The 143548-nt window shown below is 43.9% G+C and overlaps 3 protein-coding genes, 1 non-coding gene and 1 pseudogene across 7 annotated transcripts in view; 1 reads left to right on the forward strand and 4 right to left on the reverse strand.

The window, feature by feature from the left end:
- The first annotated feature begins 5549 nt into the window (after positions 1-5549).
- Positions 5550-68237, forward strand: GPAT4 (glycerol-3-phosphate acyltransferase 4). The gene is made up of 13 exons (XM_049771859.1): positions 5550-5622; positions 36576-37572; positions 52368-52437; positions 52607-52907; positions 53617-53691; positions 55237-55326; positions 55551-55644; positions 56595-56710; positions 57897-57952; positions 58651-58736; positions 61504-61632; positions 61716-61795; positions 67200-68237. Exons 2-13 carry the CDS (start codon positions 37408-37410, stop codon positions 67306-67308), a joined length of 1371 nt encoding a protein of 456 aa, XP_049627816.1. The 5' UTR covers positions 5550-5622; positions 36576-37407; the 3' UTR covers positions 67309-68237.
- Positions 27655-27832, reverse strand: LOC126008148 (uncharacterized; annotated as a pseudogene).
- LOC126007580 (U6 spliceosomal RNA) lies at positions 41692-41796 on the reverse strand. Its single transcript, XR_007495119.1, has one exon. It is a non-coding gene; the product is annotated as a U6 spliceosomal RNA (small nuclear RNA).
- An 18500-nt stretch (positions 68238-86737) lies between the features above and the next one.
- Positions 86738-92627, reverse strand: NKX6-3 (NK6 homeobox 3). The gene is made up of 3 exons (XM_049771889.1): positions 92124-92627; positions 89250-89419; positions 86738-87038 (listed from the first exon to the last, which is right to left on the reverse strand). The coding sequence occupies exons 1-3, from the start codon at positions 92503-92505 to the stop codon at positions 86796-86798; spliced, it is 795 nt and encodes a 264-aa protein (XP_049627846.1). The 5' UTR covers positions 92506-92627; the 3' UTR covers positions 86738-86795.
- A 2865-nt stretch (positions 92628-95492) lies between these two features.
- The window catches only part of ANK1 (ankyrin 1), a 272521-nt gene continuing 224465 nt past the window's right edge, over positions 95493-143548 (reverse strand). For 2 of the 4 annotated variants that reach the window (XM_049771793.1, XM_049771794.1), the window contains exons 26-45: positions 143406-143503; positions 143080-143304; positions 141144-141298; positions 140641-140852; positions 139930-140134; positions 139509-139605; positions 139056-139284; positions 137938-138063; positions 137713-137832; positions 136485-136563; positions 135108-135182; positions 132123-132254; positions 129541-129687; positions 122753-122842; positions 114399-114957; positions 110910-111207; positions 106201-106284; positions 105232-105297; positions 104776-104910; positions 95493-97940 (exon numbers count right to left, since the gene is read on the reverse strand). In XM_049771793.1, coding sequence (XP_049627750.1) covers positions 104812-104910; positions 105232-105297; positions 106201-106284; positions 110910-111207; positions 114399-114957; positions 122753-122842; positions 129541-129687; positions 132123-132254; positions 135108-135182; positions 136485-136563; positions 137713-137832; positions 137938-138063; positions 139056-139284; positions 139509-139605; positions 139930-140134; positions 140641-140852; positions 141144-141298; positions 143080-143304; positions 143406-143503 — 3096 coding nt within the window. In that variant the 3' untranslated portion in view covers positions 95493-97940; positions 104776-104811. The remainder of the gene's footprint in view (positions 97941-104775; positions 104911-105231; positions 105298-106200; positions 106285-110909; positions 111208-114398; positions 114958-122752; positions 122843-129540; positions 129688-132122; positions 132255-135107; positions 135183-136484; positions 136564-137712; positions 137833-137937; positions 138064-139055; positions 139285-139508; positions 139606-139929; positions 140135-140640; positions 140853-141143; positions 141299-143079; positions 143305-143405; positions 143504-143548) is intronic. The other 2 variants (XM_049771795.1, XM_049771796.1) reach the window with 2 other exon arrangements.

A 143548-nucleotide genomic window follows, 5' to 3' on the forward strand; every position in this document is an offset into this window, starting at 1 on the left:
TACTGCCCCTGTAGAATGGTGATTTATGTACTTATTTATTTATGTTTTAGGGTCATACCCCGTGCCACTCAGGGGTTACTCCTAGCTCTTCGCTAAGAAATCGCTTCTAGCAAGCTCAAGGGACCATATGGGATGCCAGGAATCGAACCTGGGTCTGTCCTTGGTTGGCCACATGCAAGGCAAACTCCCTATAGCTGTACTATAGCTCTGGCCCCAGAATGGTGATTTTTAAAAAGATTTTTTCCACCCCCGCCTTTTTTTTCTGTTGTTGTTCTATAATGACAGAGGGACACAAAATTAAGTATATAACTATATAGTTATAGTTATTTATAGTTTACCACAGAGTGTTTACTTTGTGGTAATCTAGAGTCTAGATTCTAGAATCTAGAGATTCCCCTCACCATGTGGAAGGAAGATAGGAATCACCTGCAAGGCAAATGGTCTGCCACTGAACTTTCCCTGGGTCCCTTTCCTTCTTCCTTCTCCTCCCCCTGCTCCTCCCTCTCCCCTTCTTCCAACCACCTACTCCCCTCCGCTTCCTTTCCTCCTCCATTTTGTGGCCACACCCAGTGACACTCAGTTACTCCTAGCTATGCGCTCAGAAAATGCTCCTAGCTTAGGGGACCATATGGGACTTGCCACATGCAAGGCAAATGCCCTAATGCTGCGCTATCACTCAAGCCCCTTTCTTCTGCATTTTTTTTTCTTTGTTTTGTTTTTGGGCCACAACCGGTGGTGCTCAGGGGTTACTCCTGACTATCTGCTCAGAAATGGCTCCTGGCAGGCACAGGGGACCATATGGGACACCGGGGTTAGAACCAACCACCTTAGGTCCTGGATCGGCTGCTTGCAAGGCAAACGCCGCTGTGCTATCTCTCTGGCCCCTTCTGCATTTTTATCTTAATAGCTGTTTGTACTTACTGTATTGTGTATGTATTATGCATGTATGTGTATCCAGGACCTCACACAGGCAAAGTATTCAATTTCTGAGCCACATTGCTGCTCCCAAATATCTGTTTCCTAAGTCAGAATATTTTTGATGAATCTAATTAATCTAATTAAGCAAAGAGCTTAGAATGGGCCTTCCCTATATTTTCAGGACAAGTGTCCTTAGAAGTGCCACAATATGGACTGGCAAGATGTTGTATATGTAAACATTTTATTGGGATTATTATGTTACTGACCCTACCCTGATCGGTGATTGTGCCCTACCCTAGGGTGTGACCTGGCATTCTGCTCCCACCATTGGGTGGTACCTGATCCCACCATTGGGTGGTACCTGATTCTGGGGCATAAAAGCAAGGGTCTGTGGAAGGTGAGGGGCTTTTTTCCTGGGGCCTATTCTTAGTCCTTTTGTCTTCAGCCTCTTCACAGAATAAAGAGCTGTTTTCTTCAGAAGCCTGACTGCCTGTTGGCTTTCTTCCCGCTGCGTTCACCTCAGAACCTCCGGCTGAACAGGGTTACAAACGCGTGGTCTGAGCTGGAGGAGAAAGGCCTCATCCTCCATCCCTCCATCAGTCAACCTCTTCAGGGGCTGATTTGCAACAGCAAGATAATGCACCAGGTAGAACATTTACCTTGCATGTGGCCAGCTAGGGTTTGATCCCTGGGACTCTTTATGGTCCTCCAAACACTGCCAGGAGTCATTCCTGAGCACCTCCAGGTGTAGTCATCTCAAAACAAAACAATTACAAGTGTCATGGTACTTGGTTGATTTAGTCACTTTGATTAAAACATATTTTTATTTTTATTTTATTTTATTTTTTTTGTTTGTTTTTGGGCCACACCCTGTGACGCTCAGGGGTTACTCCTGGCTATGCACTCAGAAGTTGCTCCTGGCTTCTTGGGGGACCATATGGGACGCCGGGGGATCGAACCGCGGTCCGTCCTAGGCTAGCGCAGGCAAGGCAGGCACCTTACCTCCAGCGCCACCGCCCGGCCCCAAAACATATTTTTAAAAAAGAAACTTCACAATGTGTAAAATATAAATATAAATCCATGAGTTGGTTGAGACCATCCCAGGCACCATATTTCTTTTTTTTTTTTTTTTTTTTGGTTTTTGGTTTTTGGGCCACACCCGGTGGTGCTCAGGGGTTACTCCTGGCTGTCTGCTCAGAAATAGCTCCTGGCAGGCATGGGGGACCATATGGGACACCGGGATTTGAACCAACCACCTTTGGTCCTGGATCGGCTGCTTGCAAGGCAAACATCGCTGTGCTATCTCTCCAGGCCTAGGCACCATATTTCTAACCCCTCAAGCAGATAGATCTGATGAAGCAGGGTAGCAGCAGAGAGATAATGTCAAGCCAGTAAATTAAAGTGTCATTGGAGTTAGTGTGCTTTTTGCCTCATGACCTTTCTCTACCATGTATAATCTCTACCATGTGCTCATTCTCTGCTGAGCTCAAAGCCAGATTCCTCTCTTTATTCAAACCAACCCCTGATCGATCCCAAGTTGAGAAAAGTCAAGTCAGATACAAAAGCAACTATGGGGCAGAGCTATAGTACAGCAATAAGGCATTTGCCTTGCACACAGCCAAACACATGACAGACCACAGTTGGAATCCCAGCATCCCATAATCCAGGCCCCTAGCCTGCCAGGAGCGACTTCTGAGCGCAGAGCCAGTAGTAACCCCTGAGTGCTGTTAGTTGTAACCCCAAAACAAAACAAACAAACCAAAACCCAAAAGCAACTATCCTGGTTTTTTACATCTCAAAGGAAGAGGTTAGGGAAAAAGGAAGTTGGGGGAAGGGGTCACCTATAACAATGAAATGCAATTTGAGTTTGAGGTCACTGGTGACCTGAGAGACTCAGGAAAAGAATGAAGATTGGGGCCCTGAGAGGTAGCACAGCGGTATTTGCCTTGCAAGCAGCCCATCCAGGACCAAAGGTGGTTGGTTCAAATCCTGGTGTCCCATATGGTCCCCTGTGCCTGCCAGGAGCTATTTCTGAGCAGACAGCCAGGAGTAACCCCTGAGCAATGCCAGGTGTGGCCAAAAAACAAAAAACAAAAACAAAAGAATGAAGATTGAAGCTATTATCCACAGGTTGGATTACCTCCAGGATCAACTTGGCAGGAAAAACATGCATCTATAGAGCAGATGGTTTTATTAGTCACCCTCTCTGCATCACATGAGATCACTCCTCTCCTTGATGACATTAGTTTAGAACATAAATCCATCTCTTCTTGACTGAAAATGGGATCGTCGTAATCTATGAGAATTCCCTCTTGCATACTTGTTCTTTTTTTCCTCCTGTTGATGCTATTGTGATGATACCACCACAGGAGAAGATCCTAGAGGGGGAGTGGAAACTTTCTCCACCATTCTTACACTATTGTATTCTGGTGATTCTCAAATTCATATTACTAGCCAGTATCTCTCCTTCAAACTCTAGACATAAGTAAAAAGAATAGTGCCTCAAATGACCATTTCCCCAAGAATAAAAAATAAAATGATCACATACTTTAAAATACTATAGCCAGAGCTACAGAGGGGAGGGCATTTGACTTGCACATGGCTGACCAGGGTTTGACCCCTAAGCAGTGCTGGAAGTGATCCCTAAGTGTAATCCCTGAGCATCACCTATTGTGGCCCCAAAACAAAAACAGCAAAATTATTGAACAGGATCTCATTTGCATACTCGGTTCATTGCAACATAAGTCAAAAAGCAGAAACACCTCAAAATGTCCATCAAAGGGTGGGTGGAGAAATAATGTTAATGCATAAAATAACCTTAAAAGAGGAAGAGAAATATTGACTGCCAGGAGTTGAAAAGGCTTATGGGAAGTTTTGTTTAATGGATGTAGGATTTCCCCCCTTTTTTTTTTTTTTAATGTTTGGGTGACACCCAGCAGTGCTCAAGGGTTAATCCTGGCTCTGCACTCAGAAATTGTCCTTGGCAGGCTTGGGGACATATGGGATGCCAGGATTCGAACTGTAGGGTTCCAGAGTAGGAGTAGTAGAAGGATGAGACCACACAACTGGAATAATGTTTTTAACACTTCTTAATCCGTCTGCCAACAAGAATCCCCAGCCTGGCCAGCCAGGGGCCGTCCCGTAAAGGAGATAAGCCCCGCCCAAGGTCATGATGAGGATTATATAGGGAGGGACATAGGGAGGTTCCAACTTTCTGATGATCCTTAAAACAATTGGCTCTTGTCTAGGCGTATCTTCCTACTACTTCCTTATCCTTCCCTGATAGCCAGGTAGACTGAGGCTGGGTCTATGGAAATAGGTTCACACCATGTGGTCCTTACAAAATGGTGTTTCTCCCTGCTCAGAACCTAAAGAAGCCTGCCATGTGGCTTTTACAAAATGGCGTCCCTCATTCGGAATTCAGGTCCCAATAGAACCACCATTCGGTTGTGTGCCGGGCAAATGCCCTATCGCTATGCTATCTTTCCAGTCCCAGATTTTCCTTTTTAAAATGAAAATATTTAGCAATTGGTTGCACAGAAATGTGACTGTGAATATATTTAATACCACTTGTATATTTGGAAATGATTTAAGATGGAAAATTCTGTGATTGTTTTGTGACAGGTCCAAAACAAGGTAATTTAGTGACTTTAGTCCCTAAATGCCCTCATATCACTAATCACAGTGGATTCCACTCTGCACACAATCTGCAAGAGTCATCCTTCAACGAAGTAGCCAATACTCAGATCCTGATGTCACTTAGAAAGATGGAACCACACTTTTTTTTTCTGCGTGGCCACACCCAGCATCGCTCAGGGGTTCCTCCTGGCTCTGCGGTCAAAAATCACTTCTGGGAGGGGGGTGGGGGACGTCGACACACACACCATATGGGAAGCTGGGGATTGAACCTGGGTTGGTCCCAGGTGGGCCACTTGCAAGGCAAACAAACACCCTACCCATGGAACACCATCTTTTTTTTTTTTTTTTTTTGTCATCAGTCTGGGCCCATTTTTCCCAACCATCATCTGAGGAGACATCCTTGGTCCTGAATGCATTAAAGAAGGGAGAGAAGCTGACCCAGTAATGGCCACACACAGCATAATACTAGCCTGGGGGATATTCCTCAGCCTCAAAATTCATGCTTATCCTTTTCCTGGCACACTACTCAGAAGGCCACCCTGCAAGTTGCCCTGGTTCCTCTGATCCTAGAAGCATCTTTGAAATGGGAGAAAGGAACCCCATCTTTGGGGGAGGCTCTCTTTTTTTTTTTTTTTTTGCCACACCCAGGGGTTCCTCTGGGTTATGCGCTCAGAAATAGCTCCTGACTTGGAGGACCATATGGGACGCCGGGGATCGGGGAATCGAACCACGGTCCGTCCTAGAGAGCCCAGGGCGGTGGACGGGTGGGGGGGGGAGGCGGCGCGCGCATCCTCAGCCGAGCCGGCCCCGCCCTTCAAGCCCACCCCCACCCCCACCTCCCGCGTGCGCGTGCCCGCCGCCCGGGTGTGTGCTTAGACAGCGGCGGGCCGGGACACGCGGGATCACGTTCGAAAGGCGTAAGACAAAGAGCGGGCGCGCGCACGTCCTCGCGGGGGCGCGCACGCCTCACGCACGCCGCGGCCGGCAACGGCGGCGGCGGCTCGTGCGCGCGCGCGCGGGCGGGCGGGCCGGGCGCGGAGGAGTCTGGATCGTCGGAGCCCACGGGTGAGTCTGGGAGCGTGTCGTGTCGGCCCCTCCGGAAGGAAGGAAGGAAGGAGGGAAGGTCACTGGCGTGGTGTGGGGGGCCGGGAGCGAGGCGTGGGGTGCAGCGGCCGCGCCAGGGCCTCCTCCAGCTGTGGCAGTCCGGAGACACCGCTGTCACCGGCGCTGGCTGGGCTTGCTCGGACACTCCCGCCCCGGGACGCCGTGCAACGTTGCGGGCCCCTCCCAGTGCACCCCAGCTCTGGCCCTGAGCCCCACAAGCCTGTCTGCGGCCCTCCCGAGCCCCGCGTGCTTCCCTGGCTCATCCTGGGGGAGCAGCTTGAAACATGGGGCTTCCCAGGGATGTCCCTGTGCTCTGTGGGGTTTTCCAAGACACCCCATTTTTTTGCAATGCCCTCTCTTGCACCCCTGGCCTTGCTCCCCACAAGACACCCCTCAGCCTGAAGTTTCCAAGTTGACAGCCTTTTTTTTTTTTTTTGGAAAGACCACTAGGCTATACCTACCTACCCTCTGTGCCCTGGAGCTTGCCATCTTTTCAGAGGATTTTTTTCTTCTTCCCTGGTTTATTGTGCTGACTTTGGGCCCCAACTTAGAGAAGAAACCCCTTTTCCCCCTACTTTAGTTGAATAGTGCTGCCCTGTTTTGCATGCAGATTTCTGTCTGTCCCTAGCTCTCGCTAGGGGAAATGGTGTGAAAAAAAAATATTAAGACTTGATGCCCCAAGACTGTATGAAAGAAAAGAGGCCTGTAAGAATACCAACCAGTCCTGGTATCTTTTTGTCACTTTGGCTGTGGTGTTGTTTTCATTGTGGTAGTATGGAGTATTTTAGACAGAGAGAAATAGAAGTGTGGACCAGCTGGCATGGACCTACCCATCATCCAGTCATAGTAACTTTTGGTTGCAAACCTGTTCCATCCACTTTACTCTCCCATCTACCTCTGGGATAGTTCATGTCCAAAGTAGCTTTAGATGAAAAATGTATTATTCTTTTTAAATTTAAACATAATGGTTACAAGGTTGTTCATAATAATTATTTCCCCCCACATGCACAGATAAAGTTGTTCATAATTGTGTTATAGTCATACTATGTACAACTTTTCACCAGTGTACATTTCCTGCCACTGATGTCCCCAGTTTTCCTCTCACCCTCCCTGATGTCCTTTTCCCTTCCTGTTTCCGGGGACATACATATATATATATAGGTTTTTGGGCCACACCCGGCGTTGCTCAGGGGTTACTCCTGGCTGTCTGCTCAGAAATAGCTCCTGGCAGGCACGGGGGACCATATGGGACACTGGGATTCGAACCAACCACCTTTGGACCTTTGGTCCTGGATCGGCTGCTTGCAAGGCAAACGCCTCTGTACTATCTCTCCGGGCCCAAATATATTATTATAAAGCCAAAGTCCCCAAAGTTTTTGGCCTGCCACCATCTCCTTTTTGGGGGGGGGGAGCTCTCCCCTGGAAATCTTCTTTCAGTAAATGAACAAAGTTCCCTCCAGTGTCTACACACTCCAGGAAGTCACTGAGGAAAAACTGGTATAAAGTCATACATAATGCTCTCGTGTTTTGTTTTGTTTTGTTTTGCTTGGACCGAGGGGTTTGCGCACAAGTGGTGCTCAGGAGGTCTCGGCAACACTCCCATCCCAGCTTTTTTTACTGGAGACTTTGATACTTGGGGGCACCAGAGCCATATCTAGTGTTGGGATGCATATATGAATAAATGCAAGGTCTGTAACCTTGATCTGTCATCCTGTCCAGGTCATGATGCCCTTTCTTAGGGGTGAGAGGGGTGGGAGATATACCTGGCTGTCTTAGGGTTTTGCGTTCAGGGATTTCTCCTGTGTGGTTGGCCATGTGCTAACTGCTGTACTATTGCTCTGGCCCCTCCTGATTACTTTTAAATGGACAGCATACAAAGGGACCTTGTAGGACCACAGAGGGGCATCTAAAATGACCAAGTATCTGGAGGACAGGATAAAACTAAAGTGTTTACATAACTTTCAGATTATTTTGTCTTTTTTTTTTTTTTTTTGCTAGGAAGGTGCTTAGAGGACTGGGAACAATTCCTGATGATTCTTGGCCAACAAGGCCATCATTTCAGTGTGTGCACCTTAAGGATGGTGCTTCAAGGGCCCTGTAGTGCTGGGGATCACCATCTGCATCCAGCAATGCTTTAGGGACCCGGTGGTGCATCAGCTGCATGCAAAGCATGTCCCTTAGCCCTGCATTCTCTTTCTGGCCCTGCTTTTTTCTTTGTTTTGTCTTAAGGCCATACCTGGCAGTTCTGCTGAGACTCGGGGAACTTTATGGGGTGCTAAGGATCAAACCTGGGATTGGCTAGTGAGATCCTTCCTGCTGTACTATGGCTCCAACCCCCAGCCTTTTTTATTTTTGATGAGCTCTCAAAATTCTGAGAAGATCAATGACCTGTCCAAATGTACAGGGAATAAGTAACTCAGCTGAGGCTGGAAGCATTTTTTTTTTTTTTTTTTTGGTTTTTAGGGCCACACTCGTTTGATGCTCTGGTTACTCTGGCTAAGCGCTCAGAAATTGCCCCTGGCCTGAGGGGACCAGATGTGACCCTGGGGATCGAACTGTGGTCCTTCCTTGGCTAGCGCTTGCAAGGCAGACACCTTACCTCTAGCACCACCTCTCCGGCCCCTGGAAGCATATTTGACAGCTCTCTGTGAAATAATTCTGTCTTTGGTATCATATTGCCTACCTTTGATGTGGAATTGTGTGGGTGGGAAATTATATGAAAGGGTTTGAATGAATATACAAGATATTTTCCTCCATATTCTAAAATAAAACTGGAGATGTATCTTAAGTTACTAAGCTGAATTGGAGGAAATGAGAAGATACAGTTTTTAGAAAATATGGGGAGATAGTTCAAGCCCCTGGACCACATGCTTTGCATGCTGCGGCCCTGTCTTTAATCTCTAGTGCCACATGGTCTCCTGAGAACTAAGCCAGGGTGAGCCCTCTGGGCACTGCCAGATATAGACCCTCTCAGCAAGAATCTTAGGGAAACTAATGATTTGGAGTGTACCTATCAGGTTTGGTTTCATCGCAGAATAATAGCACTTAGCAGCCACCCCTAAAAACATCTTTCTTGTGATTAATAGATCAGAATTCTCAGTTTTAAACTACAGTTTGTATACTTATACCATCCAGTTTCCTTTTTCTGAAGGAAGACCTAAACAATTAGTTTTTTGTCCTTGCGCTTTAAATGGGCGGCTTTTAAAATAGGGATATCCTTTTAACAGGAAATACTTGATTCTGAGTTTGCTTTAATGTTCACTTTGTTCTTTTGTAACATAATTGGTGGCAAATGTACTTTCAGGATGAATTTTCCTAAGTTTATGACCTGAACACAAGCAGGTGTCATGCACATCAAATTTATGGAAATAGGGGCCATAGAGATAGCACGGAGGTAGGGCATTTTCCTTGTATGCAGGACCATGGTTCGAATTCAGGCATCCCATATGGTTCCCCGAGCCTGTCAGGAGCGATTTCTGAGCCAGGAGTAGTAACCCCTGAGCACTGCCGGGTCTGCCGGAAAAACCAAAAAAAAAAAAAAATTTATGGAAATAACCACATATGGGTGTCTCAGTAAATCATTACTTCCAAAGACATGGGGTACGAGGTGGTGTGTTTTGTATGTATGCTTACATCATTTTGTTTGTCAGAATATTGTAGCACTCACCAGTAATGTCATTCTTCTAAAGAATTTACTACTTCTGTCTTTTGTGTGTATCACAAAAGGTGACTAAATTCTCTTGCTTTCTGGAGACAGGTGGTCGATCATGAGCTATATTGCACAATTTTTTTTTTTTTTTTTTTTTTTTTTGGTTTTTGGGCCACACTTGGTGGCGCCCAGGGGTTACTCCTGGCTCTATGCTCAGAAATCGCTCTTGGCAAGCATGGGGGACCATATGGGATGCTGGAATTTGAACCACTGATGGCCCTAGTAGGCTGCTTGCAAGGCAAACGCCCTACCGCTGTGTTAGCTCTCTGGCCCCTGCACCATTTTTTATTCCAGTCAAATAGAATCACACTGGGGCCTGAACCATGGCGCAAGTGGTAAAGCATCTAACTTTCCTGCTCTAGCCTAGGATGGACCGTGGCTTGATCCCCTGGTGTCCCTATTTGGTTCCCCAAGCCAGGAGCGATTTCTGAACCCATAGCCAGGAGTAACCCCTGAGCGTCATGGGGTGTGGCCCAAAAACCAAAAAAAAAAAAAAAAAAAAAAGATAGAATCACACTACCACACTATGGCCTGTCCTTTACTTCTTACTGTATCAATTTCTAGGAGATTTGAGTATCATATGTCAGTGTATCACAGAGCTGCTCTTGTATATTGCCTGATTAATGCTTTTTAAAAAAAGGTTTTTAGGGTTTATTGAAATTTTTAAGTGCTTCCTCCTTTAAATTGTCACAGTCACCTAGACTTTTTTGGGCACTTCGCCTCGTATAATGATTGTTAGTGTATTTGCATTGGTAAATCCTATTAAACTGTAACCTTAAGGGTCAGGGAGATCAGTCAGTCTGAGGACTAGAGCTCATGCCTGGCATACATGAGGTTGGACTTCCATCTCTGATGTATGTTTACTTCAGCACTGCTGAATGTGGTTCTGGTGGACCTGGTTTGTGTATGTGTGGGTCGCATAGCCTGAGTGCTGAGCCATCCTGCCATGGGAATCTCCTCCCACTCTCCCATAGGCCTCAGAGCACCGCTTGGGAGGCCCTGCCAAAACAGAAAAATCTATTTTGTGCAGCGCTAGAATAATGCTTTATTTTTTTTTTTTGTTTTTTGTTTTTTTGTTTTTAAAGCATGGTTTTGTTGACTTTTTGAAGTAATAGAAATTTAAAACTAATAGGGAAATATCCAGGGAAGCCTTAACCTGTTTGTGTTTTCTCCAGCCTACGATATGTTATTTTAAGCCTGAGATAGGTTACCTTTAAATATTTTGATTCATGTTATCTAATAGAAATATAAACAATATATAGTTTCAGAGGGGAGGGCCCTACACTTGGCTGTGCTCAAGGGATCATTCCTAGCAGTGCCTATGTGGTGCCAGAAATCAAACCCGATGGTCCACAAGCCAGGTAGGTGTCTTACTCGCTATACTATCTCTCCTGGTTTTGGATGTAGCATTTTAAATTTTGTGGTGTGCACTTTTTTTTTTTTTGCCTTTTTTGGGGGGTGCTCTGCGCTCAGAAATTGCTCCTGGCTTAGGGGACCATGTGGGACACTGGGTGTCCGTCCTAGGTTAGCACATGCAAGGCAAATGCCCTACCATTTGCACCACCTCTCCGGCCTGTGTTGTGCACTTTTTTTTTTTTTTTTTTTTTTTTTGGTTTTTGGGCCACACCCGTTTGACGCTCAGGGGTTACTCCTGGCTATGCGCTCAGAAATCGCCCCTGGCTTGGGGGGACCATATGGGACACCGGGGGATCGAACCGTGGTTCGTCCTATGCTAGCGCTTGCAAGGCAGACACCTTACCTCTATCGCCACCTTCCCGGCCCCGTGTTGTGCACTTTTATTAAAAAAAAAAAGCTCAAAATAATTATAATTTGTTTAATCCAGATTATTTTTTCAACATGTAACCAATGTACACATTAATGAGATGTTTACATCTGAGTTTTCATGCTATGTTATTTGAAGTTCACTTTGTATTTTACAGTTAAAGCTCATTTTAGCTTGAGCCTGCCATGTCCAAGTAAGTGCTCACGAGTAAGGTGGTTAGTGGCTGCTATGTTGGACAGCACAGAATTACGGTCAACTAAATTTAAAGATGAAGAAACATTTCATATTGTGTAGTAGCACTCATTTCTGAGGTTGAAACAGAGTTTGGGGTTGTATTTTCTCTTTCATCTTTTAGGTGTCCTTTTCTTTGCCCAGTTTGGATTGTTTTGAATTTACTGCTGGTTGAACAAAGATACTTCACGTTTTGTTCTTTTGTGGTGAAATGCCTCCCTCCAAATAGGATGTTTCATTTTAGCATCTTAATCATTTTAAGTACACAATTCAGCAGTAGTACTTTTTTTTATGTTGTGTGTTTATTGGTGAGGAAAGATTTGATTTCTTTTAAAGTTATTTTTATTTTTTATCATTTTTTAAACTTGATTGATTGATTGATTGATTGGTGTTTGGGCCATACCCAGCGATGCTCCGGGGTCACTCCTGGCTCTGCACTCAGAAATCGCCCCTGGTAGGCTGGGGGACTATATGGGATACCACAGATTGAACAGTGTCCCTCCTAGGTTTGCTGCATGCGAGGCAAATGCCCTACCACTGTGCTGTCTCTCCGGCCCCACAAGTTATTTTTTTTTTGTTTTTGGGTCACACCCGGCAGTGCTCAGGGGTTACTCCTGGCTGTCTGCTCAGAAATAGCTCCTGGCAGGAACGGGGGACCATATGGGACGCCGGGATTCGAACCAATCACCTTAGGTCTTGGATGGGCTGCTTGCAAGGCAAACACCGCTGTGCCATCTCTCCGGCCCCACGTTATTTTTATTTTATAAATAAATTAAATCCTTTAATTGAATCACCTTGAGATAGTTACAAATTTGTTCGTGATTGAGTTTTAGTCAGACAATTTACAATACCCATTCTTTTACACCAGTGCACGTTTCTTGCCACCAGTGTCCCTGTTTCCCTCTCCCTCCTGCCCTCTCTTTTGCCTGCCTCTATGGCAGACATTTTTATTGTCTGTCTTTCACTTCCCTTTATTCCTTTTAGACACTGATTTGCAAAAGTGCTACTTAAAAGGTATCATGTGTGCTACTTTGTCTCCTTTCAGCATGCACTTCTTGTCCAGTGATCATTTTCAGCTCATTGTCATAGAGTTCCCTTCTCTGCCCTAACTGCACCCCCTTGTATTTGTGGCAAACTCCTTGCCATGGACTGACCTCCTGACTCTCGACTCTTGTCTTCAGGATTATTACCATACTATCTTATTTTTTAATCATTCCATGGAATATACCCTAGGGACCCCAAAACACAATGCTGCAAAGCCCTCTGCACTCCTATGTTCATCTTGCAGCACTGTTCACATGACCAGAATCTGAAAACAACCCAAATGCCCAGGACAGATGAGGGATAAAGAAACTATGGCATACTATGCAGCTGTTAGGGAAAAAAACGAAGTCATGAAATTTACTTATACATGGGTGAATATGGATATTATGCTGAGTGAAATGAGTCAGAGGGAGAGGGTTAGAGAGAATAATTACACTCATTTGTGACTTTTAAAAAAAGGCTTGTGTTACTGTCAAGAGCTCTCCTGGAGTAAAGAGCCAGGACTAAGCCCTGAGCACCACTGGGTTTGGCTCCAAAACCAAGAAAAAAAAAAAAAAAGAAAAGACTAAAATGACTGGTGAGTTCAGAAAAAAATGGTAGTTAAGGTTCATGCTTGGCGTGGCCCCAGCTAATCCCCAACAATATATAGTTCACCGAGAACCATCTGGAGCAATCCCCAATATAGGCCAATAGTAGCCTCAAGCACATCAGGTGAAACCAAAACAACCCGAAACAAATGAAACCTAGTAACAGGAACGGGAGTGTGACTTATGTGACAGCATACATTTTGTACATATGTGATGCCCTGAGTTCAATACGTGGCATATTATGCCTCCCACCCTGGCGCAACATTGAGCAGTCCCTGGGAAAAATAACTATAACAAAACTCAATAATAAAATATAGTTAGAAAAATCTTAACAGTTCAGCAGAGAAGTTATACTGATGGAAAATGATAAATGTGAAGAAATGCATATGGGTCATTTAGAAATATTAGTTAAAAAGATACTAACTCTTGGTGGGCCTATGCAAAGAACAATTGCCACTCTAACACCATTTTTACTGTGCTCCTTTGACTCTAATCCTTAAAAAGAACCCAGTTAAGATTTGAGGTTAACTTAAGCTAATATGCATGAATATGGAAATGTAAAAAAAATGCTATGCCTGTAATGTTTAAGGAGTTATGTAAGTTTTATGGCTTTAGATTGCCTTGTGTGCTGTTAAGAAATATTATAGTGTGTTACAATCTTAATGTTCTATGGATGAAATTTCAAAGTTGGGATATCAGCAAGGGGACTTCTGAGAATTATGTTATGTATTGTCCTTCCACTGTAACTTTACCTTGTCCTCTTTCTTTGCATCCTTGTTCTCATAATTAAAAATAAAAAAAAATTAAAAAAAAAAAGATACTGGGGCCGGGCGGTGGCGCTCGAGGTAAGGTGCCTGCCTTACCTGCGCTAGCCTAGGAGACGGACCGCGGTTCGATCCCCCGGCGTCCCATATGGTCCCCCAAGCCAGGAGCGACTTCTGAGCGCATAGCCAGGAGTAACCCCTGAGCGTCACCGGGTGTGGCCCAAAAACCAAAAAAAAAAAAAAAAAAAAAAAAGATACTAACTCATATCCATTAGTATGTCTAAAATGGTAGACTGATTATGATTATATCAAGTGCTAGATGGAAAAGTAATAGAACTTTTTATACTTAGTGGTCAAGCTTTTAAGGTTTATGAAAAACTAAGATTGTTCTTACATATTTTCCTAAGAGAAATAGAAGTCTCTGCCTATAAAAAGACTTGTAAGTTGCAGCTTTATTTTTGACAGTTCCAAACTAGAAAACCCAGTATTGCATGAGTCTGCTAACTGTGGAACTGTATACTGTATATACTTGAAACTATACAGTGGGATATATGCAGCAACATGAGTAATTCTCAAAATGGTTATATCAAGATAAGAAAGCCAGACAAAAGGGATTTTGGTTTTGGTTTTGTATTTTGGACCACATCCACCTGGGCTCAGGGCTTTCTCCTGTCTCTTCTCTCAGAGATCATTCCTGTTGGTGCTCGGAAACCATATGGGGAGTCAGAGATTAGCCTTGGTCAGTCACTTGCAAGCTAAGTTCTCTGCCCATTGTACTATTTCTCTGACATCCACAAAAAGAAAAAGAAAGGAGGCCGAAGCAATAGCATAACAGTAGGTGTTTGCCTTGCATGCAGCCAGCCGATTAAGGACAGACCTGGTTCAATCCTCAGTGTCCCATATGGTCCCCCGAGCCAGGAGCGAGTTCTAAACGCATAGTCGAGAGTAACCCCTGAGCATCATCAGGTATGCCCTCCTCCCCCAAAAAAGGCAAAAGGCCAGGGCGTTACTTCCATTTATATACATAGACATAAACTATACACACATATTTTATTAGAATGCGTATAATTATACAAACTATTATAAAAGCAGCAACTTTAAAATTGAAGTTCTTTTTTAGTTTTGATATATATCCAGCTGTGCTGAGGGCTTAATCTGTGTATACTTGGGGATCACTCTTGGTGTTGTATGGTTCGGACTTTGGGATGCCAGGGACTGGACCCAGGTTGGCCATGTGCAGAGCAAGTAGTGCCTTGCTCACTGTATTGTCTTTTTAGTCACATTGAGTTTGTTGGGTAACTTGTATTTCTTTGGTTGGGTAACTTGGATTTTATTGCTCTAGCAATTTATGTTGTCCTTCCCTAAATTGATGAAAAATACCAAGATATCCATCCTCTATTATTTATCCTATTTCTTCTTGGGTTTTCACCCATGCTTGGTGTTGCTCAGGCCTTATTCTGGCTCTGCTCAGGGATCACAAACTGTGCAGGCTCAAAGGATCATGTGGGGTGCTAGGGATTGGGGACAGGGATAGAACTTGGGTCAGATTCATGCAAGGCAGGGGGCCTTACATGCAGTATGGTCTCACCAGCCTTTGTCCTTCCTTTTTGCAGTTTTGAAGATCTGTTACTGTCGCAAAAACTTTTGGTATCTCATTATTATTGTCCAGATCCAACACTTGGGGAGTTAATACCTAAGTCTGGTTAAGTATCTAAATAACTTTAGATACTTTAAGTATCTAAACTTTAAGTATCTAACTAAAACCCTGAAACTGAATATATTTGTTTCTTCTAGTGGATTGAATCATTCTACAGCTTATAGGCTGTTTTAGACCACTTATTTTCTCCAATATTGATGTGGACTGTGTATATACTATATTTTTAGTTCTGTAGTGCTTAGGTTCAATTCATTGTTTTAGCTCTGAGTGCAGCCCCTTGTCTTTGGAAACACTTTTGTTTGTTTGGCCACACCAGGTGACACTCAGGGGTTACTCCAAGCTTTGCGCTCAGAAATCGCTCCTGGCTTGGGGGACCATATGGGATGCCGTGGGATCAAACCTCGGTTCGCCCTAGTCTAGCGCGGGTAAAGCAGACGCCTTACCGCCTTACCGCTTGCGCCACTACTCCGACCCTGGACACACATTTTAACCCCCACCCCCCAGGCAGCAGCATCTTATCTAAATGCAATTTTTTTCTTTTTAAATAATTAAATTCTTTAACTGAATCTCCACAAGATACACAATTACAGAGTTGTTTGCCATTGAGTTTCAGTTATACATACAATATCCAATACCCTTCACCAGTGCACATGCCCCCCACCATTGCTCCCTGTTTCCCTCTCTTTGCCCCCCTCCTTCCTCTATGGCAGACATTTTTCTTCTGTCTCCTCCCCCCTCTTTTTTCCTTTTTTTGGTTTTGTTCTTTTGTTTTGGTTTTGTTTGTTTGGTTATTTATTTATTTATTTTGGTTTTTGGTGACGCTCAGGGGTTACTCCTGGCTATGCACTCAGAAATCACTCCTGGTTTGGGGAGTCTGGGGATCAAACCGCAGTCCTTCCTAGGCTAGCACACACAAAGCAGACATCTTAGAGCTTGCGCCACTACTCCAGCCCTGGACACACATTTTAACCCCCCCACCCCCACCCCCATCAGCAGCATCCTATCTAAACGCATTTTTTTTCTTTTTAATGGGTGGCGGACATCGCTGGCCTCAGAAAACCTCAGGCCTGGCGCGACCCCGCCCGGGACGCACTGGGGACAGTCCGCCCCGGCCCCCCTCCCCTGCACGAGGCATTCTTTTTTTAAATAATTAAATTCTTTAACTGAATCACCACAAGATACACAATTATAGAATTGTTCAACATTGAGTTTCAGTTATACATACAATATCTAATACCCTTCACCAGTGCACATTTCCCGCCACCAATGCGCTCAGTTTCCCTCTCTTTTGCCCCTCTCCTTTCTTTATGGCAGACATTTTCCTTCTGTCTCTGCCCCTCTTTTTTCCTTATATGCATTGTTAACCTCATTTTTGGGGGGGGGCACACCCAATTGCGGTCTGTCCTAGGTTAGCCACATGCAAGGCAAATGCCCTATTGCTTGTGCTACTGCTCTGGCCCCTAACCACATTTTCTAATGAGAAAATTTTCAGTTATGGAACTTGGTTAGTAAGTCCTAACCAAAAGTTGTGAAAAATAAAATAGCTCAATTCAACGTGAAGAAATGTTTATGGTACAAGATACTGGATTGAATGTGGCTTAGTTAGAACATACATTCAGGAACCAGAGTGGTAGCACAGTGGTAGGGCATTTGCTTTGCACATGGCTGAACCAGGACAGATCCCGGTTCGATCCCCAGCATTCCATATGGCCCCCGAGCCAGAAGAAATTTCTGAGCACAGAGTCAGGAGTAATTCCTGGGACCAGGAGGAAAAGAAGAATATACATTTAAGTCTTCTGACCACATACATCAATGTGCCATAACTGTATCACATATCCTGTACCACTGACAAGTTTCTCACTAACCAGTCCAGACCTGCCTTCCACATGGATGACTCCGGATCAGTTCCTGTCATACTTTACAGTCCTTCGATCACTATTCGGAGTAAGTCTTGAGTATAGAGCCAACAGTAATCACCAAGTGTCACCAGGTTTGATCCCCAAACCAAAATAATAATAGCAACCCTTAACCTTGCAGTTATCAAATCTGATTGTACCGAAGTCTCTTCAAAACAAACCCAGGTTTGTTCACAAAAATACCTATTTATTTTAAATGATTTATCTTTTTTTTTTTGGTTTTTGGGCCACACCCGGCAGTGCTCAGGGGTTACTCCTGGCGGTCTGCTCAGAAATAGCTCCTGGCAGGCATGGGGACCATATGGGACACCGGGATTTGAACCCAACCACCTTTGATCCTGGATCAGCTGCTTGCAAGGCAAACATCACTGTGCTATCTCTCCGGGCCCTGAATGATTTATCTTGATGAGCTAGAGATACATTCTGAAGAGAGTTGGTATTACCGAAAATAGCCAAAGGAATAGTTTTCAGAATGTTCACATTATGCACATGTTGGTTATCAAAGCCTAGGTATCGGGTTTTTTGACTGAAAAATCATATTTTGTGTAACATTGTTTCAGAATCTTTAGTGATTTTTTTTTCCTGGTTTCCTCATATATCTCCTTTTATCATCACTAAGGATGCTGGTTCTGATATGTTGGGCCACTGGAAATCACAGACTCCAGCTTGGTTAGGGTATTCTAAGCACCTTAGGCAGTATTATTATTTTTTTGTTTGTTTTGTTTTGGGGTCACACCCGGGAGGCTTGGGGTTACTCCTGGCTCTACACTCAGAAATCGCCCCTGGCAGGCTCTGGGGACCATGTGGGATGCTGGGATTGGAACCACCACCGACCTTCTGCATGCAAGGCAGATACCCTATCTCCATGTTATCTCTCCAGCCCTGAGGCAGCAGTATTTAAAAACTTCTCAGGGAGGAGAGATAGCAGGAGGTCATCGGTTGAATCCCATATGGTCCCCTCTGCCTGCCAGGAGCAATTTCTGAGCCTGGAGCCAGGAATAACCCCTGACCACAGCCAGGTGTGACCCAAAAACTACCAAAAAAAAAAAAAAACCCAACAACAACAGAACTTCTCACTAGATAGCACAGCAGGCGTTTGTCCGACCAGGACCTAAGGTGGTATCCCCCGTGCCTGCCAGGAGCTATTTCTGAGCAGATAGCCAGGAGTAACCCCTAAGCAACTCCGGGTGTGGCCCAAAAATCAAAAAGAAAAAAGAAAAGAAAAACTTCTCACTAGCATCCTGTCCTGAGTTTTTGGGAAATCCCAGATTTTGTGTTGGTATGATACTAAGTCTTCTTCCTAGCAAAAGGAGCTTAGACTAACAAGTGTTGTAGTTTGTGTATTTAAGGGATTTTCCTAGCATTGTGAAGAAGGCATAGGCTCGATATTTTTTTTGTTTGGGGGCCACACCTGGTGATACTCAGGGGATACTCCTGGCTACGTGCTCTGAAATCGCCCCTGGCTTGGGGACCATATGGGACGCCGGGGGATTGAACCACAGTCCATCCTAGGCTAGCATGGGTAAGGAAGCCTTACCGCTTGCACAACTGCTCTGGTCCCCTAATATTATTATTATTAATTTTTCTTTTTGGTTTTTGGGTCACAATCAGCAGCTCTTGGGGGTTACTCCTGGCTCTACACTCAGAAATCGCTCCTGGCAGGTTTGGGGGACCATATGGGATGCTGGGATTCGAACCACTGACCTTCTGCATGCAAGGCAAACTCCTTACCTCCATGCTATCTCTCCAGCCCCCTAATATTAGTTTTTTAATTTTATTATATCCTCGTGTTTTACCAAGTTTTTCATAATAGTTATTTTACCAAGTTTTTCATAATACAGTTATTCTAGGCATTGAACGTTTAAACACTAACCCCAGACCAGTGTGACCAACCCCTTCACCAGGTTCCCAATTTCACACCTACCACCCTAGCCTGCCTCCATGCAGCCACAAATTTATTTCATGATGTTTGTTTTTGGGCCACACCCGGTGTTGCTCAGGGGTTACTCCTGGCTGTCTGCTCAGAAATAGCTCCTGGCAGGCACGGGGGACCATATGGGACACTGGGATTCCAACCAACCACCTTCGGTCCTGGATCGGCTGCTTGCAAGGCAAACACCGCTGTGCTATCTCTCTGGGCCCTTCATATTGTTTGTTACAGCACAAAGTCAAATGGAATTATCAAAATTTAAATGAAAACAGGTTACTTTGATATTATTGTTATAGCTCTCCATGATGTTATTAAAATAAGTGCCTTAAGAATTTATTGGGCTGTAGTTGGTACTAGTTGACCTGTGTTACCGTTTAGGCTTACTGAACTTGGTCGGTTACTATGTAACTTCTCATCAGATTATCTGGGCCTTTCTGAGGGTTTAGGGGGGTGGCATTAAGTTGTCTCAGAAAAGAGAATCTGCACCTACCCCTTCCTGAAAATGCCACAGATGTACAGCCAGGAGCATACTACCTGAGATTAGTCCTGTGAAGCTAGGCTATTTCTATTGTGTGCAGGGTCTGGGATGTGTAGATCTCTTTTATTGGGGGCTGGGAGGATTTTGCCACACCTGCGAGTGTTCAGGGTTTACTCTTGGCTCTGTGCTTAGGGATTCTTCCTGGTAGTGCTCATGGTACCATATGGAGTATGAGGGATCACACCCAGATCATCTGTGTACAAAGCAAATGCCTACCCACTATAGTATTGCTTAGACCCCTGGATAGCTATTTTTATTTTTTATTTGGTCACACCCGGCTGCGCTCGGGTTATTCCTGGCTCTCCTCAGAAATCGCTCCTGACAGGCTTGGGAGACCATATGGGATGCCAGAATCTGAACCACCATCCTGCATGCAAAGCAAATGCCCTACCTCTATGCTATCTCTCTGGCCCTGTCTATTTTATTTTTTTGGTATTTGGGCCACACCCGGCAGCACTCAGGGATTACTCCTGGCTCTCTGCTCAGAAATTGCTTCTGGTGGGCACAGGGGACCATATGGGATGCCAGGATTCGAACCACCGTTGGTTCTGGCTCAGCCACTTGTAAGGCAAACGCCCTCTCACACTATGCTATCTCTCTGGCCCCTGAATAGCTATTTTTTTCTGGGCTGAGGGATGTTGGCCCACACCAGGTGGTGCTCAGAAATTAATCCTGGCTCTGCACTCAGGAATTACTCCTGTTAATTCTCCGGGGACCATATGGGATGGGGGGGGGGGGATTGAACCCGGGTGAGCCAGGTGCAGGCAAGCATTTTACTTGCCCTACTCTTGCTCCAGCCCCGAAATATCTTTTTGTTGTTTGTTTTTGTTTTTGGGACCAAACCTGGGGTTACTCCTGGCTCTGTGCTCAGAAGTCGCTCATGACAGGCTTGGGGGGACCAAATGGGATTTTGGGAATCGAACCCAGGTCCATTCTGGGTTGGCTGCGTGCAAGGCAAAAGCTCTACCACTTTGCTATACCTCTGGCCCCTACATATCTTTTTTTTTGTTTTTGTTTTTGGGCCACACCTGGCGGTGCTCAGGGGTTAGTCCTGGCTATCTGCTCAGAAATAGCTCCTGGCAGGCACGGGGACCATATGGGACACCGGGATTGGAACCAACCACCTTAGGTCCTGGATCGGCTGCTTGCAAGGCAAACGCCGCTGTGCTATCTCTCCGGGCCCCATCTTTTTTTAATAGATAAATGATATTTCATTGTATGCTCTATTACCTACTGTATGTATTATGTTTCTTTTGGTACTATAAACCATGTTGCATGTTCAGTATAGGGTTTCTCAATCTCAGCACTATTAATAGTGAAGTTGGATCAGCTTCTTTTTTGTCTTAACCTGTACATTAGGGTTGCTTAGTACATCCTGTTCCTTACATACTAAATGCTAATAGCACCCACATCCCAAATTGAGACAACCAAGAATGTTTGCAGATATCACCGTACGTTCCCTGAGAATTAAGAAATTGTTGCTCGTAGCAGCCCCCTCCCACACCCAGCATCTTGCTAGGAAACGGTCTAACTTGACAACTAATCTCCGAAAAACCCTGATGCTTCCTAATCTTCCCAGGTAGACAGGTCCTGGCTGACATCACTGGCACCGCCTCTGAATGAGAGTGGGCACATTTCCCCCTTCTACCTGAAGGCACAGCAGCCCGCAGCCATACCCATCACCCTTTTAACACCAGAACCACAACTGAACCTTCTCAAACTGCCAGTCTACCAAACTGTTATAAATCTTTAGATCCTGGACCATGCGGCTGCATACTGCATTCCTCAGAATTTGATAGCAAAGCCAGTAGGATCACAGCAAATCTGATGGGAAGTTGCATTGAAAACAAAGCTCGGTGAGCCCAAACAAGACTCAGTTAGCACCAACCAGCCCAGTAAGTCCTCAGACAGAGCCTTTAGCAACACCAGTGAGAGATATTGACAGTTATCGCACATTGATCTTATTCATCTACACTTGATTCTAATTGCCTTTGTGTTGTAACAAACAATATGAAGTAAATTTGTGTCAGGAAGAGGGCAGGCTTGGGTAGTGGATGGCGAATTGTGGACATTGGTGGAAGGCAGGTCAGACTGGTGGTGAGACATTTAATGCCTGGAAAAAAGTATTATAATATTATATATTATGTATAATATATCTTTTATATATATATTTACCTTGGTAAATAGAAATTTAAATATTGCTATAGATTGAGAATTAATGTTTTAATTTATTTTTTGTTTCTTTGTTTTGGGGCCATACCCAATGATGCTCAGGGGTTACTTCTAGCTATGTACTCAGAAATCACTCCTGGCTTGGGGGACCATATGGGACGCCGGGATCAAACCAGGGTCTGTCCTAGAGAGGCCGCATGCAAAGCAAACACCCTATCGCTGTGCTATTCCCAGTCCCTATGTTCACTTTTTTTAAATATACTTGGCCATTTTTCCCAACATTACTTGTCGAAGAGTCTTCATTGCTCCACTTTGTATTTCTTCTCCTTTATCAGAGATCAGTTGATCGTATACCTGAGAATCATTGTGATATGCAAGTCTATTCCATTGATTGGAAAGTCTATTCCAATATCATGCTGTTTTATTGACTACTGCTTTATAATATTGTTTGAAGTTGGGGAAAGTGATGCCTCCCATCTTTTTCCCAAGGATTACTATAGCTATTCATGGTTGTTTATTGATCCATATGAATTAGAGGAGTGCTTGATCTACTTCTTTGGAAAATACCATGCTACCCTTATAGGAATTGCACAAGTTTGTTCAATACTTTGGAAAGTATTGCTATCTCATTTTATTATTTTGTTTGTTTGTTTTTGGGTCACACCCAAAAACAGGGATTACTCCTGACTCTGCACTCAGAAATCGCTCTGGCTGCTCAGGGGACCATATGGGATGCTAGAATTCGAACCACCATCTGTTCTGGGTCAGCTGCATGCAAGGCATGCCCTACCGCCGTGCTATCTCTCTGGCCCCAAGTATTGCCATTTTAATGATGCTAATTCTCCCAATCCATTGGTAAAATTAATAGGGAAATGTTTCCATTTTCTTGTATCTTGATCCTTCCTTCTTACCTTTCTTCCTTCCTCCCTTCCCTTCCTTCCTTCCCTCCCTTTCTTCTTTCATTCCTTCCTCCATTTCTCCTTCCCTCCCTCCCTCTTTCCTTCTGTCTTCCCTCCCTCCCTCCCTCCTTTTTCTACATAGCAGCTTTCCTAAAATTTTTCATCCCTGACCTCTTTTCACCAGATAAATAAATACATCTTGACTAGGGAAGTGTTGCAATGCCTTGTGGTTGATTTGAATTAGTTTGGGCATTCAGAAACTTTCTGCTGTTGTCAAAATTTCTAGGAATCTTAGATTCAGTTACAAACCCATATGCATGCATGTGTACTCTTTCTCTCTTTTTCTCTCACTGTGGTATTGGATATAATGTTTTATATTTTCGTGTCTACAAAATGCTCATAAAGAAACAAAATAATTACCGTGTTTTCCTGTGTATAAGATGACTGGGCGCATAAGATGACCTCCTATTTTTTCCTGTTAAAATATAGGGTTTGGGCTATATTCGCCTTATAAGACTACCTCTCTTTTAACACACAACAAATGGAAATTAAAAAAAAAATAAGAGAAAAAGAGTAGAACCCTCAAAGATTAACAATATATGTTTAATAAAGTTAGACTTTGGAGTGCCAGCAGTCGTTTTACATTTGTCATTTGTTGTGAGTGACTGTGATGGGGGGTGGTGGTGTTTGGGTCATATCCGGCAGTGCTCAGGGGTTGGTTACTCCTGGCTCTATGCTCAGAAATTGCTCCTGGCAGGCTCAGGGGACCATATGGAATGCCCGGATTTGAACCACCATCCTTCTGCATGCAAGGCAAATGCCATACTTCCATGCTATGTCTCCAGCCCCATGACTGTGTGTGGGTTTTTTTTATTGTGATCTACATTGAGAGCAGGGAGGAATGGACTCCTCCAAGAGCAGTTGACTGAGGTGCAGTGATTAATAACAGCTAGAGGGAGACAGAGTACCTCCTCTGTGTCCCATAAAAGCTGTGCTATCAGGGGCCGGAGAGATAGCATAGAGGTAAGGCGTTTGTTTGCCTTGCATGCAGTAGGTAGGTGGTTCAAATCCCGGCATCCCATATGGTCCCCGAGCCTGCCAGGAGCGATTTTTTTTTTGGGGGGGGGTCACACCCGGCAGCGCTCAGGGGTTACTCCTGGCTCTATGCATTTGAACCACAGCCCTTCTGCATGAAAGGCTAAGGCTTTACCTATATGCTATCTCTCCAGCCCCCAGGAGCTATTTCTGAGTGTAGAGCCAGGAGTAACCCCTGAGCACTGCTGGGTGTGATCCAAAAACTAAAAAAATAAATAAATAAATAAATAAATAAATAAATAAATAAATAAATAAATAAGAAAGAGCTGTGCCCTTAGGCATTTATTTTTAATCAAAAGATACCTTCCTTTTGGCATTGACATCCCTTTGGATTCTGATAAGTTATGGTCCCCTGAAGTAGAAAGTGTAAGAAATCAAACTGAAAAGAAGTGTTTGGTGGGGCTAGAGTGATAGCCTTGTGAGTGACATTTGCTTTGCACCCAGCCAACCCAGGTTTGATCCCTGGCATCCCATCTGATTCCTCAAGCCTACCAGGATTGCTTTCTGAGTGCAGAGACAGGAGTAACCCTTGGGTTCCACCAGGTATGGCCCATAAAACAAATACAAAAATACAAAAAATAAAGAAGTGGTGTTTGGTTTTGCAGTTAGGAGTTAGAATAGTCCATGCCTTATGATTGAGTCGGAATTGATTTAGATGACATGAGTCAAATATTTTCATTTTCTTCCCTAGGATACTTTCATATTATTTAAGTATGAAATTATTACTTGGTATACATATCCTCTTTTGCTTAACTTTTCTCAGCATATTCTCAACGACTAAGTAACCTAACATAATGTATGGCACAGTGGTGTGTGTCCAAAAAATGTTTATTGAATTAGTCATTTTAAGAACTGAGAGCCCCTGAAAATAGGATCAGGTGCCAGAGAGATAGCATGGAGGTAAGGCGTTTGCCTTGCATGCAGAAGGTCGGTGATTTGAATCTCAGCATCCCATATGGTCCCCCGAGCCTGCCAGGAGCGATTTCTGAGTGTAGAGCCAGGAGTAACCCCTGAGCACTGCCGGTGTGATTCCCCCCACCCAAAAAAAAAGAAAATTGGATCATTTGAAGGCATAAGGACTATAGTTTGGGCCTCAGAGATAGTACAGGAGGTAGGGTGCTCGCCTACTTTGCATATAGCCAGTACTAAATTGACCCCTGGCACTGATTATAGTCCCTGAGCACAGAGCCAGGAATAAGCCCTAAGCATCTCCTGATGTGACCTCTCACCCCTTACCCCCAATTAAGAACCATAGTTTGCCATTTATGGGTGAGTTTAGTTTATCAGTGGTCTGTGCTATCCTACGTTGAGTTAGTTTTCCTTCTGAAAGGCTTAAACACTTACTAAGTTTTCTGTTATTCTCTGGACCATTTCAGCTGTTTGAAAACTGTAGAAATAGAGAATGTGTTCTCCCTATTTCTTGCTTTAAAGCTTATAGGTGTACTTATTTAAGGCAAAGTGATAACTGTATATTGTGCTGATTGAGTTCTGATGTGAGCAGTTTTCTTGTGTTTTCAGGAAGAATCAGTACCTGATCATTTCAGTCTGTAAGGAGGCTGAAGACACTGGCTACCTCTGGCTTTACTGACTGCTCTGTTAGTTCAACAAAGTATTTAGAATCCTTTCTGATAATTTCAGTTTGCTTGCTTTTGTTTCTGTACTTCTAAGAATTTATGTGAGGATTATTTAGAGAGTTGGCCTGATAAGTTGTTTGTCTAGTTTACTGTTCTCTGTTCTTAATCCTGGCTCATATAAATACGAATTTAAGGGGTGGAGCAGGACAAGAAGGGTAGAGTTCATTACCTCTGAGGAGAGAAAAGAACAGTTGGGTCCTTGGTTGGTGCAATTTTTCTAGGAAAGTAAACATTGTAGGGAACCAGAGAGATGGCACAGAGGTTGGGCATTTGCCTTGCATGCAACCAACCCGGGAGGGACCTGGCATTCCATATGGTCCCCCAGCTTGCCAGGGGCAATTTCTGAGTGCAGAGCCTGGAGTGGCCCCTGAGCAGTGCTGGGTGTGACCCAATCAATCTATATAAATAATCTAAATAAAGTTGAAAAAAATTTTAGGCTTTGCAGCCATGACCTCTGTCACATGGGTCTTTGATTTTTTTATTATTTCTTAAAGATTTAGAGATGGCTCTACCATAGAGTAATGGTATAGGACTTATGGCATTTTTCTTGCATGCAGTTCAGCCTGCATTCGATCCCCAGCATCCGCATATAGTCCACAAATATGGTTTCCAGCACTGCCAGTAGTGATCCATGAGTTTAGAGCCAGGAGTAATCCCTAAGCATAGCCAAGTGTAGCCAAACCCCCCCACCCCAAAGATAAATAATCATTTCTTTAAAAAGATGTAGGGTTGGAGAGACAGCTTAAAGCTAGAGCACATGCCATGCATTTGGGAGCCCTGGGTTTGATATCTACTACATGATCCCCAGATGTGTCAGGTGTGTTCCCAAAACTAGACAACTAAAGAGAAAAACAGAACCACCAAAGAACACATACTTCTTTAAAGATATACAGGTCATGATCCTTATAAAAACAAGACGTAGTTAGATTTAACCCCTGGGTCATATTTTACCAACTAGATGAAGAAACAAGTTTATTGCTAAATGTGTTTTCTTCAGTGTTTTGGGGACATGAACCCAGAATAATCTTGGGAATTCTCAGTTGATTGTGATCCAGAGAAGTGAGGTCTAGAATATGGAAGGGATATTCAGAGTGTCTCTAGTGTCAGTCAGGGGCCGGTATAGTTCAAGGTAACCTTTACTAATGTGATTAAAGCTGTTCAGTGGGACTGAGGTTTTCTTCATAGTAGTAGCCTCTTTCCTATATAGTAATACTGACCAAGCAGGATGAGGATGGAAGAGTGGAGACTCCAGAATTAGAATGGAATTATCTAGTTGACAGGAATAGAGTGACTCAGCAAGTTAAATTGATTTTTCTCAAAAATATATCGAATTTCCTGAACCTCTCTTGGAATATAGGTAGAAATCTGGCACGTACAATCAGTTTGGCCAGTTTATTAAAATGAAAGCAGGTTTGTACCTTGGTTTCTGAGAACACCATATTTAGATATCTGAATATAGATTTGCCATGTGCTTTATCTCAGATCTATAGAGCAGACCTGGCATGAAAAAAAGTAAAGTATCAATGTATTGCAAAATAATTTGAGAATGAGGATGGTGTAGTGGTTTAAGAGCATGAGCTCTGAGAGATGCACTTGTTCAAATCCTAAAGCCACATGCTTTATTATTATTATTTTTTTTGTTCGTTTGTTTTTGGGCCACACCCGGTAACGCTCAGGGGTTACTCCTGGCTATGCGCTCAGAAGTTGCTCCTGGCTTGGGGGACCATATGGGACACCGGGGGATCGAACCTCGGTCTGTCCAAGGCTAGCGCAGGCAAGGCAGGCGCACCTTACCTTTAGCGCCACCGCCCGGCCCAAACCACATGCTTTAATCCTTAATCTTTTTTGTGTTTTTTTTTTTTGTTTTTGGGGCCACACCCGTTGATGCTCAGGGGTTATTCCTGGCTATGTGCTCAGAAATCACTCCTGGCTTGGGGACGCTGGGAGATCGTCGTCCTAGGTCAGCCCATGCAAGGCAAACGCCCTACCACTGTGCCACTGCTCTGGCCCCAAGCCTTAACCTTTTTTTTTTTTTTTTGGTGCACTGTTCCTGGAGGTACTGCAATACCAGGTCGATGCGTGGAATGGACGGAGCAAGCTCCTATTCCAGTTCCTAGTGCCAAAAATTCATTTAACATATTTACGTATCAGATATTAAACGGATAAGAACAGATACTACACTTGATTTTAGCCAAAAGGCTAAGATAAGTAGCGATAATCCTTAATCTTTAATCTTCGTAATTTACTTTATCCACTAAGCCTTGTTGTTCTTACTAGTTATTTGCATAGGTTATAATGACTTAATAGGATTGTGAGAGTTAAGTGAGGCTAATATATGTAAAATGTTAATTAGCTTGATGTCTGTTTTGTTAGCATTCAGTAAATGTTAAGAATCCTAAAGAGGGGCCTAGCCATGGCACAAGCTGTAGGGCTTTTGCTTTGCATGCACTAACCTAGGGCAGACTGCGGTTCGATCCTCTGGCATCCCATATAGTCCCCCAAGCCAGGAGCAATTTCCCTTTTTTGGGGGGGGGATTTTGGTTTTTGGCCACACCCAGTGACACTCAGGGATTACTCCTGGCTATGCGCTCAGAAATAACTCCTGGCTTGGGGGGCCATATCAGACACCAGGGGATCAAACCGTGGTCACGTGCAAGGCATGCAGACGCCTTACCGCTTGTACCATCCGCCCTAGACCTCCAGGAGTGATTTCTGAGCGCATAGATAGGAGTAACCCCTGAGCGCCCCCCGGATGTGGCCCCAAAACAAACAAACAAACAGAATAAAACAGAAAAAAAAAAGAATCATGAAGATATGGGGCCAGAGCAATAGGGCAGAGGTAGCACGTGACTGACCCAGGACGGACCTTGGTTCAATCCCTGGCGTCCCACATGATCCCCAAGCCAGGAGCCATCTCTGAGTGCATAGCCAGGAGTAAGTAACGCCTGAGCATTGTCACCAGCTGTGCCCCCCCCAAAAAAAAACATAAGAATCATAAGATAATACAAAGGTTCATGAGGTATAGGATCAGAAGGAAGAAATAGTATTTGGGGGCTGGAGTGATAGCACAGTGGGTAGGGCATCTGTCTTGCATATGGCTACGGGTTTGATCCCCAGCATCCTGTCTGGTCCCCGAGCCCACCAGGAGGAGTCATTTCTGAGTGCAGAGCCAGGTGTAATCCCTGAGTGTCACTTGGTGTGGGACAAAAACAAAAAAGAACTAGTATTTGTTATTTGGTACCACCAACGTGTCCTTTTAGTCAGTAGATGTGTGACAGGAGTCAGAACTGTCTTTGTTTTTACCATTCTTGTTTTTCTTATTGGTAAAATTGAAATATCATGTTGGCTAGTTAATGCAATAACATGTGAAAAACTTTTGAGTTCTCTACAGCTTTGAAAAAAAATTTCAAAAGCATATAAAAGTGATTTTTTTTTTTTTTTTGGTTTTTGGGCCACACCCGTTTGACGCTCAGGGGTTACTCCTGGCTATGTGCTCAGAAATCGCCCCTGGCTTGGGGGGACCATATGGGACACCGGGGGATCGAACGGTGGTTCTTCCTTGGCTAGCGCTTGCAAGGCAGACACCTTACCTCTAGCGCCACCTTCCCGGCCCCATAAAAGTGATTTATTTAGGTATGTTGTACACATGGAATTGGGGAACTAGAATCAGAAACAATTGCAACAACTAGGGAGAATGCAAAACATGGAAGTGATGTGAAAATCTAGGAAGGAACTAAAGTATTAGGAGTTTTTAATAAAGATTTAAGTTGCCAAAACTAAGAGTCCAACCCAATCCTCACCTCGTGGACAGGTGAGTTGTAGCTGAACTTACAGCCTAAGTATTGTCTTTGCTAATTGATAATTGAGGCCAACTTCATGCCACTTAGGCAGCAATCAGGGCTGGCAAGTTTGTTGAGGGCCAGCAAGAAAGCTTCCAGTGATTCCTTTGGAAAGACAGGATCCTATTTTGTTTCTTTTGTGGGGAGCAGCCTTGACCCCGGAGCACTTACCAGGAGTCCTGGTGTAGACATTAATGATGGTGAGATTTCAGTGGGGAAAGTTAGCCATATAGCTCCTTGCTTCACTTAAGAACCAGTTATCTGAACTCACTTTTTCTGCTTGTCAACTCAGTTGAACCAGTAGGCACAAATGATGTGTTCTGTTTGTTTTATAAAGCCATTAGCCTTGTTCTATCTCTCCCTCTTCTCTTTTTTTTTGGAGGGGGGTGTTGGTTTTTGGCAACCCCAGTGACACTCAGGGGTTACTCCTGGCTATGAGCCCAGAAGTCGCTCCTGGCTTATGGGATGCCAGAATTAGTTTTTAGTTTTCTGTTTTTTTTGTTGTTTTGTTTTGGTTTTTGGTTTTTTGGTCACATCCAGCAGCGCTCCTGGCAGGCTCGGGGGACCATATGGGATGCCAGGATTCGAACCACCGTCCTTCTGCATGAAAGTCAAACAACTTACCTCTATGCTATCTCTCCAGCCCCTGGATGCCGGAATTTGAACCAGTGTTGGTCCTGGGTCGGCTGCTTGCAAGGCAAACGCCCTACCACTGTACTATCTCTCCGGCTCCCTCTTCTTCTTTTTTTTTTCTTTTTTTTAATTTAAACTCTGTGGTTACAAGGTTGTTCAAATACAGCTTCTTTTATTTTCCACACATAAAATTGTTAATGATTGAGTTACAATCATACAATGTACATTTCTTACCACCAATTCCCCAGTTTCCTTCTCACCCTCCCCAATGCTCTCTCCCCTACCTTTCTCTGGTGGCACATACCCCCCCTCTCTCTTCCTCCTTCCCTTTCTTCCTATTTTATTTCCTTTTAGATACTTTGATTTTCCAGTATTGTGCACATTTCCCCCACCAGTATCCCCCGTTTCCCCATTCTTTTTCTTCTCTCTCACTCTCTATCTCTCTCACTCTCGTTTCTTTTGACATTGTGGTTTGCACTGTTGTTAATGAAGGATGACATACATGTCACTTTTCCCCCTTCCAGCACCCAATTCTTGTCTAGAGTTATCAGTTCCAACTATCATTTTGTCATAGTAGACCTAACTGCAGTCTGCTCTTCGTAGCAACCATGGACAGGTTTTCCTGGTCCTCATCTCTATTGTCTTTGGATATTATTACCATACTTTGTTCTATTTTTCTTATATCCCACAAGTGAATGAGATTATTCTGTACTTATTTCTTGCCCTTTATGTCCTTTAACTCAGCATAGTAATCTTATCCATCCATGGATAAGAAATTTTATTATTTCATTTTTCCTAGTGGCTGCATAGTATTCCATTGTGTAAATGTACAGTTTCTTTATCCACTAATTTGTTGTTGGGCACCTGGGTTGCTTCCAGACTCTGACAATTGTCAGTATTACTATGATGAACATAGGAGTAGAGAAGGCATTATTGTATTGTGTTTTTGTGATTCTAGGGTATACCTAGTGTTGCTGTATCATGAAGCTCAGTTTCTAGGTTTTTGAGGAATATTCATATTGTTTGTCAGAAAGGCTGGACTAGATGGCATTCCCACCAATAGGGAATGAGAGTTCCTTCCTCCCCGCATCCACACCACCGCTGATTGTTCTTGTTCTTTGTGAGATATGCCAGTCTCTTGGTGTAAGATGAAGCCTCATTGTTACTTTGATTTGTATCTCCCTGATGATTAGTGATTGGAGCATTTTTTTATTTGCCTTTGGCTCTGTATTTCTTCTTTGAGGAAATGTCTCTTCATTTCTTCTCCCCATTTTTTTGGGGGGTTCTATGTTTTGTTTTGTTTTGTTTTTTTTTTTTTACTAAGTTCTTTGTATATCTTAGATATATCCCTTATCAGAAGAGTACTGGGTGAATAGTTTTCTCCCATTTTTTTTGGCTAGTCTTTGATTCTAGTCACTGTTTCCTTTGAAATGCAAGTTTCTTAATTTAATGTAATCCTATTTGTTTATCTCTACTTCCACTTGCTTGGACAGTAGCATTTTCCCTTTGAACATGCCTTAGTCTCAGTGTCAGAGTGTTTTGTTTATGTTTTCCTCTATGTACCTTGTGGTTTCAGGTTAATATCAAGGCCTTTAAGCCATTTGTTTTTGTTTTTGATTGTGTTTTTAGGGCCACACCCAGCAGCGCTCAGGGGTTATTCCTGTATCTGTGCTCAGAAATCGCTCCTGGCAGGCACAGGGGTCCATATGGGATGCCGGGATTCGAACCACTGTCTGTCCTGGGTCTGCCACTTACAAGGCAAATGCCCTACCGCTGCTATCTCTCCAGCCCCCCTTTAAGCCATTTTGATTTGACTTTTGTGAATGGTCTGAGTTCACTTTTTTTGCATGTATGTGACCATTTTTACCTGTATCACTTGAAGAGGTTTTCCTTGCTTCACTTTCTATTTCTTGTCTCTATCAAAGATTAATTGATTGTCTGGAGGTCAGTCTCTGAATACTCATTTATTTTATTAATCTGAGGGTCTGTCTATCCCAGTACCATGCTGTTTTAATGACTATGGCTTTATAGTACAATTTAAAGTTGGGGAAAGTGATGCCTCCCAAATTTTTTTCCTAAGGAGTGCTTTAAACATTCATGGATATTTATTGTTCCAAATGAATTTCTGAAGTGTTTGATCCACTTCTTTACAGAATGTCATGGGTTTTATTAGAGGGATTGCATTTTAATCTTTACAATGCTTTGGGAGGTATTCCCATTTTAATGATGTTAATCTTCCCAATCCATGAGCAGATATATGTTTCCATTTCCTTGTATCTTCTTTTATTTCTTGAAGCAGTGTTTTGTAGTTTTGTAGTTTTGTAGTTTTCTTTTTTGTTTTTTTGTTTTGTTTTGGGGTCACAACCATTGACGCTCAGGGGTGTTACTTCTGGCTACTTCTGGCTACTGGCTTGGGGGGACCATATGGGATGCTGGGGGATCTAACCATGGTTCATCCTAAACAAGCACTTGCAAGGCAAACACCTTACCTCTAGTGCCACTGTTCTAGCCCCTGTAGTTTTCTTTGTTATGTCTTTGACCTCGTTAGTAAAGTTGACTTCAAGGTACTTGATTTTCTGAGGCACAGTTGGGAATGGATTTTTTTTGGGGGGGGGAATGGATTTTTTTAAATGTCTCTTCCTTCTCTTCCATTATTTGTATATTAAAAAAAAGCCATAGATTTTGGCTATGTTAAGCTTTTTGGTGTAGAGTCTTTAGGATTTTCTTTTTTTTTTTTTTTTTGTTTTTGTTTTTTGGGCCACACCCGTTTGACGCTCAGGGGTTACTCCTGGCTATATGCTCAGAAATCGCCCCTGGCTTGGGGGAACCATATGGGACGCCGGGGGATCGAACCGCGGTCCGTTCCTTGGCTAGCACTTGTAAGGCAGACACCTTACCTCTAGCGCCACCTTCCCGGCCCCGAGTCTTTAGGATTTTCTAAATATAGTAATATGTCATCTGCAAACAGTGAAAGCTTGACTTCTTTGTGTGTGTGTGTGTGTGTGTGTGTGTTTGGGTCACACCCGGCAGTGCTCAGGGGTTACTCCTGGCTCCATGCTCAGAAATTGCTCCTGGCAGGCACAGGGGACCATATGGGACACCGGCAAACGCCTTACCTCCATGCTATCTCTCCGCCCCAAAAGCTTGACTTCTTATCTGGATGCCTTTGATATCTTTTTCTTGCCTGATTGCTATGGCAAATACTTCCGGTACTGTGTTGAATAGAAGTGGCGAGAAGGGGCAACCTTGTCTTGTGCCACATCTTAGAGGAAAAGCTTTAAGTTTTTCCTCATTGAGTATAATATTTGCAGTGGGCTTGTGGTAAATGACCTGGACTATATTGAGCCGAGTTCCTTGCATCCTCACCTTGTTGAGAGTTTTTATCATGAAACTGTGCTGTCAAATGCTTTCTCTGCATCTATTGACATGATCATATGATTGAAAAAATTTAAGGTAGACTAAAAAACTTAGACCTCTGTACAGTTTCTTAAACTTCTAATATGTTGTAGAACCAGATGTGATTCGTGTGAATACAAAATATTTGTAAAGGCCAGACTGATAGCACAGCAGGTAAGGCATTTACCGTGGAGATAGTTAACCTAGGCTTGATATGTGGCATCCCATATGGACCCTGAGCCTTCCAGGAGTAATTTCTGAGTGCAGAGCCAGGAGAACCCCTGACTACCACTGGATATGATTCAAGCCTCCCCCTCCCAAAACAAAGTTTGTAAGAAAGAGTTAAAAGATGCTCCCAAGTTCAGGGCTTGCATTGGTGATTGGTAACTAGGTATGCTTAATATAAGATTAGAATGCTTATGTTCGAAATAGTGGATTTTTTTAATGAGTAATGGTATTAAGCGAAAAGCAAACAGTTTAAAAAAAACTTTTCCCTGTACAATTCTGGAGTATGATGCTTGGAAAAGATGAAACTATGATTATAGTAAAATTATATGGTTGGAGCCAGAGAGATAGCATGGACGTAAGGTGTTTGCCTTGCATGCAGAAGGTCGGTGGTTCAAATCTCGGCATTCCATATGGTTCTCTGAGCCTGCAGGGAGCAATTTCTTTTTTTTTTTTTTTTTTTTTTTTTTGTGGTTTTTGGGTCACACCCGGCAGCGCTCAGGGGTTATTCCTGGCTCCATGCTCAGAAATTGCTCCTGGCAGGCACGGGGGACCATATGGGACACCGGGATTCGAACTGATGACCTCCTGCATGAAAGGCAAACACCTTACCTCCATGCTATCTCTCCGGGCCCGCAATTTCTGAGCGTAGAGCCAGGAGTAACCCCTGAGCACTGCTGGGTGGGACCCAAAAAAATTATATATGGTTACCAGGGTTTGAAGACACAGAGGACTGAACCATTGAAAATGGAGGATTTTTAGTACAATATTCTCTATGATATATGAAAAATATATGATATGAAAAAATATATGATATATAATATATGAAAAATATATATATACTGTAATGGTCAGTACATGTCATATTAGTCAAAATCTATGGAACGTATAACACTTAAGAGTAGGGGCTGGCCCGGAGAGATAGCACAGTGGTGTTTGCCTTGCAAGCAGCCGATCCAGGACCAAAGGTGGTTGGTTCGAATCCCGGTGTCCCATATGGTCTGCCTGCCAGGAGCTATTACTGAGCAGACAGCCAGGAGTAACCCCTGAGCAACGCTGGGTGTGGCCCCCCCCAAAAAAAAAAAAAAAAAAGAGTAGGGGCTGGCGAGGTGGCGCTAGAGGTAAGGTGTCTGCAAGCGCTAGCCAAGGAAAGATCCCAACCGTGGTTCGATCCCCCGGCGTCCCATATGGTGTCCCCAAGCCAGGGGCAATTTCTGAGTGTTTATCCAGGAGTAACCCCTGAGCATCAAACGGGTGTGGCCTGGAAAAAAAAAATGGAGGTAAGGCATTTGCCTTTCATGCAGGAGGTCATCGGTTCGAATCCCGGTTTCCCATATGGTCCCCTGTGCCTGTCAGGAGCAATTTCTGAGCCTGGAGCCAGGAATAACCCCTGAGCACTGCCGGGTGTGACCCAAAAACCACACACACACACACACACACACACAAAAAGAGTGAAAGTGAGCTTTGGATGATTTTAATTTGTTAATGTGTAGATTAACAAATACCACTTTGATGAGCAAGATTGTTTATGAGAGAAGTCGTACATGTGTGGTGACAGGTTATATGAAAAAAGAATCTCTATATATACCTTTCTTTTAATTTCTCTGTGAATCCAAACTGACCTTAAAATATAACCTTAAAAAAAAATCTGTGAGGATGGGGGGGGTAGTTTAAAGATCTGAAGCCCATGCCAACTTTGCACAAAGCCCCTGGTTTTATCCCTAGTTCCACATGACCCTCCAAGCACTTGTAGGTGTATCAGTGCCTGGTCGCTCTCTAATTTCTTTTAGGTGTATAGTTTTGAATCATAATGCTAGGCCCAAGAGATAGTACCATGGGTACGGAGGGCACTTGCCCTGCATTCTACAGACCCAGGCTCAGTTCTTGACACTCCATATGGTTTTCCACAGCTCGCCAGCTGTGAACCCTGAGTGCAGAGCCAGAAATAAGCCCTGAGCATAGCTGGGTGTGGCCCCCAAGATAGACGCAAACCAAAACACCAAAACAAGTTATAACTTAATAAGCTGGTTTCCTGTGGTTGCCCACCATGATTCCACACTTTATTGTTAAAAGATAGTACAATGAATAGCCATGTGAGACTGTAGGAAAGCAAGTAGAAAAAAAAATCAACTTTGGGCTAAGAGGGAATGCAATGGGTGTGGGTGGGGGGGGGGGAGTACTTGACTTGCATGTGAGTGACTCTGTTTGATTCCCAATGCTACATGTTTCCTAAACACTGCAGTAATAATCCAGAGCCAGGAGTAAGATTTGAGCATCACTGGGTATGGCTCCCTACACACATCCTCCAGAAAAAATTTAACTTTGATTTCCTTGTATAAGTACAGGTTATTTTAAGGGCTAAAAACCCCACGATAATACTGTTTGTGGATAATAGCTCTGAGTAGCTGGGAGACAGGAATTTACCTTTAATCTTTAAAATGTGTCTTCTACTTGGACAGTTCAAGTGTCTACAAGCCTGTCGTTGAAGTTGAAAATTATATGAAACTTGCCACAGAGGTTGAGGTGTTCACCTTGTGTGCAGCCGAGTCTGCTTAGATGTCCTGTCCTGCATATGATCCCTGAGCAGGAATGATGCCTGAGCACAGGGCACAAGGTTAAGCCTGAGCACAGCCATATATGGCCCAAAAAACAAAACAAAGAAAGAGTAGATGGAACATCTGCTTGTCTTCCTCCCGGAGCTGTGTTTGCCACGTGTTGCTTTGCTTAGTCTCTTTGACCTTGATGACTTGAGAGGCTGGCACTTCTTTAAGCTTGCCCTAAAACATTTCCCCACCCCCAGAGCATATTGATGTTTCTTCGCTTGATTTGTGTGACTGATTGTGTTTCTGTTTCCACCCCCAGCTTTGGCAACATGTAAGCAACTTCTTGCCAAGAACCAGGTCAACACTGAGAAACAGGCACTAGGGAGAAGAATTTCCAGAGGAAACCAATGCCAGCCGCGTCTGGAATTACACTTACCACAGGCAGCATGAGACATTCTGTGCCAGAGCCTATGTCCGACTGGCAGAGAACATAGCTCTCCAGGTAGGAGGGTCCTGGAAGCAACATGCCCCAGGAGCCTCTCTAGAGGAAGAATGGAACCAGAAATGAACTCTGTACAGTGAATATGATTTCAGCTTATGAAGGAATTTTAAGTAAAATAATTATTTAATTCCACAGATTCAAGTTCAGGAACCTTTTTGTGTGAATTGCCAGTAGTCCACCCGCCTCCCCAAGAGGTATCGAGATTTTCTGGCACCAGGTTGAACTCTTCTTGGTACTTCTGGCAATGACAGATATTCAGGACAGATCTATCTGCTAAAAGCACTTGAGCAGGAAAAAAAATAACACCGCTTCTGGAAGCAACTTAAAGGTAGCAGCGCAGATTCCTGCCTCACTGCTCACTTTTACAGAAACTCAGACTGGACTTTGATCTTACTGAAGATTGATCCGGCCTCAAAGTCAGTCTCTTGTGGAGATTGAGCATTTGGAGGCCATCTCCTGCAGCCCCTTTTACTTTTATCTACTCCCAAGCTTTCTCTTCAGGAACCTGAATGGTGTGAACTTTGGGATGGAGCTTGTCGTCCCCTGGAGCCTTGATTCTGTTCTCTTGCTGACTTTGTCTGAGAGGACATTGTGAAGACTGTGTCTGTTCTTGGGGAGGAGGGCCTTCGGCTTGCCTGGATCCTCCACCATGTTTCTGTTGCTGCCTTTTGACAGCCTGATTGTCAACCTTCTGGGCATCTCCCTGACTGTCCTCTTCACTCTCCTCCTTGTTTTCATTATAGTCCCAGCCATTTTTGGAGTCTCCTTTGGTATCCGGAAGCTTTACATGAAAACTTTGTTGAAAATCTTTGCGGTAAGTCCAGTGATTTTACAGAGTTAGAGGAGAAGGAATTGCTGTTAGAGTTGCTCTTGCTTGATTTGTATCTATTGTATACGGAGAAAGCAGTATTAGAAAATAGTATTTGGAGTTAAAAACGAGATTTATACTTGTAAAAGCATTTATCAGTCTTTTCTACTAAACTACTAATTTGAGCAAGTCTATTCCATGTTCAATTTTGCCCATTTTTTGTTTTGGTTATCTTAAATAGGCTTTTGGATTTCAGACAAAAAGCATTACCAGTTACCCCACTTTGTGAAAGTGTGAACATTTGTGATTTGGAAAGTTATTTGTAGAAGGAGAGGGAAGGTTTAGAATCTACTCTGGGAATACTAAAAAAATGTTTTATATAACCTAATGTCAACCCTAAAATTTCATAGTAGAGAAGTATAATAAATAACCTATATCAGAACTTAAGTGTTTACAACACTGAAGTGGTTATAGTATAAAGGAAATGGATTAAAAAGCATTATTTCCTGGGGTCAGAAGGATAGCTGACCCAGGTTCAATCCCCAACATCCCATTTACCCCTGAGAGTAGAGGCAGGAGTAACCCCTAAGTGCCACTAGTCTAGGAATCCCCCACAAAAAAAATGTATTATTTCCTAAAACAATATGATATATTATTCCACAAGACATTTGTTTTCACACACGGCGATGCTCAGGGGTTACTCCTGGCTGTCTGCTCAGAAATAGCCCCTGGCAGGCACGGGGGACCATATGGGACACCGGGATTCGAACCAACCACCTTTGGTCCTGGATCGGCTGCTTGCAAGGCAAATGCCGCTGTGCTATCTCTCGGGGCCCTCATGTACTTTCTTGCAGTTTTAGATATAATTTTGTTCATCTTCTTTTGGTTTCTTTTTGGAGGTGTGGAGACTGCATTGCTCAGGGCTTACTCCTAGAGTCACTTCTGGTGGTTCATGGGGCAGTTAGCAGTTTGGGACATAGAACAGGTTTGCTGGTGTGAGGCAAGCAACTTAATCCCTCTACTATCTCCCAGCTCTGTTTTTCATTGGAGAAATAGAGTTTCATGAAACAATTACATTGTATAGGGATTTTTTTTGGGTGTGGGGGGTGCGCACCTGACAATGCTCCTGGCTTCATGCTCAGAAATTACTCCTGGTGGTGCTTTGGAGACCATGTGAGATGCTGGGGAATCAAACTTGAGTCTGCCACTTTCAAAGCAAATGCCCTCTCTGCTGTGCTCTTGCTCCAGCCCAGTAGGGAATATTTTTTAAGTAAATTACTGAACCTTAGGGTAATTTACTTAGTTTTTAATATTTCTGCAAAGATATGAAATTTTCATATTTAAAACTTGAGGTGGAGTTAATCATTTTAAAGTGAACAGTTAGTGACATTTACTTTCCTTTTTTTTTTAAATGTAAAATCTTTATTTAAGCACCATGATTACGAGTATGATTGTACTTGAACACCCCCCTTCACCAGTGCAACATTACCACCACCAATGCTCCCCCCCTTCCCAACCCTTGCCTGTATTTGAAAAAGGCATTCTACTTACTTCTCCCACTCATAAAAATTGTCATGGTAGGGACCGGAGAGATAGCACAGCGGTAAGGCGTTTGCCTTGCATACAGGAGGACTTTGGTTCAAATCCCAGCATCCCTTATGGTCCCCCAAGTCTGCCGGGGGCAATTTCTGAACGTAGAGCCAGAAGTAACCCCTAAGCGCTGCCGGGAGTGACCCAAAAACCAAAAAAAAAAAAAGATTGTCATGATAGTTGTTAGTGTAGTTATTTCCCTAACTACACCACTACTCTTTGTGATGAGCTTCATATATGGCCCAGTCCTTCTGACCCTCATCTCTATTGTCTGGGAATTATTACAATTATGTCCTTAATTTTTCCTAAAACTCATAGATCAATGAGACTATTCTGTGTCTTATATCTCTCCCTCTGATTTATTTCACTCAGCATAATAGATTCCATGTATATCCACGTATAAGAAAATTTCATCTCTGCTTTTCTTAAAGGCATTTAATTCTGTAACCACATCTGTTTATTTTCTCTTCATAATGCCAAGGAAACCCATTATTGTTAAGTAGCTTGTACCTTTCCCCATTTTCCAGTCCCCTCATAACTACAAGTCTATGTTCTGTCTTTAAATGTAAGTGAAATAATATTAAATGTACTTACTTTGAATAATTAGCTTTTTTCATTGAGATTCATCCATATTTTATTTATTTATTTAATTTTATTTACTTTATTTTTTTTTGCCACACCTGATGACGCTCAGGGATTACTCCTGGCTTTGCACTCAGAAATTGCTCCTGGCAGGCCCGGAGAGATAGCACAGCGGTGTTTGCCTTGCAAGCAGCCGATCCAGGACCTAAGGTAGTTGGTTGGAATCCCGGTGTCCCATATGGTCCCCCGTGCCTGCCAGGAGCTATTTCTGAGCAGACAGCCAGGAGTAACCCCTGAGCACTGCCGGATGTGGCCCAAAAACAAAAACAAAAACAAAAAAGAAAAGAAAATTGCTCCTGGCTTGAGGGACATATGGGATGCCCGGGATCGGACCCAGGTCTGTCCTGAGTCAGCTACATGTAAGGCAAATGCCCTACCGCTGTGCTATTGTTTAGGCCCCCTTAGCCTATTTTAAAGTGTTTCAGCAATTTTAAGTGGCTAAATAATATTGTTATAGAGATACTAATAATCCATAGGGACACAAACAACATACCATAGCTGCCAATTCATTGATTGATTATTAACTCATGTGATGCTGTTGTGATGGGCATACACTTTGGTGAGTATCTGTTTTTGATAACAAGGTTTTTTTAGTACTATAGTTGGTTCCATGTATCAATATATATATATATATATATATATATATATATATATATATTTTTTTTTGGCTTTTGGGTCACACCCAGCAGCCCTCAGGGGTTACTCCTGGCTCTATGCTCAGAAATTGCCCCTGGCAGGCACAGGGGACCGTATGGGATGCCAGGATTCGAACCACCGACCTTCTACATGAAAGGCAAATGCCTTACCTCCATGCTATCTCTCCGGCCCCCCATGGATCAGTTTTTATATATTCATTTATTTCTTGTAATCTTGTCAGGCCACACCTGACATTGCACATTGTGGCTCTGCTCAGGGATCACTTGTGATGATGCTCTGAGATTACAAAGGCTATGCTGCATGCCAGGGAAAGGCCCTCAATACCCACAGTACTATCTCTCCTGCCTTCTAGTTCCTTGCATTTAGAGAATAGTTTGGAAACTAAAAGACCAAGAATTTATTTCCTAACAGCTGGTTTGAAATGGGTGTCTTGGCCCCCCCCTTTAGAACTACTGGATTAGAATTCAGTAAGTGATTCAAAGTGCATTAAAATGAAATACGGAGCGGGAGAGATAGTATCCATCCATCCATCTATCTTTAGAAATGCTCAGGGTTCCATAGCTTACTATGGATACTTTTTGGCTGCTATGAAAAACATACATAGAAATAGAATTAGAATAGCTGATAGGTTTTCAGGAGAAAATAGTGACGTCTAGTTTTTCATTCAGATTTATAAACTGGGGGTTTCTTCATAATTATAGAACTCTTTGCTTTTGAAACAGAAATATTGAATTACCAGCCTAGGATTGTTCATGGCTAACGTTTTTTAACTTATAGTTATTTGGGTTGAAAAAAAGATTTTTTACTTGTTTGTTTTTGTATTTGAGCTATAGTTGGCAGTATTCGGGCCTTACACCTGTCTCTGCCTTCAAGGAACACTCCTGGCAGGGCTCTGGGGAACTGTATGTGGTGCTGGGGATCAAACTCTAGTCAGATGTGAATAAGGCAAGTACTCTACCAACTCAATAGCTGTTTGAGTCACCCTGGATAAAGTGACTTGTATTTTTTTTTACTTCATTTTGAAAATGTCCCTCAAATTAATATTTTTTAAAGGTTTATTTATTTATCTATTGGTTGGTTTTTGGGCCACACCCAGTGATGCTTAGGGGTTACTCCTGGCTCTGTGCTCAGAAATTGCTCCAGGCAAGCTTGGGGGACCATAAGGGATGCCAGCCAGGCATCAAAGCGGGTCCGTCTCAAGTTGGCCGCATGCAAGGCAAATGCCTTACTGCTGTGCTGTCTCTTCGGCCCCTCAAATTAATCTTGTGTCATCCTTGTGCAGGAGCCATGTTAATCTCTGTATCGTTCCAATTTTAGAATATGTGCTACCGAAGCAAGCACTCAAATTGATATATTTTAAAGTTCATAGCCAAGGAAATAATTCTGCGGCCACATCTAGCTGTGTTCAGGACTTAATCTTGACTACTCATGGATCACTCCTGGCATGCTTGGAGTACTTTATGGGGTGCTGGGTTGGTTGCATTGCAAAGCAAGTGCTCTTGACAGCTCACTATCATTCTGTCCCTGTGATTACATTTTAAAAGGCATATTCTTATGATTTGGATAGACCATACTTATACAGTGTTTCCATTATTAAGTATATATTATTATAGTTAATTTCTCATGATTAGTTTATTCTTCTGTCAAAATCAGTATTTCCCAAAGCGGGTGATATTTGGGTACATAGAATAATTTGGGGGGGGTTGTTGATTTCATGTTTGATTTCTTTGTTCTTTTAAAGATAGTAGAGGGGGGTGAGATGTGATTTTGTTTGTTTATTTGTTTCTGAAAAAGGTATATAGGCCAAATATTTGGGTTCCCTTATCTAAAGGAATCAGAAGAAAATATTTGTATTTCTGCCAAGGAGAACTATAAAGAGACTAAGGTGGGTCACTGATGTTTCTTTTCCCTTTCCTGGTATACTTGAAGACTGCAGTGTTATTTGCTGTTTTGCTGAAGATCATCATGAGCAGAGGACAGCATTTTCCTTGATTTAGATTTACCCTCAAAACTTACTGTAGGAATGGGATTACTTGAATATAATTCCTAGGAGAATACTTTTAATTTTCGACTTCAGAATGATCTGGATAGGGTAAGTATAAAAGCCAAGATATAAAGGACAAAAATGGCAATATGTGGCTTGCACTTTCTTGCCTCATGTGAAAATAATTGATTAGGTAAGGAAAGGTAAGAGGGACAGTTACGATCAGATCAGTAAACACAAAGCAGAGTTAGTTTAATGGCAAGTTATAGGAATCAGTAGTGGTTTTGTAGGAGACTCTACAGTTGGAGGTAGTTTGGTTCAGTGGGGATGAGCTCTTGAGTTAAGAAGCACTTAGATTAAATATAGCTTATTTTATCAGCTCCTAAACTGGTCTCTAAGTCTTAAGACTTTCCAGTCTGCTCCAGAGTAAGGGTGCTACAAGTTGCCTTTCCCTATTTGTCGTGAAACTGGCAATGCCAGTCACAAATGTCCTACCTGACCCAGTGAGAAGGGTGATCTTAACTGTGAGTCACTCCAAGGACAATCTGACAGATGAGAATGTTTGTGATTAAGGAAAGTTTTAATTTTACCATATCAGGCCTTTCTTTTTCTATGGAGAATTTGATGAAGAGAAATAATGGGAATTAATTGCAGTCCTTAAAGACTTCTCTGTATAAGGCACTGTCGGACTGTGCTAGGATGTATATACAGGTTCTAGTTCCTTCTACAGTGTTTATAGTCTAATTGGAAAGACAAATATGTGCATTTATATATATATTAGAATGTGATGTCAATTAAAATGCATAGGCAGCTAAATAACTCCTGAATGGGGTAGATAACATTTCATATACCATTTTAACTGAATTTTTAAAAGGAAAAAAGCATTTTAGAAGTAGATAGATGTAGAGAAGAAAGTAAAATCTTGCTTTAGAAAGTACGTATTTCACTAGAGCAAACATATTATTAGTATTTGACGGAAGGAGATAGGTTATAAAACAGTATTTCCTCAAACACTGAGCAGTTATTGAAGGGTTTTGAGTAAGGAATTTTTGGTCAAGTTGACGATGTGTAGCCAGATGGATTGGAGAGAGGAAAAAGAATGAAGTAGCTATTGATTCAGTGTAGATAAGAGAATTAAACTAGTAAGTGGGTATTATGGTACAACAGAAGAGGCAGCAGGGAGAGATTTCTGGGGAGGATGGCCAGAATTTAGTGACAGGTGGGAGCTTGGAAGTTTGAGTGAACATTGGTATTGAGATCCCAGCACCATGGAGGAGGTGCCTAGGAAGGGAGTGATTTGAGAATCACTTACTGCTTTTGCTTGTTAACATGCAAGCTCGTTGGATTGAAGATGAATAAATTACTGGGATTGTGTAGTTGGCACTTTGGTGAAATCAAATATAGGGAAGTGGATTTGATCTATGCTGTTTGAGAGTACAGCTGAAGCAGGGGGAGAAAGAGTATCTTTGTAGGAAATTGATGATAAATGTTGGGGGTCCTGATGCTCTGAAGGGATTGGATTCGTTGTGTATCACAGCTTAGAGGAAACTGCAGTGGATGCTGACTGAAAAGGAAGTGTGTGTATGAAGTGGGATAGGAGCTCTCTTAGATTAAAATGTTACCAAAACTCTTAGGTCTTATTCAAGTACTTCAGTTATTCACTAAAACAAATAACTAGGAAAAAATGGCACCATTTAAACCATCTGCATTTCTAGGGATTGGCCTGCATTTTATCTGCCAGGGCAGGTGCGCATTGTACTTAATGTTACCGAAGAGCAGCACTCTTGTTAATTCCTTAAATAGTCTCTTCTCTGTCAGGGAATGTAAACAGGGTGTGTGCTCAACTTGATCAGCTACATCTCCCCCTTTTCAGTTTTTTAAATGAGAATTGAGATGGTTTGTTAAGCACAAAAAATAGAGAAGGGTTAGATAGCTTATGCTAGATTGGCTTCTGCTAGAGGTGGGAACCCCACATCAGAGCTTACAGCAAAGTTAAAAGTTAAAAGTGGCTATTATTTTTTGCATAAGCACAGGAAAAGCTGGGGAAATAAAAGGGAAAAAAAACTATTAGTGGTAAGTAAGCATTTGTTGTTGTAACTCATTCCTAGGAATCACTATGAGGGTAACTTGGCTTAAAAGCACCATAGGTGGGGCCGGCGCGGTGGCGCTAGAGGTAAAGTGTCTGCCTTGCCAGCGCTAGCCTAGGATGGACCACTGTTCGATCCCCCGGCATCCCATATGGTCCCCCAAGCCAGGAGCGACTTCTGAGCACATAGCCAGGAGTAACCCCTGAGCATTACCGGGTGTGGTAGGGCATTTGCTTTGCATGCAGGACTGTGGTTCGAATCCTGGCATCCCATATAGTCCCCTGAGCGCTGCCGGGTGTGACTCAAAAACCAAAAAAATAAAAGGGCACCACAGGTTAGACTGTATACATCATTCTCAAAACAATCAGATTTTTCCAGACCCTTGTCTTATACATATCACAAAATTTTTTCATAGATTTCTCTGAACATAAACATTAGAACCTTTCTGTATATATATTTAATTTGAAAAAAGTACCTAAACATTCTTATACCGAACACTGTAATGTGAGTCTAGAGCATCTAAGTTTCTTTTCCATAGACTTCTCTAAAAATCATTAGAATATTTCTGCAGATATACATAATTTAAAAATAAGTTTGCTAAAACATTCTTATGAGCACTGTAATAATATAGTATCTGAATTCCTTTTCCTTAGACTTCTGTGGGCAAAAACATTAGAACATTTTTGCAGACATAATTTGAGAATAGGTTGCTTAATGATATATATAATGAAGCATCACAGCAATTGGAAAACATTTACTAGGATAGCTGAGAACCATTAAAAAAATCTAACAACATTACGTATTTCCCCAGAACTGTGCAAACTAATATTAAACCACTAGAGTTGGATACATAATAATCTGTTTGCAGTGGAGCATAGAACAAAAGAGTAGTTATTAAGATCTATACAGGTGGAACACACAGTTTAACTAGCAATATAGTGACCGATGCAAATAGGATCAAGAGAGTAACCTAGCAGAAAGTTAATTTCTTAGAAGTGACCCAGGTGCAAGAGGTTCTGAAAGCAGTTGGTCTTTGCCTGGGCTTGGATCTTCCATCTTCTTCTGTAGTAGACTGCTGAGGTCACTTGGGACAGAAAGGACTTCGGTACCTGGGCCAGAATCTGGGTGGGGGGACCTGCTCATCTCACTGCTATTGTTCCCCCTCCAATGGGGCTGTCTCTTTGGCTTCTGCCCCATCAGTGACTTTGATAAGCTGCTGCAGGTTGGGGAGTGAGGGCGAGGTTCTCGCAAAAAGTGTCTCTGGTAGAAGAAAGGTTGGTAGGCCTTGGCATCTGGGACGCTGCTCACAGTCTTCAGCTCTTTCCCCTTCACTGCGTGCTTTCGTCCCACCTGAGGGGCTTATGTCACCATGGGTGGTGGGGCAACTAAGGGAGGCCAGAGGAAGAATGGACAGAATCTATGTTGATTGGGAACGTGTTGGGCTACCTTTCTCTAGCACTCTGCCAGGTCTGGACACGTTAGCAGATTTTGGACCCCTCTCTCCTTTTACAACATCAACTCCATAGTCTTCCCCCATCTTCAGTGCTACACAGAAGCTTCCTAGAATTGTTTCTCATAATAGCTATCCAGTGAAGAAAAGACTTCTTTGGTGTCATTTCTGTTGATAAATCTGTACCCTTTCTGGACATTGAACCATTTGACAGTGCCCAGGACTTGAATTGCCATCACCGGCTTGTCTGCCTGATGCGGGTTGGGGGCACTGGTGTATCTCTGGTCAAGCTGTTTTCAGACTCGAGTCTACAGAGGTGGTAGCCAACTCATCATCCTTGGGAGGTGAGGGTCTCTCTGGTTTAGTACAGTAGTGAGCAATAAATTATCAGCCCTGGGAAAGCCTTTAGATCGAGAACTCGTCACCACTGAGAAGGCACCCTTCCCTTCTTGGGGCATGTGCTGCCCAGAGAGAGTCTTTAGGGAGCCTGGCACATACCATCAGCAAGAAGTGCAGGTAGATGGATCGGAGCAACATGAAATCATTCAGAACAGAGGCCATGTGTACTAATGTTCCAGTGGCATGACACATTCAGTCCAACTCTAGGGGGCCATCATGGTGATTATCCACCATAGGGTCAAGTCACACACCATTATTGGGATCTTCTCAGGTCCTTGGGTCACTGTTTTGGTGCTAGTTGTAAATGACATTGGTGAAGTCAGATCCCAAGATGATCTGGAGGTCACTGGTGAGGTCAGATCCCAGGTAAGTAGAGTACTCACAAAGAAGTACCCACCAGCCACTTCCGGAGAGTAACTCTGCTTATTATAGGGGGGACAGGGATATTTTTATTAGGGCAAAGTAGGGTGTGATGAGTCAGCCAATCAGATAGGATGTGAGAGGTGATTAAAGCAGGTGTGTGCCTCTGTATTTAGTAGGGAAGATGGTAAGGGAAAGTAGGGTATGTACTTAAGGTGGTTCACTACTGGGAGAAACAGGAAAGGGACTAATTAAAATTTTGATGCTGAATAGTTTAATGGCATCAGATCAGAGAGTAAGTAGACTTTTAGGTAATAAAATTCTGAATCTAGACTTACTGGTTTGGTTTTTTTGTGTTTTTTGTTTTTGAGCCACACCCAGTGACGCTCTGGGGTTACTCTTGGCTAGGCGCTCAGAAATCGCTCCTGGCTTGGGGGACCATATGCAACGCAGGTGATCTAACCAAGGCCTGTCCTACATCAGCCACATGCAAGGCAAATGACCTACCACTGCGGCACTGCTCCAGCCCCTAGAGTTATCAGTTTTATTTTAGGTATCTGAACACCACACTTTGCTAAGTGTCAGTTTCTAAAAGTGCGTTAATTACATAGTTGTCAGGCTTGGCCTACTGTGCCCGTCATCTAGTCTACACCAACGAAAAATGATCAAGTTCACCATCGGCCATTCCTTAGAATAAAAACTTCATCCAACCCTTGTTCTCTCTTCCTCAGCTCTGTGGCTTTTAACATTCTTTTTCTAAATACAGAAACACTTGTATTATATTTGAAGTTTGAAAAAGTAAAATATATGGGACTAAATAGGCAATATAATGGGTAGGGTGCTTTCCTTGAATATTACTGACCCCATTTTAATCCCTGAAGTCCCAGGTCCTCCTATGTAATTCCTAAGTATAGTGCCAGGAGTCAGTCCTGAGCACTGCTGGAAGTGTCAAAAGAATGGGAGGGAGGGAAGGAGGGAGGGAGGGAGGAAAAGAAGATTAAAACACAAAAGAAAGAGAAAGAGTAAAATTGTCAAATGATAGAGCTTTGTGATAAAGCTAAGAGACTTGACAGCATCTCATTTAACCAGTCCATAATCTTCAGTAATTTAGAAGCTACAGAACAGTGCTCTAGAGACTTGATATCTCATGCTCTCTGTCTTTTTCAATCTAATCAAATGTGAGCATTGATTGACACTAGTATACAATAGTGGGTTTTTTTTGGGGGGGGGGGTTGGTTTGGGGGCCACACCCTGTGACACTCAGGGGTTACTTCTGGCTCTGCTCAGAAATCTCTCTTGGCTTGGGGGACCATATGGGACATCCAGGGATCGAACCACAGTCCTTCTGTGTCCTACTGCCTGTGCCACGGCTTCGGCCCCAATAGTGTTGGCTTTTGTTATTTATTCACTTGCACAATTAAGAATGCTTTATTTTAAAAAGATTGAAGTAGTCACTTACTCGCAGATCAACTTGCCATGGCTTCCCAGCCCGTAACTTTTAATTTTTTGTTTTGTTTTGTTTTGTTTTGTTTTGGGGTCACTCCTGTTTGATGCTCAGGGGTTACTCCTGGCTATGTGCTCAGAAATCACTCCTGGCTTGGGGGGAGAACCATATGGGACACCGGGTACTGAACTTCAGTCCGTCCTAGGCTAGCACTTGCAAGGCATCTATCGCCACTGCTCCAGCCCCCAACTTTAAGGTTTTTTTTTTTTTTGGTTTTGGGCCACACCCGGCGATGCTCAGGGGTTACTTCTGGCTGTCTGCTCAGAAATAGCTCCTGGCAGGCACGGGGGACCATATGGGACACCGGGATTCGAACCAACCACCTTTGGTCCTGGATCGGCTGCTTGCAAGGCAAACACCGCTGTGCTATCTCTCCGGGCCCCAACTTTAAGTTTTTAAGACATCTTGTACTCTTCAAACCTCTAACTTCTGAACAAAATCAAATGCAGATATTTTGTCCAGTTGCCCCGGAATCACTCTCACACTCCCCAGACAAGGAAATTGGGAGTTTTTCTGACTTGCCTTTGCTTGCAGTAACAACTCAAAACCTTGACTTGGGGAAGCATTGGCAGTAGAGAAAATGGGTTATCACAGGTTTTTCTTGTCTTAAATCTTTCCTTGGCTGGTGACTCTGCAGCTTTCTTCTGGTTCCTGTTCTGAATTTCCAAAGGAGGAAGCTGATTAAACTGATTAAACTCTAACCTTCCTGCTTAGCTAGATGATGCAGAGCAGTCTTGCTAGTACCTCATTCTACCAGCACAGTCGACACCAAATGCCTTGATAATGTGGATTTGCTGTGTCAAGGAATGAGAAGTTTCTTTCAAATCTTGCATAAATGGGAGCAGAAGCAGAAAAAAAACCTTTTTTAATAATATGTTCTATTTATTTGAATTACTGTGGACATTATATTTTATAACATTCAAATAGGAAATAATTGAATTTATGTTTTTACCTCTCCTTATAGTGGAAGGTAGCTCTTCTGATCTAACTTGGTTAAGGGTTTATGTTTAGGGATCACTCCTGGTAGGACTCAGGACCATATAGAGTGCCAGAGACTGAATCCCAGGCGGCTGCTTGCAAGGCAAGTAACTACCCTCAGTACTATCAATCTGGTCCCTGTTGAATGAATTTTTTTAAACCTTATTTAGTTATTGATTTATTGGTTTTTTTGGTCCACACCTGGCTCTGCACTCAGAAATCACCCCTGGCCGACTGGGTGCCGATATGGGATATCGAGAATCGAACAGGGTCCCTCCCGGGTCGGCAGCATGCAAGGCAAACACTCTATTGCTGTGCTATCTCTCTGGTTCCCTATTAAAAGGATTTTCATGAAGATAGGTTCGAAGAAAAGGAAACATATTTTTCTTCTAGAGTTTATTATTATTTTAGTGTTAATAAGCACAATTCAAGGTATGTTTTGCAGTTTCCGAAGCTCTGTCTTTTATTCATTTCACTTAATTGTAAGTGGGTTCCATGAAGGAGGAGGTTGATAATAGTATTGGTCTTTTTTTTTTAAAGCTCTTATCCACTGGTTAGGGATTAATATAAGGGACATAGCATAATGTCAAACTTGGAATTTGAAACTAGATATTTTTTAAATCTTTTACATGGGGGTTAAAAAACAATTGAAAAATAAAGCCATCTTTGGCATTTCTTTTTTTTATTTTCTTTCTTTCTTTTTTTTTGGTTTTTGGGCCACACCCGGTGACGCTCAGGGGTTACTCCTGGCTATGTGCTCAGAAGTCGCTCCTGGCTTGGGGGACTATATGGGAGGCCGGGGGATCGAACGCGGTCAGTCCAAGGCTAGCGCAGGCAAGGCAGGCACCAGGCACCTTACCTCTAGAGCCACCACCTGGCCCCATCTCTGGCATTTCTTTGTTAAAATTATGTTAAAAGGAACACTGAGGGGCCGGAGAGATAGCATGGAGGTAAGGCGTTTGCCTTTCATGCAGGAAGTCATTGGTTCGAATCCCGGCGTCCCATATGGTCCCCCGTGCCTGCCAGGAGCAATTTCTGAGCCTGGAGCCAGGAATAACCCCTGAGCACTGCCGGGTGTGACCCAAAAACCACAAAAAAAAAAAAAAAAAAAAAAAGGAACACTGAGATATGATGTTTTATTTAAATCTTTTCTCTGAAAACTAAGGGGTCAGAAGAGGTCTCAAAGGACTGTAGAACATGCTTTACATAGAGTACAGGGTCTCTGGCACCAGTCATGTGGTTTCCCAAGCGCCACCAGATTTCTTTTCCCACCAGAAACAAATTGTTGTTTTCTTGGAATATTTTGGGAGATATGCAGTATTGGGTAGTAGGCAATATCTTCAAAGATGCAACATTCTGAGGGATGGAAAGATAGTACAGTGGAGAAGTTGCTTGCCTTGAATGCTACAAACCCAGATTCTATTCTTGATGTCTCATCTGATCCCTTGAGCAACTGCCAAAAGTGACCCTGAGTGAAGAGCCAGAGTAAGCCCTGACTACCACTGGGGGTGGTCCACCGCCCCCCAAAAGATGCTTAATCTGCTATTTGTGAATAGCTTCTACTTTGGCAGTGTTGGAGTAACATGTGATGTCTGTACTGTTCAATTGTGAGTTTTAGGTAATGTGGGCAGTGAGATGCTAGGTCTGAGAAAAAGCACAGTGTTCCTGGGAGGGGGTGGGGAGAGCGATAGCACAGCTGAAGTGCATTTAAATTGCACATGGCTGACCTGGGACTGACCCAGGTTTAATTCCTGGCATCCTGTATGGTCCCCGAACCCGCCAGAAGCAAAGCCAAGAGTAACTCCGAGCGCCACCAGGTGTGCTCTCCCCCCAAAAAAGTGTTCCTCAGTCTCATAATTTATAACTTTTGATCCCAGGTATCAAGTACCATATTTTCTGGCATATAAGACAACCCCCTGCTTTTCCTGTTAAAATATAGGGCGTGGGCTATATTCAACGTAGAAGACTACCTCTCTTTTAACGCACACCAAATGGAAATTAAAAAACATTAGAGAAAAAGAGGAGAAGCCTCAAAGCTTAACAGTATATGTTTAATAAAGCTAGACTTTGGGGTGCCAACAATCATTTTACATTTGTCATTGTAGTGAGTGACTGATTTTTTTTCTACCCCCCACCATGTGGTTTTTTAATTGTGAGCTACATGGAGAGCAGGAAGAGGGGGCTCCTCCAAGAGCAGCTGGCTGGGGTGCAGTGATTAATAGGACAGCTAGAGGGAGACAGAGCGCCTCTTGATTGCAGTGCCAAAGACAACCCAGGTTAGCCTCTTGTAAGACAAGCATACTCACCATACTCTCTGGCCTCTTCTGTGTCCCATGAAAGCTGAACAGAGGACTGAGCACTGGAAAGCCACATACTAGCTATGAAACTTGGCAGCTGGATAGAATGCAGTGCTCAGTAACTCAGCTCTTCTGGGTGTCCTGAAAGATGAATCAGGACAAGCAGAGTGATGACGCCTGGCAGCTGATGGGTTGAAGCAGTAAGAAGGGGGCAGATCGGGGCTGAAGAGATAGCATGTAGGTAAGGCATTTGCCTTGCCTGCAGAAGGTCGGTGGTTCGAATCCTGCCAGGAGCGATTTCTGAGCATAGAGCCAGGAGTAACCCCTGAGCGCTGCTGGATATGACCAAAAAAAAAAAAGAAGGGGTGGATCACTCCTCCCTGAAGCTGGAGTAAGTTTCAGCATGCCGTATACCGGCATATAAAACGAGCCCCGACTTTTAAGAAGTTTTTCATGGGTTAAAAAGTCGTCTTATATGCGGAAAATACAGTAGTTGGAGTGTTTCATGAAGAAAGAACTCAATTTCCTTTTAGAATGCATACTTTTGTTTATTTAGTTTGGGGGCCATACCGGTTAGTGCCAAGGGCTTATTCCTTATTCGGTGATCAGGGATTACACTTGGAGATGTTTGAGGACTCTTGATTGCAGTGCCAAAGACAACCCAGGTTAGCCTCTTGTGAGACAAGCATACTCACCATACTCTCTGACCTAAATGTGTTTTCAGCCAGTCTGACTCAGTTATTGAGATCTCATGTGGATTTGAGTTTTCCACAGATCAGAAACAGGTGTTCGCTGAATGAAAATAGGCACTCATTCTTGTTTGTTGCTTCCCCACCCCTGTTGCCCCCTGCAGTGGGCTACCTTGAGAATGGAAAGAGGAGCCAAGGAGAAGAACCACCAGCTCTACAAACCCTATACCAATGGTAAGTCAGGTTTGGATTCTTATTTGAACCTAGGATTCTCTGAAATATCTCCTCCGTGCTTTCGATTCAATATTTGCCCATCATTACTTAAAAATTACGATAGGTACCTGGTTGTTTTTTACATTCTTTGTCCTAATGTGGTACTTGACAGAGGTGTTCCATTTTGCAGGAATCATTGCAAAAGATCCTACTTCACTGGAAGAAGAGATCAAAGAAATTCGTCGAAGTGGTAGTAGTAAGGCTCTGGATAATACTCCAGAGTTTGAACTATCTGACATTTTCTACTTTTGCCGGAAAGGAATGGAGACTATTATGGATGATGAAGTGACAAAGAGATTTTCAGCAGAGGAGTTGGAGTCCTGGAACCTGCTGAGCAGAACCAACTATAACTTTCAGTACATCAGCCTTCGGCTCACAGTTTTGTGGGGCTTAGGAGTGCTGATTCGCTATTGCTTTCTTCTGCCACTCAGGTGAGGGCAGTGCCTGGTGGGGACAACAGATGCGCCCGATGCTTGTTCTACTTGCCTGTGCTCCCTGCTTTGTTTTCTCATTTTAGGTTTCTTTTACTGACCAAGTGCCTTTGACTTTTGTAAATGGAAACTAGTGAAAAAAGTTTAGAGGCCCTTGCAATCTCTGCATACAAGACAAAAATAATTGGATTTCCTCAAGATAGATTGCCGGTTGTAAATGAATTGACCACAGGGACAGGGTACATGATGTACTTTTTGGCACTTACCTGGGCATGGTTCATTTTCTACTCCCTGCTGCTCTAGTACAGAGACAATATAGACCTCTTGCCATGTGCTAATACTTCCAGGCTCTACTTCCTTTTGCCTCACTTTACTGCATCTCTGCCAAGGTTGAAAGCCAAAGGGAAGGGTGGTAACAGCAGGACAGCAAGCACCCGAGGGCAGTACAGTGCACTTGAGGATATTCCATACTTCTGGATGCCCGATGCAGTAAGGAGATGGAAAGAACCAAGTTCAGCACTGTTTCTTAGGAACCTAAATCTAAACTAGACTTCGATCTCTGGTTTTGATAGATCATTCACCTTTCAAGAATTCTTGTCCTGGTCCAGGGTGACTATTCCTGAGTTTTGCGATGACCACTTTGATTTTTACACATTGAATTCTGTACTTGGTGCAAACTTACTTGGTTTATCTCATCTTATCATTACAGGATAGCCCTTGCTTTCACCGGAATTAGCCTTCTGGTGGTGGGCACAACCGTAGTGGGATACATGCCAAGTGGGCGGTAAGTAGAACCCATATATCCCAGTCTGAGATATTTGGTTCTGAGGATGGCCATTTCAAAATTGATGACCAGGCTACTTCCTCAGGTATCGGAAAATCTACAGAATCTTAGATGAGCAAAATAATACAAAAGATAATTATGGCATTAACATTAAAACTTTACTTTCTGGGCCAGAGGAATAACACAGCAGGTGGGTGTGCCTTGCATACGGTCAACCCTAGTTTCGACCCCAGCATTCCATATAGTCTCCTGAGCCCTCCAGGAGTGATTCCTGAGAGCAAAGCTAGGAATAATCCTTGAGCACTGTTGGATGCAGCCCAATAAAACCTGAGAAAATAAATAAAACATTGTTTTCTGTTTTATCACTCCTAATTTATGAATTATGGATTTATTTTTATATTCTGTTTTAAAGAGAAAAGGAGGAACTTGTATTGTTTTGAGCATTTCATGTTGATAATTAGGTATCATGATAAGAAACAAAATAAAGGGGCCAGAGAGATAGCATGGAGATAAGGCATTTGCCTTGCATGCAGAAGCACGGTGGTTCGAATCCCGGCATCTCCTATGGTCCCGTGAGCCTGTCAGGAGCAATTTCTGAGCATAGAGCCAGGAGGAACCCCTGAGCGCTCCCGGGAGTGACCCAAAACAACAACAACAACAAAAAAGTACTGTATCTTTAAAGAGAAAGATACTATTGAGTTCTAGCTCCAGCACATTCAGACAGGTGAAGAGATTTGACTTTTAACCTGCAACAAGTTGTTGCCTGGAAAGTTAAGAAAACTCACTTGTGCAGGAAGTTCTAGAGATATGAATTCTTTCTCTTTTTTTTTAATTAGTATGGGGATCACACTCAGTGGTGCCGATTTTGGGTGTTGAGGCAGAGTAGTACCAGGACATTACACATGCAAAGCATGTGCTGCACCGCATTCCAGCCCAGTCCTCTGAGGTCTGAGCCTTTCAACTTGGTACTTTAAGCAGCACATACTTGGTTTTCTCATTTATGACATTAGAGTGCTAATACTTTATATGATTTATCATATATAGTTCTAAAAATATTAAGGTGGTTTTTTTTATATGTTTGTTTATTTGGTTTTTGGGGCCACACCCAAAACCCAGGGGTTACTCCTGGCTTGGCTATGCTCCTGGCTTGGGGGATCGAACCACGTTCCATCCTAGGTTAGCACTAGGATGGTAAGGCAGGTAAGGCAGATGGTAAGGCATATGCCCTACCACTTGGGCCACTTCTCTGGCCCCAAATATTAAGTAATTTTAATGGTTTACGGCAGTAAGATATAAAAGTTAATTATTTTGGGGCTGGAGAGATAGCATGGAGGTAAGGCATTTGCCTTGCATGCAGGAGGATGGTGGTTCGAATCCCGGCATCCCATATGGCCCCCCCGTGCCTGCCAGGATTGATTTCTGAGCATAGAACCAGGAGTAACCCCTGAGCGCTGCTGGGTGTGACCCAGAAACCAAAAAAAAAAAAAGTTAATCATTTTATCTTTCTGCAAAATTAAAGGAGAAAACTACCTTGTTGCATTGCAGGTTTAAAGAGTTCCTCAGTAGACATGTTCACCTGATGTGTTATCGGATTTGTGTGCGAGCCCTGACAGCCATCATTACCTACCATGACAGGTAAGGTAGTTTTATATGATACAAAAGAAAATGGGACTGGCTAAACATACACAACTACAACCATCTACAGTAGACTCTGAGCTGCAGTTAGAGCTCAGAAAACTGGTGAGGTGAAAATTAAATTTTTAATGAATAACTTCACATTTCTTTTTGTTGTTTTGTCTTATTTATTTATTTATTTATTTATTTATTTATTTATTTATTTTTGTCTGTATTTTAAACAGGAAAAATAGGCCTAGAAACGGTGGCATCTGTGTGGCGAATCATACCTCTCCTATTGATGTCATCATTCTGGCAAGTGATGGTTACTATGCCATGGTAAGAGCTCTCTATTCTTTCTTGAGGCAAAATTTTTTATTTTAGACTGTTTGAGTCTGGGAGGTTTTTTTTTTTAATTTATAGATAATTATTTAGTTATTTAGATAATTAGTTAATTCTTATTTTAATTTTTAGTTTAGTTACCATGATTTACAAGTTTATAATACTGTTTAGATAGGGTTTCATTGAGGCTGGAGAGATAGCACAGAGGTAGGGCATTTGCCTTGCACACAGCTGACCCAGGACATATGCTGATTTGAATTCCGGCACTCTATATGGTCCCCCTCAGCCAGCCAGGAGTGATTTCTAAGTACAGAGCCAGGAGTAATCCCTGAGGTGTAACCCAAAAACCAACACCCCCCCCAAATAGAGTTTCAGTGCCTACCCCTACCAGAGTGTCCACTTCACTCCACCCTTATCAAAAGGTCCCCACTTTGTCCACCTCTACCTCACCCCTATTCTCCTACCATCCACATCTCACTGATGCTGGGAGAATTTTGGAGTCTTCATGGAGCTCTTCATAAAGATGAGAACAGGCAGACTTGTTTTAAGGTATGGGACCTCATCTAGAATGACATCTCCTTCTCTAGTTATAGGGAACTTGGTTCCAAGATAGTCTGAGCAGAGTAATTAAAAGTAGATTGTCTGGTTAGGTGGACCATGGAAAGGTGGCCAATGGATAGAGACTATTGAAGAGCCTATCCAGAGAGCATGCTCTTATATAAGATAACTTTTCTTTGGGGTTTTTATCTCTGTATTTATTCATCTATAGTGCTAAAAATTAGAGGAGAAATTATGGTTCCGGAATTAATAGCAGTTTCTTAATAATGAGAAAAATGGTTATCCATAAAACGTTGGAGAATGAGAGATTGAGGTCCTACCTTGTAGGACCTGAGATTTCCTGCACTTTGGGTCTTTGTACTACCAGTTCTTCCTTTGTCTGAGATTAGGTTGGTCAAGTGCATGGAGGCCTCATGGGTGTGATTCAGAGAGCCATGGTGAAGGCCTGTCCTCATGTCTGGTTTGAGCGTTCTGAAGTAAAAGATCGCCACCTGGTGGCTAAAAGGTAATATACCAAAATGCTTTGCTTTGTATACCACTAAGTAGTAAACTTTTAAGGACTCCACTGTTACTTCACAGTGCAACTGTAGTATCCTACACTGAATGTACAGAGGGCTTTAAAGGCTTATTAAAAAAAAAGAACATGGAATATAAAAGGATCAGAATTATGTATCAAATTAAACTTTTAACACCTTTAAATTCCTCTATACTTATTATGAACTTTTGATGATATTTGGAATTTCAAAGTGCTTTTATTATTATTACAGCTCAAATAAGCAAACTTAAAGTTACTCTGTTTTCAAGCTTATTTAAATGGCAAGAATCTTGTAGTAAGTGGAAGCGATGGAAGGGTCAACTATCATTGTCTTCTGTGGGAAAAATGAACGTTCCCCTAAATTCCCTCTGCCTCATTTCGGGCACAGAGAGTTAAGCCAGGTGAACTGTAGATCCAGCCTAATGTGACTGTAGGAAATTTGGGTATTTAGTAGTTATTATCTATTTATAAATATTAACAAGCTTTATTTATAAAGCTACTTGCAAGGGTAAATGGTTGCTTATCATTTAGATAATCTCAAATCTTAGTCAATGCACTCTGCACGGTACTTGAACAAGTGTATGAATTAAAGTGAAATCATTTGATTTTCCTTGTCCTCATAAATTCTCTTTTCTGACACTTGGGGCTATGTGTGTAAAAAGGTAGGATTGAGGAGCCAGAAAGAATATGACAGGTTGGGCCGGGCGCTGGCGCTGGAGGTAAGGTGCCTGCCTTGCCTGCGCTAGCCTAGGACGGACCGCGGTTCGATCCCCCGGTGTCCCATATGGTCCCCCAAGCCAGGAGCGACTTCTGAGCGCATAGCCAGGAGTAACCCCTGAGCGTCACCGGGTGTGGCCCAAAAACCAAAAAAAAAAAAAAAAAGAATATGACAGGTAGGATGTTTACCTTGCACATGGCTCCCCTGGGTTTTATCCTCAGTATCTCATATGATCCCTAAGCATGCCAGGAGTGATCTCTGGGCCAGAAAGCCCTGGACACTCCTGGCTTTGGCCTCAAAGCAAAATAAGGTCACATTTGCTCATTTGCATTTATGCACATCTAGTATTCCTTCTATATAGGTTCTTTATGAGTGATTTTGGTAAGGATAAGCTAAGGCTGTTTGACCATTTGTTTTCTTTCTTTCTTTCTTCTAAAGACTGACTGAGCATGTACAGGATAAAAGCAAGCTGCCCATCCTCATCTTCCCTGAAGGTAAAAAGGATTGATTGCCACAGAGCGTTACTCTGCTAGATGTTAGATACTAGATGTTACTTCGATGTTCCTGCAAAATCAAGTCTTGGGACCTTTGTTGGAATTGGGGTTGTCAGTTTTCACTGATCAAAAAATGTCCTGTGATAACAGACAAGTAGGAAATATTTTGTTCATCTCGTCTCCTGCTCATAAGCTAGGAAGATGACAGATTTATCCTGATTAAAGAGTCAATAGATAAGGAGGGACGCCATTTTGTAAAAGCCACATGGTAGGTTCTGAGCAGGGAGAAACACCATTTTGTAAGGACCACATGTTGTGAGCCTATTTCCATAGACCCCCACCTCAGTTTACCTGGCTGTACTAGGTAGCCTATCAGGAAGGATAAGGAAGCAGTAGGAAGATACCCCTAGACAAGAGCCAATCTTTAAGGATCATCAGAAAGCTGGAACCTCCCTACATCCCTTCCCTATGTATTCCTCATCATGACCTTGGGCGGGGCTCATCTCCTGGGGGGTGGGGATGGCTCCAGGCTGGCCAGGCTGGGGAATCTTGTTGGCAGATGAATTAAAGTGTTAAAAACTATTTAAAAAAAAAAAAAGAGTCATTAGAAAACATGTTATTGTTTAGTTCTTAAACTCTTTCTAGTATCTGGAGTATAGGGTCAAAGAAAGCGAATTTTACTCTTTCTTGTGTTTTAGGAACCTGCATCAATAATACATCTGTGATGATGTTCAAAAAAGGAAGTTTTGAAATTGGAGCTACAGTTTATCCTGTTGCTATCAAGGTATAAGACTTCTGAGGACTCACATTGTCACTAGTTTAGCTGTCACAAATGAGTGTAGCAAAAGAAGGTGGAGAAAGGGCTAAGCTAGTATGGCTGTAGAGGCAGAGAAGAGAATACAGAATCATTATATCCTTATTAGAAGAGACTTTTTCTCTTTTTTTAAATTTATTTTTATTTTTATATATAAATATTTAAGCACCATTATTACAAGCATGTTTGTAGTTGGGTTTCAGTCATAAACAGAATGCCCCCTTCAGGGGGCTGGAGAGATAGCATGGAGGTAAGGCGTTTGCCTTTCATGCAAGAGGTCATCGGTTCGAATCCCAGCGTCCCATATGGTCCCCCGTGCCTGCCAGGAGCAATTTCTGAGCATGGAGCCAGGAGTAACCCCTGAGCACTGCCGGGAGTGACCCAAAAACCACAAAAAAAAAAAAAAAAAGAATGCCCCCTTCACCAGTGCAATATTCCCACCACCAATGCCCCCCTCCTCCTCTGCCCCTTCCTGTATTCGAGACAGGCATTCTGCTTCTCTATTCTTTAACATTGTCATGCTAACTGTTATTGTAGTTATTTCCCTAACAGCGTTCAACACTCTTTGTGATGAGAGAAGAGAATATTTTTCAACATCTTGTCGGTACTGCTATTTTTAAGAAATGGCAAAGCCTGGGCTAGGGAGATAGAACTACAGTGTATGCTTACATGTGGGAAGATGCAGATTAATCCCCCAACTCCTACAAACCAAGTAATTTAGAATTTCTAAAATTAGGAAGTTTGAATTTCTTGGTTTCTGCAGACACTACTGGAAGCAATTCCCTAGCACTGTGCTGAGAATAGCCCCTGAGCACTATCAGAAATTACACAAAGGGGCCAGAGAGATAGCATGGAGGTAAGGCATCTGCCTTGCATGCAGAAGGACAGTGGTTCAAATCCCAGGATCCTATATGGTCCCCCAAGCCTGCCAGGAGTGATTTCTGAAGCTTAGAGCCAGGAGTAGCCCCTGAGCACCACCGGGTGTGACCCAATTATTGTATTGTATTGAATTATGTATGCCTCTACCCTAGACAATAGGAAGTCAAGTAACCAATCAGTTTTCCCTTTTCTCTCTCTTCCCCTTTTATATCATCCTGATTTTGTGAACAGATGCATATTTTTTGTATGAGTTATTTTGAAGAAATACTGTTTGTCACTTATAAAAACAAAATATTGTCACTATGTCTAAAAGTATACTATTGAAATCATCTCAGAGCACAGGACAGAATGAATAATTTGAAGAAGCTGGGGGCCACAGTGATAGCACAGCGGTAGGGCGTTTGCCTTGCTGACCCAGGATCGGACCTGGGTTTCATCCCCGGCATCCCATATGGTCCCCTAAGCTAGGAGCGATTTTTGAGCACAAAACCAGGAGTAACCCCTGAGCATCACCAAGTGTGACCCACAAAAACAAAACAAAAAAATTTTTTTATAAGCTGGACATAAAATTAGTCTTATTTCTTTGCAGGTTTGTTGTCTGCCAAGCATGCCATAGAAATAGTGCTTTTTATTTGCTAGGGCAGAATTACTGGTGCAGCTGTGAGGAGGTGTTCCTCTTGAGTAAGCTAAGGGAAAAAAGCCATTTGTCTTTTACCATGAGGGATGGCAACTGAACAGAAGACACAGATGCCCAGAGCTGCTCCAGCAGTTGACACTGTGTGGAGCAAGAAGAATCCCAAGTCTTGTCTGCTCTAGGTAGAGGAATGAATAGTCCTGCATCATTCACACAGATGCCATTTTACATTTCAATTGTAATGGTCCAGTGAGTCACCATATGTGTTTATTAGCAACAAACAACTAACCAGAAGCCCGTAGTGCTTCCTCCGGGGAATTATACATCAATCATAGTTGCATCAAGTATCAGCAGGGAGGATAGTGAAGATGTGAATCACTAGACCTTATGCCTAGAGTTCCTGAATTTGCATTTCTAACCTTTTCCTGGGTGCTTCTTAGGTTGCTGGGGTTGGAACCAAACTGAGAAAGCTACTCTAGGGCCGGTTCTTAAGTCACTATATAGATGGATCCTTGAAAAAGTTCTGATTTCTCCTTCAAAGTACAAACTTGTCAATATTATTCATTCACCTACTAAGTTGGTAACTATTGGTGCCAAACCAGTAGTACAGTGCGTAAGGCACTTGCCTTGAAGCACTCAGCCAACCCAGTGCAATCCCAGATACCCCACTTTGTCCCCTGAGCCCCACCAGGATGATCTCTGAGCTCAGAGCCAGGAGTAAGCCCTGAGCTCCACTTGCTATGACAAAAGAAAAAGTTGGTAATTATTTAAGGAAATATATTTAGGGGAGGTAAGTGACAAATTTATACGTAAATAGATAAGGGGTTAGATGAAGGAAGCAATTATGATGAAATGTTGGTAATAAGTATATGGCAGCATGTCAACGTGTTTTGAGCTATGCTTAAAATTTTTAGTAATAGACTATATACATGTAATATATAATTATATACATATAATACAAGTCATTATATGTGAAAGTAATCAAAGGGAGGTGGACCTCTGAGGAAAACTACTAAGGGAGGCCTCCCAGGTGTCTTGAATAGGATCTTGGATCAATCAGAAGAACTTAGTGTTGCTGGGGGCTAGAACAGCCAGTTGCTTCAGAAGTATTTACTTTCTGGGAGCAGCGTCTAGTACTTGGAACAGTTACTATAGATACACAATTAGAACTGCTGACTTTTCATCATTCAGCATTCAACTGATCTTTTTTTTTTTTTTTTTAAGTATGACCCTCAATTCGGTGATGCTTTCTGGAATAGCAGCAAATATGGAATGGTGACATACTTGCTGAGAATGATGACCAGTTGGGCTATAGTTTGTAGCGTTTGGTATCTTCCTCCTATGACCAGAGAGGTAAGTACCTGCACTGTGTCTGCTCTTCATATACAGAGGTCCAACCATGAATTTGGGCTGAGATGTCTTGTTCTTTCTTATAGGCAGATGAAGATGCTGTCCACTTTGCAAATAGGGTGAAATCTGCCATTGCCCGTCAAGGAGGACTCGTGGATCTTTTGTGGTAAGTCATAAGTCAGAGCTGGATTTTTCCAGTAATCTTACAGGACCTGCATTTCTGAAGCAGTTGCTGACTCATTGACTCTATTTACATATTCCCCCTTTTCCTGTTGGAGAGCCTTAAAGTGAGTGGGCACTTTGACTCCTTTCTTGTTTCAGTTCAAAGTGCTAGCACATTTTACTTTAGGGCCACATAACTAAAATTAGATAGAGGTCATAACATTTTTGTTTTAAGATACATTTCTTGTGGTCTATGCTCAGTAATAATTTGCATACTTATTATATACATATACCCAGGGTCACAAATGAATATATTTAAGAAGCTGTGCTCTAAAGAACAGGACTTGGGTAGGATATTTGCAGATTCAGAAATTTTGTTCCATCCTTCTCTAGCCCCCTTAAGTTTACAGAGTCAACTCTGGATAGTATTTGACTGAAGTGGGCATCCTGATTAAAAAATAAAGTAAGCAGATTTGCCCTTTCAATTGACTTATGATTTGTTTTTGAAATTTTATTTTATTGAAATCATTGTGATTTACAAAGTCCTTCATAGTTGGGATTTCAGACATATAACGAATTAGGGCCAATCCCACCACCACTGTCAACCTCTTCACCAATATTCTCAGAGTATATACTATACCATCACCCTTTGCCCCTTGCCTGCCAGTATGGGCCTGCCAAGCCCATTTAAAGTTTCAATTTTGGGCCAGAGCAATGGTGCAAGTGGTAGGACATTTGCCTTGCACGTGGCTAACCTAGGGTGGACCATGGTTCAATCCCCCTTGGCGTCTCATATGGTCGCCCAAGCCAGGAGCGATTTCTGAACACATAGCCAGGAGTAACCCCTGAGTGTCACCAGGTGTGGCCCAAAAAGCAAAATAAATAAATAAAAAAGTTTAGATTGTTAGAATTTTGGTCTCTTGATTCCATTGTTGACTTTGGCTTGAATGTTTAAATCTGTCCTTTTTTATCTTCACCAGTGCACCTGAGCCTACTTTGTCCTTGCCCATCCTTTCTCCTCCCTTCTTAATTTTATGAAAAATGCAGAAATATGAGGGAGAACAGAGTAATTTGTGTACTAGCTTCTATGAAAAAGGTGAGGGCCCCTGCATAAAAAAAAGTGCCAGTTTTTTTTTTCAGTCACAGCAAAAGTTGGAGAAAATAGGAAGAATAAACCTTTGGTTTAAAAACAGGGAGACTTGGGGCCGGGCGGTGGCGCTAGAGGTAAGGTGCCTTGCCTTGCCTGTGCTAGCCTTGGACGGACCGCGGTTCGATCCCCCGGTGTCCCATATGGTCCCCCAAGCCAGGAGCGACTTTTGAGCGCGTAGCCAGGAGTAACCCCTGAGCATCACTGGGTGTGGCCCAAAAAACAAAACAAAACAAAAAACCAGGGAGACTTTACTCATGAGTCAACCTGCCATAAGACCAAGGCTACAGGCTCCTGGCATACTAAGTTATCTAACCCCAAGTCTTTCTTCATGGCCCCCAAAAAAGTTCTCTTCAATCATGATTGTCACAGCAGGTTTCAGTAATTAGAGAGCCTGGGTTTTGTTTGTTTGTTTGAGCTTGTGTTTTGTACAGATCCTATGTTGAAGTCAGGGTGTCACAAAGTGTCTTGTGGTTTCATCTCACTGTTAAAGGGTGAAGCAGGGAAACTTGCCCTGAAAGCAAGTCGTTGCTGTTTCCAAGTTGTCAGGGGGTCATATGAACTCAGGAGCAAGTCGGTGCCAGGGCAGCATTAAGGCCTTCCCCAGCAGAAGTTCAATTCCTGGTGCTAGTGCAGAAAACTATCTGTTCAAAAGATGGGATCCAAGGTTTGGAGTGAACAGCTGATGACTTATTGAAGCTTAGATCAAGTCAGTGACACATATTCAGGGTGAAAGCCCTCCCTTTAATAAAAAATTTAGTCGTTTCTATCTATTAGATAAGAACTTCTTTCTATTATGCATAAGATTTTCCCATTTTAATGTGTCTATACAAAAAAGGAACAACGCCACATGATACTACTGGTGTATATGGAGGTAAAAACAACAAGCTAAATAATCCCTATAACCTGGTTCTAACATGAACTCATAGCCCAAGAGAAATTTATCTACTAGAATTTTCTACTAAACAAATCCAGAAAAGGGGAGTGGGGAAAACTACACTTACATAAGGAAATACATAATAAGAATAATACTTATTAAGGAAATATACCCAGGGAAATATGTATATCCCCTTTAAGTCTTCTGAAATAATCTTGGGAGGGGGGTAAAATCTAGAGCATATCTTTAGTCTGCGATGTAGTTTTGTTGAGTCGAAGAGAAAAAAAGGCAGCAGTCACGGATCAGGAAATGTTCTCAAGCCGAGGTCTTTCAAACGCCAAATCTGGTAGCAAGGAACAGTCTACAGTAAAGGAAGTGGGAGAAAGGGGGCCGCTAAGAGTAAATCAGCAGGAGTGGCCGTGGCAGCTTCTTCCTTGGCCAAGGCAAGGCTGGCTGGATGTTGATCTTTCACTTTGGAAGCTGGCTGGGAGTGGATTGGGATGGGGAGAATATGACCCATGGTTTCTTTGGCAGTATCCCTGCTCTTAGATAATGGCCATTCAAAACATTGCTGACACACTGAGATCTTAACCCTGGGGTTTTTTTTTTTCTTTTCTTTTTTTTAATTCTCTATAAATTTTTTACTTTATTTAAACATAGTGCTTTACAAAGTTGCTCATACTACAGTTGTTTCTGTAGTTCCATGTTCTAACACCAGTCCTGCTATCAGTGTAACATTTCCTCCACTATTGTCCCCCGTTTTCTACAAATCCCTAATCCTGATCCCTTAGGAGGAATGTAATAATTTACTTTTTATTGCTTGTTAACAACTAAATGGTAATGGAATTATCGAAAGAAAATTAGTGAAAATTGTTATATTTTTTGTTTGCTTTTTGCCTTTTTTTGGGGGGGGGGGGCTTCACCTGGTGACGCTCAGGGCTTACACCTGGCTCAGAAATCACTCCTGGCTCGGGACCATATGGGATACTGGGGATCAAACCCACATCTGTCCTGGGTCAGCTGCGTGCAAGGCAGTCGCCCTACCACTGTGCTAGCACTTCGGCCCCAGATTGTTACACCTTCTAAAATCATTCATCATTGTCAGAAGACTAAGCTACTTTGTTACTAGTTGAATGGTCAGTGTTACTGGTTTTGTTTGTTGACTTTCAGTGGCTTCTGTTATTTTAAAATCTAATTGGTACACTCCTATTGGAGTGTTGGTATTGAAAACTTTGGAGATGTTGCATGGCCATATATGCAGCTGAGTTGGGCTGGATCCATGAGCTGACATGGAGGCAGCTGTGGGATCTGTCTGTGGCTTCAGGGAAGTGCAGAAGAAGAGTGAGGGGAGGCTGCCTGTCTTCATCCAAGAAGACCCAGAGTTCTCAGCCCTAAAACTGGAATACCTGGAGTTTGTGGCAGTTAGGTGTCTCTGCAAAGATCAGGGAAAAGTGAATTTGGGCCTTTGGTGTGGCAGTGATCGTGTGGTGTGGGAGCAACTGCTAAAGAGTTCAGCAGGGACAGATCCACCCACCCCACCCACCAAGAGTGAGTGCCCAAGAATTTTTAGCTGCAAGATCAGCATATTCGTAATTTTTCGCAGTGTGGCTTCCCTCTCTTTGGAGTATGAAAATGAGTCTAAGGAGCTAGCCTGTTAGGTGACATGGCCACAGCTGTGAGATATATCGGGCTGCCAATGTGCTGTGTTTTTCTATGCAATAATCTCATTTCATCCTCACGGCAATTCTATGAAATCTAAACACTGTGTTACAGATGACAAACTGAAATTTGGAGAGATTAAAAGTCACAGTGTGAGCATTGGAATCAGGATCCGATGTCAGGTCTGACAGAATTCTAGAGCCAATGTTTTTGTTTGTGGGGTTTTTATTTTGGTTTTTTTTTTTTTTTTTGGACCCCACCTAACGATGATCAGGGATTACTCCTGGTGGAACTTGGGGGACCATATGAGATGCCAGGGGTTAAAACTGGGCCAGCCATATGCAAGGCACATGCTCCTACCCACTATACTATCTTTCTGGCTTAAATATTTAACCTGCTTTAAGTTCCCACTGACTGAGGCTAAATCAAGAATTTTTGTTTGCTGCGAATTTTAAAGGGTAGAGTAGCTATAAGGTCTAGTGGTGTGAGTTGTGGAGACTTTGTCCATCACTACTTTCTCTAACTCAAAAGAGGGGAGCAGAAAGAGTGATTGTTAGTTTGAAGTTTCATTAATCAATGAAGATGATGAAGGAATAAAGCCAAATTTTGAGGATTTGGAGATGATACAGTGGAGAGTGCTTGGTGTCAGGCTTATACTTTAAGTCTTGCTCTGATTCTTTCATGGAACTGTCCCTTGTGCTTGAAATAAGTAATAGCTTGTTTTTGTTCTGTTTTTGATTATTGGCCTGAATATGGAGAATTCTTGCTGATAAAGTTTGGTTTTACAGATACATTTTCTTAAAAGTTGTCTTAGAAATATGAACCTGTGGGACAAAGTGATAATACAGTGGGTAAGGCACTTGCTTGCCATGTAGCTAAGTTGGGTTCAATCACAGGCATTCTATAGGGTCCCCTCAGACCACCAGCAGTGATTCCTGAATGCAGAGCCAGGAGTACCCCTGAGCATGCTGGGTATAGCTCAAAAACAAAAACAAAAAATGTATGTGTAAAATACAGGTAAAGTATGTATCTGCAAAAGTAGAGACATTGTCTTAAAGGTTGCCAATAAAAAAAATTTTTAAATAAAATTATCAATAAGAACAAAGGGATAGCACAGCAGATACGGCGCTTGCCTTGCATACAGCCAACCCGGATTCAATCCTGCCATCCCATCTGGTCTTCTGAACCCACCAGGAGTGACTCTTGAGTGCAAAATCAGGAGTAAACTCTGAGCACCTTTGGGTGTGCCGCCCCCCCCCCCCCCAATGTTGCCAATATAGGTATCATTTTTTTAAGACTCATCTTTCTGGGCCAGAGCAGTGGCACAGCGGTAGGGTTTGCCTTACACGTAGCTGACCCAGTGTCCCAAGCCAGGAGCAATTTCTGAGCGCATAGCCAGGAGTAACCCAAGTGTCACCAGGTATGGCCCAAAAACAAACAAAAAAGACAATAATGTCATCATTATTTTTTTGTAAAGTGAACATGTATTTGTTAGAACAGACAGAACTTTTAAATGTAGTCTAGGACTAGGCAAATACAACGTACATGAATTCAAACCCTAGGGTAGGAGAATGGATTCTAGGAATTAAGGGCATCTGGTGATAGCACCTAACAGGTTTTCGTTCTGACAGTGGGTCGAGCTGTATGAGTTAGAGTGCACTTTCCTCTGATGACTGATAGGAACAGGAAGTCGTCTTTACCGTGATACACATATTCTCTCCTCAGGGATGGCGGTCTTAAGAGGGAAAAGGTGAAGGACACATTCAAAGAAGAGCAGCAGAAGCTGTACAGCAAGATGATTGTTGGGAACCACGAGGACAGGAGCCGGTCCTGAGCCCCGGCCTCAAGCTGACTCAAGCCACCAGACCTGAATCATGACCCAGGAATCAGTTGGAGTTGTTGCTGCCGCCGCCTCCACTGCTGCATCCACTGCTGCCTCCAGGGCTCTTTGGCCTGCTCTGGATCCAGGACTCCAGCTTCTTCAGAGACGCCCAAAACTCCTGGGCTTGTCATCTGTAGGAGCACTGCTGGGTAAAGGTGCCCGGGACAAGATGCCTTCTTTCTTTTACAATAAGCCTGTTGGAGGGATGCCATTAAAGTCAGCTCCACCTGTGCATGTGCAGGCTGGTGGTTGGGAAGCAACAGCCACTTTCCCACGTTAGGTGTTAGTCTATTGTGGAGGCCCACATGCAGGGTAGGGGCCACCCTGCTACAAGGAGGTAGTGCTGAGGCTAGGGCCTTGATTTAGTCTAAGCCTGTCTCCTGCCATCTCTCCCAACTTCCTCAACCATACCCCAATCTCAAAGCTCTGCAGATGTAACATAAAAAAAAAAAAGCATTCATCTTCAGGGACTTTCATATCCAGAATGAAAATTTCCAGTCTTTTGATGCTTCCCTTAAGCAGTCCTCAAGGGGATATGGAGACGTGAGCGGGACCCTCAGATAGTGTATGTTGAGAACCAAGAGACATTCCGTGTTCCAACACCAGTTGCTCACCCCCAACTCCCATGTGACTGGCTCTTTGTTAACACATGCCTCAGTTTCTCCATCTGTAATCTGACTCAGGAGAGGGAAGGTGGTTGATACCTACCTCACAGGGCTTGTTGTGGGGATTAAAGTGCTACTGTGAGTGAAGGACGGTAATGCTCAGTATTGTAAGTGCAAGTTCTTGAAATGTGACAGAGGAGATCTGAACTCAGCTGATGCACAAGGCTTTGGATTTGTTTTTGTGAGTAAATAAAATTGTCTTTGATGGTGAAGAAATCGAAGGATTTCTCCCTTTACTTCCCTCCGCCCCACTATATAGCCCTCTCTGATGTGTTTTGGGTTTTTTTGTTTGTTTGTTTTTATTTCTAGTTTTCAGCAAAACTTCAATTCTCTTATTTAAACATAACTCGAGGACTGTGGGGAATCCATTTGACTTCTAGAAAGGGAGATAAAATTTCAGAAGTGAACTGTGTACACCAAATGTTTGCATCATATTTCCCTGTTCTTTTAGAATATTTAGCACAGAGCACGTAGGGATGCCTGATGGGGAGAGCACTGTGGAAGATGGCAGGACAATCTGGACTTGAGAACTCTATAGGAACAGACTTTAACCAATTCCTGAGCATGGCAGAATGAGCAGGTAGATATTTGATGAGTATTTAAGGGCTTCCTAGAGCCAAAGAGAAATTCCTTGGAGCATCTACAGAATCAAAACACCACATGGTTCTTACATCTTTGGAAAAGAGTAGCCTCACCCCCACTATTGATATCCGTCCCCATGGTAGGAAAGTGACAAAACCCCTCTTTCTATTGGCTGTGGTAAGTTTCACCTTTCAATTCAACTTGGGGTGTAGGTAGAACGAAACCCCACGCTTCCTACACTCCTGTACTTTTAGCATTTTGTCTTTCAGGCCCTTAAACTGATTCTAACCTTAACTGTCCAACTACGCTGTCACTGCCCTCCTGTAGAGTCTCCTGTTCCCTCTTTCCTGCCCTGTTGCTGACCAATGAAAGATTTTTTTTTCAACTAAGAGCATCTACAACTATAAGAATTACTTTGCATAAATAGAAACTTTTTGCAAAATGTTTGAGTAAACATGGCTTTTAAACTTAGTAGATGGTGTTATAATAGGGTTTGAATACTATCTGGAATGATCATTAAAATTTTATCTTGAAGGTTTCTTCTTTTAAAAGACTCTAAAAAGATCTTTTGTTGGGGCCAGAGAGATAGCACAGTGTTAGGCCATTTGCCTTGCAAGCAGCCTTTCCAGGATGGATGGTGATTCAAATCCCAGCATCCCATATGGTCCCCTGAGCCTGCCAGGAGTGATTTCTGAGCGGCAGAGCCAGGAGTAACCCTGGGTACCACTGGGTGTGACCCCCCCCCCAAAAAAAAAAAAAACAAAAAAAAAATCTTTCGTTGCTCAATATATCCATGCTTTTTATAGGCAATTTGAAATAATTTGCTCACGATCTCTTCAACTGCTTTGTCTATTACTGGCGTCATTACAGTATTATAGGAACTTGATTTAGAATCACAGCTATGTGGGACTAAGCAATGAGAGACTTAAGATTTTCCTCTTTTAACATGTAAGGAGAGGGAATGCAAACTACATCCCTTGGAAAAAATCTCTTAAATATTTATTTAGTGCTTGTTACAGACAAATTCATTAGGCTACTCACCATAGGGGACTCGTACAGACCCAAGCTATCCACCTGCTAAGTATTTGTTTTGGAACAACTAAGTTGGTTTTGAGGAGTAAAACATTAAGAGCATTTAGGACTAATGACAAGGAAACATGAACCCATATAAACAGTTTATGCTCTCATGAACCCAGAAGTGATGGACATGAAATCGTAGTAAGACCTAGTGGCGTTATTGGTATGAACCTTGGCCAGCTTCTGTTTCACCTCCATATCAAGCTGTTTCACCTCCAAACTCAGTTATTTTGACTTTTAACTCCCTTTTATTTTCTAGTCTGTTAACTAAGAATTGACTTAGGTTTGTCTAAGCCCTTTCCATCTCTAAAGTTTTTCCCATCTCCAAATTTATGTGATTTTAAAACCCATTGTTCAAGTCCCAAAGTCATCAGAAATAAGAAAAACCTATTTGAATCCATTTGCTCCTCAAAAACATGGAAGCTAGTGAAACTCATCTCCAGTATGTGCTATGTATAAGGGAAAAAACAACCCTGTTTTAGGTGACTGTAGCTGAAAGGGTTTAACAGTGGGACTTGGAAGGACTTTTCCACTCATGAAAAAATAGTGTGTTTTGTTTTTTGTCCCCGCTAATTGGAAAAGAAACATTTGAAAACTAGAAAAATCTCCCCAACAAAGGAAGCTCAAAAGAAAATTATCAGCAAAAACTAGAGCTCAGCAAGTTCTGAGCAGTTTGAGGTGACATCCTTGTGATGAAGTAGAAACAACTTTGGGATTTGGTTCTAGTCAGTTCCTGCTCCCTTTTGCTGTTCTTATTTTGTGGGTGGTGGTACAAGTGAAATTGGAGCCCCAATGCCCAGACCAGACCATTGGTAAGAATTCTTAAAACCCTCTGTGTCAGCTCTTGATGGTGCTTTTCCTGCCCACCTCTGGTGTCACTGACCATGTGATGGGAGTCTTTTGGTGTCTTGATAGCTCATGCAGTTGCCTTCTGACAATAGAGCAAAAGCTCTGTGATCTAGGAGACAGTGCTTCCTGAGGTTCCCTGGTGCGTGCGAGTTGCACCGCTGAAGCTCCCATCAGCCTGCTCTGCTTCTTGGGTGGCCAGACTCCATTTCTCCAGTCTCACCTCCGAATGTGGTCTAGGGCGTCAGCTGGAAGGGCAGCTGCATGCACACTGACTCTTGGACAGGTTAAGAGACGACCATCGAGACATTCATCTTCCATTGCACTAAAAACCCAACTCCCCCTAGTCAATATGTCTCTCTCCGATGGGAAAGTTAATAAATTTTGCTCTAGATTAAAAGTATTGATCATTTCATTTGTAAACGATAAATAAAAAGGGGGAACTTTTCATTGCACCAGGGGTAGCGTCTGGTGTATTTTGCTGGGGAAATTGTGTTGGCTGTCGGGGAGGGGATGGGCTTCTCATATGCATTCTGGCTGGCCAGCTGCATTGATTTCCTATTAGTCTCCCAGCACCACCCAGTAGCACATCATTTCAGTACCTGCTATTAATGGTCTTTTGATAAATAATCACTTGTAAGTCAATAAATTTTTATTAAACAGTGTGGCTCTTTGATTTATTAAAATCCAACCGTGTTTGTCTGGGAGAAAAGGGATGCTGAATTGAAGTGGAGGTTTTCATACATCTTCCTGACGCTGAGCACTCCAGAGAAAAACAATTGCATTTTAACAGAAACAAAACAGTCGAGTTTGGAACTTGGGCTCAGGGAAACTTTATCTCCGTCAGACTGAGTCATACTCTGCAGGGAGCAGTTGCAGGCCTGTGGGCAACATGTCAAACAGTGGGGTGTTGAGAGGGCTGAAGTGTGGGGCCTTGCCCTCCAGGATATTGTGGGTAGCAAGGACCCTCACTAGGCACCAAAGTGACTGGGAGTGATCCTGCTGAGCAGACACTTGGTTCCCAGGAGAAAGAAGCTGGAGTCCTTAGCAGCCTTCCCAGCCAAATCTCCAGCAGTGTATCTAGAGAGAAAATGCCAAGATATGATCTTGATCTTGTAGGCATTGGACTAGTTGGTTTTTGTTTTCTTTTTTAAAAGGCAAGGCTAGAAAATTGGTAAATTTTCACTCATAATTTACGCAGAAATTTATTGGATATCCTTTAGTTGATGCTGGCATGACCCCAAACACTGATGATAGAACAGAACTCCCCTTCAGAGGAAAGATTACAGGAGAGGCAACAGGATGGATTAAAAAGAGCAATTGGTGCTTCTTCCCGGACACTGACCTGAGCCACTCATTCCCACTACTCAGTGTAAGGTTAGTGGGAGAAGGACTTTCCAAAGTAGGGAGTGCTAGGGGCCAGAGCAATAGTGCCATGGGTAGGGCACTGGCTTTGCACACAGCTGGCCCAGATTCAACCCCTGGCACCCCATATTGCCCCTATTCCCCAGCAGAAGTGATCCCTAAACACAAAGGTGTGACCCCTAGACAGACAATGGGTGGAGATAGTAAATTATAGGAGCTGGCTTAGGGGTTATTTAAGTTGTGTTTTAGAATGTTTAAAAGAAAAATAGCCTGCTGCAAACATCCTTAGTCTGAAATTTTTGTTCTTTGGTCTCTGCTACCTGCAGATCTTGGAGGTAAAAGGGCAGCTAGAGATGAAAACAAATAGGTGATAGCTTGCCCTGCTGGTGACAATGGATGAGTTGTCCTGAGTATGGCCTCAAATGCAGATGGTTGCAAAAGGAACCTGGTTTCTCTTCCACAGACTCGGGCTTGTGTGAAAGGCCACAATTTCCCCAGGATTGTAGAGTTAGGTTATGGTTAGCACTGACCTTCACTATGTGCAATGCCAGGCAGGGAAGCCATGGGGCAGCAGACATGCAGCTTTCTAACACCGAATGGCATCAAGAATATCTGCTGCTGTATGTGCAAGGTTTAAGTCTACTTCCAAAGTAAACCAGAAGTGTGTGGTGTTTCTCTTGGCCTTTACTCCCAGTTTTTGCAAATGCTTTTCTTTAATATCCCTGCTCATAGTTGTTCAACTCTGTTCTCTTTGCTTGGTTGGTTTTGGGGCCATACCTGGTGATGCTCAGGGGTTACTCCTGGCTATGCGCTCAGAAATCACTCCTGGCTTGGGGGACCAAATAGGACACTAGGGATCGAACCCAGGTCTGTCCTGGGTCAGCCACGTGCAAGGCAAATGCCCTACTGCTGTGCTGTCATTCCAACCCCTCTACTTTGGTTCTTACAATCTACAGATCACAAAGAATTATCCCAGGACTTTTCGCACTTGAGTTTACTAAAATCACTTGAGAAAAAAAATTTTTTTGAGCCAAGTACTAAACAAAGGAATGACTGACTTGCTTTGCAGCTTCTTTCATGACAGCTGCTGGTAAGGTGAAGGGGTGAGATTGACACCAAGGAACATCATACAGGTGTATCTGCACTGCTATATATATTCAGGGAGGAGGTGGAGGGCAGGGAATGTGTAGGTTGGGAGACTCACCCTTGGGAGTAAGGGCATCGTCCAAAGGCTTCCAAAAGGGAATGTGATAGTCCTAGAATTATGACTAACCTTGCTTTCCTTAGCCTCAGAGCCCTCCAGTTGCTTTTTTTTTTTTTTTTTTTTTTTTTATTGCATTGACTCTTCTACATGTTTAAACTCAGCTTTGGCTGGAAATGAGTTCAGGATGCCTTCCCATGTAATCCCACTTAGAATCTAAGACCCCCTTCCTTTCACCCACTCCACCTTGTTTATACCTAGCAGGGAGAACCCAGAAGAGGCAACCTGCCTTAAGGTCCCTGGTCCCAGGCGACTGCAGTGCGCTGGGGCAGGGCTCCTGCACTCAGATTGATCCGCCAGCTGTGATTTGTCATCTCTCCAAGGCAAGCGCTGTTTTCTCTTGCTTCAAGAGGCCCCTTCGACACCTGCTTTATTTTTCTTCCTGCGCTGACGTGACGGGAGACAGGTGTTAAACTACTTAATCACTTTAAAATTGTTTTAATTTTCTGTTTTTTATTGATCTCTCCAGCACCAATTAATCAGCTCACTGGACCAGGCAGTTAGTACATTAAAAATTGTCAGGGAGGCCGTGCATCTTGCAAAATGTCTAAAAAATATTCGGCTAGCAAATTTTGTTTTTTTCTTTGGCATGCAACAGTCCTGAACCCACAGACCTCACACTCAAAAGATCTCTAGTTTTGCACCCTGGGTCATTCCAGGGAACAACTCAGGTAAGGCTTGTCCAGGGCAGAGGAAGCAGATTTGCCACCTTTCCCCATTGTTCTTGGCTTCCTAAACTTTGTGTTCCCAGAGTCTTGGGGATGTTTGTGGAAGGGCACATTTTCTCTGAACCATTTCCTATCCCCTACAAGGGCACAACATTTCTATGACATTGATCTCAGCTGGGCACCAAGCATACAAACAGATTTCCTCTCCCCAGGACATCAGCATGTTGACAGGTCCTGAAAATGCATTCGTTGGGACCAAAGCCTACCAAACCTGATCAATTCTGTGCTAGGGGGTTGACTACCACACTGCCTCATCCCAGGAACCCTGGGGATGTGCCCAGAGCCCTCTGGATGTCCTGGTGAACACGCCACCCCCACCACTCATCTTATTCCATATCTGCAAACTTGTACCATTTGTCCTTTATTGTCCCTCTTGAAAATAACAACTGTAAGGTATACTTTCTGAATTGTATACAACATGGGCAGAATTAATGAGGGACTTCAATAACCAATTCTTCAGCTAGCTAGAAAGATACTTATTTTCTGGTTTTCCTGATTTTTTATTTTTCTTTTCCCCCTTAAGAATACTTCTTAATTTTCTGAATTGGTTTTAAAAGTTTTGGTATCTAGAACCTGATGATGTCAGTGCTCTAACAATGAGCCACGTCATCAGCCCTTGCCTGATCTATACCAAAGGCAATTCCTATGTTACTGGGTTTTTTCCTCCTATGGTATATATCCCAAAGCCTGCCAGCATGATCAGAGTGGTGTGTGCCTCTGGGTACTACCCTCCAAAACATCTCAACTTTGCTTGTCCTCCTTCCTTTCCAACCCAACTCTCTACCTGACCAAGGTAGACTGTTTTTAATTCTTTCTTTATTTTATTTTTTTGGGGGGGGGCTACACTCATTTGATGCTGAGGGGTTACTCCTGGCTAAGTGCTCAGAAATCGCCCCTGGCTTGGGGGAACCATATGGGACGCCGGGGGATCGAACCGCAGTCCTTCCTTGGCTAGCGCTCGCAAGGCAGATGCCTTACCTCTAGCGCCACCTCACCGGCCCCTTAATTCTCTTTCTTATGCTTCACCATCCACACAGAAAACTCTGGAACAACTCTTTAGACTCAAAGTTGACAGATTCAACCAGAGAGCTAATGTTTGACCTGGTGTCCATATTGGAAACCTGGACCTAAGGGGACTAGGGGTGCATGGTCAGTCCCTGAATACTGGCCCCTCAGGCTTATCTTCCTCCCACACCCTCAACCCCACCCACTCAGTATTGATTGGTATATGATTGGACTAGGTCATATAATCTAGTATTGATTTTTCTCTCCGGACACCACAGTTTTATTTGCTTATGTCTGCTTCGTGTTTCATTGGTGCTTTGCACTGGAAATGAGAAGTCTTATCAGCCTGTTTGGTTTCTTTTCCTGGGCACGCAGGCATGCACACAGCTTCTCACTCTCCAGCTAGCTGGCCCAGCCCTACCTCTCCCTGATCCTGCCCCAGTAAGCTATTCTTGTGAGTTTGTTGAGAGGAGGAAATTGCTATGATCCAGAAGGCTTTCACATAGGTCATAGTCATGACATTGACCTTCTACCGCCATCAAGTCAGGAGAACCACTTCGTGGTGAGAAGGCTTATGATTATTACTGAGAGAAACCCAATTGGGCCCACATCCACGTCTTCTGTGTGTGGCTTCGGGCTAACCTACTTTCCTGCAATATCTTCGTCTTCGAGAAAAGTAGAATATAACATTTCAGAGAATGTCAATACACAAAGTACTTATCACACAATAGATACTCAGTGAATAGAACCTTCTAATCCCATGAGAGTCATTTAGCAATCCCCACACCCTCTTCCTGAACCCTTGGACCCCTTCTCAGCAGAGAAGCTGAGAAGTTGCCAGCTTTCTTGCCTCCACACACGTTGGGGATCTGAAGAGGTAGTTTCTCTCCAACAATAGTCTTTCTTCTGGGCCACCTGGGCTTTCGTGGCAAAGAAAAGATGTTAAGGCCAGAAGTAAACATGAATTTCCTATTGACACAACATTAATTCTCCTCTGCTTGGACAGCTGAATGTGCTTTCATTTTACAAAGATTAATGGTGTTTGTTTGCCTGCTAAGGGAGGCCTAATGAGCGGCTTTGAATGCCTGCCTACTGATTTGGTGGAGGGGGAGACCTTCAGACTACTGGAAGTCCTAGGGCTTAAACTGTGACTCATGACCCCATGTGGGGTTGCATAGCTGAAAGTGGGGAGAAGTCACAAATTTGAACAACCAACATTAAAAGGCTTCTGAGTATAAATGACCAACAATAAATGTGAAGTTAATCTTGTATTAGATCCAAGGTATTTCTTACAGTTTTCACCTTTCTTGCATTTTTTAGTGAAAAGGCATCATAAGTGGAAACAATTTCAGAAGCCTGGATCTAGCATTTTGGATTTCAGTGACTTCCCTGGGACAAGTGGGTTGAAAGAATCATTGTGTTTTGCAGAGGCCTGCTGTTAGCCCCATACACTGGGCTCTGGAGGTCTTCTGCCCTCCCCTACTTTTTCCTCCCTGCATCCTCACTCCATGATTCTAAGGCTGTGGGTAAGGATAGGATCATTATTTGCTTCATTGCTTTTAGGAAAAATAAAAACAGTATTGGAGGGATTAGAACTTTGTTTGAGGGTTGGGAGAAAGGCACTGGCAGAACATCAAGACAATAAAGAAAGCTCATAGCCTTAGAGTAGGAGATCCTTGGATCTGTAAAAATTGGCAAATTTACCATGTAATTTAACATGGTAATTAAATTTAGCAACTTCTGCTTTGTGACTACAGGCTTAACACAGTCTAACTGTGGTAAGGAGTTCTCCAGTTTCCAGAATAGCCCAGGCATAGCAGCACACTCAAGCACGTGAAATCACTTCTGGGCAAAAGCTGTTCCAAATCTAGGGGCTCTCAGAGTCTCTTAAGGAGTGTTTGTGGTGGATTTGAATAGATTTGGTTTTCTTCACTAAGGTGGCCTGATTTGGCAAACCCTCCAAGGAATTCAAAGTTTTTGTATATATATATATCTCAGGGATGGGAGGAATAACTCAATCCACTTCTCTCTGTCACTAGGATGATATATAGCAGGTTCTAGAGCCCAAAAGAATGTTGGAGAGTCACAGATGGTAGGATCCATCTCTCGGGGAAGCAATGCTAGAAATTCTGACCTGTATGTTAGAGCTGCTGGCAATGCTAAGTTTTTGTTTGTTATATTCATGTTCTTCCTCATAAACAATAGAAATACAATTCAAACAAACCCAGAAAAAGAGGGTATGTATGGACTATCTCCTGAAATGTCAAAGTAGTGGGGAAGCAGTTTATTTAAGCAATATTATGGGGCTCTCACCTCCCCAAACCTGTGTATTTATGTCATGTTGGACTTCTAAGTCACTGTTTACCACATTTATTCACTGCCATTCTGCGGCACTTAATAATTGGGTTTCTTCTAGAAGATGCACCCTGACCAATTGAGAGGAAGTACAGGGAAGAGTCCCAAGAAACTGTCTGGCAGATCCTGTTGTAAATTGTTGAAAATTGTTAACAAACATCTCTAGCTGTGGTTATTCTGCTCCATCCAAGGATACTGATGGTCAGTTAGAAATCACTCAGAAAAGTGTGGTTGGCGGTCACAGTGCTCTAAATGGTATTTGATCAACATGCTTTGGGTAGAAAATTTCATGGTCCTTTGGTATCCCCTGAAGGGTTAAAGCTTTGTGCATTGAGGAGTTGACTAAGTCATGGCCTTAGAGTTGAAAGACAAAGATATACACCTCAGACTTCATAAGGTACTCAGTTTTGACCCTGGACAAGTCTCCTCTGATATCAAGCCTGCATCTCCTTATATGAAATTGAGAATAAAATCTTATGACTGTTCCAAGAATCACATATGAAAATAAGTATATAAGATGCTGTAGCAAGTGTCGCATTATTGTTTAATATGAGAATTTGGTCATCAGGTTTCATTCAAACTACAAACACTACATTTATACAGTGGTTCTTATTAACAAATGCCTACATCCTGGTGCTTTTTACATGTTAATGGAGTCAATGTTTTTGATGGGTCATGGTGATATGTGCATCAGTTGTGAATTTCATACTTATTAATGGAAGTGATTATCAATTAAATTTCCCCTTGATCTGACCCAGTACCTCCTAAATCACTCTGTTGTCTGTTATAACTTTCCTCTGAGCTTACTAGTAGTACATGCTTTTTCTTTCTTGAAAGCTGCTCTTCTCCCTCTAAACCAAGTGTTTCTCAACCTTTTCCTATTATGAGCCCCCTCTGACCTGCTTTCTTCCTGTGACTTCTCTGTCCTTCAATTGATCCTCATGTCTTGCCATGGCCCCATTTACGTGATTTTTATCTGTGACCCTCTAAAATATCCTGATGGCCCCATAGGGGGCCATATGGCTCCAGGTAAGACTGTGAGCCTCATTCTGTAGCTCCTCTGCAGTTTGCATTCCTAGTTACAAGTTTAGAACCAGAGAGAAATCAGAGCTTATATGTTATTTAGTTTTAATGTATAGGTTCTAGCACTCCTATTTTCTTGTTTAACAGTTCTTAACCCAGACCTAATTCAGTGAATCTTCTCTCTTTGCCTTGTGGTGGTGGTGACAAGTGAGCATTTCAGAGTCACTTTGACTAGGTTAAACTGTGATTTAGAGCAGGGAACTTGACTTCTCAGTGTCCAAGTGTCCTTAGCTATAACACAGATAAAATAATATAACAAAGATAAACATATAACACAGATATAACACAGGTATATAATTATATATTATTATATTAATTATATGTAATATTTATATAATATATTGTATGTATGCATTATATTAATTATATAATATATAATATATTATATAACACAGATAAAAATAAAATATTTCTTGTGAGTTCTTTGGAATGAAATGAGACTGATAAAGTTCCTGGAACAGTGTACAGGGAATGGCTTCCTAACATTAGCAGGAAGGACTAGCAGGAATGGAGGTCGACATGGTCCTTGCAGTGGCAGCAGGGTGGGAGATGGAGCAGAGACTCAAGCTTGGCAGAATTTCCACAAACTCTCCAGGGTCTTGTTCATCAGTTCATTTCTCTGCCTCAGTGTGTCTTCATCTGTGTCTGACAGTTAAAAGACAAGAGAAGCCTTTGGGGGCCGGAGAGAGAGCACAGCGGTAGGGCGTTTGCTTTAGACGCAGAAGGAAGATAGTTCAAGTCCCGGCAGGAGCGATTTCTGAGCATAGAGCCAGGAGCCCCTGAGCGCTGCCGGGTGTGATCCAAAAACCAAAAAAAAAAAAAAAAAAAAAAAAAAAAAAAAGACAATAGAAGCCTTTCAACAAAAGGATCCTCTTTCTTAAAAGGTGTTGGAATCTTCCCTCTATCTTAGACCTACTGCACTATAGAAGGGAAACGTCTTTACTACCCTGCCTGATGCCAGGAAAATCCTATCCAAACTCTTTGGGAGAAGTTTAGATTACAAGACTATCTGAAATTGCTCCCATCACCTTGGTCTCCCAAATAATGGTTATCCTTCCTGTCACAGGTTAGTATTCATGTTCTCCCTAAATCCCCAATACAACCTCTAAACTATGTTGAAATGACATGGAAGTAGGTAGCTAGATAGTCCCAACTAGATGACCATCACAATGTGCTCTTGGGAAGATATGATTCAAAGAGAGACCCATTGTACAGGTACAGAAACAGAGGCAAATAGAGTCTAAGTGGTGCCTGTACTGGTCTAGAAAGTGGTGACATCTCCAAAGAGAAGCTCCATAGGACTAAAAAGCTATACTAAAGATGTGAAGGTGGGCCCCCAAAAGTTCAGAACTCTTCCCCTTGATAACACCTTAGCAATTAGACTCAATTACTTCAATTCATTCGTAGGCAGTTTGGGTGAAAATACTATAAAATCAACATGGAAAAGGCAAGCAGTGTGCAAACTTCATGTTGGAGATTCACCTGAATCTCAATCTGTGATTCTCACTGTCTCCCCTCAAAAAGAAGCCTTTGTTCTCTCTTGAATGTAGAATGTATTTTGTGTTTCTCTCTCTCTCTCTCTCTCTCTCTCTCTCTCTCTCTCTCCCCCCCCCCAAATTCCTAATATCCAATAAAAAATTAGAGAGTAATCTTTTGTAGAGGATGAATTCCACCACTCCTTGAGAAATCAGGTGATGGGAATAATTTCTCATATCAGGTTGAACAAGTACAAAAGAACATGTTGGGGTTTTTTTTGGGGGGTGAAGGGGGGGGTGGAAAAAGAGCTTAGACTATGCCCAGCTGTGTCAAAGATCACTCTTGGCAATGCTCAGAAAATTATATGCAGTGCTGGTCAACTGCATGCAACGCAAGTGCCCTATTTGTATACCATCACTGTAGCTCCTCAGGTGCAGTTTGACCCACAGGTGCTCATGGCAGGCTCTTGTCAGTCATAAACGCCCCCAGTATTTCCCTGGGTGACAGAGGCAGGCAGAGAGGACAGCAGTAGACCCCCCTCTTGAGGCTGATACCTCTCTTCTCCTCATTTCACATAAGTCACCTACTACAACCAACAATCAGTACAGCAGACATTTTGATACCATTTTTAATCTGTTTTAATTATTCTAAGAAAATTAGTTTCTCAGTGGAAAGTTTCTTCTGGTCATGTTATGTGAAGAACATAGGCAAAGGACATGGCTTAATATTTCTGGGGACTTAGGAACATTGTTTTAACATGAATCATAGCAATGTCCTTAAAGAGGTCAGACCTTTGACAGTGCCAGCAAAGAGCTGTGCTTTCAGAACTTCTTTTTCTCCCTTGCTGGCTGCTGCTAGCAATTCCACCCTGCTGCTGTGAGCTTTCTGAGTCCAGTCTTGCACTTGAACTGCCTGGACAGTGGTGCTGGTGGCATTTATTTTCTTGTCCTCAGAGTTCTTTCTTTTCTTTCTTCTTTCTTTCTTTCTTCCTTCCTTCCTTTCTTTCTTTCTCTCTCTCTCTCTCTCTTTCTTTCTTTCTTTCTTTCTTTCTTTCTTTCTTTCTTTCTTTCTTTCTTTCTTTCTTTCTTTCTTTCTTTCTTTCTTTCTTTCTTTCTTTCTTTCTTTCTTTCTTTCCTTCCTTCCTTCCTTCCTTCCTTCCTTCCTTCCTTCCTTCCTTCCTTCCTTCCTTCCTTCCTTCCTTCCTTCCTTCCTTCCTTCCTTCCTTCCTTCCTTCCTTCCTTCCTTCCTTCCTTCCTTCCTTCCATTTTTTGGCTCACACAGGGCAGCGCTCAGGGGTTACTCCTGGCTATGAGCTCAGAAATCATTCCTGGCAGGCTCAGGGGACCATATGAGATGCTGGGATTCTAATCACCGTCCTTCTGCATGCAAGGCAAATGCCTTACCTCCATGCTATCTCTCCAGCCCCTAGAGTTATTTCTTACATTGGTCATGATTCAGTTCCAACTGTGTTGTAAGTACCACAAAGACTATGAATTTTTTGTTTGTTTGTTTGGGGGGGGGGTCACACCCGGCAGCGCTCAGAGGTTACTCCTGGCTCTACGCTCAGAAATCACTCCTGGCAGGCTCAGGGGACCATATGGGATGCCAGGATTAGAACCACTGACCTTTTGCATGCAAGGCAAATGCCTTACCTCCATGCTCTCTCTCCGGCTCCGACTATGAATTATTTTTAGCCTATTTTGAAGAATTATCTCCACAATTATATTTATCTAAAGTTTCTTTTGCTGAGACCTACTTTGGGTCAAGGTCAGTTCTGAGGAGCGGTACCCACTTGCATGCATATCTGATGCACGGCATCATCTCACACTGCAATATGTGGACCAGTCATGCATTGGTGAGACCCTTCTAACAATGTAGGAAGTAATAGCTGCAGCCTGAGTGCACATTTTGGGTAAGTTTCTAGGTGCAGGCTCTTTTTTTTTTTTTTTTTTTTTTTGGTTTTTGGGCCACACCTGTTTGACGCTCAGGGGTTACTCCTGGCTATGCGCTCAGAAATCGCCCCTGGGTTGGGGGGACCATATGGACGCCGGGGGATCGAACCTCGGTCCGTCCTTGGCTAGCGCTTGCAAGGCAGACACCTTACCTCTAGCGCCACCTTCCCGGCCCCCCCCCCTTTTTTTTTTGAGGTACGAATCCGTATTTTTATTTTGGCAAAAACTACCAAATACCTGAATGTATGAATGCAGTTGATGACTAAGGGAAATGTGCTTTGTAACATCCAAACATTAATATAACAATTTACAGTTTAAAAAAGGAGAAATATCTCATCATAATAATTTGCTGTTGTATGCTTTAAAAGATTTGGCCACCTCCACAATTAGGAGCCATTATTTTGTATTTATTTATTTTTATTTTTTTTATTTAAGCACCATGATTACAAACATGATTATAGTTGGGTTTCAGTCACAAACAGAACACCAGTATAACATTCCCACCTCTAATCCCCCCCTCCTTCCCATCCCCTGCCTGTATTTGAGACAGGCACTCTACTACCAGGTGCAGACTCTTAACCTGTCGCAGATACCTGGAGGGGCTGTAATCACATGGAAAGCAGGCACTGGAGGGAGTAAGATGACTTAGTGACCCACATTTGCCTGCCTAGAGCCTAGTTTAAATTTCTATAAAATCCTGTTCTGCTTCTGAAGGAACACATCTACCAGCTGAACTCAGTCCTAAGCAACTGAAAAGTGTCCTCTTTCCAGAAAATAAATTTGGAAACATCTGATCTAGAATTTCAGCATTTTGCAACTCACACAGGGTCCTTTCAGTTAACAGGTGACCTGTGGGATTACAGTATATTTGGGGTGGGGGAAACACACCCAGTAGTTCTCAAGGGTTACTTTTCTTTTTCCTTTTTGGGCCACACCCGATGATGCTCAGGGGTTACTCCTGACTATGTGCTCAGCAATCGCTCCTGACCTGGAGGACCATATGAGACACCAGGAGATTGAGCCGAGGTCCATCCTAGATTAGTGCAAGCAAGGCAAACCACCCTACTGCTTGTGCCATGGCTCTGGCCCCTCAGGGGTTATCTTGAATTTGGACTCAGGAATTAGTGCTTGGGGACCATATGGAACATGGGGTCAAACCCATGTCAGCCATATGCAAGGACTACAGTATTTTACAGGAGTAAGTAGCTGTGTTTTTGAACATATTCTACATTGTAGATAGAGAAGACTAATTCTAATTTTCAATATCAGAAATTTGAGGAGAGATGGTGATTGCTACTCCATACAGGATGCTGTATAGGATTTTATTTAGTCTTTTGGGCATGCAAGGCCCTTTCCTCATACTACAGATTAGGTTTTCCAAAGGTTACCTAGCTTAGTCACAAAGATCTAGCTAGCTCCTAGATCGTGGCATGGGGGCTCAAACTTGACACTATCAATATCCAAAGCCCTGTGAATAATGTCACAGATAACAATGAGTATCTACCAGGCACAGTGCCAATCTTCTAGAGATCCTGCATGGTCTGCATAATTATACATGGTCTACAAATAAGTAAACTGAGGCTCAGGTATTTAAGAATATACATTTATATTTCTTCATCCTCTTGGATATCAGAAACAGAATTGAGAAAGCCTCCACACATGGGAGGTGTAGTTTATAGAGAGGAGCAGAAGTCTGGTTGATGGGACAACTGGGAAAGCTGGAATTTTTTTATATCTTTATTTAAACATCTTGATTACAAATATGATTATTATTAGGTTTCAGTCATGTAAAGAACTCCCCCCTTCACCAGTGTAACATTCCCACCACCAATGTCCCAAATCTCCCTCCATCCCCCCCCCCACACACACACACCTGTACTCTAGACAGGCTTCTGAGGTCGAGGGCCAGAGCTTTGAGGTGGGAGGTTTCATTTAGCTCAGCAAATGTTTGCTGGATAAAGCTTGACTTACTACTGACCCACAAGACTTGGGGCAGATGCAGAGAACAGCTACAGGAAAAGTAGTTCAGATTAGAACATGAGGGCCTGAAAGATGGTACATTGGGTAAGATGCCTTGCACATGGTAGATTCATGTTCAATTATGTACCCTATAAGATCCCCTGAGCTGACTAGAATAAAAACTGAATACAGAAACAGGAATTATCCCCGAGCATAGATGGATGTTGCCCCCAAACAAACCAAAGACTAGAATATGCTTGAGGGCTAGAGAGAACTCAACAGATTGGGGCATCTGTTTGTAAGCAGGAGGTTAAGATTAGCCCCTGACACCTCACGATCCCCAAATACCACCAGGAAATCCTTGAACACTTAGCAGAGAGTGACTCCTAAGCACCACCAGGTGTGGCCCCCAAGCCAAACCAAATTTATAAGTGAAAATAAGAGAATGGAAAGAGAAGAAAAAAATAGAAAAGGAAAAATTTAAGAGAATGTGCTTAAGAGGAAAGCAGGGTGCCAGAGAGATAGTACAAAAGTTAAGTCATATGCCTTGCATGTGTCTGTAATTATGACCTGATTCACATCCTACATATGGTCCTTGAGCACTGCCTGGCACAGCGCTGGCCAAGGGTCACTCCTGAACACAGAGTGGGGAATAGATCCTGAGCACCAAAAGAGTGTGGCCCAATACCACCCCCCAAAAAAAAAAAGAGGACAGCAAAGGAGTACTGTTTACATGGGCACTGGTCTCTATTTGCCCCCATCATCTGCTTCATGATATCGACATCACTGGATGATGGTAGTAACTCCCCTTAGACTACAGGCTGAGGATCCCAGTTCTCACAGAATCTGTATCTGCTGTAGCGCCCCCTTAGGACACCTGTGTCCACAAATAAGCCTCTGTGTAGTCTGCCACTAGGAGAGGCAATGATGCTTGATTTTAAGTTAACTTTTTATTTCTTCCCTCTTGACATGAGACACAGTGAGGATTCTTATTACATCACCCTGTTTATTGGATCCAAGAAATTTATTGTGAAAGGTTTAAATTTCAGTTTTCTAGATCCCATGAGCCAGCCCACCCTCACTCTCACTCCAGGCTGAATCTCCTGGATTCTCGCGTGTGTGTGTGTGTGTGTGTGTGTGTGTGTGTGTGTGTGTGTGTGTGTGTGTGTGTGTGCTAAAGCTGACTGGCCAGTTGGGACAGCAGTTGGTAGGCTAGTTACAGTTACTTAGTCTTTGGGGCATCTGACCAGCTGAAGACATTAGACAGAAAAGGCTGGATGAAGGAGTTGACATGGAATAAACTCTGAGGTTGCCTAGCCCCACTTCTGTGACTTGCTCTAGGAACGATCTGGGCCCAAATTTTCTCATCTAAGTAATAACCTATCATCTAGATTTCTTGTGAGGTCAGGTGAGATCATGGAGCCCTCACCATGAGAGAGGTTAGGAACTGTTTAAGTTGATGTGCAAGTTAATGTTCAAGTTTAAGTTATAAGTTGATATAAGTTGATGTTAGTGCTTCTTTTTTCTCCCCATTATCTTTTCATTATTGCATGCACCCTGTTTATCAAATACAAGAAACCATAAAACTGTTTATGGTTCACCAGTCATTCCCCAGAGGCAAAGGATTCCTTTTTTTTTTTTTTAATTTTTATTTTTGGGTCACACCCGGCAGTGCTCAGGGGTTACTCCTGGCTCTACACTCAGAAATCGCTCCTGGCAGGCTCGGGGGACCGTATGGGATGCCGAGATTCGAACTACCATCCTTCTACATGCAAGGCAAATACCCTACCTCCATGCTATCTCTCCGGCCTAGACTCCATTTCTTCTCAAGTTTCTTAACACCTAAGGCCAGGGGAGCTTTTCAAATTATTTGATGCCACCAAAGTTTGAACCAGAACATAATTCTTCGGCCACTGGCTACCCCCAGCTGTGCATGCCTCTGGGCGGCAGCAATAATGCCTGCCTGGGATTCTATAGCCAGATTCAGAGAAGCACATGAGCCATGTGAAGTTTCCACGACTTTTATTTTTTTTTTTTTTGAAAGCCTGTGAACTTGGGCCAATGGTCCCCCGTAGGGCTATAATTTTCTAAGGCCAATCCCCCACCCACTTCCCCCTGCACCCACTGCCTGAAGCTCAGAAGCACCTGGGTTCAATTCCTACCCCTTTGGCCAATGTTCCCAGCAGCACACTCGCCCCTGAGGCAGCTAGAGGGTGGTTGAAGAGAAGAAAGGGCTGCAGGTCTATGCAGCCCTCTCTCCAGGTGTTTCATCCTTCTGTGTGGTAGCAGGGCTTCTGGGCTTCCTGCAGCCTTGTCAGCCTTCTCTGGATGGATGCTCCCTCTTTTCTGAGTGTTCCTATCCTTGCTCCACACCAGGGAGCCCAGGGAGAATCCTCTCATCTTAGCCTTGCTTGCCTCCCTTCTTCCTGTCTCCTGCCTGGAGCAGAGGCTGCGAAGGCAGCAAACTCTCTTCCCAGGCCTGTTCCTTGACTTTGGATATCAGGGGTCACTTCCTGGCTGGGACCCAACTCTTCTCCCTGAAGTGGATTCCTTCCAGTACCCCGTATTTGGCTGTGCCCGCCCCCATCTCAAAGTGAAGTCCTCCCTGTGAAGTGGTCTCAAGACCTGGACATAGCATCTTTACTCCTGCAATTGGCCACTGGTGACCCTGCCTGTATTCAGGTGTCCAACATCCAGAGGAGGAACCCCTGCCTTTCTGGGGGAAAGGTCCCCCATAGCCGCATCCCTGGCATATCTGGGACCCCACAGTTTCCTGAGTGCAGAGCTTGGCCATGCCCATCTAGGGGTGCACACGGGAGTCTGCAGGGTTGGCAGGACCAGGCCTGGGCATTCTGCAAGATGGCAGAGATGGGGTGCCAGGTCTCAGGCGGGGTCTGGATTTCCTCTTCTGCTCCCTCTTTCCTAGAAACACTCTCCAACCCTCCAGCCCCCTGCTCCAGTTCCTTTGCTGCCTCCTCTTCCTCCCGGTCTCCCTCCCTCCTCTCCGCAGCCCTCCCCCCTTTAGACTCTTCCCTGTCCCCCCAGTAGCCAGGGGAAGCTGGAGGCGTCCAGGCTGCCAGGCGGTTCAGACGCTGTGCGCGCCCAAGCTCAGCACCGAGAAGGCGGCGCGGTGCTTGCGCAGCAGCAGGCGGATCTTCTCGTCGTCCGAGTCGGGGTCCAGCGGCTTGTTGTACTCGTCGTCCTCGGTCTCGGAGGCTGCACGCTCCCCGCCCGCACCCCCACCGCCGCCGGGGCCCCGCGGGGTGGACGACGAGGGCTCTAGGGCGCTCTTCTTCCGCCACTTGGTCCTGCGGTTCTGGAACCACACCTGGAGCAGGAGAGAGACACACACGGGAGGTTCTATTCGGCCTGGTTTTGGGTGTCAAACAGTCACAGCACCTTCCCTGAAAGTGGGGGAGTCATTAAATAACACTCGTTGCTGTGATCAGGCGGGCCCTTTGGATTTAGGCCTCTCCTGGTTGCTGTCTCTGTTGTCTGGGCAGATCTGTACAATTTGCTGGGGTGAATGCACCTTGGGTCAAGGATTTAGATTAGGACAGGGCAGCCAGGAAGTTGGTGCTGAAGCCTTTGTTGAATTCCATGAATCATCTCTGCCTTAAATGTAAAAAGTACATGCCTGTGGCTGGAGACGGCTGAAGAGCACAGTACAGACCGACAATTCCCAGCTATTGGAAAGGGGTTTAGGAGAGACAGAAGAGGACAAGAAGGCCAGGCGGCAGGTGAGGCCACACCTGCATGTCCTTCTCCCAAAAACCTGTTCCCCACTCTTAGTGCACTAGCAGTCAGCCCTGCATCAGGCAAAACTTTCTTTTCCTGTGCCCTCACTGAGATCTCTCAGGAGAGGTCTATGTCAGAATTGACAACGTTGCTGAGAGCTTGGAGGTACAGGAAGGAGCTAATGTGGGTGACAACAGGGATCTCCTCGCCCATGTAGGGGTTCCAGCCTTTTTGTTTGTTGGTTTTAGGACCACACTCAGAGGTGTTCAGGACTTACTTTTGTGCTCTGGGATCACTCCTGGTAGGCTCAAGGGGCTCAATGGATTTCTGGGGATTGAATTTAGGTGGGCCGCATGTAAGGCAAATACTTTACCTGCTGTGCTATTGCTGTAGCCCCAAGTTCTAGACTTTCTAGATGCCCTTCCTGACTGAGCTTCTTTGCATGGGCCTGGGAAGGAGAAGGTATTGTCTTTCTTTTAAACTTCGGTACACCCAGACCAGAGCTTTCTGCTGGCCACATAACTACTCTAATTTGTTCCAGAGTCTGCCTCCCTATCCTGGTCAAAGTCTGCCAGCCGCTCTTGAAATCTCTTTATTTTCAATGTGGGGGTTGGCCTATTACTCAGGGTTTACTCTGTGTCTATACTAAGGGATCATTCCTGGTGATATTTGTATGCAGTTCTGGAACTTGAACTGGAGTCATCCATGTTCGAAACTAGTGCCTTAACCCCTATAGTACTAGCTCTCCAGGCAGCTCTTAAAATTTCTGATTTACCCTTTGTGGGCAGGAAAAAGTGTGACACTACAGCATTAAAGAACCAAACTTCAGTGCCAATTAAATGGACAATCTTGAGCAAAGGCTCAGTAGAGATGGTTTCATCTTTTAGATGGCAGATAACACCCACCTTAAGGGCTGTAGAAATAAAAATATAATACACAGATATGAACTGATACAAAGAAAAAATATGATAAGATAGTACAAAGATAGACATGGAATAATATAATGGGGAGGAAACTTACCTTGCACATGAAGGTCACATTTGATCCCTGACACAACATATTATATTTCCTGAGCACAGAACCAGGAGTGATCTCTGAGCACAGAGCCAAGAGTGTTGAATACCACTGTGCCTCTCAAATAAACAAAACTACAAACAAACAAATAGCCACCTCAAGGTTGCTGGGAGGATGAAATGGGAGAATGGTAGATATCTCAGAATAGGCTCTATATTGATTTTTATATTTATTTATTTATTTAGAGTTTTGGGCCAAATCTGGCAGAGCTCAGGGGTTACTTCTGGCTCTGTGCTCAAAAATTGCTCCTGGCAGGCTCAGGGACTTAGTAGGATGCCAGGAATCAAACCAGGTCCATTCTGGGTTGACCGCGTGCAAGGAAAATGCCCTATCACTTGGCTATCGCTCTAGCCCCTAGGCTCTGTATTGTATTGACAAAAATTTATTTTTTCTTTTTCTTTTTGAGCCACACCTAGTGATGCTCAGGGGTTACTCCTGGCTCTGAATTCAGGAATTACTGTTGGTGGTGCACAGGAAACCATATTGCATGACAAGGATCAAACGGAGTCAACTTCATGCATGGCCTATACACTAAACTGCCGCTCTAGTCCCAATAACTACATATCCTTATGGTTATTATTACAACCTCTGGGTAAGGTTGGCAGCACTTATCACTCTATGCACACCCTCTGCCCCCAGACCTGAGAGGGCAGAGTTGCCTCCCTCCATGCAATGTCTTGTCTGCCAGGATCCTCTTTCCAAGCTCAGAACGTCTTTGCTGACTCACCTTGACCTGTGACTCTGTCATTCCCAGGGAGTAGGCCAGGCGCGCCCGCTCTGGGCCAGCCAAATACTTAGTCTGTTCAAAGGTCTTCTCCAGGGCAAAGATCTGGTGGCCGGTGAAGGTGGGCCGGGTGTGCTTTTTCTTGTGGATGCTGTCACTCAGGGGATCTGGGGCTGGCAGGAGAAAGGGTGTGTGGATAACAGTGAGCGGAGCCAGCCCTACTTTTCACATTTTGTGGCGCGAGCCCCCCAAAGAAGCCTGTGAGCCTGTTGGGGCCTCTCATCAGAGCAGTGTCCCCCATATTATCGTAGGAGTAACTGTGGCCTCTGCCTTGTCTTCTTAGAAGGGCCTCAGAAAGTACCTGTCTAGCTCTATAGGGGCTTAGGACAGTCTTGCACTTCTGGGTGAGGGTCTTAGTTTCCTGTAGACCAGTAGAAGTTTCCCCTCAGTCTCAGAGGTGTCCTTTACGCCATTAAGAAACAGATTGATCTTACGCCAATAACCAGGAACCCAAGGGTATGGGAATTCCTCCCTGCTCCCTTGCTCTTAGGATCTCATTTTGCAAATCTTTAGAAAACTATCGAGGGAGGTACTTCAATTCCATATTGCCTTTTTGTTTTGGTTTTGGTTTTTGGGCCACACTGGCAGTGCTCAGGGATTACTCCTGGATCTGTGCTCAGAAATTGCTCTGGGCAGGCACAGGGGGACCATATGGGATGCCAGGATTCAAACCACCATTGGTCCTGGGTTCGCTGCTTGCAAGGCAAACTCCCTACCACTGGGCTATCTCTCCTGCCCCTTCAAATTCCATATTGCTATTCTCCCCTGACCCCCGAGAGTTCTGTGATTTTACATACCCTATAGTCTTTTGGGCAGAGGCTCAAGATCAAAATGAACCGTCTTTATCAGGGCAGTCTGCTGGGATAGCAACTGAGTAGAAAGGCTATTGGGCAAGCAGAATGTCCACACATCAGGCCTGTTCAAGGCAGCTAGCATCACTACTGCCTAATCTTGGGAGGAAACTGAGGCATAGAAAATAGGAAGAAATCTTCTTTTTTTTTTTTTTTTTGGTTTTTGGGCCACACCCGGCGGTGCTCAGGGGTTACTCCTGGCTGTCTGCTCAGAAATAGCTCCTGGCAGGCACGGGGGACCATATGGGATTCGAACCAACCACCTTAGGTCCTGGATCAGCTGCTTGCAAAGCAAACGCAGCTGTGCTATCTCTGGGCCCAGGAAGAGATCTTCTAATAAGTCACTTACCTTCAGTTTTCTCTCCATTTGCCTTATTCCTGTCATACCTTCCTCCCTTTCTCCCTCAATCCTTTCTCCCTTCCTTCCTTCCTTCCTTCCTTCCTTCCTTCCTTCCTTCCTTCCTTCCTTCCTTCCTTCCTTCCTTCCTTCCTTCCTTCCTTCCTTCCTTCCTTCCTTCCTTCCTTCCTTTCTTCCTTCTTTCCTTCCTCCTTTTCTTTTCTTTTCTTTTTTTTTTTTTTGGTTTTTGGGTCACACCCGGCAGCGCTCAGGGGTTACTCCTGGCTCTATGCTCAGAAATCACTCCTGGCAGGCTCGTGGGACCATATGGGATGCCAGGATTCGAACCACCATCCTTCTGCATCTAAGCCTTAGCGCTGTGCTATCTCTTCAGCCCCATTCCTCCTTTTCTTATTTCTCTTTTTTAATACACAAAGCGTAATCCTAGCTTTTTGCTTAGGGATTACTCCTGGTAGTGCACGGAGAACCATATGTGGTCCCAGAGATAAAATCAGAGTTGGCCATGTATAAGGCAAATGCTTAAAACTTGTACTATTATTCCAGCCACTGACTTTCTTAGTTTTCTATGTATGCCTCCTTTGGAGTTGAAAAAATGATGGAAGGTGAGAGGGGGAGAGGGGATGAAGGTGAGAAAGACAGGTAGTAACATAAAATACTTCAAGCTGAGTTATTAAGTAGGCTATAAAAGCAGTTTTCACCTCCAGAATATGCTACATATAAACTATGTATTCTATATATTAATACACCTTTTAGGTTGAGCAAGGGCTGGGATCTTGGGAAAACTAGCCAACTGGGGCACTGTAGCAATTGAGTGTAGTGTTGAATGTTTCCTGCACTGGCCCAGGTCTCTTAAAGAGGGAAACCCCAGAGGTCAGACATGTGGGGATTTCTTTTACTCCCCTGACCCTAGCAGTCTCATGCTTCTTACTTCCCAGGAAAGCCTCATCTGCCATTTTGTGCCCCAAACTTTTCTCCAGCCCCTGGCCGGCTTCTTGGGGACCTATGACCACTCACAGAAAATCAAGATTTGGGGAGTGATGGCACAGTTCTAGTGGCCCCTAGCACTATGGCCAAGTCTGCCTTTCATTCCATGGCTATTTTCGGAGTTTGGACAATTGTCACTGAGGAGGATGTGATAACTGAGTCCTCTTGTTTGCAGTCAGGACAACAGTGGATGGGTTCAGAGAATGTTCTGTGCCTCTGTGTGGGGCACGGGCAAGAGTGGCCTCTGAGAGGACAGACTTCCTTCTGGCTAGGAACAGCACTGGATGAAGACATGGTGATACAGGCTTTTGGTGGGGGAAGATAGGTCAGTTGCCAGCGGAACCTACACAGGATGGGGGGGGGTGATAGTAGTGGCTCATGGTTCCCCCACCCCCCTAAATCAGGAGACTTTTAGGTTCTTTAGAGGAGCAACTGGCAGCTTTGGCAAAGATGGGGTGGAGGTCAGCAAAGCTGGGATAGGGCTGGGGGTGTGAGGGTGGGATTCAACCTGCCTGAGCCAAGATGAGCAGGGCCACACTGGGCTGTCTCGGGGTGCTGGGAGAAGTGGGCACCTGTGGACCATGCACTCTGTGATCCACGGGGGTAAGCGCGGCCTCTACTCACTGTGGCTGCACTGCCGGACGCCTCGCCAGTCCTGGCCCGTGTCCGCCCAGCAGCTCCGGGTCCGGGTGGGGTACTCGTTCCCAGCCTTGGAGAAATTCCCCACCGGGGGACCATAGTAGACCCCCTGGGAGCTGAGTCCACCAAAGCCTGCCACGTGGGGATAGCTGGAGAGAAGGCTGCTGTTTGGTGTGGCTACCGGCCTGCTCAGGATATCTGTGATGCCATGGGGGGTCCCGGCAGCTAGCTGGGGGCCCAGCCCCGGAGCACTGAGCTTGTAGAAGGAGTTCTGCACCGAGTACTGGCACACGGGGGCCTTCATTTCCGAGAACTGAGCCAGTGGGGTGTTGTTCAGCAGAAATGTCCCCTGCAGGTTGGACTCCATGATCTCTGGCCCGGACCAGCCAAGGCAGGGAGCCCAGTTCCGACTCCTAATGCCCGAGACCCTTCACCACAGCCCCAAATCCCATGGCAGGTGTGCAGGGTCCCAAGCCAAGTCCAGACTGCCCTTCCTTCTACCGCACTTGGCCCAGCCCTCGGCACCCACGTCAGCCACTCGGAAGTGCGGCGGTCCTGCGGGCGAGGCCTCCCTGCACCCCTTCTGACTTCCCCGGACTAAAGAAGGTCTCCCCGAGTCTTAGCTCAGACTCCTCTTCTGCTCCTGAGTCTGGAGATCCTCCATGAGAAGTTGAAGTTCAGAGAAGCACCATTTCCCTGATAAAGATAGAGCCCATTAGAATACAGGCCCTAGACTGGCTGAGCAGCAGAGGTGCCCTGCTATTGGTAGAAACCAGCTCCTGCTCACATTGGCTTGTCCAAGACAAATTGCACTTTGAAAGATAGTGTGTGTGTGCGTGTGTGTGTGTGTGCGTGCGTGTGTGTGCGTGTGTGTGTGTGTGTGTGTGTGTGCTTTTGCTCGCTCTAATGAGTTTGAGCATGCATGTGTGAGACAGCCACACATGAGAGCGAGAGAGAGATAGAGAGAGAGGGAGGGAGGGAGGGAGGGAGAGGAGTGTTTTGCTTTGGAAGCTCTCATTCAGCTGTAGAGGGTCCAATGTTCCTGCTCTCTGTCTCTCTCCCTGCATCCAGCATACAGGAGATGGTGGCTACCTGGAGGGAACCTGGAAGCTCTTGAGAAAGCTGAGATTCCTGCAGCTGTTCCCATGAGGGGAAAGAGGCAGGGCTCAGAGGTACTCTGGCCCCTTTACGTGCTGAGGTCCAACCTTCACCAGAAGTGAAGAATTCACTGAAGCTGAGCCAGGCTGGATGGGTAAGTGGGGGAAGCCATGCAAATCTGTGTGTCTGAGCTGTGTTTGAGATTGGGAGCCTACAGGGCAGATTGGGGGGCAGGGGTGCTGGCCTTTAGACAGCCTTCCAGCATCCCTCTGGAATCCCTTCCTGCTCCTCTTTCTCTTCTTTTCTTCCTCCTTCTCTTCCATTATTTCCTTTCTCCTTCACTCCTCTTCCTTCTCTTCTCTCCTCTCTTTTCCCTCACCTGCCAATTAGAGCCATCATTTGTCTCCAGGCTGAAGTGTTCTGTCCATTTTGGCAGGGAAATCTCTGATGCCTGAGATGGCTGTTGATTCAGTGGCGAGCCTGTGTGTGTGTGTGTGTGTGTGTGTGTGTGTGTGTGTCTGTGTGTGTCTGTGTGTGTGTCTGTGTGTGTGTGTCTGTGTGTGTGTGTCTGTGTGTGTGTGTCTGTGTGTGACATTCTTGGTTGTTGCTCGGTAAATATTTGATGGATGGGACTAAATTTAATCATACTCAGACTATCCATCTGTTTTTTATTCCAGTGAAATTTCTTTTACAATAGACAAGATTCTAATAAGGGCGCTTTCTACATACAAAAAGGAAGTTTTTATCCATTGCCACTTACTCAGAGGTTTTTGTTGTTTTTGTTTTGTATGGGATGGCACACTTCTCACAGAGCTGTTTTGTTTAACGATTTTTACTGGAAATCAGCATGCCAGTGGTCTGAACATGCAAAATGACAGGACATTGGGACTGGCAGAGTTTTGCCTCCCATGGCTGGCAATCGCCAAGGGCTTCCTGACCAGGGTGTGGACCTTAAGTTCTTGTGGGATTACAGACTACTTGGATTTATTCTGCTAGAAATGTGGCAAGAGGTGCTTCTTGCTTTGGTTTCAACAGAGGCCAAAGGGCCCAGGATTTCGTTGTGATTCATATCACACAGTAAGACTTTGCCTTCACTGTTGTGTCTGCTTACTCTGAGCCATGTTCTCAGTCTCATAAATGACATAATAAATGCCAGAAAAACTTAGAAAGATTATGTTGGTTGTTTTCCTACAAGTTTGAATTAAAAGCAAGAGAAAGAAATGAGTTGATCATGCTACCTGTCGCACTTTGGGAAGCAATTCCAAATCCTGGGGTTGCCAATTGATATCAGGCAACGTGAGCTTTGGAAATCCATGAGGTAGTGTGGTGGTATGGCTGCAGAAACTTTTTAATTTTGAGAGAGGTTTCAGATTCTGAGAGAGAGCTGGACCCTTTACCTGTAACTTGCCATCATCGGACAGTGGTAACTTAGGAGGGAATAAATGCTGCAGCAAATGATTTAAGTCTAAAATTAAATCCAAGCCCGGCAAAGGCACTTGAGTCAAGGAATACCAGGTGACAAGCAGAAGAGACACTGCTTAACTTCTGTTTGAGATGAGAAACTGAGGCCAGCTTGGCCTTGCAAAAAGCCTTGGAAAGGGAACAGGATAGTTACCATGAGTATTCTCCTTCTTTCTCTTTTTGGGCAGTGCTCAGGGCTTATTCCTAGTTCTGTGCTCAAGGATTACTCTGGGTGGCGCTCAGGGGACCATATATGGTGTAGTAGGTGACCAAACCCAAGTTGGCTGTGTGCAACGCAAGCGCCTTACTCACTGCCTTATGGCTCTGGCCCCAGGAAGCCTCTTAAACATTCTTAAACTTTTGAGTACTGTCTGGGCTAGAAGCCTTCACTGGGCACATTTGTGAGACTCCTGGCACACAAGTAGTACTTGTGGGCCCCATAATATCCTGGTGATCTGCAGGTACACCCATGCCCAGTCTCGCTCTGCCCCAATTTCACTTTTTTCTTTTGGAGGACAAGCTCTGACCTTGCCATTTCAGAGAGGAGTTTTCTGGAGTTGAGATGGTGGTGACCGGACTGTCCAGGTTTTCAGGGGGGCAATTCATGTAGGCGGGCAATCCCCACTCTCACTCCCACCAGGCCCCAAACTTCTCCACCCACTCCATACCAGGCCAGCACGCCACACCCCACCCTCAGATTCCTTCAGGTGCCACCCAGGCTTAGCTTCTGAACTTCTGTGCCAGCATCTTCCAGGCCCCTAGGCTTGTCGGGAAGGAGACACGGAGCCCAGCGCATGTGTTGATTTCTTTATTAATTTTGACATTGATTCAGCTGGTGTAGGGACAATGATCTGTCTATACATCAGAGTTGGGGGGGGGAAGGGGGGTGGATTCTTTTCCGATAACAGAGCAGAGGGGGTGGGTGGGGGGAGAGACGCAGAAAAGGTTTCTTTTCATAACAATTAAAAAAATCAAGGTAATTCCAAAACTTCTAAAAAGCGTCTAAGGTGCAGACTGCAGCATTCTCTAGGCATCAAGTGGAGACCCCAAATTCCTCCCCCTAAGAGCTCCTACTAGCAACTGGAGCCAGCAGCCATGCCGGGCCGAGAGGGCTGGGGCCGGCGGGCCAAGCAGCCAAGCCAGACGGAGGAGCGCAAGGTGCCAAAGCGTGGCCTGGAGCCGAGGGTCCCCCGAGGTCCTCTTGGGGGGGCTACTGGGCGAGGAGGCAACGGCGGGGAGGCCGGGGAGAGGGGGGCCAGATAGAGGCCCTGCGCCGGTCTTCCGAGGACCCTCACCGGTTGCCCCCGCCCAGCCACTCCGGCCCCTGCACCCCGCAAGGACGCACAGTCTTGGGGAGAGGGAAGCTGCGGCCGCCAGCCCGGAGTGGCTCTCCCCTGCCCGCCGCACTAAGAAAGCGAAAAGCAAAGCCCACCGGGTCCACGCGGGGCTCCCCGAGCGGCTTTCTGGGGACTCGACCAGGCCGGGAGGGGCTCCAGGACAGGAGGGAGCGACTGTGCTACTCGGACGGTGGGCGCAGGTCCCGGGGCTCCGGGCGCCACCAGCAGAGCCTGCCAGGCCCTCTCCGGGCTTCGGGGGGCGGCCGCCAGGCAGGTGGCATTGTGCCGGGATTGTGCTGATTTGGGGCCTCCCTCCACCGGAGGCTCTAGTTTCACCGTAAGGCTCTTCCCTGATGGCACCAAGGCGAAGAACCAGATGTTTCCTTGCTGTCCTGGCTGGGACTCCGGGTGGCAAGCGGCTCTCTCCTCCTGCGCTGTTCCTCCTGCTGGCTGGGCAGGTGGTCCCGGAGTGGCCCCTGGCCCGGCCCCGCCAATGGTGGGTGGTGGGGTGTACAGGGGGCAGAGGGGTTTGGTCAGAGTGGGGACTCTGAGGAGATCTCCACTCTGCCGGCTGCCTGGACTTAGAGCACCAAGTTGGCTCTGGGAGACCTCAGGGCTTGGGGGCCTGACTTGGCAGAACTGGCAGACACCTCCTCTTTGCTTCTCTAGCCCTACTCCCTTCCTTCCTTCCTCTTTCACTGAAAGACTGGCTGTAGCTCCTTCTCCGGCAGCCTGGAGAAGTCCTCAGGAGCTGAGCTTGTTAGTGCTTCGTACATACTGCTAAAGTGTTTCTATTGGTTTGCATAGTATTTATTGTTTTGTTTTTGTTTTTCATATACACAAGGCTGATTACTGTACAGTTGTATACTTGGAACACAGACTATGATGTAAGTGCTTGAAGATATAGAAAATCTCTTCTCTAGTGAACATGCTGGTGCAGCCTGAAAAGCCACAGGCCCCCTCCCACCAACTGTGAAGGGTGAAGACCCTTGCAGATGGAGCGCCGGCTCCCTGTGAGCCCTACAGATAAGCCTCAGATTCTGAAGTCCCTAACACAAGGAACTCTGAATACACTCTAAAGCTCTGAAGGTAATGATTTTCCATTGGAAGATGATTAATACTAAACTGGCAGAGAGAGAAAGAGAGAGACAACATAAAAATAAATTCCAGTTTATCTACAGGAAGTTTTATGTACCATCGGACGTCATAGGAAAATCTGTGTGTATGCCGAGTCCCAGGGAGAAGTGTGTGTGTGTGTGTGTGTGTGTGTGTGTGTGTGTGTGTGTGTGCTGAGTGTCACCTGGACCTTCTGGGAGAAGTGTCCACTGGGACCGAGAGGGGACTGTCAGCACGAGGAGTGGAGGGACTTGGTAGGAGGGCTGGCAGGACCTGGGAATAAGGTGCTGAAATGATTTTGTGCCCAATTTCTCTCTCTCTCTCTTTTTCTCTCCCTCTCTTTTCCTGTTCTATTCAGGAAGCCCACATAGATTTCTTATAGATGAAATTGAAAAAAGAGTACCCTGTAACAACAAGTCAAAATTAAAGTGATTTTAAAAAATATATCATTCCCAACCACAAAAGAGCCCTTGATCACATTTGCATTCATGCCTTCTCTCACACAGTTTTCTATCCCCCGTCCCCTCTTTCTCTCTCTCTCTCCCCATTCTTGCTGCTTTTGTCCTGATTCCTGACAGAGATCCAGCGTTGCTAGAGGCAGGATTGAGGACTGTAGGTCATGCGTCTACAGCCAGTCGTTCATGCGATAGGAGACTAAAGGAAGTCCCTTACAGAGATCATGCCATTAGCCTAGAGGAACGTGTATGCACTTCTGCAGCCTCGTCCCGCTCTCCTCCTATGTGCATGGCAGAATGTGTGGAGTTCAAGGGTTAGGTGTTGAAGTGCGATCCTGAGGGAAGAGAGAAGGAGTCACTTAGAAGTAAGATACATTTCCCAGCGAAAGCTCCAGGATTGCATTTTGTACCACACAAGGTAAGGTGCATAAGCAAGCAAGATCATGGGCTGAAAAGCATTGAGCTCAGAACCAAGACCTTCCTGAAATACAAGCCAGTCTGCTCCAGCTCCAGCCTACAAGTTGTCTTACCTGGTGTTCTGTCACTCTGGCCACAGTTCCTCTTACCTTTATGTCCCTCTGCATTATTTTCCTAGCTGGAGTATATACCTTGGAGGACAGAAGCAGGGTCTCCCCCTCCTTTTCCCTAAGTGTTTATCCCAGTGCTAGACCTGCCTTCAGTAAGGGACCTGGTTGCATCCTGTGGAGCAACTTTTCTGTGAAGAACCAGCTTAGAGAGTAGAGAGCAGAACTGGGATTGCTAGAGTGTCAGCACTTGTTCATCGTCCATCATTTCATTGTTTGGAAAACTGAGACTCCAGCTCTGGGAGTAGCAGTGACAGATGCAGTCAGAATGGCCAGACTAGAACAGAACAAGGTCAGAACTAGAAATTTCAAGACTCCTGTCACCATCCCATACCAACTTTCTAGATGACCCTCCGGAAATGTCTTACCCTTTGAAAAATTTAGAAAACAGTTCCTGCCACCGCTGAAGTAGTGCCTGGCAGGTTGTTTTCTATGCAGTGCTGCCTGCTTCCACCCCTGCTCATCTCATTGTTCCTGGCTTTCTCTGTTGCCTATACTGACTTCCACATCTCTGTGGCTGGGGCGTGAGCAGTCTATCCAGACTCCCACACCTCTGAGTTTGGCACCCGAGTATGGACTGTAATTCAAAACACAACAAAACAGCACAAATAGAACATGGCCCCTAATGTCTCATACTTTCAAGCCCATATTTTCTCTTGAACATGTACCTCTTTCTGCTTTTTCTACTCTGGAGAAGCCCAGGGTATCTCTTAAACATGTGTTTCTCACTTTCTTCTCATGTCTTTCTAAATAAATTTTATTTTATAACAACTATTTGGCTTAAAAAATGTGGAAAATCTGCTCTGGCACCAACTTACGCCAGGTTAATATGACACCCTGGTAAAGAGGAAACAATAACCTGATCTAAGAGCAGTTTGCCCTACTACATTAACAAATGGTAAGATGAATCAGAAGACACTCCATCCTTTAATCTGTGCAAAAACCAAGATCACTAATTACAGAAAACTGACTTTGATAACCGCGACTGAGCAGAACTTTTCCTAGGAACAAAAAGAAAGACCCTAGCCTAGGTTTTGGCCTAGGATTTGTGAAAAACCAAGATCTTTAATTCCAGAGGTCTGACTTTGATAACCACAACTGAGCAGAACTTCTGGAAACATAAAGAAAGACTTTATCCTAGGTTCCATCCTAAGATCTGTGCAAAACCAAGACCAATAATTACAGAAGAATGACTACAACAACTGTGATGGAGCAGAACTTCTGGATCCATAAAGACTCTACCCTAGACTTTGTCCTATGACCTGTGCAAATATCAGGATCGCTAAATACAGAGGACTGATTTTGACAGCCAACTGAGCAGAACATTTCCTGGCACCATGAAAAGACCTTGGGGTTCGACAATGAGTATGTCTGGAGTCTATAGTTGTTCCCATGACAGTATGCTTCAAGGGTGGAGAAACCCTGTCTCTCTTAGGCCAAGGGAATTCCCTTTCTAATTTCCTCAATACTTACTGTGCCTATGCAAAGAAACAGACAAACAAAAAACCCTTGCCACATCAGTCCCCTTCCTTTTTATTTTTATTTTTTTCCTTTTTTTTCTTGGTGTTGTTTTGTTTGTTAGCTGCTGCTATGTTTTTTTTGTTGTTGCTTATTTTGGTTTGTTTTTTTTTTCTTTTTCTTTCTCTAAATCTATAGCTTATAAATGGGCTTCTCCCAGCTTTCCTCCCCCCCCCCCACCGCAACAGAACCACAGAACTTGAATCATCTTGTTCTGTCTCAGAAATTTGAGGGAAATTAAATAACTTTAGATCAGAAATTAATTGAGGGGAAAAAAAGTGGATGATACCAGGAGCAAACAGTTGCATGAACATTGAGTGGAAATAAAAATGATCAGACCTAAACAACAAATCCAAAGACAACAACAACAGAATCAAGATAACCCAATCTACAACAATCTATACGCAAAGGGGACCTGTTACACTGGCAGTCCAGGGGGCCGGAGAGGTGGCATGAGATGCATGCTGGGAACAGGGGTGGAGGGAGGACAACATTGGTGGTGGGAATGGTCCTAATTCACTGTCACTATGCATCTTAAATATAACTGTGAAAGACTTGTAATTCACATTGGTCACAATAAAAATTATTTTTAAAATGTGGAAAATACTATGGCCCCTTGTTTCTTGGTCTCTTATCTAAAGTAATTCATTTTTATTAAATTTACTTTTATTTTTGTTTTTTGGGTGGTCATACCCAGCTGTGTTCAGGATTTATTTCTGGCTCTGTGCTCAGGGATCACTCCTTGTAGTCTCAGGGGAACCATATATATATGGTGCTAGGTATTGAACCTGGGTGGGTTGTATGCAAGGTAAGAACCCTCCCTGTTTTACAATCCTATGGCTTCTTAAAAAACAATTAATTTTAAACATACTAAAATATTCTAGTGTCAAAGTAAGGCAACTCTTGTAATTAGAGTGTCTAAAGAGAATATGTCTAAAAGAAAAAATGGGGGGAAAAAGGCAGCCTTTTCTACCACACCATGCAAGCAAAGCCAAGAACCATTCCTGTCCCTCCTGGTTCCCAGCAGGACAAGTGGTTCTCCCATGTCCACCCTTAGCTGCCAGCTCCTTGCTTTGCATTTTTTTTTCAGGGTGGGGGATACACCCAGAGATGCTCAAGGGTTACTCCTGGCTCCGCACTAAGGAATTATTCCTGGTAGTCTTGAGGACTGTATGGGATCCAGAGGATCAAACCAAGGTAAGCCACATACAAGGTGAGCACCTGCCTACTCCCTGCTATTCCTTGAGCAGGCTTACACCTTGATACTAACGTTAATGTTTGTATAGCTGGCCTACTAGTTCCTGTCTGCCCACTCACCTCCACCAATCAGGCCTGGACTAAGTAAGCATCAGGTCCCCAGTGAGAAAGAACCCCTCCCCCCCACCCACACATCCCCTACTTTACTAGCTTTTCAAACAAAATTCTTCTTCTCAAATTCGGGAGTGAGTATGGGGAAATCAGAATGGGCAATTGAAGTCTTCGTGGCCTCTTCCAAGACAGATCTTATTTTCATCCCACCTTCCCTCGAAGAGATGGAAGAGGAGGACAATTAAGTAAATTATGTCACTTTAGGTAATAACACAGACTTAGGAGAAACTAGACATTCAGGACCGGAGCATTCTATCCCTGGTGTAGTTCACATCTTTGAATTAACTAACTATCCTTAATTTTAAATATAAAATGAATGTTAAATATAAGACATCTAAAACAATCTTTTGAATTGGGGAGACAGATCAAAGGGTACTAAGGAAACACATGTTATCCCAGCATTACACAGAGACCCCTGAGCACTGCCCAGAGTGGTGACCTGCCTTTATGCCCCTCTCCTCAACAAAGCAAAGCAAAAAATTCACCTTTTAACTATAAAATCTACAACCAAGCCCATCACTTTTGAAAGGTTTGGAAAGGAAGATCAAACTCAGCCATGAAATGCATGAAAATTACATAAGGCAGCCTGCTGCAGAATGGAGAATTTTAGAATCATAATCCTGTGGGTTGGGGCAGAGTCTAGGTATCTACATTTTAAACACTTGAGGGATGTGGATGATACTGAGAAACAGTACATTCAAACTTAACCATTTACTAACCCTTCCACAATCACAGCCTCATCGATAACTACCTGACAAGGGAAATAATGACATAATCACTACTTTATGGATAAGGAACATGCAGCTTGAAGAAGTCACACTACAAAGATCTGAAATTAACTTGGGTCAGAAAACATGTTCTCCTGTTCTCTCTAAAACCACTTTTATATTTTTATGGATATTCTGAATTCTTTACACTTGTGCTAAACACATGCAGAAGAGACTATTTTATTTTAAGTTAAAAAAAGTGAAAGTACTCTTTACTTATTTATTTTTGGAGGGCTACACCCAGCGGCACTCAGGTTACTCCTGGCTCTGCACTCAGAAGTCACTCCTGGCAGGCTCAGGGGACCATATGAGATGCCGGGAATTGAACCTGGGCCTGTTCCAAGTTGGCCACATGCAAGTTAGCACATGCAAATGCCCTACTGTTGTGCTATCTTTCTGACCCTAGAAGGGACTATTTTCACACACCCCCAAAGAGATGGTAGATGAGGACAATTAAGTGAGTTATATCACTTTAGGTAATAACCCAGACATAGGAGAAGCCATTTGTTGACTGTCCTGAGATCCAGCTTTCAGTCTTGGAAACTTGACAGCCAATTCTCATTAATTCAATAATTCTATGCAAGAACCAAGAATGCCAAATTAGTGAATACTGAACAATTGCTCCTAAGGAAAATTCACTGTTTGGCTCCCAAGAGCCTCCCTTGACAATGTTCCTATCAATCGTCTCAATAGCATTAAACCCACTTTTATGCCTAACCAGACTTATCTAATAGACACATTTTTCCATTTTCCTTATAAGCATTTCCTTATAGGCATGTACCCATTTTCTTATTCTTTGGAATATTTCCAACAAAGGAATCACCACCAAAAAGCATGCGCGCACGCGTGCGCGTGCAAACACACACACACACACACACACACACACACACACAAGAAAAAAAGAAAAGACAGTGGCTCTAAATAGATTCCAAAGTATATCTGCTTACAGTCTGAACCAGAGAGACAGCCTTACATGGTCTGACCTTGGAAACGTGCCATATAGCCTCTTAGGCTCTCCAAAGAGTGAAAGTCTGGGAGTGTTGATTTGAGGGCTACATGAATTTAGCCAGTAGATGAATTCGCAAGTGTGGGATCTATGAAGAAAGAAAACTGACTATACATGCTTAGAAGGGAGTAGAGGATTAAGTATAAGAAAGAGTTTTCCTTCTCTATTGCTCTGAACTTTGTATAATTGGGAGTAGGGCCCATTGTAGGTAGCTTCAAGTTGCATGAAACCCAGGCAAGATTCTTTCGTGGAAGGGAAGGCCTCATCATACACCTGGCCCTATGCTTTCCTGGGCAGAGGCCTCAGCACTGTGCAGGAGCTAGGCAACTCCTGACAGACATCTTCTACCTAATCTGTGGTGCTACAGACACTGCATATTATCTTCCAAAATTTTAAAGTTTATATCAGGGGTCTCAAACTCGAGGCCCACAGGCTGCAAACGGCCCTCCGTACAACATTTTGTGGTCCTGCCCTAGAGGAATCTTTTTTTGTTTTGTTTTGTTTTAGTTGTTTGGGTCACACCCCCCAATGTTCAAGGCTTACTACTGACTTTGCACTCAAGGATCACCCCGACTTTGCCTCCTGTGGCCCCCAGGTAAATTGAGTTTGAGATCCCTGAATCCTCCTGGGTCCTCCAGACTTCTGCTGCTCAGAAGTGTCAGTGGAACTTAGTCAAAAGAGTTAACTGAAGCAAAAAGTTAAACCCATTTTTGCTGCAGCTATAAAGAAAATAAAGCAGAATAAAATACTTTTCCTTCACTCTCTCCACTCTTCCAAATCATGTGTATTTTAGTGTCATTAAACTCTTAACCCAGCAGCCTTTGGGCAGCTCTTGGTGGTGCAGGGGTTAATGTTGTGACCTCCTTAAGCTGCTGAGGAGTCAAGGTCTAATTTTATCCATATAAATGGATAGCCAGCCTTCCTTTTGCCCAAGAGCTGAGGTATATCTGAAGCCCTACGTCAGCACTCTGTGGGCTCAGGAGACACTGTCCTGCTTTTCTGCTTGCTGCTGGGTCCCAGAGCTGGATCCACAGGGTTTAAACGCAGCAATCTGGTGAGTGCTGCTGAGCTGGGCCATAAGGCTTCCTTGCTTCCTGCCAACTCCCACCCCGATGCATCCTGTACTGAGCTGCCCCGAGCTGGGCACAGTAAAGGGCCTCAGGGCAGCTCAGTACAGGATCCCTCAGGGGGGATGGAGGTCCGAGGTGGCCGCTGAAGTTCCAGCACTGCTTGGCTGCTGGAGCATCTTCATGAACTGCCCTCACTGCACATCACACACCCCAGCTTCTCAGCCGCGCCATGAACAAACACACCATGCTTCCATAGCCATGCTCCCACAGCCACAACACCCCTCCATGCAGGGAGAATGCCACTTTGTGGTCCATACCATGTTTCCTTTCCTAGAAAGCAAGGGAACAGGTGGGTTCAAGAAATGCTAGAGAGACTGGAAGACTTGGGTTGGTCAGGATTTTTCAGAAACAGTTTAGTTCTAAGTCAATAATTTCTGGGGACTCACGAGGAAACAGCTTCACCAACTCAAACTATTCTCTTCTCTACTGTACAGGCGTCCAATCTCTAGATTCATCTGCTTTGGTGCTCAGGGCAATATAACCAATGAGATTTACCAAGTGTTGACAACGACTTAAGCAAAGTTTTGCTTTCAGATTGCTGTTTTTCACTCTCTTAGAGGTTGGTCAGCACATACAGGTGACTCTGTTTCCTTGATAGGGGAATGAGACTGAAGGACATAGCTAGGAGGGTGGAGAATGACAATCAAAGTTTTGAGACCTCAGCAAAGGCTGCTTAGCTGCAGAATGCTTCGAGAGAGGGGAGAAGAATAGCAACTGGCTGAAGAGAGCAGGGGTAAGGAAGCGATGCCATGCCATAAGGCCAGGACATGCAGAGAGGATGCAGAAAGGTGTGTTACCTCCAAAGAGGCCTTTCAAGGGGGAGAGACTCAAGATCACTGCTTCCCCCTTTTCAGGCTGGCCCGCTTTACTATCTGAGCACCCTTCCTGCCCTCTATGAGGTCGGGCTGCAGGCCACTGCCTCTCATGTTCACCTAGAGTGGGCAGCAGAGGGAAAGTAGGACAAATTACCGAGAGACAAGCCAAGATAGGCAAGAGGCCAGGGAGACCCGGAAACACCACCCGCCAGGGTGGGAGCTTTGCAGGGCTGTGAATCTCAAGAGCGAGTCCAAAGAGAAGTGAGCCCAGTGCCACCAAGGCTGAACTCAAGAAGGGCTGGTGCACAGGGAAGCAGCAGGTGAAGGTTCAGCTGCTCAGAAGCGCAAGAGCCACTTCAGTACCTTGGCATGTTTCATAAAGAAATCAATATTGGCCTCCATCTCACTAGGGTCCTCCATGAGCCCCTCAACAATCACCTCCTTGTAATCTTGGGTGTTGCCAGCACCAGATGAGTCTATTTCCCGAACAACTTTTCGAGTGATCTGGAAAACAAAGGGAAGGGAGAATGGGCTTGGTAGCAGTGGCCAGACAAGGCTCAAGAAGAAGGCTGGGTCCCCAGGAATGAGATGGGATATTGCGTGAAATGGCCAAGAACAAGGTTATCTCAGCCCTGTCACTATGGGGTCACACTCACGTTGAGTTGTCTCATGGAGACTAGAATTTGTAGAGATCTTAGATTTCATCAGTGATGAGGATTTGCCCACACGTGACTGCTGTGTCAAGCTCAAAGCATTTCATTCTACATCTTGATATCAATGAAGTTTATTCGGCCTTGTTTCCCTCATAAGCTCCTTAATCCACTCCCTCATTCATTCCTCCAACTACACTAACAGTTGCTTACTCTGCCTCAACCACCTGCTGAAAACAGATGGTGAAAAATTACAAGACAAACTTTGCCTTCAAGACATGCCCTGACTGTCCCACATGGAAGACAAATCTTCCTTTATTGGATGTGGTCAAAATCTTTCCCTTTGCTACTGCTTCTTTCTTCTTTCTATACCCACATGATGCCCATGCCTGGACTACCAATATATCCTACCAACACATTGCTTTCTCACCTCCTTTTACTTTTAGGGGGCCTCTAATAGCCTAGAATCACCACTCTGTTCTCAGACAGTTTTGATTTCAGGGCTAGGTACCAGGGGAGAAAGTTTGGGCTATTCTAAGGAGCTCAGTCTTTCTGAAATAAAGTAGAAATTGCTATTCAGAGCTTCATCAGAATAAGTGGCTATGAGGAAAGTCACATGGGGACCTCAGAAGAAAAAGGCTGCTGGCAAATGGACATCCCTCTGGATAGTGTTCAACTCTCCAATGAGAAGACAGGAAGTTTCCCCCACTTCTTGGCTCTAGTTTATCTGCCTCTTAGGGCGACTCTCTGCACCCACCTTTTTTGTGACAATGTTGCCCTGCTCATCCGTGAACTGTTCCTCAGTCACCTGTTCCCCTGGAATATTTTGAAGCTCATTCTCCTGGAATTAGAGAGGGGGAAAGAACTCAAGATTGATAAGTGAGAAGTTGGGAATAAAATTGGAGGATGAGGAAATATAATAGCAGGAAGGACAGCCATAGTCTTATAAATCCCCAGCCAGCAAGAAACACAGACTCGGCAAGCAACAGCAGGTGGACTGTGGCTCTGGGTGTGTGAGATATCCCACAGGGCGACAGGCCTGAGGCTTGGATGTAGCCCAGGGCTTGCAAGAGCTCAGTATGTTCCATCCCTGCAACCATAGCAGGAAACGGGCAAAGTCAGGACAACCATATGAGATATACAGGAGTTATTGAGTTTCAGAGGAAGCCAGGCCCCTGATTTATATTTCAACATCTTATATTGAAGAGAACCCTTCCTTGTACTGGTAGCAAACTGACTGTGGCTCATATTTCAACATCTTATATTGAAGAGAGCCCTTCCTTGTACTGGTAGCAAACTGAGTGTGGCTCATTTCTGGAGGATGATTGGGCCAGAAGCAGGATGAGAACTGGCCTTTTCATAGCCATAGCCCTTGCCACCAAGCAACATAGTTGAGTGCTGAGCCCATCCTGGATATTTTCCTGGGTCTTCCCTTTGGTCCGGGTGTCCTGACCCGGAGAGTCCAGCACCTTCCCCAGCTCCTCCCCATGCAGAGCACAGCTCTCAGCCCTGGCTGCCTGGCCTCCTAGTCTCCAGTATGCCCATTCCAGCCCCAGCCCTGCCTCCTGCCTGGCGGTTACCTTCCAGAGGACCCGCCGCCGGACCACCCTGGTGGAGATGGTCTCCTCGTCGTCATTCAGGCCCTCGCTTTCCCCCAGCTCCTTGTCCAGCTCCTGGTGGATGTGCCTCAGCACAAAGCTCAGGGAGCCCTTAACAATGTGCATCACGTTCTGACAGCTGACCAGGAAGAAGCCCAGCAGCACTAGGGAGACCAGGAGCTGGGTGATGAAAGTCCACATCCTCACCTCCGCCTCACCAACACGGCTCTCCAGCCACCAGTGGAACCAGGGATCTGGCTGCTACCAGAGTCTGGCCTCTCATTCTCCTCTTGGACTCCTGAGTCCCCCCCACCCCCCAAGATCCCCTCCACTCTCAGGCTCCCACTGTCTCTTCTGGCAGGAGACTGATGGGGCCTCTCTGTATGCTGCCTGCCCTCCTCTGAGCAGCCCCAGGCTCTGCCCTCCTGATGACAGGAGGCTGGGATAATTTTAGCTTACAAATCAGCTGCCAGAGCTGTCCAAGTGGGCAGAAGGGAGCTGGCAGGTGTGTGTGTCCTGCCCTGGACTCTGAGAGTGCATGTCAAATCCCCCGCCAAGATCAACAGCTGCCCCACCCCCTGACTTTCTGCCTCCTTTGGGGACTAGGGCTTTTCTGCCCAGTTCATTGTTTGGGAACCTAAAGTATCAGAAATTCTCAGGATATGGTTGCTTTTGTGAGTCTAGTGAATGCTGCTGTTCTGATGAAAATGATGTTCACTGTCCCAGAAGTGATTAGCTAAACCCTAGAGAACTATTTCAAAAATAGTCCCTGCATGAAGGATTGTTCAGGCCATGCCATCTGAGCTCAGGTAAAATGGCCACTGGAAGCTCAGCCATAAATCCCTGGAGACCCACATGTGCCACAGTACGCCCTTTACTGGGTATAACTACCTGGAACATAAGTGTACAAGCCATGTGCCTATTTAAGGCCTGTCCTTACAGGTCTCTCCAGTGCTGGGAAGGCCTTGTTTAGGGCCTGAAGCTCACACCATACTAAGTTTGCTGCTTTGCCAACCCCAGTCACAGTTGGGGATGAAAAGAATTTCTCTCTCAGGATCTTTGCTTCTCTTTGAGTCGATGCCCTGCCTAACAAAAAGAACAAAGGCTTAGAAGCATCAGAATGCTGGGAACTCACTCTGGGTCTCAGTTTTCTCTTCTATAAAGCAGGGATTAAAAGGTTTGTCATCCTCTTGCCAAGAGTGATGTGAGAATCACAGGATTTATGAGAACAACCTCGAGTGCATCCCCTCTCAAAGCTGCGTCCCCATATGAACCCAGTGATGACTGTGATAAGCCTACTGTGCAGGTTCTAGGATTTCCCATCTCTCACAAAGAAATGTGAGGCAGAAAGGTTAAGGTTACTTCCTGTGTGAATGAGCAGCTAAATGGGAGTTGGATCCCAAATATCTATCATTATACCATCCTGTCTTCCTTCAACCAGAAAACTCCTGGAGAAGTTGAAGCTTCTTACAGTTCTGAAGTTGAACTACACATGCCAAAAGGATGGGCAGAGGAGAATGTTTGATTAGCTCAGGCCTCAAGAATCCAGCTTCTTTGGCTGAAAGTAATAGCACAGAGAGTGAGGTGCTTGCCTTGCATGTGACTGACCCAGAACCAATCCCCCAGCATCCTATATGGTCCCCTGATGCTGCCAGGAGTGATTTCTGAATGCAGAGCCCAGAATAACCCCTGAGCACTGCTAGGTGCAGCCCCCCAAACCAAAACCAAACAAAAAAGAATTCAGCTTCAGGAACGTCCTCTGGGTCCTCTGGCTTCTCACAATCATTTCAGGTCTGTTTCTCAAGTCTCAGATCAAGGACCACTCCACTCCCTACCCCGCGTTATTGTGACTATTTCCATAAATCCACTAGGAAGAAGAATCAACAGGGGTTTTGCAAACCTCATCTTGAATGGGCCTTGTTATTCAACCTGGGGTTGACCGATTAAGACTTCAGTTCATCCACTCAACCCTGTCCTGAGTCACAGGGAAGCGGGTGGACAAAGTGGCCTTGCACACCCACTCTGATGAGCTATCAGAAATCCAGACTATCAGGGCCTCCTTTGTATACATGAAGCAGTTGGACTATGTGGCTTAGACTATTTCTCTCATCCTCATGGCCAGAACTTTCTTCCAGATTTTCTCTACCCAAAGGATGATGAAGCAGGGGAGGTGAGAAGAAGAAGTCTCCTACTTTCATTTCCTTGTACGATTCAGGAGCACTAATAACCCAGTTATTGTATGCAGAGAAGTTTGGAGGAGTGGGAGGTACAATTGATGGTAGAGAATGACAGGGGTGGTCTGGGGTTAAAATTGGACATGGCTGCCTTGCTTGTCCAAGACACATTCTTGGCAAGGAAGCATTCTAAATAAAACCCTTGTTCATTCCTAGCAGCATTTTTAGAGTCAGCCTATCCTGTGGATCTCCAAGTGCTAGGGAACAGGTTTAGAGAGAAGGAACAAATAAAAAAGAAGGGAGCAGAGGAAGAAGGAGAAAGATCAATTTCTGGTAAAGAAAATATGTAGACTGGAGATAAAGAAACTAAGTAGAGTAAGGACATAATTTCTGCACTTATTAAAAATAAACATGTACAGAATAAAAATGCAAATTAAAAATAAAGATACACATTAATAAAAATCTTGAATTTGCTTCAAAATAATTTAGGGTTATGGTGGAATACATACATGAAACAGATGAAACAAGACTGGCTACAAGTGGGTGACAGTGGAAGCCAGTAAGTAATCACAGAAAACTAATATGATCTAGTTTTGGTTTCGGTTTACAATGTTTTAAATACATATTTTTTCAAAAAATACATTGAACATGTTAAAATGAAGATGGGAAGAAAAATGAGAATGAAAAGAGATAATAAAATGAGTAATAAAATATAAAATTGAATAAATTGACAGGGAGGAAGGGAAGCCTGAGAAAGGAAAAGATGAGAAGTCCACAAGGACCATGGCAGGACCAGAGTTATTCTAACACCCTGTCTAAGTTCTTTCTACAACATGATGGAGAGAAGAAAGCAAACTAATGTGGCTTTGGAGTGAGTTGAACCTAATTGGTAGTTCCTCTTGGAACTGTGACCCAGGCAATTTGCAGAACTTTCTATGCATTCTCTCTCTGTCTCTGTCTCTCTCTGTCTCTGTCTCTGTCTCTCTCTGTCTCTCTCTGTCTCTCTCTCTCTCTCTCTCTCTCTCTCTCTCTTATACACACACACACACACAATCTTACAAACATACCTCTCACCACACTCATACATGATGGGCTGGAAATCTTAAGAGCCCAGTGAAAGTGGACCCTTCCTTTTTCTCAGAGATCTAGGCAGACAAGTAGACCATGACTGTTTCTCCATTCCTACTACTAGAGAAATGGAGACCCTATCATATTTTTTGGAGGGGCAAGGGCCACACCCAGCAGTGCTCAAGGCTTACTCCTGGTTCTGCACTCAGGCATTCGTCCTGGTAGTACTTGTAGTGAATTATATGGAGTATAAGGAACTAAACTCGAGGAAGCTGTAGCAACAAAAGTGTCCTATCTGCTGTGCTATTTCTCAGCCCACCCCTTTTTTGAGGGTCCACACAAAGTGATACTGGGGAGGCTAACTCCTGACTCTGAAATCCAAGAATTACTCCTTGCTGTATTTGGGAGACACATAGGATGCCAAGGATCAAATTGGGGTTGGCCACATGTAGGGCAAATTCCCTACCTACAGTATTATTCATCTGGCCCCCTCACACACACACTTTTTTTTTTTTTTAAGAAAGCAAATTCCCTTGACTGGTGACTTGAAATACAGTGGGTCAGGCTGGGGCCTCTTCTGTGTGCAGCAGCAGACATCGCCCCCAGCTCCCAACTGTAGCTCTTACCTTTACCACCCAGGAGAGGGTGCTCTCTGTCTCCTGTGCCCATCCAGGAGGGCCTGATTGTCTTCGTTCCCTGTCAGCCTGGGGGCTGTGAGCCTCGGGCTGCTCTATCCGCACTGGCTCAGTTGCAGACACCAGGACCTTCTCATACTCCCGAGACCCACTAGGCTCCAGTCCTTTGATGGTAGTGACTGTTTTCTGGAATGAGTGTGGGCCTCGTGTCACCTCCTCTTGCCAGACACCTTGTGTGGCATCATGCAGGTATGAGACAATAGAGCCTTCCCTATCCCAGTCCTGTAGTCTGGGGGTCAGAAAGAGAGAAAATACAAAGAAAATATAAAAATCCTTAAGTCTCTGCTCTCTCAGCACCTCTCAAAGCTCTGGCTTTTCCAGAAAATTTAAAATGTGGACCAAAAACTTGCCAACATTGCCCATGTGGGAAAATGTGAATGAACCACACAGCTGTCTTGTCCAAAAGGGCACAAATGGGCCATCTATGTTGTCCACTGAGAGTGAGAAGATCAAGTCCTTGATCTTATGTTTCTGGTCTATCTTTCTGGCCAGCCCTTTTCATTATGCCACTCAAAAGCCCTTATCTTGGCACTCATTGGGCAAGGACACAACTTCCTTCCCCCTGAAACATGCTTCCATGGCTTCCAGGACACCAAGCTTTGTGATCACCCCTGTCCCCGACACTCTTCAGTCTTTATTGCTGCTTCCTCCTAATATTCTGATCTGGGTATCAGCACATCTCTAGATTCAACTCAAAGACTTCATCTTGACCTACTTTCACTTTCTAAGAGAGCTCATTGAAATCATGGTTTTCTCCCCTCTGCATCTCTTTCCTAGCTGTGGAAGTATGCTTGTCTCCTCAACATCTCCACTGTAGAAGTCTAATGGGATCCACGCATAAATAAATCTGGTAGAATCCACTAATGCTTTTCTTCCCACACCTGTCTTGCTCAGTTTCCCTACCACAGGAAATGGCATCTTTATCTTTTTAGGTTAGGCCAGGAAGACCGAAGTCTTCTCTTCGCTTCTCAAAGATTTCCAAATATCTCCCCTATACTCCTTATCTGTTGACAAGTTTTGTTGTTATTGTTGTTGCTGACACATTTTCTGATCCAAATTTAAAAATCTGTTCTAATTACCTGCTTCTTGTAGCTACACTTCTACCATCGTGCTCCATGTCACCTCTCCTCCTGCATCCTGGCCTGTCTCTACTTCTAGTTCTGGCCAGGGCAGGGTACCTACCCCTAAACCAGTGACTGGATCACCTTACTCTTCAGTGAACAACCTTCCAGTGACTCTCACCCATCCAAATAGATGCCAAAGTCTTTTCAGGATTTCAAGGCTCTCAAGGCCCATCACTTCCCTGATCTCATATCCTTGACTCATCTGCTCTAGGCACTAAGATTTTCCATTATCTCTATATGTAATGAAGTGGATTTTTTTTTTTTTGGTTTTGGGTCACTCCTGGCAGCGCTCAGGGGTTACTCCTGGCTCTAGGCTCTGTGCTTAGAAGTCACCCCTGACAGGCACAGGGAACCATATGGGATGGCGGGATTCGAGCCACCGTCCTTCTGCATGAAAGGCAAATGCCTTACCTCCATGCTATTTCTCCGGCCCCATGAAGTGGATTTTTATCTCAAGATCTATGCACTGGGGCCGGAGAAATAGTACAGTGGTGGGGTGTTTGCCTTGCAAGCGGCTGACCCAGGACTAATATTGGTTGGAATCCCGGAATCCTATATGGTCCCTCGTGCCTGCCAGGAGTGATTTCTAAGCACAGAGCCAGGAGTAACCCCTGAGTGCCACCGCTGGGTGTGCCCCCCTCCAAAAAAAAAAGAAAATACCTATGTACTGGATGAATCTTCTTTGAATTATATACCTCAAGTATTCATATGTTCATTCACTTAAGTCTTGCAGGGAATGGGGCTTGTGTGTTAGACTACACCCATTGGTACTCAAGGTTATATTTCTGGCTCTGTTCTTAGGGATTATCCATGGCAGTGCTCAGTGGGTCATATGTGGTGCCAGAAACTTGAATTCAGTGGAATGCATGCAAAAAAAAATGCCTTAACACCTATACTATCTCTTTAGCCCTTTAAGAAGTCTGTACTTCATTGATACTCTGGCTTCCTAGTCTGTAAGTTTAACAGATTCCCTTTGTATATATACTTACATACTTTATGTCTCCTTCTTTGTTTCATTGTTTTTCAAAAATAGAATCTATCATGTCTTTTAAATTACTTTAACTTTTATTTTCTTATTTATTGTCAATTTCCTTACTAAAATATAATCTTCAGTCGTCAAGAATTCCATCTGCTTTGGTACTATATTTCCTGCCTTTATTGCTTACCATACAGTAGGTACTCAATGTATATATTGTTACATGAGAAAATGAAACTGACTGGTTCCAATAAGACTGTTTAAAATAAGCTCTGTGGCACACCTAGACTTTCAGTGTTCCCATGGAAGGGACCAGAAGACCAGTGGTTAGCACACAGTATCTACACAGTGTGCATGATGAATAAAATTTCTACCCAGGCTCTTGGATGATGGCCTGTCTTGGAACACTGAGGATGGGAAGAGAAAGAAAGCAGAAATTTCCTACAGCCTATCCAAACCTGGCTCCTGGCAGGTCACTGCCTTTCAGGAACGTAAGAACCATCTCCTTGCTTTAAGAAAAAATAGGGAAGCACACTACTGGAGGAAAAGGTCCGGGGTAGTCCAAAACCTACTACTGAGAATAATATAATGGACAGAGATAGCACAATAGGTTTGCCATGTGGGGGCATGGGTTTGGTCATTGGCACTATGTAGTCCAGTGTGATCACGTGTGGCTACCTCTAGGAGCAAATCCTGAGGAGAGAGTCAGGAGGTGTCTCTAAACCAGTGCATGTGGCTTTCTTTGTTTGAGTGGCCAAACAAAATCAAAACAAGAGACTGGGAAATGATATGAAGGATAGAATACATGCCTAGCATGCACCCAAACTTGGTTCGGTTCCTGGCATCACATGATCACTTGAGCATTGTCCGGTATAGCCCTGGAGACCTTTGACATCTCTGGGTGTGGCCTTGGTGGCCCTCAGTATCACTAAGGTAGCCTGAGTAATGTCTGGCACTACAGGGCAGCCCAAGCAGCAATGCATTCACTGGCCTACCAGCTAAGCTGTTCAGAATCACTAGAGAAAGGTGTAAAGAGTCTGAGCTTCTTAAACACCACTTGGGGGAACCCCCTCCCACAATCAAAATCAAAATCAAAACCAAAATAAAAGCAAGATTTTTTTTTTTTACATTGTCTATGTCAAATACTTTATCACCCTCACCATTAGGAACCCACATAGGCTTATGATCCATTATTTAAGATACAGCAAGGTCAGTGTTGGCTGCAGCACCCAACAATTCTCTTTGTCCTCACTGCTAGGCCAACCTCTCCCAGAAGCCCAGAAAGTTGAGCGGCGTCCCATGAAGGCGACCAGGCCTTACCTGTCCTGGTTGGTCTCCATTACTCGGCTCACGGAGGGAGATTCTGTGAAGCGGGCCTGCACCTTCTGCTGGCCTGAAACAAGAGACACTTCATTCCCTGAGTCCTGCCCTGCACCTGTCGAGTCCTCCTGCCTCTTTTGACCTGGCAACTTCTCTTCTGACCTCTGACCTTCCTCCTGGTCAAGCAAATCGATAAGGCTATTTGTGGCATCTGAATGCACTGTGTCGTCCTCCACAAGGTCCAGAGAGCCCAGTGTGGGGCCCTGGGGTCCCTCGGAGAGTGCCCCCTCCAGCTTCCACTCGTGGCCCGTGGCGTCAGAGTCCTCGGCCTTGCTGCACTCCAGAGAGGAGTCCTCAGCAGTGACCAAGGAGGGTGTGAGGCCTGCAGACCACACTTGCATGTCAGACATCTCCAGCATGGTGTCATGCTCCGTGGCCGCCAAAGGGATGGAGTCTATGACGGCCACCTCGTTCCAGTACTGGTCTGCACGCAGTGGAGAGGGAAGCGCGTAGTGCAAGGAGGCAGGGGACAGCAGCTCGTCCTGCAGCGAGGAGTAACCTGCATGGGCAAACAGAGGGCAACATGCTCCAGAAGCGATTTTTGTCGCACACACTTCCGTGCAAGTCTACGCACCCACACAGGCATGGCCAGAGATCTGCATGCACATTCCAGGGCCAGGGCTCACAATGCTCGGGCCTTGTGACTGCTGCCCAGGGTGCTTGGGCGTAAGAAACAAGGCTCTGAGTTAGGTGGGGGCAGCCAGGGAGTGGGGGCAGAGAGGAGGTCTCCTTTGCTGGATGGCAAAGTCAAGAGACTGGAATTCTTTCTGATCCAGTTCAGATGATTAGGTGAAGATGCCATGAACCAAAGGACTTCTACTCCAGCCCTGATTCTTGATGGCTGAACAGAAAGAAATGCTGCTCTTCCTTCCTCTTCAGAGCCAGAGACAGAGCTCAACAAACTGGAGCACATGCTTCGCATGCTGGAGCCCTGGCATTGCATGATCTCCTGAGCACATAGCTGGGAGTGACCCTGAGGACTGCCAGGTGTGTCCCCCCCCTCAAGAAAAAAAATACAGCACAAAACAAAAATAAATACAAGTTTCCTTCAGTACAGGCCTCAGGGATAATACTAAGAAAGTATTTTAAAAAGAAGAGCAGTTTACCCTGTGGGTCAGTGACAGGCTACCTTAAATGGTCTCTCTCAGTAGGCCCAGACCTCCCCAATGGGGAGTCATTTGGTTTGGTAAGGAGTACATTTTCTTCAACTTGCCTATTAGTTCTAGAAATCCAAAATGATTTAAAATGACATGAATGAAAGTTACAAAGGTCCTAAATAAGGGTTAGAACAGGAGGTTTCATATGCTACTCAGAATCCCTATTGAAACCTATAGCTCCTCAACTACAGGCCCATACTATTTCTTTAGTTCCAGGCTATGGAACCTGGGGGAAAGGGAGCCAGCTAGGTCTGGGCCCACATGGTTCCTCTGGGATGTAAGTGTATGGCCTCTGATCTGCATAGCCAGTCACCTGATCCATGAGAAGGAGTTCTGACCCTATCTCAGGTAGCTTTCAATTGGCTCTGGGGTTAGCTCCCTGGCGTTCAGAAGTGTCAAGGAGACCAAGTGAGACCTCCTTAGAATTGAGTGTGTTGAACAGCAGCATTCAGTGTAGAGATTTATAGCTCTCCTCTAGCCAGGTCAGGGAATCCTATTACAGAGAAAAGGGTGCTTGATTCCCCTTGGGACAGTCTAGAAGTGGGAGAAAGAATTAGAAAACAAGATTCTACATTGAGCTCAGTTTGTGTGCTACCTAGAATCCAGTTGAGCAAGGGAGACCTACTGGGGGTTCACTATACAGTCTTAGGGGAATTGCCTGTGCTCAAAGAATCCTGTTAATACAGTTTCAGACTCTAGTATGCTGTTCACCAGCCCTGCCAGATGCTGCTCTTGCCTCCAACTTTTCTCTGAGGTGGGCCTTCTCCGGAGATTCCCTGCTTTGGGCTTTAGACTTTGTCCTCTATCTTCTAGACGATGATAGACAGAGGCCTCTGACCAGCTGTACTCTTTCACTCATTTGTTCAATATAATATTGTTGAGGTCTGATTACATGCTTGGTCCATGCTTAAGGGTTGGAGATTACAAACACAAACGCACCAACAGTCTTTAATGCTCGTCTTTTTTGTAACACCTTTCTAATAGCTTCAGCTTGCCTTGATTTCTCCCCATTCCTAAACTATGTCCCTTCTGAGGGTAGAAATAAGGTCTGTCCATCTGGCTTCCGGTTTTCTCCTTGATTCTGGAGACCAGCTCTTGCCAGGTATGGGGTTTGGGGAGGCCCCATACCGGAGCCCTTCTCCCTGGCCTGGGGAGTGCTCGGAGGCTTGGCAGGCCCCCTTCCATCCTTGTCTTTTCCCCCTGACTCTAGGCCTTCCCTGGGTGCCAGCTTAGATGGCCAGAAGTGGGTTCAGGTGGACTCTTAGTGGTCCTCAGGATTCCCCCCTCCCTCCGTATTCCGGGGGGGAGGTGCATGGAGAGGAGGGTGGGCAGAAATCTGGCTTCTGGTTTTCTCCTTGATTCTGGAGACCAGCTCTTGCCAGGTATGGGATTTGGGGAGGCCCCATACCGGAGCCCTTCTCCCTAGCCTGGGGAATGCTGGGAGGCTTGGTAGGCCCCCAGCCATCCTTGTCTTTTTCCCCTGACTCCAGGCCTTCCCTGGGTGCCAACTCAGATGGCCAGAAGTGGGTTCAGGTGGACTCTTAGTGGTCCTCAGGCTTCCCCCTACCTCTTCTACACTAATGGAAATGCGCTTTGGGAGGAGGGCGGGCCATTTTAGTACTGGTTTATTTTGGGACAGTCACTGGAATTTTTTCTCCTTGTTTTCCTATTGATAGTATTGTATGCATATATTTTATATATTCATAACATCCATCTTGTATTGTGACCTTGATACTGCCCTACAAATTTCATTTCTAATATTTTACTGCCTCAGTCCCAACCCTTATTTCCCCCCATCTTCTCATTAGGTGCAGCTCATGACATGAAGCTTACCACATAGAGTGATAAATGCAGTTAGAGAAATAACTACATTTAAAACTATCATAACAATGTGAATGAATGAGGGGAAAAGAAAGCCTGTCTCGAGTACAGGTGTGAGTGGGCTGGGGAGTAGATAGATCTGGGAAATTGGTGGTGGGAATCCTGCACTGGTGAATGGGGGTGTGCTTTACATGACTGTAATCATTCAACTACAATTATATTTGTAATCACGGTGTTTAAATAAAGATAATTTATAAAAAAAAATAAGGTCTGTCTCTTCTTTCATTATCCAGGACTAAAAACTCAATGACCCTAGTAAAACCACTGTAGGGTCTCCAGATGTGTGAGGAACATAGAAGTGCTAAACAGTGATCCCACTCACAATTGTTTACATGTTCAAACATGTGTCCTAGGAACTGTGCTATATGACTGACATTTTCCTCTCAGTAGCATTCTTTTTTAAATCTGATTTCTACAATTCTATATGCTTCCAGCTCCTAAAATTAAGAGGAAAAAGAAGCCATAGTCAATAATAGTGTGCTGAGAAGGAGCTATGCAGTGGTAGAGGCTTGGAGAATAGAAGTGTGGGCGTCAAATTTTATCATGATACTAATTCAAATCATTGAATGTGAAGCTTGAAAATATGGCTTACAAATATGGTTCTTATGGAAAACTGATATATAAGTGAAGAAAGTTTTTTAGAGTCAAATGACTAATTTTCTTCTTAGTTCCTTGAAAGCATATAGTTTTGTTATTAACTGAGCATATACTTTGTACAAAATATAGAATATGTTATTTGTAAAAATCATATAACATTACAAAGAAAGTCATACATTCCTAGTTTATAGATTAGGTAACTAAAGACTTAGCAACTTGCTTAAAGTCACACAGTTAATAAAGTTGTTATTTTCACTAGATTTTTTACATTAATATATATATATATTTTTGGTTTTTGGGTCACACCCGGCAGCTGAGCTCAGGGGTTACTCCTGGCTCTATGCTCAGAAATCACTCCTGGCAGGCTCGGGGGACCATATGGGATGCCAGGATTCGAACCACTGTCCTTCTGCATGCAAGGCAATGCCTTACCTCCATGCTATCTCTCTGGCCCCACATTAATATTTTTTAAAAATAGTTTTGGCTACAATAAATGAACACATAAAGTGTTAATATATGATGAGTTTGGTCATGGGTATGCCCCTGAAGTCTTCATTACAATAAAGACAGGGGGCAGGTAGTATCCCTGGGAGGTTTCCTCACATTTCTTTATTACTTTCCTTTTACCTCTCCATTCCTAGGTAACAAATCATCATGAATTTTCATTTCACAGAAGTTTGTGTAAGTAACATTTTCAGTGCATATTCTTTTTCTTCTTTGCCTTATTTGGGTTTGTTCATGGTGTTGCAAGTATTATAATCCATTCTTTTTTTTTGGGGGGGGGTCACACCTGTTAGTGCTCAGGTTACTCATTGTTCTGCACTCAAGAATCACTCCTGGAAGTGATTCAAATGTTACTCTGAAGATCAAATACAGGTCTGCAGTGTACAAGGAAAGCACATTATCTACTAATCTGGCCCCTAATACACCATTTTTCCATTGCTGAGCTTCATTCCCTTTGATGGATATACCATAGTTTATCCACTTATTGACTGACATTTGGGTTGTCCAGTTTAGGGTTATTACAAATAAGTTTCCTAGTCTTTATGAAATATGCTTCTTTTATTTTTTTAGAAATACTTGGAAGTGGAATGGCTGGATCATAAGGTAGATAAAGGGTAGATATAGTTAACTTGATAAAAAAAACCAACCAACGTGTTTTCTAAAGTGTCCATATAACTTTATATTCTTCTTATTAATATATGAGTTTCAGCTCTTACATATCTTCATTGATACTTGGTATGGTTTTTATTTTAAACTTTAGTCATTACTTTAGGTGTGAAGGGTGTTTGGGTCATACCTGGCTTGTACCTCCAGGTATAGGTTGTACCTCCATATTTATTTACATCTTCTTTAATTCCTCTTTTCAATGTTTTGTAGATTTTTATACATCTACATATGTGTGTATATTTTTTTACATCTTTTTAATCAGGTTTATCACCATTTAATTTTAATACTATTTAAATATATTACTTTAAGATTTAAAATAAAAACAATTCATTGTTGCATATGTACTAGCATGTGCATAAGATGTGTACATAGCATAAAAATTAAATACACTTTTGGGGCCAGGTGGTGGCACTAGAGGTAAGGTGTCTGCCTTGCCAGCGCTAGCCTAGGATGGACCGCGGTTCAATCCCCTGGTGTCCCATATGGTCCCCCAAGCCAGGAGCGACTTCTGAGTGCCTAGCCAGGAGTAACCCCTGAGCATCACCGGGTGTGGTCCAAAAATCAAAAAAAAAAAAATTAAATACACTTTTGTTATTATTTTGATGATAGTTCTGTTTTGTTGTTATTTTGCAGGGATGGGAATAAAACCAGCCCTCAGATATGTAAAATATATGTTCTGTTGCTGAGTTACATTTTAATGCTCTATTATTATTGTGAACAAACTGCTATCTTTTAATCTAGAACAATAAAATAACTAAAACTAAAAATTTTAGTTAGTCCTTCTTTGATGTTCTTCCTTTATGCAAAGATCAATTACTAAAAATTAGTAATATTTCCTATCTAAAAATTTTCTTTTAATGAAATTTCTTGCAAATCAGATTGGCAGGTGACACATTTCCTGTTTTTGTTTGAGAAAGTATTTACCTTCATTTTTGAAAGATAATTTTGCTTTCTAGATTGATAGTTTTCTGTCTCAACACTAAATACTTGCTTTTTTTTTTTGTTTTTTTGTGGATTTTGGGTCACACCCGGCAGTGCTCAGGGGTTACTACTGGCTCCATGCTCAGAAATTGCTCCTGGCAGGCACGGGGGACTATATGGGACGCTGGGATTCGAACCGATGCCCTTCTGCATGTTCAAACCTTACCTCCATGCTATCTCTCCGGCCCCTAAATACTTGCTTTTTTACATGATTTCTAAAAAAAATATTTTGTTCAGAGGTTTTTCTTTTTCTCTTTCCTTTTTTCAAGATTTTATACAAATTAAAATGATATGCCCAAGTTTAGTTTTTTTCATTGGTTCTACTTATTTTTTCTGAGCTTCCTTGTCCTGTGAGTTGGTATCTGACATTAATTTCTGCCATTATTGTTTCAAGAATTGTTTCCATTTCTTTCTTCTCCATTTCATATTTCCATTTTCTCTGTGATAAATCTTTTGTAATTATCCCACAATACTTAAGCAGTCTGTTTATAATTTTTTTCTCTCTTATTTCAGTTTTTGAAGATTTTATTGGAACATCCTTGAGCTCAAAGTTTCTTTCATCAAATTTGTCTAGCTATTAGTACATCCCTACCCCTAATTGCATGGTTTCAAGATGGTTTCTACCAAAGTGACTGTGTTTGCTAAGCTGGACTCTTGAATTTGAGGAGCAGCACTTTTGCCCTGTGTTTTCACCTCTCTTACACGTCATCGAGGACTTATTTTTCAGTCTGTCCAACATTTTACTTGCTGTTAAAACTCTGGGTTGTTAGTTGGAGTAGAAATTTCAAACTCCTTACCTGCAGAATAATATATTAAGTTTCACTAAACATCATTTCATTCCTTAGATAAATAATACTTGGTTATAGTATTAGATTTGATTTCCTAAAAGTTAATTTAGATTTTAACTTAAATGTTCACTAAATCTGTATGCTTACTGATTTTTTTACTTGTCCCATCTGTTACGAAGCCAAAGTATTAATTGTCTCACTATAATGTTGGTTTTTATCTATTTATCATTTGCAGCTTCCTTAGTTTTGGTTTCATATATTTTAAAGCTACTTTACTAGGTGAAAATGCATTTAGGATCACTATGCTGTCCTGATGACATAATATTAAGAAACTATTTTTTTTTTTGGTTTTTCGGGCCACACCCTTTTGATGCTCAGGGGTTACTCCTGGCTACGCGCCAGAAATTGCCCCTGGCTTGGGGGGACCATATGGGATGCCGGGGGATCGAACCGCGGTCCTTCCTTGGCTAGCGCTTGCAAGGCAGACACCTTACCTCTAGCACCACCTCGCCGGCCCCTAAGAAACTATTTTTGCTTCATACCTAGAAATACATTTTGTTCTGAAATGTATTTGTCTGTTATTAACATAGTTAGGAAAAAAGGAAAAAATACAAAATTTCTGTCCTCTGATTAGTTTTTAGCAGTATCATTTTCTCTTTTCATTTTGTGGTTTTTGGGCCATACTTGGTGGCACTCAGGGATTACTCTTGACTCTGCACTCAGATATTACTCCTGGCAGGTTTGGAGGCCATGTGGGATGCCAGGGATCAAACCCTGGTTGGTCACATGTAAGTCAATGCCCTTTCTGCTGTGCTATTGCTCTGGTTCCATTTTTTTTAAATCTTTTTTATTGCAAGGAGTTTGTATTTTTGATTGGAAAGAGATTTCTTGTAGGCAGTATATAATTGAGACTATATATTTTCATATCCAATATAATTAGATATTTATACCATTTATATTTAATGAAATTATTAACATTATTTTATTTAATTTTGTCAGTTGCCAATTTCTACTTTTTTATTTGTCCCATCTGGCTTTTGTTCTCTTTTTCCTGTTTAAAGTTTTTTGGAATACTAAATTTTTAATAATTCCATTTGATCAATTCCAAGGCTTATATATTTATTTATTTTGTTTAGGGCTTATTCTTGGCTTTGTACTGAGGGATCACTCAATCACTACTAGCTGGTTTGGGAAGTCATATTGGTTTCAGGGATTGAACCCAGGTTCAAACCAAGCTGTGTCAAAGGCTAGCACCCTATCCACTGTGCTATCTCTCCAGCAACTTCAAAGCTTATTAACTATAAATATTTATATTATTATTTTAGCAGTGTTTTACTTATATCATAGTCATTAACCTATCACAATCTAAAGTGATTTTTATACTGCCAATTGGCAAATGGCTTAAGAATTTCCATCTATTTCTTGACTTTTGTTGTATTTCACTTTTACATTGTTATAAACCCACTTAATATTGTTAATATTTTAATTTCAATAATTGTACTCTAAAGAGTTTAAATTTTCAAATAATGCAAATCATAGGACTATTTTATGTACTTTTTGCAATTGATATTCTAAAAAAATTTTGGTACAAATCAGACAGAGTTCTGGGGCTACTCCTAGCTCTCTGCTCAAGATCCATGTTGGTACTGTGCAAGGAGCCATTCATCTTCAGAACTGCATTTTGAATTGAACTCACACACATGCAATGCAAGCATCTTACCCTTTGAGCTAGTCTCCAACCTGACATTTTTGACACTCTTCATTCCATCACATAGATCCATGTTTCTGTCTGGTTTTATTTTCCTGTGGCCTAAAGTTATTTTTTAAATTAACATTACTTATAGCATTAATTTTATGTTCATAAATTCTTCCAGCTTTTGTTTATCTAGAAAAGTCTTCATTTGGCTTCAATTTTGAGAGTTAATTTCCTTGAGCACAGAATTTAAGAATTTTAAGTTTGATACGCTCTTTGTTAAAGATAAACTTGAAAGTTGTTAAAGATAATTTCAGTGTTCCTTGCTTATATTCTTTCCAACAAGAAATAAAATATTTTCCATGTCTTTGATCCATTGTCCAGAACACTTTGTGTGTGTGTGTGTGTGTGTGTGTGTGTGTGTGTGTGTGTGTGTGTGTGGTTTTTGGGTCACATCCGGCAGTGCTCAAGGGTTACTCCATGCTCAGAAATTGCTCCTGGCAGGCATGGGGGACCATATGGGTGCCGGGATTCGAACCGATGACTTTCTGCATGAAAGGCAAATGCCTTACCTTCCATGCTATTTCTCCGGCCCCTGTCCAGAACACTTACTAATTTATTTTACTTATTTATTTATTTGGGAAGAGACACACCCAGCAATGCTCAGGGCTTACTCCTAGCTCTGCACTTGGGAAGAACATTTCTTCCTACTTTGGCTGCCTTTAAGTCATTCTTTTTATCATAGGTTTTGTCTGATTTGCTTAAAATATACTTGGCATATTAGTTGCTCTTATATTTTCTGTGCACACGGATCATTGGTCTTTAGTGCATATGCCTTTCTACAATTTTATCACTCTTAGAGTTTTTTTTTTAATAAAATCTTTATTTAAGCACCTTGATTACAAGCAGGTTGTAGTTGGAACTTAGAGATTTCTTTTGGCCTTAGATTTTTAAGTGCCTTTCTCTGTTGGAAAATAAGATTTAGCAAATTTGCAGTTTCCACATTAGTTTATAGGTACTTTAACTTTTCATCCTATGTTTCATTTTTGAGAGTTTCTATTGCCATGTTGTCAAGATCACTTGTTTGTTTTTTGGGCTACACCCAGAGACCCTCATGGTTACTCTTGGCTTTGTGCTCATAAATCACTCCTGGAAGGCTGGAGGACCATATGGGATACCGGGGATCAAACTCTGGTAGGTTGTGTGCAAGGCAAACACCCTACCAGCTGTGCTATTACTCTAGCCCCAAGTTCACTAATATTTTAAACTCACTCAGTGCATTTTCACCCTGCATGTTGTAGTTTCATCTTTATAAGATCTGAGTCTTTAAAATGTGTCTCTCAACAAAGGACTGAAGTATCATAGTACAGTGGTTTTCTTTGCACAAAGCTGACCAAGGCTTTATTCCTGGCATCTGCACTCAGGGATCACAGCCTATGGTCCCCTGAGCCCCATCAGGAGTGGTCCCTGAACATAGAGCAAGGAGTAAGCCCTGAGCACAGCCAGGTGTAACCTCCAAGCCAAACTATGCAATTTATATGTGCATAAAGGCATATATCTTTTATGTCTCTAAACTTCAGAATATCTGAAATATAATTCCAAAAACTGTCTTATATTCTTGTTTGATAATTTTAACATCTGGTTAATTTCAATTGTTTCATTTTTCTCTTTATTGTGTTTTTTAACATTCATGCACATATTAATCTTAGACACCAACTATTGATTATTTATTATGTTGAGTGCTTATTATTTTGTGTTCCTATAAGTATCTTTGATCTTATAAGAACACAAAAGTGTTATCAATTAAAATACCTGAAAGAAGTTTTATACTTTTGAGTTTAATTTTCAACGTTGATTAGGTATGGCTAGAGCATTTCTCATCCCAGAGTTAATTTTCTCCACTTCTGGGTAGAACTTGTTTTTGTTCATTATGAACTTATGACTGATCAGTTTATGAATTATGAGTCTGATTATCGTGAAGGGCTGATTAATACCAACAGCAGTCTGAGAAATTCTTTGAAGATCTCTAAAGTTCTCGATATGTGCAGATTTCTCCTTTCTGAACCTCTGATTTGCAAATTGCTTTAGTGCAGGGAATCTTGAAATTTTCTTCCCTATTCCATGAGCTAGAAACTCTTCTGAGGGCCCGGAGAGATAGCACAGTGGTGTTTGCCTTGCAAGCAGCCGATCCAGGACCAAAGGTGGTTGGTTCGAATTCCGGTGTCCCATATGGCCCCCCGTGCCTGCCAGGAGCTATTTCTGAGCAGACAGCCAGGAGTAACCCCTGAGCACCGCCGGGTGTGGCCCAAAAACCAAAAAAAAAAAAAGAAACTCTTCTGAGACAGTGAACTAGGGAAAGATATGGGTCATTTATGTCTCACAAATAATTGTCTTTTGTTGCTTACTGCTCAATATCTTTCAACCTGGTGTTAAATATAGTACTTCATTTGGGGCTTTTTCAGCAGGGGTGTATATTCAGGTCCTCCTGCCTTATGTTGGCCAGGAGAAGCATTACCTTCCATGGCCCCTCTGATGCAGGTGAACATGTCATTAATACAGAGAATGTCAATAATATTTAATAGGATTGGAAGAGGATAGTCTTGCTGGAAACAGTCTACCTGAGCCTCAATCTTAGTATCTTTTGTAGCTTTTCAATCTTGAGATTTCAGTAGAGTTCAATTTAGTTTTATTTCTTCCTCATGAACATATGTCTATGAAAATAGCCCCCACAATCCCAGGGTTGTATTTTCTTGTACTTATCCCAAAGCTCCTTCCTGTTAACATTTGAGAGGGAACATGGTTCCCTCTTAGTCTCAGGAGGATGCTTACACACAACCACACCATCAGGCTTGGATCTCGGGCTTCCGGCAGTCTCAGACCCCATGTTGAGGATTACTAAGTGAGAAATGCTCACTCAGGCCCTAACACATACTCGTGAAAAACATCTCATGAGATCTAGGGTGCATCACATCAGAATAAGGTCCACTGATTCCCTATGATTGAGTGGCAGGAGTTGTGTCTGTCTCTCTAGTTGTCTCAGGAGACTCACATATGACTTGGGGGAAGATCACTACTTATGATGTTTCCCCAAGTTATCCCTCATTGTATCCCACTAGTTTAATGTCAGTAGTAGGCTGGGTTGGGGGGGACCAACAACCTGGTCTCACTGGAGTTATATCTCACCAACTATACTCAAGGAAAGTTGGTAGAAATAAAATATTTTATTTCCAAATCTATGTTAATATTTGTCTAAGTTATCGAACTAATGGAGCTCACAGTTGTAGGGTTTTCATGTATCCTCATCATTTGAGAAATGTTTTATTTATTATTATTATTATTATTATTATTATTATTGGTTTTTGGGCCACACCCGGCAGTGCTCAGGGGTTATTCTTGGTTATCTGCTCAGAAATAGCTCCTGGCAGGCACGGGGGACCATATGGGACACCGGGATTCGAACCAACCACCTTAGGTCCTGGGTCAGATGCTTTCAAGGCAAACACTGCTGTGCTATCTCTCCGGCCCCGAAATGTTTTATTTTTAAGGACATTTTTCTTTTTTGGGGGGGGGTCACACCCGGCAGTGCTCAGGGGTTACTCCTGGCTGTCTGCTCAGAAATAGCTCCTGGCAGGCTCAAGGGACCATATGGGACACCGGGATTCGAACCAACCACCTTTGGTCCTGGATCAGCTGCTTGCAAGGCAAACGCTGCTGTGCTATCATTCCAGGCCCAAGGACTTTTTTCTTTCTAGATATTATTTTCTTCTCATTTTTTCTAAGCCCCTGGGTATAGGAAAGCTAAGTGGTCTTTTGACGAACAGCTTATTGCTCTAGCCCACCTGGGCCTATTAGAGGAGCAAAACTTCTATGTCCTTGACATTCTATTGTATCACAAAACGATCACATCAATTGGTCTCTGCAGTTTCCTATGAGGAATGGATATCAGAGACGAGGGAAGCCTGAGATCCCCAATGCAGCGAAGTAGATGTTAACAAGGCCATGTTTCCTCCAGGAGAAAACCAGATACAATGAAGGAGGGCTGGCTGCCATTTCCCACAGTCCAATACCTCTGAGCTTGCTGCCTCTTTCTAGCTTATCAGAAGGGCATTCAGATATAGAATGTCTTTCTTGACTCAGGGAAGAGGGCAAACACATAAGTCAATGTGGGTGTCTAATTGTCCGTGCTAGGAAGCTGTTTCTGAAGATCTACTTAGGTCCTGGGAGGGATTGATGGGACACTTAGGGTGCACAAATAGTATTTGTAAGGACATCTTCTGGAGATGAGGTTTCAGAAGAATTAAGGAGGCTGAGTAGAGAAGACAGTAGCACAGAAGCATTCCACTTGTGATTTCCCACCACCAATAAAGCAGAGAAAATTTTGGGAATATAAATTGGTATTGCTATTCTGTTGTTTCAAATTTTCCCGTGGCTTTTTACCCTACACCCACTGTTTTAGGAGAGCCTCCCTTCCACCCTCAGCTCTTTCCCAGTCCCTCTGACCTCTCACTGTGTGAGGAGACACACAGGTTGCAAGTTCACACAGGCTTGTACTCATCACCAGTTGCTCATCTGAACACCTTTTCCAAGTTTACACAGCTTCCCTCCCTCCTCTGCCTTCAGTCTTGGTTCAAATGCTACACATTCTACAATTTACTTAACCTCATGCCTGAGTCCTCCTATAGCTTGCTTTAATCTGATTTTTACCATGTTATGTACTACAATCTTCTAGCATGTTCAAAGATTCACTTACACGTTGTTTAACTCTCTGAATAGAAGGTAAGCTCAGTGAGGCAGAGTTGGGTTGAGTTATTTTTGGTTTTGTTGTTGTTTTTATTGTCAATGTGAGTCCTGATTTGTCTCCTCTGCCCAGAATAGCACCTAGCATGTAGTAGGTGTTTGAAAATATTTGCCAAAGGAATGGAACCAAATGAAACTGGAGCCCTTGCAGAAGTCATGTGACTCCCAGAGAGCAGTCCCATTTAGGGATGTGATTGGTTCTGTCTGTGGATCCTGAGACCAATGAGAGGCTTTCATGGACACTTAGCTCTGCTGCTACCCTGTTTCTTAAACTTGATTGTGACAAAAACACTCAACATGAGATCCTCTGCCCAGATTTTCACTTGTCATGACTTTATTTATACCAAGGTCTATGGCTCATCATTTGGTAGGTGCATGATCTGACTTAGTGGCAACAAAGCTGGGACTGCTCAGAAATCGGGCTCAGCAGTGGCCATCACAGAAAGGGAGCTGGTTTGTCATCTCCCCAAAGTAGCAGCATTCTCTGGTGCCCTCCCTTATTTCTTTGTGAAGGAGAGTTGGTCCATTTGGTGGCTCAGTCAAATCCCCTGGCGCTATGGTTGTGGAGTCCCTAGGAGTCCTCAGTGTGAAGCCTCCTGCTGACCTCCCACACGCACACAGACATCCCATGCCTCATCCCCCAGCCCTTGCACAGCTGCATGGTAGGTAGGGCTAGGAGTCTCTCAGGACATGCATCTGCAGAGTTGATGGCTCTTGAACACCCGGCCAGTGGAGACAGTGGAGGCAAAGAATAGAGAGAATGAGCAGATTAGATGTCAGATGAGGTCAGAGGTAAAAGAGAAAGGCTACAGGACATGGTCAACATAAAAGGGGCCCTGCCTAAGACATGCTAGTTGGCATGTTTTGGGAAACAGGATAGGAAGAGAGAAAATATGAGGCTTGAGATGCACAAGATCCATCTCGCGGGGATGGGGGTCACCCCTGCAGAAAACCACAGCTAGGAACCTGGGGGAGCCCTACAGCATGGCATAGCTTTCCAGTGACATTGTAGGCACTAGAGAAGAACTGAAAAAAATAAATTAAGGGAAGGATTGAATAAATTTGCAAATTTTGTTCATTTGTTTTTTTGGCCACACTCAATAGTACTCAGGCCATATTACTGGCTGGGCTCAGGGGCCCTGTGGGATGCCAGAAATTGAACTTGGGTTGGTAATATAGAAGGCAAGTGTCTTACCCATTGGGACCTATCTCCAGCCCCAAAATGTCAATTTTAAAGTAAAGGAGACAGGGAAGAATGGCCTAGAATCATGGTCTATCAGCTCTTCAGAATGTAGTCCCCATTATTTCTGAGCCCACTGGTTAAAGAAGGAACAGACAAAGGGGAGAGGGCAGCCAGAACCTTCCTTCATGGGGCTAGTTACTTCCATTGTTGCTTCAAGAAAACAGTCACTGGTCACTGAGAGCAGTAATATGAGTAATATGTCAGTTATAAAAGTAATAGTAATAATAGGTCAAAGGCCAGGGAGGGACTCCTGTCTTCACTCTCTTTGGCTTGATCACCATGGGGTTTCTGTGCTATGCTTAACCATATCACAGATTAAAGGAAAAGATGTGGGTGAAGAGAGAGAGAGAGGGAGAGAAGAGCTTGGCTCAAAGAAAAATAAATCACCAAGCTCTGCAACAGTGCCCATAATAAGGTAGTTAAAATCCCTAGAAGTCAACATTAGCCCATGGGCCAGATTTGTTTCCCAACTACTGACTCTTTCATAGATGGGTTCCTAGAGATCTCAATGAGCTCAAATTTTGTGTAGAACTCTGAAGAGCACATACATGCTGCAGGGAGGGACTGGAGTCCATCAGTTGCCCCAGATCCCAGACCTTGTTGGGAGCCTGTGGCCTCCAGAAGTCTCAGGGAGTGTTTTCCATAGAGAAAATGCCTAACTCTCACCCCATTCTCCATTCCCATCATCAGCAAACTTCATTGAGACAGATCTCCCACCTGGAAGAAATGGTTTTAGGGTCCAGTTCAGGTCTAGCTCCATCCAAGAAACACTCACCATTCATCTGGGAAGGGGATGACGAAAAGTCCCGGTCTGTGTGTCTCCGCTCAGGTTTCAGATTGCGACTCTGTCGGCCAGATCCCTCCAGCATGTTCACAATCTCACTCCGGTCAATGTTCCGCAGGGCCGTGTACAGATTCTCCACTGATGGGGAGAAAAAATAGGGGGCTCATGGAAGGTGTTCACACCACCCAGGGGCCATGTGGAAGCATCTTCCTGGGTCTCAGAATTAGGGAGAGGGACTAGAGGAAGGAAGGTAATTTTGACTTTTAGAATAAATTTAAGATTAGGGTAACTCCATCTCATGCCAAAGAGACTGGCAAACGTCACAAAGAACAAGAAGAATCAGTGCTGTCAGGGATGTGGGGAGAAAGAAACTCTTATTCACTGTTGGTAGAAATGCCATCTAGTCCAGCCTTTATGGAAAATAATATAAAGATTTTTTTTAAAAAACAGGAAATTGAGATACCATATGATCCAATTATATCACTCCTAGGGATATACCCTAAGAAGACAAAAAATACAGCACAAAAATGTCTTCTGCGCACCTATATTCATTGCAGCACTATTTACACTATTTACTTTTTTTTTTGAGGTTTTCACTTTTATTTTACAAGAATAAAACAAGAATATGGTGGCCAGGAAACCAGCTCCAGGTGGCGACAATAAATAAGGGTGGGAAGGCGATTGAGAGTCCAGGTACCCACAGAGGTAGGTTGGGGGCCCAAGGTCCCTCCCATCGGCTCTTCCAGAGAAACTGATCATTAATAGTAGAAACTGACCATTGATAAATAGAAGATAAATAGAAGAAATCTGGAATCTGGAAACAACCTAGAGACTGTGATACATATACACAATGGAATACTAAACAGACGTCAGGAGAGATGAAGTCATGAAATTTTCCTCTACATTGATGGCCATGGGAACTGTTATGCTGAGTGAAATAAGTTAGAGGGAGAGAGAGACACAGAATAGTTTCCACTCATCTATAGGTTTTAAGAAAAATAAAAGACATTATTGTAATAATACACAGAGACAATAGATATGAAGGCTGGAAGGACTGGTCCACGATATGAAGTTTACCACAAAAAGAAATAACTACACTGACTACTATCATGACAATGGCAGTGAGTGAGAGAAGTAGAATGCCTGTCTCAGATACAGGCAAGGGGTGGGGAAGGAGGGAGATGAGGGAGGAGGGCATTGTGGCCGAAAAGTTGCACTGGTAAAGAGGAGTTTTTTCTTATAACTAAAATCCAACTACAAACATGTTTGTAATCATGGTGCTTAAATAAAGATATTTTAAAAAGTTCTAAATACAAAAAAAGTACAAGGTAACTTCCTTTTTGTCTTTTGTCATTACTTAAACAAACTACCTCTTTGGAGAATGTTTGCTACCCTACCATCATCTTATCCAAATACATACAGAGGTTCATTTTAAAGCACAGGAAACTATTTGATTTTGGTAATATTAGAAGAATGTTACAAGAAAATAAAGGTGAAAATGAGTAGGCTCTTTGCCATTTAGAATCTTTGACGTGGGGCAGTAATAATAGAGCCTTTGCCTTGCATGTGGCCAACCTAGGATGAACCCAGGTTTGATTTCCAGGATCCCATACGGTCTCCCTGTGCCTGGCAGGAGTGAATTCTGAATGAAGAGCCAGGAGTAACTGGGTTTGTCCCCCTCCTCCCAAAAAAGAACCCTGGACCCTTGCCAGTTGATTCAAAATGAAAATATAAACATTTCATTGAAAAGAAGCTAATACACTGAGATAAGTTTGCTTCTTTTTTTTTTTTTCCTTCAGGGAGATGAGAAAGTGCATCAGATTGGGTGTGCTAATTGTATCCTGTCCTGAGAGACAATTATGAGAGACAATCAAAGGATTTTGATAGAACTATTAATTTGGTGGGTGGGGGATCCCTAGTAGTGTTTGTTTAGGATCTAGGAGTTCTGCAGATACTCAGCCCAGAAATGTGAATTTGATTGTTGGACTTTTGAGCCAGCAGTGCTCAGGGACTACCAGTGCTGCTCTGAGAGTCCTAAGCTTGGAACCTTACACAGGCCAGCCATGTACTCTAGTCCTTTGAGTTCTCCCCACTCTTAGCAATTGTTATCTTATTCTGAAGACCAGAAGAGGTGGAGATTAGTGCCACTGTGCCTTTGTTATTCTTTAAAAGGACTGTCTGTAGGACTCAGTGGCCCTAAGCAATATACTATGTGTGTGAGTGTGTTAGTATGTGTGCTAGCAAAAGCAAAAGGCAAAGATAGAGTGAGGTCCAAGAGACAGTATAACAGGTAGGGTGCTTGACTTGCAAACAGTTGACCTGGATTCCAGATTGGGTTGTTGGGATCCCTGAGCACTGCCAGAAGTAATATCTGAACTAGGAATAACCCTGGAACATTGCTTGTGTGGTTCAAAAACAAACAAACAACAAACAAACAAGACAGACAAATTACACAAAAGAGATTGGTTCCAGAGGCCAACATCACAAATGAAACCTGAAGGAAAAACTATTTTGGAGAAGAGTTGATTATGACATGAGCTTTAGAAAGGTTTCCTCAGCATAAAGGTACTGACTCTTTGCGTTTTTGCCTTCCCGGATGACCCAGAGGTTCAACAAGGCTGCACTTTGCTCCAGCAAGGAGTTGGGATTTTCTACACGGATTCGGTTGATGTCTTCCACACTGAACTGCAACTCTCGAGCCAATTCTGCAAGCAAAGAACAAAGAGCTCTTGTGAGTAGGTCAGAACTTGGCTTCATCTCCAACCTGGGTCTTTTTGAGTTTGGGAGACCAATGGGATGTTAAAGAACTTTCTTGTTGGAGTCCTTATTACCAGGTTGGAATTTCTTCTGCTTTTTGTTTTGTTTTGTTTTGTTTTGTTTTGGGGCCACACCCGGTGGTGCTCAGGGGTTACTCCTGGCTCTCTGCTCAGAAATTGTTCCTGGAAGGCATGGGGGACCTTATGGGATGTTGGGATTTGAAGCACTGTTGGTCCTGGGTCCTGGATACTTGCAAGGCAAATGCCTTACCACTGTACTACCTTTCTGGCCGCAAAATTCCTTCTTACTAAGATCTCTATATTTTTGATTCTCCAGAAAATGGGCAGAAGTGGAGGTATTTACAGGTATTGGATGAATGAATGAATGAATGAATGTATTCCTTTTATTCTTTGATCACTTTAATTATGAGATAACATGTCCAAGCTCTCAGCACATTTGCTGCTCATCCAAGGTCATAGACGAAGCCAAAGCATGAGCCAGGAGAGAAGCTGAGCCTATGACCCATGCCTGTGCTATGTATCCTGTACTAGAATGCCATTGCCTTACAAATGAAACTCCTGAGTTTATGTTTTCTCAGGGGATAGTTTTGTTTAATCTAAATAAAAATGGAGGTCAGATTGATAGTACAGAAGGTAAGGTGCTTGCCTTGTACATGGCCAATCTGTTTTGATCCCTGGCATCCACATGCTCCCCAGAGCCCCTCATGGCGTGATTCCTGAGTGTGAGGCCAAAAGTAACCCTTGAGCATTGTCAGGTGTGCTCATACCCCTAAAATAAAAATTCCCATCTAAATAAAAGGCAGGTACAGGGTGTTAGCATTTCTTCTCATATTTCTTTTATTTTTATTTCCCATGGATGCTTTAAAGAATAGCCTTAGAAAGCCAATAGCTTTCGAATATTCAAAGAATAGCAATAGAAAGTCTAATTTCAAGGATGAAGAACTCTAATTTCAAGAATGAGTAAGAGTCAGTTTGTGCATGCACTATGCACTCTCACCTTTACACATACTCACAAACTCACACTTATACCCTTATAATCTTAGTTTTATCCACTCACATCCCTACACTACCTCACATATACACCCATACCCATGATTTTCACATTCACACATACTCACATCTATATATATACTCGAACCCACACGTTCTTACCTATATCCAAACATATATTCACACTTGCACTCACACTACATATACTCACATATTCTCATACCCACACATACTTTCACACTCTCAAATGTTGTCAAACACCCAAAGGTGGGGCTTAAAGAATGGGCATCCCTGGAACTCCTGGGCAATCATCACTTAATTGTGAAGTTCTCTGAGTTTATCTTATGCTGTCTCTGCATGGTGACAGGGTGAAAAGAGCACAGGAAAACAAACAGAACAAAATGCTGGAAGGGACAAGAGTGACAGCATAGCGGGAAGGGCATCTACCTTGCCCATAGCTGAGCAGGGTTGGATCCCTGGCAGCCCATATGGTCCCCCAAGCCTTTCAAGAGTAATTTCTGAGTACAAATCCAGAAGTAACTCCTGATTGCTGCCAATGTAGCCCACCCCACCTCCCCAAAAGTGCTGATGGGGAAGAGAATGAAGTTGTGGGTCTGAAAATGAGTAAAACACTTTCTCTGCCTTTGCCTGCTTCACTTCAAATAAAATATACTCTGTTGTTGGCAGGACTTGGTAGACATCAGTGTTGCCAGAGAGAATAAGGGATACATGTCAAGACCTGGTATTTCCTTCTGCATCAAAAAAGCCAACTTTGAGGATAGAAAATGTGTACATCTTTCTCTTTCTTTTTGCACTCTGGCATGGTTTTATTTCAGGACTGAGACTATTGAGCTGTGCTTGCCTTTATTGCTGTAGTGCTCACTGAATATTTTATTTGATATTTCTTTTTGTATTGTTGTGGTGTTTCAATTTCCTTTTTCTGTCCTCTCAAACTGAGGTTGAAAGCTTCTAGAAGGACTCCGCCCATTTTTGGCTTATTTGATTTTTACCCTATTTTATTGCTTTTCTTTCCTTCAAACAAAACCACATAACTTGAACTATCTAGTTCAACCTCTCAAATAGAGGGGGAAATAAGGGAGGGTAACAGGACCAAATAGATATATGATCACTAAGTAGTAAGCTAGACACAGAGGGGACCACTTATTCTAGCAGCCCAGGAGGTGAGGGTGGGGGATATGGGATGCAAGATGGGAACGGGGGTAGAAGGAGGACAAATTTGGTGATGGGAATTCCCCTGATTCAATGTTAATATGTACCTAAAATACTACTCTGAAAGACATGTAAGCCAATATGATCAAAATAAAAAATTATATATTAAAAAAAAGAAAATGTGTACAAATAGGGATCAGTGGGCAGGTTTTCAGGAAATCTGTTGTGTGTGTGTGGTTTATTGGCTGTTTTATTAGGGTATTGTCATTAACTAGCTATACAACTAATATATCTTCACTGAGCTCTCCATTTTCTCATCTGTAAGATGAGATGAACTACATAGATATAGCCTTAGGTATCTGTGAAGTCAAGTGATGGTTCTTTCTTACAAAGGAAACCCAAGTCGAAATGAAGATGAGAGGGAGCACCCCCTTTCCACTGGCCCATAAAGTTTTTGTTTGGATAGCAAAGGTTCAAATAATAGCAAATCAATGCATGATGGAATCCAGAAGTAGTCTAGACATGTTCTCCTCAGATAGTTCCATACTATAGAGGAAGAGGTGAAAGAGCAGCTAAAACAGAAGAAGTGGGAATTTTTCTGGCCCCAGTTTTCCAACTTACCTGCCCAGCTGAGTCCAAGGTGCTCTGAGATAATAGCCATCTTCATGTCTGCCCGGTCTGTCCCACTGAGGAAACCTGGAAAAAGCATGGATTTCACTTAGTAGTTATGGTAGGACACAGAATTCATGAAACGTTGACCTCAAAGAGATGCTCAGGTTAGAAGGTTAGACCTGGCATACAAGGTTAACTGTAGGCTGGCTCTTCAAGCCCAAGTCTTCATTCCTTGATTATGTATCTCACTTGCTTGTCTCTTGCTTCTTTTCTTCTCTCTTGAACAGATTCTTTCTCTCCTCTTATATCTTTCTAAGCAAGTTTCGTTTAATACAAACTACCTTGTCTTTGCTCAGAGAGATAGTACAGTGGGACATTTGCCTTGCACACAGTTGATCAGGGTTCAATCTCTTTTATCCCTTAGGGTCCTTGGAGCTAGGAGTAATTCCAGAGTGCAGAGCCAGGAGTAAGCCCTGATCACCACTGGATGTATCCAAAAACAAAAACCAACTAAACAAAAATCCTCTCCAAACCACCTTATTTTACTATTTTGCCTGCTCCTAAAATTATTTTCTGTGAGGGAAAGGTGACAGGCCTAGAAGCTTGTGCGAAGGTTAGGCCACGATTCAAGCCAGGTATTTCCCCAAGTGCTGGTGGCCATTGTGGGTAAGCAGAGAGGTGGAAGCACTTTCCCGAGTCTACCTTCCTTGTTCTCCACTCCCCCGCCCCCCACTCTACTGAGCCACCAAACCAGAAACAAAAATGTAAGTACAGAGAAGTGAGGGTGGGGCATGGAAAAAACTGGTATGTACATTGGAAAAACACTGGCACCTAAACCAGTTTAAAGGAGTGAATACCTATAAGACAAAAAGTTATCTTAGGAGCCTTAAAAACCTTACTTGGAGCCAGGTTGCTAATTTCCACTTAAAGAGGAAATTGGATCCCTGAGAGAAGAGACACTAGGAGAGGCACAAGACTACTTACTACAGGATCAAGAATGGACCACCAGAAGTTCAATGCTTTTCCCCAGGCCTATTAACTGCTGCCAGTGAAAAGGATTTGGGACAGAGACAGTTATGGAAAAATATTTATACTAAACCTTCCCCCAAAACACCACTCTGAGAAGCCCAGGTTTTCTCAAGCATTTCTCTTTCTTTTTTCTTCCCATTATTTCTCATATTACTTAATAAAAAGTGCAAAACAGAAATAAAAACGAAATCAACACCCCTCCTGGGCAAGATCAACTGCAGAACCTCAGTTCTGCAAGCAAAGCCCCCCCCCCCCCAAGTGCTGCTCATTAGGAACCCAGTCAGGGACAGCAGGGAGGGATGTGCTCTCCTTTTCACCTTGAGAGGCATACATAGAGCATCACAAAAGCATTTATACCCAGTGTGGATTCGCTGAGAATGCTGTATCTCAAGGCCAGTGGGGTCAACGTTCTTCTCCGGTCATCTGTTCCACTTCCCTGCAGAAGAGAGACAAAGGGAGGGCACTTGGGTTTGGGGAATGCTCCTTGAAAAAGGTGATTTGAGCCCTTAGGCTGTGGATCTGGGGAACGACACCCCATCCTGGCAAACATTAAGCAGCACCATATCTCTGGACAGGAAGAGAAGTTGGGCGAGGTTGGTGAGAGAGGCTGGAGAAAGCTCACTGGCTTCTTGCTGTTATAGTTAATAGTAGCAGATTCATGGAGCCTTTTCACAGTGCTCACAGCCCAAGAGCAGGTGCTATCATTATTGCCATTTTACCCACAGAGAAACTGAGGCATCAATAGCTTGCCCAAGGCCACTGAACAAATAAATGGTGGAATGGGGGTTGGGGCTCAAAGAACCAAATTATTTCGTTCTGGATCCCCATTTTTTGCTGCTGGCCCAGAACAACCTCCAGTCTGTGGGAGGCTCCTAGGGGACCGGAAATCACATTTGAAACAGAAGGTGGCTTGCCCTTATCCCCAGACATTACAGAGAACTTGGGCCACAGACTACGGACATAACCTTGCTTCTTTTCAACATTGGCATGGAAGGCTGATGGTTAAAACAACAACAACAACAGCAAAACAACACCAACAAGAACCATGGAGACACATGATCCCTCCATGTCCCTCGCCATAGGTGGTGACTAATGCTCTAACGGGTATCAAGAAGTGAACATACTTGGTCAGGACGCCTTTGCTGAACTCAAAACCCTGGGTGTGTTTGCAGTGGCTGAGACACCAGGTTCCCTTCTCTGAGGGCCTGGCACCCTGGGGAAGATAAGCAAGTACATGAAAAAGAGGCTCAAAAACCCCCCAAAAAACTGTCACACGCAACTGGATGCCCAGGTCTAAGCCTCAGAGGACTTGAAAGAGGAGTGTGAGGTATTCGTGCCCTCTAAGGAACGTAACAAGAGCTCAGGGCCACAGCATAAATGTACATTTTACCTTCGACACTGCTGTTTTGATCCTAAACTTTCAGAAAGGGCCAGGACCATACATTCAGAGCCTTTCTATCTCAGGAATTCAAACATAGCCTTCTGGAAAGATAGAACTTTTTGCAAGTGCTGGATTTGATTCTATGTTGGCCACTCCTTAGGGGAACCCACCATTGGCTGAGGGGCTTTTCCAGGGAAGGCTCACCTTGGTACAGGGGGGCATGGTGATGTTCAAGTGGCAGAGAATGTGCTGGGTGTCTTCATATTTCATTGCCTTGCGCAGAAATGATAGTGACCCTCCTGGTTCTCGGCTGCTGTCCCTAACCTAAACTCAATGACACAAAGGGAAGATTCAGGGGGCCAATCTAAGACCACCAGGCTGGTTGCTTAGAGACTTGTGCCCAGATAAAAGGTTGGTAAGAGGCTGTACCTTTACAGGTATGGCCAAACGGTTCTCCCGAAATGACTGGAAGTGGAAACTTCGCTGTTGGGCAGCTTTTTTGACAGGTACCAGGTTTCCAGAGAGTTCTGCAAAAAGGGGCATTCCTTCCAAAACCTGAGAAGGGGAAAAGAAAATAAAGCTTGCTCAGCATCAATCCACAGATGTCTTGTTCTGCTTCTCAGTGTTGGCCTTTTCTTTCCTAAGGCACATTCTAGAGCATGAGCCCAGGAGCTGTGTTCTGAGCAATCCCACCATGTGCTCAAGAGATTCAGATGAAAAGGGCTGGCTTCTTCACGCCAAAGAATTTTATAATTAGAAGAATTTTCATATATCCTGTGGAAGTTGATCAAAATTTCTGTCTTAAGTAATTAAGAACTCCATTATCATATCAGAATATGGATTCTGAGAAAAACTGTCACATTTAATGCCAGTACCAAAATGTTTTGGTTCAGGGCTTCCGAGTTCTAGAGTTATGTTCCTCCTCTCCATCCTTAGTATCATAGAGGCTTAGCATAGACTCTGAGGCCGGACTTTTGGAGACCTCTCACTGTAAACAGTATCAGGTGTCATGAGATCAGCAGGAGGTTCCAATATTTCTGTTCTTTCTTACTTCTTGCATCCTTCATCCTCCCTCCCTACTCCCAGCTCTCTTCTGAGTTCTACCCAAATGCTAGTATAGCAGGAAAGTGAGAGCTTTGGAGTCAGACAACTTGGACAAAACCTTTCTGTCTTTGACTTAGCTGTGTGACCTGGGGCAGGTTACTGAACCTCTCTCTATCTCATCTGCAAGTTGCTGATAATCAAACATACACAATTGTGGATTCAAGTGAGAGCAAGCAAGTCTGAATAAGATTATTTAATAGATATCACCCTCATGGCACAAATTACAGAATCCCTGGGCTTCTATCTTCCCTAAGACTCTCAGAAGTGGGGGTCACTCATCTCTGGAGAAGCTTCCCTAGTTTGCCCCCTAAGAAACAACTGAGGAGCCACTGAGCAGCAGAGATGGACTTACCTTGCTACCTCACCTGTGTTTCAGGACCTTTATCTCACGGTGACAGATGAGCTAGTGTGTGTCTACTTATCAAGGAACTCACGCATCGTACCTCTATGTCCCTGCTTCGGGCCACCTCCACAAAGTTCTCATGCTGTTCCAGAGTCTTATCCACTCTGTCATCAGTCATACAGTAGCAGCGTAGTCGCCCTTCCCGAGGGTCATTCATCTTAGCAAAAATGACAAACTTGGCCATGTAGGGCACAGCGGTGAGCTCCTTATATAGTAGAGTGGCGAAGTTCACAGCTTCAGCAGTCCGAGGACAGTCTGAGAGCCAGAACCTGGAAGGAGAGGGTGAAGGAAACTATCCCTAAAGGCCAGGGGGAGCTCGCTTCATGGCCAGACAGGAACTGCCTGGGCCACTCAGAGATCACCCCAGAAGTCCTGGTGGTAAGGACAGGGCTCTCTTCAGGAAGAGGAGAGAGGACCTTCAGCTGTCTGCAGAGGGACTCTCAACCCATTAGGTTGGCCCAGGAACCCCTGTTCTGGGCAAGAACTGTCTCACCTGGCAGAGACATTGGTGGTGAAAGTGGCACACTCATTGGCATACACAAGCTTGGTTGTTCCTGTTATATCTTCCCACTGGGCTTGGTCTGTTCCTCCTGTAACAGGAGTAGAAACAGACTTAGGGGCAGAGTCCTGGAGGTAGACAGAGCTTATCCAGCACTAAAGGCTGAGCTCACAAAGCAGGAAGTACATATCTATATTATTCTTTTCAATTTCTCCTGCTTTTAGTGCACCCCCATCCTCTAGGGGCTAGGGGGAGTGGATGCTCCTCACATGTACCTTAAAAACAGCACCCCAGACACCCAAACTCTGTACCTTAGATAAGATCATCACTATCTTCACTTAACCCCGACTTCTGTTAGTGTGGCTAAAAGGAGTTGTTGGTAAGAAGACAGATCGGAGGCAGGGGCACCTCTCACCAATGACACTGCAGAGCAGGCGCAAGCTGGTGGTGTCTCCCTCCCCGCTGTCCCGGGGATTGTCTGTCCAGGATGGAGGGAGCGGGATTCGAAGCCCGATGGGACGGTGGAACTTCCGACGCCGTGGCTCTACAGTGACGATGGGGCTGAATGTGGCCTGGTTGCCCAGGAGTTTTGTGACTAGCTCATCTGGCACCGGCTGGGCCTGCAAAGTGAAAAAGCAAAGATACTCAGTTGCAGAGCAGCAGAAGGACTCCTAGACAGGTTGCAGAATTGTGCTCTAGAGAGAGGGAGGTGTCTATGCAGGTACATGGCTCCTCTGGGGAGGGCTCTGATGTCAGGCATCACTGCTTAATTCTCCTTTCTTAGCTCTTGCTGCCTAATTCTTTGAGGCTTCCTATGCCTGAGGTGCTATCATCTTTGCTCAGCCTTAAAGTCCCCTCCCAGAAGACATGCAGATTCCCCTTACTGGACTCATTCCAGAAAGTTCTAGGTGTCACATGAGGCAACCTAGGAGAGAGAAACTGCCTTTTGCTACTCAGTCACCTACCTACTCTGATATCAAATTTGTAATTGGATTTTAGGGTACTGATCAGAAGTGTGGGGAATAACTGGGGAAGAGAACAGTCTTCCTAGGGCCTCTGACACCTCCCGCCCTCCATACACACTCTCTAAACAAGGACTGGGGGGTGAGGAGGAGAGCTGTATAACCTGCAGCGCCAACTTCACTCTCTTGGTGACAGCATTTTCTGGAAAGGTCGCCTGTACCAGGGGAACCAGCTTGCTCTTCAGAGAGCCCCCTTCAGGACCAATGGTGTCGTAATCCTGGCAGAGCCGGGACATGATCACGAAGTACAAGGGAAAGTCGGTTGTGATGATGCGGCACACCCTCTTCTTCTCCAGCTCCTCCAGACTTCCCAGCTCTAGAATCACAGGGTGTGGCTGCCCTGTCATGCTGGGCAGAGGCTCAACCATTGCTGTGTTCCCAGGACTTCCTCAGCCCAGATATTGGTATGTGGCCCCACCCAAGGCATCAGGCAAGAGGCCTGGGTGCCCATTTCAGGGCCCCAGAGGGAGACCAAATGGAGCCATCTCTAATGGATCAGGGCTTCTCCAACTCCAGGAGATCCCAATGCCACCCCATAGTGTATTCTAAAATCCCCCCCTCTGGGAAGGAGGGACTCATGGCTCTGAGATCCCCGGGGCTTAGTCACCTTCCTCCATCCCATTGAGGATCTGGTCCAGGTAGTTCTCCCCATAGCGGCTCTTATGTTCCTTCCACACAGAGCCATTCTCACTGCGCAGCACCACAAGCTCTCGGTCTCCACGGCCATGGGAGGCAAAGTGAGGGATCTCCACAATCACGGGGCTGAGAATACAAGGGAGATGGTGGACAAGAGACATGGACATAGGTGTGTATCTTGCAGATAGGGGCTGGGGGCTGGAAGGGGAACCTGCCTGGAAGAAGGCAGTCTGGCAGCCATGGCATAAGGTAGAGAAACAGAGAGAATTGGTGGGAGGGCTCAATTCAATCTCATACTACAAGGGGCTTCCTTGGAGTGACATAGCCCAGATTCAGTCAAAAATCCCTACTCTTGACCTGGGTCTGACCCTGTCTGATATCCCTACATAGGGCCAGAAACTATCAATCAGCAAGAATGACTTCCTTTTAGGAGGGAGGTTTTGAGCACCACATTTAAAAGAAAGCATCAAAGTCTTAAATGTTTTCATTATAGGAAAAAAATTATAATACATATGTGTGGCGATGGATGGTAAGTAGATATGCTGTGTGATCATTTCACAATATATGCAAACATTGAAAAGTAGTACACCTGAAGTGAACGAAATTATTATATCTAAGTTCTAACAGAGAAACCAACATGAATGTGTTCTGCATGCTGCTTTACAAGTGGTGGGCAGATGTGGGGAGGTGAGACCGACAAAATGGAGCTGGAAGGAAGGCAGATAGAGCCTCTTGTCCCAATACCCCATCATCATATTCTAAAAGATAGCAAAGCTCTCATTCTGGTTGGGGAAAAAATGGGGGGAATGGGTCCTGGATGCCCATTAGTCCTATGAGAGGGGCAATGCTGTAGCTGAGTTTCTGGAACCTGTCAAACACATTTCATCTTTATCAGCTGTGTCCAGGCTTCTGGATCAATTGCTGAGGTTGCATTTGGTAAAAACAAACAGGAGACATCTAATTATTACAATAAAATTTGTGTCACAGCAAAGACACAATCACAGACAGATACATGAAGCTAAGAATCTGTCCCGGACCCGGAGAGATAGCACAGCGGCATTTGCCTTGCAAATAGCCGATCCAGGACCAAAGGTGTTTGGTTCAAATCCCGGTGTCCCATATGGTCCCCCGTGCCTGCCAGGAACTATTTCTGAGCAGACAGCCAGGAGTAACCCCTGAGCAACGCTGGGTGTGGCCCCCCCCCAAAAAAAGAATCTGTCCCAAAGTTTTAAGCAAATAACCTTTATTTAGGCCACTCCCTTTCTTGATCCTTTGAAACTCCCTTTTGAGACTTTGGTTGTGAACCAGAGCAATAATCCCTAGTTTCAAACACACTTTATTTCCTTTCCTTAGATAAATGAGTTTTTTTGCATTTCATATATCATTTGATAATTATACTATGATACTGATGTTGTGCTTTCCTGATTATTTCTCTGGGCCACAGTTTAAATGATTAAATCTTAGTTATCCCTCAAAGAAACCCTGTTGCCACTATTCATTCTCTGACATGCAAGATTTGAGAGTATTAAAGTCTACCTGGACTGTGAGTTCCTTACCTGGTGGGGAACATTTTTTTTCTGCTAAGGATTGTTTGGATATTTATAACATCATCTGCAGGCCATACAATATAGGCAGGTGGATCATGGATTATTGAAGAAAAGCATCTGTGATTGTTGTATTAGGTACCAAGGTCAGGTCACATTATCTTATCACAGGCTGAATATACCCCACACCTGCTTACTGTATCCAGGAAAAGGCAGTGGAAATGGAATATAAACTCCAGGGACAGTTCCTCTGTTATGTGGTTGGCTGACTCTGCTTGTAGCTGGGATGACAGAAGTGGATCAGCAGAGCAGGAACAGGCCGGGGCCATTGAACACATATGCCCTCTGTATACAACCTCTCACCTCAAGAACTGTGCTCCTGTAGGCCCCAGTGCAATGATCCTGCTGGCCAGTCCTTCCTCTTCAGCTAGGGGGGGAGGTGTGCTTAGCTTCTGGGGCTTGACCAGGCGGCAGGTGATGCGGGTGGGTGCTGCACACGTCCTGGGCGGTATCACCACCCTCAGTCCATTGTGACGACTACCCCGCATAGAGCCTCCCCTTGCGTCCACCATGAAGCTCACCAGGAACCTAGAGGACACCAAATCCCTGTTAGGCTTCTTAGATCCTGTGGTGAGATAGGACAGCAGGTGCCCCAAACTCATGTGGCTTGTACTATGGGAGACACTCACCCTGTGTGCACTGGGCTTGCGACAGGACTGATGTTATCTGAGGTCTCTGTGGCAGGGCTGCTGGGGATGAGGGAATCTTCGTCATACTCCTTAGATGCCTAAGTGGAAAAGAAAGACCACCTGTCCTATCAAGATGAGGAGCA

The sequence above is a fragment of the Suncus etruscus genome, chromosome 4, assembly GCF_024139225.1.
Source record: "Suncus etruscus isolate mSunEtr1 chromosome 4, mSunEtr1.pri.cur, whole genome shotgun sequence".
Classification (NCBI taxonomy): domain Eukaryota; kingdom Metazoa; phylum Chordata; class Mammalia; order Eulipotyphla; family Soricidae; genus Suncus; species Suncus etruscus.

Bases quoted from the DNA above. Each gene is read 5' to 3' on its own strand.
- GPAT4 (XM_049771859.1), top strand. From the start codon at position 37,408: ATGTTTCTGTTGCTGCCTTTTGACAGCCTGATTGTCAACCTTCTGGGC. The intron at 52,438-52,606 runs GTAAGTCAGGTT...TCCATTTTGCAG, and splicing joins CTACAAACCCTATACCAATG to GAATCATTGCAAAAGATCCT. The intron at 57,953-58,650 runs GTAAAAAGGATT...CTTGTGTTTTAG, and splicing joins CATCCTCATCTTCCCTGAAG to GAACCTGCATCAATAATACA.
- NKX6-3 (XM_049771889.1), bottom strand. From the start codon at position 92,505: ATGGAGTCCAACCTGCAGGGGACATTTCTGCTGAACAACACCCCACTG. The intron at 89,420-92,123 runs GTGAGTAGAGGC...TTCTCCTGCCAG, and splicing joins CGTCCGGCAGTGCAGCCACA to CCCCAGATCCCCTGAGTGAC. The intron at 87,039-89,249 runs GTGAGTCAGCAA...CTCCTGCTCCAG, and splicing joins TGACAGAGTCACAGGTCAAG to GTGTGGTTCCAGAACCGCAG.